At 29.7% G+C, this 121,896-nt stretch overlaps 2 protein-coding genes across 2 annotated transcripts; both read right to left on the bottom strand.

Moving 5' to 3' along the window:
• Positions 1-1,364: 1,364 nt before the first annotated feature.
• On the bottom strand, positions 1,365-30,342 carry LOC129965370 (uncharacterized). The gene is made up of 14 exons (XM_056079202.1): positions 30,083-30,342; positions 28,442-28,513; positions 25,555-25,618; positions 24,413-24,558; positions 20,763-20,925; positions 19,261-19,403; positions 17,729-17,864; positions 14,371-14,546; positions 11,488-13,341; positions 10,522-10,663; positions 7,304-7,521; positions 6,225-6,419; positions 4,098-4,369; positions 1,365-1,580 (listed from the first exon to the last, which is right to left on the bottom strand). Exons 1-14 carry the CDS (start codon positions 30,096-30,098, stop codon positions 1,470-1,472), a joined length of 3,708 nt encoding a protein of 1,235 aa, XP_055935177.1. The 5' UTR covers positions 30,099-30,342; the 3' UTR covers positions 1,365-1,469.
• Positions 30,343-41,897: 11,555 nt separating this feature from the next.
• Positions 41,898-110,689, bottom strand: LOC129966069 (uncharacterized). The gene is made up of 8 exons (XM_056080433.1): positions 110,601-110,689; positions 73,432-73,768; positions 55,424-55,562; positions 52,857-53,176; positions 50,577-50,783; positions 47,215-47,505; positions 44,312-44,580; positions 41,898-43,529 (listed from the first exon to the last, which is right to left on the bottom strand). The coding sequence occupies exons 1-8, from the start codon at positions 110,658-110,660 to the stop codon at positions 42,186-42,188; spliced, it is 2,967 nt and encodes a 988-aa protein (XP_055936408.1). The 5' UTR covers positions 110,661-110,689; the 3' UTR covers positions 41,898-42,185.
• Between the last annotated feature and the right edge of the window lie 11,207 nt (positions 110,690-121,896).

Genomic DNA, 121,896 nt, shown 5'->3' with positions numbered 1-121,896 from the left:
GAAGTGATGATTCAATTGATAAAAGTACCGAGGTCTCTTTCCACAAATTGAACAATCTTCGACCAGTCAGCGCGATAATGCTCGTTTAAAAAGAATATCATATAAGATGCATATCAAATAACCACCCAATTTCGTCGCTTTTTTAACATAATATAATAATTGCTACCTTCATCATAAAAATTTTCATTTGAATAATATTTTAGAAAATTATTTTTAAGTATTAATGATAAATTATTATTGATTATGATGATAGAGGGAAAAACTGAGAGCGAAAGCGAATTTTGGATAGGAATGGAAAAAAATGGTAACAGTTTGCCTCGTTTCAAGCTAGGAATGGTCTGGTAGTAGCTTCAGCGCTTCGAAATTTAAAGGGAGAAAGAGCTGATTATGCTCTCCAAACCAATCAGTTATGTGCGCAATGGGTTTTTCATATGCTACTCGCTTACAGCCCCAATCTGTACTTCTCTTATTTGTTTTATTTTATGTCACCTTTTCACGTTTTTATTGCTTTTTTCACACTTTTCTTAAACATCGAATTCTTTAAATTAAAAAGTAAACAAAGAGTATCCAATTCCTAAAGTAGAAATCGAAGCAAATCAGTTTTTTTTAAAAAAACGTAGTTTTAAAATTATTTCAGGGGATGTTGCAGACTTATTGGAGAAATGCAACATCAGAGAAGTAAAAGCCAGTAAACTACTTTTTTTAAAATCAGAATTGCTTTGTCAGTTTATTTCTGGGTACTTTGATTTTAAAGAGCATTTACACGATGAACTACTGTTCCCTGACTGAGTATTCAGATTCAGTTTTCATTTTGTTTGATTCAAATCAATAAATGGTCATTCGATAAGATATGAAGAAATTTTATGACTGAATTGTTGCTATTAAAAAAAATCTAACTGTCTTATCGCGAGTATTCGTATGGATTCAATCACAGAAATCAAACAGTTTTGCGAGTAGTAGTCTCGCATACTTCTATCTTATAAGAACCAGACAACATATATTTGGCTTATTGCCAGACTAGCAAAAAGCAATTTTTGCGCAGTTCCCCCTCTATTGATGTTAAATCATTATTGAATTTAGTTTACGTATCTTAACGTAAAATACACATTTGAAATAATATTCAGTCATTGCTATCACCATGGCACCTTTTTAAAAAAAAATCCACAGAGAAATAGCTTGATTTTTAAAGCTAAACAATAACAAACATAATGGAAGGTAGTTAAAATAAAAATAGGAAATTTATTAACATGAAAACAACCGTTTTTACACACAACAATCTGCATCCCTGTTATTTCCAAAAATTACTTTTTGCATTTTTTTTTAGTATTTAGGATGATAAATATGTATAGAAAATTACTAAAAAATGTTCAACACAATTATTTTTAATTTACATATATTTTTTACAGGAATGAAATGTGTGAGTATGATCAAAAAGTTAATGGATAAAAACTGCATGCAAGTGACAGATTTCATTCATAGTTGAGAATTCTACGCGTTTTCAATTCCAAGCGGTCTCCCTTTGGATGGAACAAAGAAGCGACTGGCCCGTCCTTGTTTGCTTCGAGATCAACTCCATTCACCTAGAAAGAAATCAAACCGTACACAGTTGTTTCCAAAATGATATATTTAACACATTGACTGTGCATGACTCATCTGATTGACACCTAACTAAATGATAATCTACAGTAAGAGGTAGCAAAGAAGGCGTGTTATGTAATTAGATGACTCAAATCTCAGGGTTAAAAGCATAGCAAAAATTAGAGAATTCTACGTATTTTTTTAAAAATCTTGCACATTTTTTTTTAAGTTCCCTTATATGCAGAGTAATTATAATAGTTTTAAGCTGATAAATAAATTTGATTTATGGAAGCAAAAAGTCTATAGAAATTTAGATTAAAGCATTGAAAGAATTGTTTCGGGAAATAAGGAGCCAAAAAAGCGATTTCCTAGAAAATTTAGCCAATATTTAAAACTTTACGAATATGTTGATCCGCACTGTTGTTCTTATGTTGTTTCTAATGGCACTTGCCATGGACAAGCCCACTGTTACGAAGGCAGCAATTTTAAGCCGGTGGAGGAGCGTCTCTTGTTTTATAGTAAAGCCATCTAGGGTCAAGAGAATGACTTAGCTACACACACGTCACAACCCTTTTTACGGGCCGGACTTCATTCACGCATTTCATTCACTCATCCCCAGATCGTAATTTAGTCCTGAATCAGAGAACGATCACCCCTGATCCAGTACCCCCAGTGGTATTACTCTCGACATGGAGGATTTTGTGACCACGACAGATTTACATGCGTCAGCCACCAAGCACGCGGTTCGGCCGGCGAGGTTCGAACTCGCAGTCTAAGGGACGCGAATCCAACGCTCTATCAACCAGGCTATCCCGGCCTTGATCCGCACTTATAATAATTAGCTAATTCCGACTAATTAGAAAGCAGTAATGGTAGTAACAGAATGAACCACATTTGAAGATATTCTAGAAATTTTCATGAGACGTGCTCCTTGAAACTGCATAGAAGTTATGTCTTTCTTCAAGCATGAAATGTAAGCATTTTTGGAGTATTATTATTCAATAAGTGCTAATTGCCGAAAAAAAAGCACAAGTTTTTTTTTTTTTTTTTTTGCTTGTTATAGCTAAATTGTGCAAGAGGACTTCAAAGCAGACGAACTTTAACAGCATTTCAAGCATGCTCAGAATAGTCAATTTTAAAGAGCATGTGATCGAAAACGCAACGCATGATCGGTAGAAAGGTAGCTGTGACAGTAAAGCAGCAGATTGTAATACATGATTATATCAAGTTCGGGATTTTCAAATTTCTATGTGATGAATAAACGTAAAAACATTCAAAACATTTTTAGACAGCATATTGTCTGTCCACGAATAGTTTATTTTAATTTTCAGTGAATCAATGTTAAATTTTTGTAGCATTCTTTAAGTACATATAATGCTCTAATGGTACTAAACATACTTGCTGCCATTACGCAGAAGTAGTTTTGGGGGCTTCTTTTTAACGAATCAATGAAGAGCCTCCACTCATTCAAGCAATATAGTATATATTATACATCTCCATTAATTCAAGGACATTTCTATATTAAACCAAGCCACTATTTTGAGAAAAACTATTGAATGAATATTATTTATCATTTTCTGATAGGTTTATCTCCTTGATAAACCTATCAGGAGAGTTTTTTTTTTTTTTTTAGTCTAAGCGATTAAGAGCCATTCTAAAGTAAAATCTGTCTGAACATTGATATTTTTTAAAAATTTTCTTTAATATTTTCGTCCCATACTGCCCTAAAAAAACTAGTTTTTGCAAATAATGATTTATGATACTAAATGCTCATCTTTTTTTAAACAGATAATACCATTGATTATAGAAGAAAATCAAGTATTTTAGTTTCTGAAAAAATTACACATGATGGAATCTGACTATTTTTCTTGAAATCAGCATCCAAAAATCAGAGTCAACTAAGGGCTTTTTAACACTTAACACTTTTTTTGACTACAAGTCCGTGGAATGTAAACAAAATTTCAAAAATAGTGCATCAAGAAGTGAGAAAAATCGAATATAATATTTCATCTTTGTAAAAATAAGACAAAAGTAGTGCTAAAAAGTATATAAAAACATTTTCGTTATTTTGGAAAAATGTTAGATTTTAATATAATTAAATTTGCAATAAATATTTCTTTTTAGTCTTTATAGACAAATGAGTTTGCTAATGAAAATAGAGACTTTAGCTTAATTAGTTGGAAATGTTTCAGGAAAAAATTGTATTAAAATGAAACTTTTAGTTGACCGTATGAAAAAAGTTAAACATGGAAATGGATTACAGTATTTTGATATATTTATATTCATTTTAGTAAAATTTTAAAAGAAACTTTCAAAAAATTTAATAAATCATAATAAAACAAAATAATGAGAATATAATGTTAAAATATAAACATGCCAGTTAAACTTATCTAGCATTTTTTCACACTTAATATCTTTTCAACGAATTATTTTCCTTATTTTTGAAAAACACAACTTAATTCGATTAATGGCTCTCTTGCAAAATGACTGCTTGTAAAATAGACATTGAAAATGCATACTTGCAGAATTATATCGTTTTTTCTGATGACTTTGGAGCAGTCCGCAGGTCCGTCAGGTCTTATGGCAGTGACGTAAATAGTTTTCGAGGATTGATCCTGTCCTATCAGAAATCCAAAATCTTTTGCCACGGGGTCTCGGTAAAGGATCAACTCTTGCTCGAGGAACATTTTATTACTATCATGATTCGAGTGAATAGAAGTTTTGCTTAAGTCGTAAGATTTAAAAGGTGAAAGGCCAGCTTGGTTCAAGTTTATATCGTCTCCGAATTTTTCTGGAAAAAAAAAATAAAATTTATTTAGATCCATAAAATTTAAATAATTAAATGTCACTGCCATATTAAGTGAAAGACATAATTCTTAGTGAAATAACATAGAAAGTGAAGGTAAGTAGTTAAAATAGATAAGATGGAATAAGGAGCTTCATTTGGGTCTACAAAACAAAATTCTTAGAATGATGACAAAGGCCCCTTTGTTTATCTGGAATTCGGTTTTTTTATAAAGATTTCAAAGTGAGCTCGATCAAAGAACACGTCAAACATCTCTCAAGGAAATTCTTTAATCAAATTTCCACCTATGAAAAACTTCTAATCAGCAACCAAATTGAGTTAACACATAACAATGACTAATACCCATACTCCACTACCAAATGGTTACTTCAGCCCAAGTTGTCTTTATCTGCGGGGGGGGGAGTCTTCACGTTCCTTTTTATAAACTCTTTAACCAGTATTTAAACTGAATCTTCTCTGAAGACTTCCAAGTAATTCAACATCAAACACTTTCAAGTAAGTTACCAATGTTCCATTTCAAACTTTTCTGAACAGTCAGTCAGAGCATAAGAGCCTTGTTGTCCTGGTACTCTAACATCCATGTGATACGTGTGCTTCGTTTTATTCGTAATGGAAGTTAATATTTGAAATAACAGTAATGATTATTTCTTATTAACAGGAATTTTTTTAAGTGTACATTAAGAAAATATTATAAAAGTTATATTTGTATTTGACAAATACAGTAAATGGAAAGATTTACAATATTTCCTATTCAAAACATAAACATTGCATTTTATTGTTACTATTAAAACATTAATATTTGTGTTACTATTTGTGAAAATCAATGGGCTATAAAAAGCTAAATTTTCAAAAAAAATTCTCATTTATTTCAATATATTAAAAAAAGAGGCGAAGTAATGAATCAACATTTATTTTATTGCAAGAATCGAAATAAGGTCACGTTGGATTTAAACCAAAGAAATAAATTTCACTCCTTTCCGTAACAAACTAAAAAAACGCAATTTTTAAAATGCAAATAATTCGGTAGTAGAAAAAAAAATTCATTGAGGTGTTCTAGGAATTTTGCAAAACTTTTCGTAAAACTATATACCTGTACCTCGTTTCGCGATTATTATTAGACTAAAAATGCGTATTTCATATTCCGCGCAATTTTATATTTTCGCTGTCGCGTTTTTTAAAAACCTTTGCTGAGGTTTATTAGTTAAAATTCGAGTTTTTATGACGTCATATTACGGATAAATGATAAAACACATCGTAATTTTTATTTCATCCACCTTGGAAAGCATGTTTGTCTCGCAGTTTAATACGCAAAACGGGAGTGAGAAAGTTTTTAGCCAGTTACCCTTTTTTTAATATTTTGTGTTCCCAATTTGAACAAATGAATATTTCTAGCACATTCGGACCTATAACATTCATATTTTCGGCTGGACTAAAGTGTCGCACGAATGTTATATTTAAGAAATATTCCATTCAGGTGTATTAATTGCCTTTTAAAAGCTGTGGAGAGGTATATTTTCCCTAAGCGTATTTTCACGTGAATCACGTGGAATGAAAATTTACGCACAATGATAATTCAAATAATCCTTTGATTGCTGTGCCTGTGATTCACATTAATGATGTGCCTTATTTTTATATACTGAGAAGCTGGTAATAGACATTGATAAAAAGAAAATTGCATGGTATGCATAAACAAATGCTTCATGACTTTTCATTTGAATCAATGACAACGCACTCATTTAATAAGCATCTAATTATATAGTGTAGAAAACTGAACAGTAAAATCGTGAATGCCTTGTAAAGGAGCGAGCCAAAATTTTTCAACGAATCAAAATAATCTCACCTTCAAAAATCTGTCTTCTGACTCTTATAGTAACATATTCTGATCTCTCGTAAGTGTTCTTGAAAACATCATAAAACTCTTGTCGAATGTTGTTAGCGGATAGGACTTCGTCCCCAGGAAATAACAAACCACACCGGTGGGCGGGGCTGCCTTTTACTATTCCTTTAACGACAAGGGGCGAACCTTTCTTGAAATCTGTTAATATTAAAATATCCGAGACGTTAATATTAATTCAAAAGTAATTTACAAAGAAAAAAACATACTTCAGTATAATACTTATACTAGAGAGAAAGTCTTTTAGAAGGTTAAATGATGGTTTTCGTTTAATCCAGTTTAATTTGGCAAGAATTTTTTTGCATTGCATATATTTGAATTTTGTTTTTTGTGTTTAAAACAGCATTAAATTCTGTTTAAAATGTTGTGCAAGAGCTTTCATTTTGTGAAACATTACATTTTCTATAAGCATACAAAGTTAGAAAACAAAAATTTTCAAAAGTGTCCACAAATTTGACCACCACTGACATCAGTAAGAAAAATTATCTCGATATTATTTTTTAATTCTACAAATTAATGAAAAGGACTGTGATATTCAATAAAAATTAAGTGGAAGAAAGATCACTACAATTCAGGACCAGACGCACAAAAAACAATCACCTTCAAAATCCAATCATTTTTTTTCTTCAAAATATATTATTTACATCTTACGAGTGCCAGAAATATTTGAACAAATCGAAGTACATTTAATTGGCATTTAATAATTTATATTTGCTGATAGATTTCAATAATTTGTTCTTCGATAGCTAAAAATATTCGCCAAATTTTTGAGAAGGAAACTGAATTAGAATTTTAATGTTTTTCTACTTGCCAGCATATTAAAGTTTAAAAGGAATACACCCAAATAATGTTAAGATAAATATGAATTTTAAAGACCAGACATGAAATAATACAATTAAAACTGATGCATAATTGATAATGACTATGAAGAGCATGCACCTTGCATAAAGAATTTTGAAAAATGTTTGGAGAGTTTTGCAATGAATTGTAAACGATTACTATTCCTGAAGAATGATATAGTTTACCATTGTATATAAGTCCAGTTTTGCTGGTTTTGGTAACACATACATCAAAGGTACCAAATTGTACATCTCTCACGGTGATATCAAATTCAACAGTCAGCGAAACTTCTTCGGCACTGAAAGCCTCCTCTTTCAAATTTTCGAATTCTGTAACAGTCATTGCATTGGTGTTTTGGCCATTAATGGCCAAGACCCTGTCGCCTTTCATAAGGATTCCTATTCTGAAATAAAAGGTTTTAGACATCGAATGATTATAAAAGTCTATACAATTCTTTATTTTTATTAATTACATTGTTTCCGTAAACATAGAAGATTAAGAAAAATATATGAACTTTTTTTCGCTCGATTCAGTAGAATAAGACATCAGCAAGTGCGGAAGATAGTACCAACAAACTCAAATACAGACTATTCGGTTTTCTATTGGTTTGACAGTTTGAAACAAAATACAAATTATTCTCCAAGACAGTCGAGCTTACAGACAGTCTTAAAACACAACTTTCTGAGAAACTGCCTATATAATAGTAGGATCTTATAAAATGTACAGATAGCATTGACAGAAATCATCCATAGAACTCCCTTTTTCACAAGGAGAGTAAGCAGGGAGTACAATTAAGAAAAACTATATAATAATATTGAAAAAAATGTAGTATAAGCTGGAGCTCTCCATAAGATGAAATTTATAATTTTGCAGCTCGACAAATACATTTCATGACTTATTATAAGCTGCAAAATGTCACTTTGAATCAATGTGAGCAATTCAACAAGGTATCTAACTTTCATATATATAGCATGCAAAATTCTGTTTATGAAGTCTAGATTGTATTTAGTAAGTCCCGCAATACTGAGCTCCTGAAAAAAGCGAATTTTATACGCAAACTAAAACTAGTATGTTGAATAGATCTTTACAGTTTATTGTTATGTTTTTAAAAAAATGTTTAGATATGCTTGAAAAATTCAATGAAATGTGTAATAGAACCTGTCAATATAATCAGTTATAGTTTCGTATTATGAAAATACCATTTATGAATTCTGCTTTACTAGAAATATATAGTACTTCATAATCACTCTAATAAACATGAGTCCTTATGCAGTACTTGAAAGTAAATTGATACATTTAGCCAAAGGGGCATTATTATATCTGGGCCAAGCGCTAGTTTAAAATAGAAATAATTATTATTTTTTTTTAGTTTGCATACTTTTGCAATAAACTAAAAAATTCAACGAATATTCATTTTAAAAGGAACTGCTATATTTTCGAAATATGAATTATATTTCAGATTTAAATAAGCAATACTTCATAAATCAATACAAAATAAATCAATTTCCAGAAGGTGATTCGACTTCATGATGGCAATTTAGAGAAATTTTTAAAAAATGTAAAACATTAACTTAAATTTATCAAAATGAGATTAATTTTACTCTCAGTCAACGATTTCTACTTTAACATTGTGAAATAAATAAACGAAATACTTTGTAAGTGTTCATGAAATCAAGAAAATTGCAAACGACTCAAGTTACTCTAAAGGAATCCTTAAATCATCATTTGTGCTTTATTTTCCGATACAATATAAAAAGAGTCTTTATTTGATGCAATTTTCGTAGATTATATTGCGTTAACCTAAAGGAATACTTTTGAAATTCAGTCTTGAATAAGAGTCCTGCAAGAAAATTAAGTTTGGCAATTTTGGGATGGACCTCACAATTTCTAATTCAATTAAATACAAAACTTATGGAATGCAGTATCATGAATTCGCCAACCTCTAGCATTTTTTAAAAATCTTAATTTATATGCAGTGTTAAAGAATTGCAAATTATTTTTCAGGGAATTGAATTGTTAATTATATGAAATAATACATCAATATAATTTTATTTTACGTTATAAAAACAAATACAATTGAATTAAATCTTTGTATAATAGAATTGGCAGAGAAATTGTAGATATTAATCTAGAATATTTCTACATTGCCGTGGCAATAGGATTAAAATCTACTAAAAGGTGAAATTATAAACTCAAATATAGAATAAACAAAGATTCCGACTGCGCCGAAACCTTAGATGGGGATCAATTGAAGGATTTGCTTCCCAGTCCTTTCATTCAAACTTGCAAGATTATTTTGACTGGTTTAAAATAATTATTCGACTTTTGTATTTTATAGCTCTGAACATATTTCAGTACTCCCCAAATTATGAATGTACATTTTATTAAGAATTAGTACTTTATATCAAAGTTCCACAATTCATATTAATACAATTGTAGAGCTTTCCCAATTACCATTAGCAGGTTCTACTTCCAATAACTATTGGTAGTCAGAACATTGACAGTTATATTAGTAACGCTAACACTACAAACCGACACATGGCAGGTTTTTCGTTCAATATATGATCTCGGATCGTCAATTGTAACCGAGCTATAAGTATCATTCAGCATAAAGAAATCCACCAAAAGTGAGATTGCATGAGTTTCTGGAGATTTCAAATGCTCCATCACTTCACCATAATCATGTAACAATATTGTTACGAACCTGTGATGCTGCTTCCCAGCATAGTTGGTTCCATAGGAGGTTCCAGAGCTTGGCGACAAACTTGGCGACCTTGGCGCCAAAATAGATTATACCCGAAACATCGAGAATTTTCCCGATCCGTCCACTAGGAACCGAGTTACGCCTCGAACGTTCCTGATTGGTTGAGAAGCTTCTAGTCCCGCCTCCGAAGACCTATAAAAGGAGCTGCAGCTGCCGGGGTGTAGTGGTGAATTGAAGGATTGTAGTCGGAAGTGAGAGAAGAGTAGTCGGAATCGACGCTAAAGAACTGGCCTTCCAGAAATAAGCGGAGCAGCGACGGAGTGAAGCTAGTGCTGAACTAAGCTGTGCGCTACTGTCTGTGTCTTGTTATATGCTGCTGTGTTGCTGCACGTCTCGGCTGAAAATAATCGTCTTCTGTGCTGTATATAGATGTCTTTGTGCTGTCCTGTGTGTCTTCGTGTAAATAAACGTCGCTGTTTTATTTTCTACTGCCGCCTGGTGATTGAGCGTTCTTCACACCATATAACATCCATTATCCAAACGAACCCCGGAAATTTCGTAACAATATAATTGTATTAATCTTAATTATGAACCTTTGTTTCATATTATTTTATGTTTTAATTATTCAAATAATATAAACGTTATCAAAGAAACCCTATATTTATTGAAATTTAAAATTGGAAGTGGTAGGAATCTTACTTGTGAGCTGCACCTTGCGAACTCACAGCTGTGATCCGAGGTACTTGTGTCGAAGTTGTTGAAGATAAGCTAAGGAGTTCAACACTCAGACCATAGCCTTTGCCTTCGTTTTTCAGAGTAACATCCATAGTATCTTGCTTAGCTAAAATAAAACAGGTTATGACATCACCGGATCAATATAGTTCTTTAATGAGTTATTTTTATTCGCTTTCAAAATTAGTTGAGACATTGAGAACTAGAGTGGATACATACTTTCGAACAACACTTCGAATAGAACTAAATCGAGTTTGATAAGAGGGTTAAATGGAAAGTAGATACTTCAAAATCTGATTGGATGAACAAAATTTAATCTCGAAACACTTATTTTCATTGTTTATAAAACAATGTATAGTTAAATTTATCAAAAATTATGGGTTTAATGACTCTTCCCTCATCCACATCTATGAATGTGATGAAGTGAACTTTAAAAGTCTTATATTTGCATTATTTGTTAATTTTTTTATTAATCGTTTGAGGACTACATGTTCTATACCCAAATTAAAAATTCACTAATAAATGCGTGTAATTGGAAACAACATTCTAAAGCTGAAATCCTGAAATTATAAATTCTTAAAACCTTCTCAAATTCTTAACTTATTAAAAGAATATTAAATACAAAATTTAATGCACTTTTTCGACAGAACATTCCATTTTATCCTTTAGAAAAAAAAATTTGAAAACTAAAAGTTAAATTTTAAGACAAAAAAAACACAAATGATAAATTTAAAAATTCTATTAAAATTTTAATCGAATGTTTTAAGTCACGATAATTGCCTTTCCCCTCTTACAGTTATTGAATAAAAAAGAACCAGGAAACATTTCATTTGTTCTAAAGTTGTTCTATGATATTCTAATTTGAAGCTGCCTCCGAATACGTTCCCTTAAAGGAACTCACTTTAAGAAAATATATTATACATTGTAACTTACTTCTTTCATTTGAAACTTGATCAATCTGTTTTAATGAGCGTGAAGACTTTGCTGACCAATTCGGTATGTCCAAGATGTTTGGATGATCATTATAATCTGACCTCTGGAAGGGTGACCAATACCTATTTGCTTCAGCACTTGCCTCGTCTATTTCTCTTTTATTGTCCATTATTTCAGTCTTTGCATACGAATGTGAATCTTTTTCATCACAAAGTGGGGGTTTTGCAATCGGTGGCTGGCAGCCCAGGAACAAGTACTGCGGGTCACTCAAACGTTTCTGAACCGTGGGTTTTGAATGTTTCAGTGATTCGCTGTCAAAATCAGCAATGACTTCTGCTGACTTACAATTCCGTTGCTGAGCTTTTAACATTCCTTTCCCACTAAATATTTTCTTGCGGATGTTACTACAATACTTTTTACCAATGTTTTTCTGTTCATAATCTGTATTTTCTTTACAGAGCAGTAATTCATTTTCATAAGGAGAATTATTTTTTGTGTTGTATGGAGTTCTGGTTATTGATGGTCGTAAGGTGGAAATCCCACTAATGCCATCTCTGTCATAAAGTGCAGAGCCAAGATTTGGCGTTGCAAATCCCAACGAACTATTATGAATCGTCTTCACTCCACTTTGATACTGTGGCTGATGAGATAGTGAAGCAAAATTTAAAGAATCCTTTACAGCTGTTTTCGGTTCTCTTTGATAGCATTTTTCACAATTGTTTGTTTCAGTTACAGTTACATTGCTAGATTCTGTTTTGCAGTTCAAATTTGAAATAGCTTCAAGGCTAGAAGATTTGGAAATTGTCTCGTTGGCAGATGAACCAACATTACTTGGCAATGGTGATTTAAATTCAGCTTGAAACAAAAAGCTAGAATCAGAACTAGAAGTCTGCATATGTAGTTGACTTAACTTGTTTTCACCAGTTGTATAAGTTGTGTCAGATTCAGCTGCAGCTAGAGAACAAGTTGTTTCTCCGTTCAATGAATGCACCAAACTGGAAGGTTTGGTTCTTAAACAATCCAAAGAACTAAACAGATGAGTTGTTCTTGAGATTTCAGATCCAGTCTGAGATCCAGAACCAGTTCTACAGTTTTCACATGGTTCAAATCTTAAAATATCCTCAATACATTTTTTAATTAAAAAAGAATTAACTTCGTTGTTAACGTTCAACGAAACAATCAACAAAATTTTCTGTATTTTTAGCACAACCACCATACGAGATTGTTTGCATTTTTTACAATCCGAGTTAATCTGATTCATTTTCAATTGAAGTTTTTCAAAATTTTGCTTGGATATTAATTTCTTAGTATATATATTAACTAAGTTTTCCATTAACTCTTGAATTATGTTACTTTGATTCAAATTTTCATCATTTTCTTTGAAATTGTCTGTTGGACGCAGATCATTTTTAGAAAAACGATTTGAAATTATTTGATCATTTTTTGCGAAATGCATGGCCATAGAATGGGCCAAATTCTTGATACGAGTTGATAAAACCTTAAGATATGATAAACTTTCGCATTGAATGATTTCATTTCGATTATTGTTATCTTCAGTCTCCTTTAAATTGACCATTGTGTCATTTATATTATTACTGGTCAAGGAAGAAATACATTTTTCTATAGAAGCAATGCTTTTAATGATTTCTCGAAGCAAAACAATTGCTTTTATTTCAAAGTTGTCATAATCATCTTCAGCTGATAAATAGGAATTATTTTCGAAGTTTCCATTGAATAAACTTTGGGGAGTGTTGCAAGGAGCCAGTAAGTGGTTACTCGAAGGAACCTGTTGATCTCGTTCTGGAGTTAATTCAAGAGGCATTGCGTTGAAAGAGGGTTTGATATTTCTCCTCGCTGAAATAAAAATCATGTATGTATAAATCAAGCACATTACATGTATTTCTTTGAAAAAAATTAATGAATCTTTAAAAATCAAGATGCATAGTATTCAAAAAATGATATGCCTTTTTATGAACTATATTTTTGACAAGACTATACTTCAAAAAGATTTTTAATGGATTCTTTTCAATGTTTTCTGAATTAAAAATTTGTAAATAAACTTATTTTTATGAAAATCTGAATAAAACACTTTTTTTGCAACAAAGAAATAATAGAATATGAATTTAGACAATTAGATAAGTATTTAGATGCTTTTGATCTAAAATCAATATATTTACTTAAATTGAAGAATTTATTCTGATTTAGTAATTGGATTTCTACTGAGAATTGATGCTATTTTTAAAAATTCGCAATGTTTCTTAAAAATATATTTTACCAATATGCCGAATCTAAATTAAAATTAGGTTTCAAGGTTAAGCAATTTAATAACTCTTTTTTGATACATGATGGGACTTTCTGCGTATGTGAAAAAATAATTTTATGCTTCTACAGTTTTTTTCTCCTTTTTAAAACCATAGACCGAGAAGTTGCATATTCACCAAAGTCTTGTAACAGGCAAGATTGTTACAAAAGTAAATAGCTTCAAAAGCTTTAAAAGACTTACAATTTATTTTAGACGATTTATATTATGTAAGTTGTAATAAATGTTTGAGATTTGACAGAATGCAATAAAGTAATTCGAAAATAATTTTTAAGCTTAACCCTCACTGTTAAAATTCTCGTGCAAAAGATATTTTTAAATCATTCTTGGATTAAAACAGTCTTTGCATAAAATGAAAATTTTAAAGCGAAAATAAATTTTAATATTAGTGAAGTTTTAGAATTTTTTTCCCATTCAAACTATAATAAAACCTAAATAATGTCAATGCTTGTAATTTCTTACACTTGTAACAGAATAATTAAAAACATTTATTCTACGCAAAATTAATTTAGCCGGTAAATTCTTTTTAAAGAAATTGCTAAAATACTAAAATGTTACGTTACATAAAAAGGAATTTTGTTTCGGACGAGCCAATCTTTCTACATTTGCGACAAGGACAAGTCTTCCTGGCTCCTTTTTGAAGTTTCGAAGTAAACTATTTGCTTTTGAAGTAGACAGATGTGAGACATCGATATCGTTGATCGCCAAAATATCATCACCAACGCAAAAAGCTCCACACCTGTGTGGAAAAAAATACGATTCATGAGCAATAAACATTTCGTAATTAGCATTTATCATTAATAAGATAATCCATTAAGGTTCTGCTGTTTCATTAATAGTTTTTCAAAAGTGCTTGCGATGAGATCGATTTTACGGCGATTCATTTTATTATTACTAGCTACTTATGGCGACCAGTGTGTTCGGCCTGATCGACTTTTTAGACAAATGATTTATGAAATCTATTTTTTTTTAATTTCACTTTGTTATCAGATAAAACTAAAAAAAGCATGAATTCAATTGAATTAGATTACTGCAAATTAACCCTTCGCACACGGATGGTGCCAATTCCTCACCATTCAAGACGGTGCATCATTTTGACTATTTTTCAATTTTGATTATTGAAAATACCTACAAAGTGGTAAAAATATGTAAACTTACTATTTGGGAAAATCTAAATTATATATTATATATAAAGTTATTCGAATCCTGTCGGCTAAATAATTTATAACATTATTTGTTTGGTAAAAGCAGAGTGCAGGTTTGAAGACATAGACGAGACGTTGTATTTAATTCTCTTTAATATCCATCTCGGGAAAGCAACTTACTTACAAGCAGACGCAGCGTGGCACAAAAGCAGAATGAAGAAAGAAGCGAAAAGGGACGAAACAAATGATCACTAGTCTTATATAACATAGGATTTCCGGTCACGTGTCGATGGAATGATCTTTGACAAGGGCAAAAGTATCACTCTAATTTGATACGTAGTACTGATGGCGCATTAATTCTATAAAGGAATTAATTAAACCGAAAGTGGAATTGGATCATGAAATAAGAGAATATTTTAGAATGAAGTGATTATTGGCTAAATTAAGATAAAATCTTGGAAATTAATTATATTGAAATTAAAATATTACATATTATATATATATATATATATATATATATATATATATATATATTTCGGAGCGTTAAAAAGTTCTTGCAGTAGATAAATAATCATTCATCAAATTACTTTTCGGAGTGAAAAAGGTTAAAAAATGTATTACGAAATTTTAAAAAAAAAGGAAGTAAAAATCCTACAGAGTTAAATGATTGTTAAAAACAGACGATTGAATGCTTTCATAGATGATTTTGAATTTTTAAAAACAGAGTAAAAAATACATATTGTAGAAAATTAAATTTAAAATATTAAAAGTAAGGGAAAGTTCTACGGAAATCAAACTGATATTGTTAAAAAGAATTTTTTTTTGTCTTAAAAAAATGCGAAGATTATTTTGTTAGATAATTGTTTTGGAACACCAATGTTCTGGACATCAATTTTCTTAGGCAAGTTGTAACTATGTGTGCTTATCTGGCAAAAGTATTTTTTTTTTTTTGCTCGATTGAACTTTCGTTTTGTCGCCTATTTCTTTTATATCTTCTTTATCCATAACTGTATGCAATTTTTGGCAATATGGCGATCAAATCTCCAGAAAATCTCTAATACTTTGCAGCTCCATTAATTAGCTGAACGAAGAATTGAATTCTATACAGCCATAAAAATGATTGAAGTAGTCTGAAATTCATAGAATGATTTGTTCACATTTAACTTGCCATTCGATACTAAGCAGTAAATGCAATTTCTGCACCACATACGTTAGTGTTTATATTATATATATATAAAGAAAGAGATGTTAGCAATGCGTGTAAACTGGATTTGATCTGTGAATTACGATATACATGATAGAAAAATCCCTGCACACGTCCCACGAGCGAATTGGTAAGTCTAGATTTACAGAAACTGGATGCAATTACTTTTTGTATAGTTAATGCACTAAGAAAAGTGTTTTCGAAATTTTACACTTCTAAGAATTTATTTAAATGTTGAATTTCTCTAATATCGGTACATAATATAGCACAAATATCGTTACATCACTTCGCATACATTCTAAAATTCAGAATATATATATATTTTTATATCAATTTTATTTCTGTACTTTTTCCCTCCAATTTCGATCAATTTTAATATTCTTTCGGCACATATTATAAAACTTTTCATTGTTTCAATTTCTTAGAAGTGTAATTCCGTTCACACATTGATATCTTATGACGATTTTAAGTATATTTTTATTCGCACGTTATTGCTGCTATACAATTAAAAGTAAATTTTTCAAACAAAATTTAAAAACAGATGCATTAAGCTTATCCTCTTAAATGCGCATATAGATCATACTAGCATGGATTTATTTTATCAAATTTATAAATTGAAATTAAATTAAGAGATGTTTAATTAAATACGAAATTCCCATACATTTCACAAACATCTCAGATATTCTGTGGATTAATAGGTGAATCAGTAAGAGTACATTTTAGAAACGAAATGTATAATCGAATTCTGATTCCATTTATCAGATTATGAAAAGAAAACAGCAAGGATTGAAAATACTATCAAAGTACCATAGCATCATAGTACTATCATAGTATATCAAGTATCATTTCATGCTATAGGTTAGTGTTAGGTATTGAAGTTGTTACAATTAATTATAATTATTTAATTTTATCATTTTTAGTTTATTCTTTGAATGGCAACATTGTATTACTTTTTACTGTATGGCAACGTTGTTTGAATCCTATAAAATGATGTGTTCTTTTTTTCAATGTGTAATAAAGCATCGTCAGAATAGGACGAAAATCACAAGATATTGCGGTTATTTTAATTCATTTAATCTAACTCAAAACAACGATTTAGTTTATAGGATGATGGTATCAAAGGATATATGAAGCATTACCTAACAGTTAGAATTTACTATAAATATATTATTCTCTATATCTGAAAGTTTTCTTTAAGTATCAAAAATAGATGTAAAGTTTGTTTATCCTTTATTTCACTTATTCTACGAACCATTGTTAGTTTCATTACAAATGAGGATAAAGATGCCGGGCTTATAAAATAGTCTATTCAAATGAGCATATATTTAATGAGTTTCTCTTTTATTATAATAAGAAATATTCAAAATCATTCTATAATTGCCAGTTTTGGGGGTCTTATACTATTCAAACAATCTTCATCTCTTACATTTTATGCTATTATTGCATAGTATAAAATGACAGTGACCAACTTGCATTACTTTAATCAAAATGCAAAATTTATCATCTGACCATTACGAGTCTAATAAATTTTGATAAATAATAAATTGGTAAATTCTTTGAAAATGTTTATACCTGTCAGCCAGACCTCCTTTGCGGATTTCCTCGATGACCATTCTTGAGCCTGAAGAACCGAGAACTAATCCAAGATCTGCATCTGGGCAGTCGATTTCCAATTTAGTCCTCTCCCCCAATCTTATCTGGGAGTTTTCTGAAAACCCAAATCCGTGTTCATTAAATCATATTTTGCCCAATGGAGTTCGATGAGAATTTTATACTATACATTTAACGAGCAGGAATAAAATTTCAATTTTATCTTTTTGATAATCATTTTACTTCCATTAGGATCAGTTTATACTGGTTCATCAAAAACTAAAGTAGAAGTTGTAAAACAATCACAGAAAGTGAGCGATATAATCGTAATTATCAATTAAAATATTAGCTTTTAATGTTATAGAAAATCCTCGATATGTTTCTGTATATGTGTTATGGTAACCATGATTAATCCAGTGATTATGTATATTAAACGGCGATTATTCACAATCACGATTAAAATTATTGGCGATTACGAATAATCACGATTAAAATTATTGTGATTGTGAATAATTACCGCTAATTATGCATAACAGCGATTAAAATTATTGGCGATTATGAATAATCACCGCTAATTATGCATAATAACGATTAAAATTATTGGCGATTATGAATAATCACCACTAATTATACATAATTATGATTAGAATTATTGGTGATTACAAATAATCACAGCTAATTACACATAATCACCGGTTTATTACATTTACCATAACTTAATGCATGGTAAGTTTTTCAATAGATGTCAGGATTACCGTTTTTCTCAACTTCTTCCGATATAGTTGGAATTTCCAGTCAAACTGAAATGTGATTCGAAATATGAAGTGTTCACGATCAGTTTTTGTACACAGTTCCTTATTACACGTCCTCAAAGTATTATTTCAATGGCATAGAAACTATTAAACATAGACAACTCATTCAATTCACGTGCTGAGGACTTATACGAATTCAGTATTTGTTAAAAAATATTCTACTAAAAAAAGAGGTTCGTTATACAATGTGCTTAAGGCTCAAATGAATCATAAATCTGTCAACAGATTCCAGTGAATGGAGGCTTCATATATATCCGAAATATATTTTGCTTAAGAAAATCTAAAATCGGTTTATCATTTTGTTGTAAGATAGATTAGCAACAAATTCTGACAAGGATTTTCAGAAATACTTTTCTTATGAAAAGAGCCAAAACATGAAATTAGAGAATAGATTCAGTTTAGGGGGTCTATGAATTTGCAAATGGTGTTCAGTTAGTTGCCATTCTCAGAAAATTTAGGAATCAAATATTAATGCAATTATCTAGGAAACAGAACGAGTTCTTGCATATTAATGCAAATATGGATATGTTTATGAGTTTTCCAGTGACAGACAGCGACTTCCGATAATTCTGTATGATTCCTATAAGGAAAAATTTTCGATTAAATTATAACTTATTCTTAATGTCCATATATTAAACTGCTTTTTTTTAAATATGTTTGCAGCTCAAAATTAACAAGGAGTAATAAAATGACTTAACTTACCTACGAGTGCGATTTTATATTCTATGGTAAATGTTGCTTCACTTTTCGCCTGCAAAATATCGGCTACATGAGATAATGAAAGTGCTCCTAAATCCTGTTCATCGATTTGCAAAAGCCGATCTCCAGCCTTCAATCTCCCGTCTCTGTAACGTGTATACGAAAGTGAATTAAATCTTCCAGAATGAATAATTTATTTAGAACTTCATTTAAAAAGCAATAATTCTAAAATGGACAATGGCAATCTAGATATCTTTATATTAGGCACAGTCTGGGCCTGCAAAGGTAAACTTCATAATTTCAGCCAAATTGAGTGACAAACTGATGACTTGATATTAAGGAATGCCTATGTGAATTAAGTCATTCCATTCATACTTCTACTGGTCATTGGCTACAACATTTGCACCAGACTGTAAACTTGGAATTGGTTGTAGACTCATCTTGGATAGAGGCAGTTTTAAATTTTGGCCGGTGCCAAGCGTAAGCTGCACTTCACAAAATAGTTATCGTACCATTCTAATGCAGATATACACTGATATAAATTCATGAAATTTAATCAATACATATCCATAAAAATCAATAAACTATACGCTTTATATACATGGTAAATGGTATTTAAGTAATTTGCAAAGAGAATTCAGAAAGCAAATATTACAAACGAAGTCATTTTTGGAAGAAAAAAAAAATAAATAAAATCTAGAGGGCGAAAGTTAAAAACATTTTTCACATTCAGTAATTTAGATTGTGGCATTTTTAACGACGCCAAACTAAAAATTCAGCAGTCACATCGTCGAAATGAATGCTATCAACTGAATAATATCCAAGAATTCCGTATGTCCAAATGCTATATCATAAACAAAAAGTGTATGTAACGTTTAGTTTAAATGTTTTAGGCCAATTACACCATAATACATCGGTTTCATGTATTTCAATCATAGCTATATGATTAGAAGCTAGTATGCTAATCTACAAAATTCCACACTTAATTAAAGCTAAGAAGTGTCTTATGGTGCAAATGTATTATACAGGATATTCTGCATATTAGCCTCTAATTAGATGACTGTCATGCAAGAAGCTAAACCTATCAGATCAACCATTGCAACATAGCACTTCGTTTTGAAGTTGTATGAAGCCTTAAGGGGATCAACTTTACAATTTTGAGGACAAGGAGAACGCCTTAGGAGTCAGTATCACATTCTTTTATCTCCCATATTTCCCCAATTCGAGAACCCACGATGTTTGATCCACGACGTCTAGTTCAGTGTACACTAAATTTTTCTACTCATTTTTCTTTGCATTTTAATTTTTTGGCACTTGGGTCTAAAACATCTATATTCATCAAAATATTAAAGTCTAATATTTATTTTATTACTTCGTTTTTACATTGTTTAAAAGAAAGCTAAACGAAGTTTTAATTTCCATGTCGAAACAGTACAGCAATTTTTTGAATCTAAACATTTTATATATTGATAAAACATGCTATATATTGATGAAAAATTGTTTACCTGTCTGCAGGTCCTCCTTCCTTAATATTGCTAATGATAGGGTATCCTGGGCTTGCAGGATGCCTGAATCCATACTTTCTCAACACGAAACCGTAAGATTCAGATTCTTTCTTAAGCTTCAAGTAGATACGCTCCATACGATACACTCCACATTTCCCCAAACCTAAAGGATAATAGTAAATGTTACACAAAAATCCTATATAAGGTTTGTGTTTGTTTTCGCTCTACTAATACTTAACCTACGATGATGTATAAAGTATAAGTAGATTAGACTTATTGACCGATTTCTAACATAGCATATTGTTACAAAATATTTCTTCTATTACAAATACCGTCAATTAATCGTAGCACATTTAATCACTAGTCATTAGTTCAGCAACTTGCTTGCTGTCTAATCCTCCAGTTTCTTTTACTCGTCGGCGACTCCGACCACTCTAACACACACTCAACTTTTTCTGAAAACAACACGACTCCCGAGTGCCTGTCTTTTATAGTTCTGGGAGGCGGGGCTAGATTCTTCCAGACCAATCAGGGCGTACCTGGCTGTACCTCGGGTCTTACTAGATGGATCGGGAAACTTCCCGAACTTTCTGGTATTATCCATTTAGTCGCCAAACTCGCCAAATTCAACGCCAAGTCGCCAAATGGTCGCAAGGCTCTCAGGTCATTGACGTGGCAGCCGCTCAGCACAGATCTTACAATGGTCTTTCTTAAGGTGATACTAGCCGTGATGGGAAGCAAATTACAAGTTTGTAACAATGTTAAAATCGTTGTTTAAAATTTAAAAGAATTTAAACATAGACATTGTGTTGATAGTCTAATGCAACGGTTTCCGCCCGGTGCTAAATGGAGAGGGTCCAGAAGCACATTTAAAAAAATCTTGTCAACTTTTCTTAAAATTTGATCATTTTAAGAGATAAATGAACTATACATGTATATCAAAATGCAATTTTTAGTATCTTAACTTTTCAAAAACAACAACAAAAATATGGGGAAATCTCCAGACTCTCCTTTTGCATGATGGTATTCCATCTCCTTGGTAGGTTCGCCCTTTCAAGTTGAAGGTGGGAAAGGGTCTGCGGATAGTTCAGTTTCTAACTCATAGTCAACAGTCTTTTACGGATTCGAAGCCATTGTGTGAACTTAAAAATACAAGGTGCGCTTTCTCGATGCTATTTAGTCAAGCGCTTTCAAATTAACAAGAACTGCAACTAAAGAGATGTAAAGTGGTAGTAATGCAATTTATTTTTTATTAATAATATTAGTTAATGAGTAATTCTATTTTCATAGGCTATTTTTTCCTTGTCATTTGCTTAAATGCCATAGCCATCATAGGTACGAACCTCTTTCGCGATTTTTTTTCTTTTCTAAAAGCTAACATAAATCGTAAATTGAATAATCTTTCCAACAGATACAAATATTTTGTTGAATAAATTATAAAATGGCTAAAAATCGAAATTTGGATTCTGGCTTCAGCCATTATATAGAAATAGGCGTGGTAACTTGTAAATGTATTCACTTACTTCATTAAAGTTGTCCTTCCTGTTTTATGTACAATATTTCTGCGCATATTTAAATTCATCTACCGAACAAAAGACAACCATGGAGTGAAGAGCAAAAGTTAATGTAGCAAAGTATCGTAGGTCTTATTTTTTAATAAAACATGGCAACGGTGGTCGACAAATTGTTAAAAATGTTAAATCGACAAAATCCCACTTAAATAAGCTGCAAAGTTTAGTTCAAATAATGATACTTTTATTTGTTTAAAAAAATAAAATTATAAAATGATGTAAAAGTAATGAACAGGTGATAATTGTGTGTGGCCAAAGCTGATTTTGTATGAATGCCACAGAACTGAACATGTGCACTCAATAGCGAAAATATTTAGAACATTGATTTTTTTTTCATAGTCAATTTTGCGCGGTTGCTTTTGATTGCAATTTTTACGGCTACCTAAAATAAAATACCCCGACATGCGCTGAAAAGTTTCTTCACATCTTAAAAATAAAATAAAAAATATTCAGTGGTATTATTCTGGTTGTGCTATTTTTCTGTGACTTCTACTAATTAAAATTTAGTTTTCTTCATAGCCATTATTATTCGTTTACAAGAAATGAGCGAGCGAAGAAATTATCGATTTTTTAATTTTACTTCAAAGATCGATAACATTACGTAAAAGATAATATAAAACATTTACATACCATAACATAGATAATATAAGTTATTGTTAAAATTTTTATTATATTTCACTTGGATGTGAAGACTAAATACAGGTAAAATATATATGGAATTATTAAGAATGTTTATAAAAACTAAAAATAGCATCAGTTAAAAAAAGCTTTGGAAAAATTGACCAAACTTGCTAAGCACTCTTTATATTAAAAATATATTTATTTAACGGAAAGTGGCTTTCGCTTTTAATGAAATTAGTTCACAATATCCTGAAATTTTATGATAAAATCAAATACCAAATTTTATCCTTCGAGGTCCTTGCATTTCAATTATGTTCACATCACACGAACAGACAAATTCTGTTTAATGATTTCGTGTTAAGCTAGATAAAATTTTGCAATTTTAGCGGAAAAGTTGCACCAGGAATTTTGTGTTCGATTCTTTTATAAATTATCGTGTTGGCAAACAGCCAACATCAGAAAGTTTACTATTACTCAAAATCATCAACTAGAATTTTTGGATTAAAATATAATATTAATACCGAACACTGAATTTGATTTTTTTCCAACGTTTAAAATAATTTATCAGTTTTGGATGAAATATTATTAACTGCTGTTGTTTTCAATATTGATCCAAAGTTAAATGATATTGATTTGAAATCTTAATAGGTACTTGGTACATTTCACAGGAAACAAATTTAAATATAAAACATACTTTTGCATGCTTCCTAGAAAATTACCCGTTTTCTTAAGCTTCTGACTATAGCTTGCAGAGCATCTTAAATTCTTACAACTAAAATAATACTCCAAGCACTTTAGAATTCCATCGGATTGTTTATTCTTTCAACATAATATCTTACAAGCATTGCCAGATTCCAGAAGGTTTACAATTGATCAGCTATTATACAAATAACCGAAATATTAACAAAATATGCTTATCAGAGAAAAATCGTTTGCTTTTACTTTTTAATAATATTTTAACAAAATAAAAATGGTAGCAGTTATAAAATGTCTGAAAAGGAATCGTCTACTAAATGTCTATTAACAGATTTAGATTATGATATTTACCGAACACATACCAATCCCTATTTTCTAATAAGAAGGAAATTATTCCCGCGCAAATTTTCCAAACTTTAATTTTAACCCAAATATTTTCATACTACATATATGGTTGCAAACTTCGGTGAATTTGACCTTTGGTTTGGAATAACAATGAAATAAGCTATCCAAAAATTAACAATAATATTTGCTGATAATAAATTACTAACAAGATTAGATTGTAAGGTTCTTAAAATGAGACACTTCAGTAATTTTTTTCAAAAATATTTTTGGTGTCTACAGAAATCGGCAGATATGGTAAGGTGTGTTCGTTTGTATATCTTACAAGAATCTTGATTTGTAGCAGGTTTTAGATGGACTATAAAAAGGAGAAGCTTAGTTTGTATCTATTGATAATTAGCAATAACACTGCCCACTCACATGCCTCTCGGATCTGGTACTCCAGCTCGAGCTCGATCTTGGTTTCTGCCTCTCTGAGGAGTTGTTTGAAGTCCCTTCGGCTCATCCCACTTGCGTCTTGGCCGCAAACGGAAACGATCGCATCTTTTTCAGACACACAGTGACTCCTGAAAAACAGCCGTTCCACTTTATTATGACATTTGAGCGTTGTTTATTCTTACACCGTTAAATCTGAAAATACTAGAGAACTATTGCCATAAAGCTAAACACAAAAATTTATAAAGCAAAAAAAATTTATTGTGACAGGGATTCTGTGCTATGTATTTTTTAAGAAATCATCTATGTATCAAAAACAATACTTGAATACATTCCGAATTTTTCTAAAATTTTGCTTGCTTAGCAATTGACTGATATTGATAATAAATATCACATTTTAAAAAATAGTTTTAAAATTATCCGAAATTTTATATTTCAGAGAAATAGACTGATTCATCAATTAGAATTTAAATAATGAGACAGTAAAAACTTGAAAATTGATATAAACACTTTCTGAATAAAAATATAAAAAATCATGTTCTCTAAAGTATATTGCAGTATAAAAACTCCTCAGAAAAAATAAATTTTTACTAAAGCAAAAAAAGGAAATCTCTAATTTATAAAAGTAATTTTTGGCAGGTAGGGCAGATGTTGTCTTATTCATTTTAAAAATAGCTTATTAGATTATATATTTTTTGGTTTCAGAAAGAAATGAAACTCTAAACAATTGTGCTGGAAAAAATTGAACCTTTCAACAATCTTAATTTCATGCATGAAAAAATTCATTTGATTGAAAAAAAAAAATCAATGATACATATACCTGCCCTTCTTGATACGGCGGGAAAATTTTATTTCATATTTCAATACAATAAATGTTAATTACTAATATAAATATTAAATAAAAAATAAATTATATATGTATATAAAAAGAAGTAGATACTTAAAATGTATTTATATTCTTATCGTATTAGTCAAATAAAATTGTTATAAAACAAATCACTGCGAAGTGATTTTATTTTTCAGATAGTTAATTATTTTCACCAAACATGCTTTTCCAAAATAAGCGAAATACCCATCTTTGGGCCAATATGATGTTTATTCATTAACATGTAAACAAAGTGTTTTACCTGTATGCGACGCTTCCTTTCTTGATAGCTTTAATAACAGGCCTTGATCCGGTTTTCACACCATCTTTTCCAGAATAGAATAAAAATTTTAGGGAAAACATTTGTAATGATATTAAGAGTTATTGTCTGACGACAAGATATTTCATAAAAATCAAAAGTTCAAATTTCGTTTTTATTTGATTAAATATTTTCTATGGTTTGATTTAGTTTAAATTATTATTTTGGAGCAACATGAGAACTTTTGATTTAATAACCATCTTTCTCTTACAAAAGATTAATATTTGATGGAGTCTAACCGATGTAATCTTGAACAAGATACTTTGCACGGTCATCCTATAGCTTCGCTAGCATCGGAAGCGGGAACCTAATAGCGTCACTAGTTAATTAAATTTAAGGATTCTAAGAATAACAAGAACAGCACAAAGAATAATTGAAAGCATCATTCCCAATAGTTTTGCTACTAGAGACTGAGGCTTTTCTTAAAAAGAAATTTGAAGGAATAAATACACTGAGAGGGTTCAACTAATTATTCATTTGGATAGGGAAAGATTTGGGAATTCTTATAAAAAAAACAGCGGTACTTTTCAATGATGCAAAAGTCATTCTGTTGGCGCCAAACATTTCGAAATGTAGACATCAAATTCACAAATGCAATATTCCTTATAATCTTTGTGATCGTAATATTTCTGATTAACCTATTTATCGGAAATCGGATTATTGAACACTCGCATCGAATAATCACGGGAAATCCAGAAAAGAACAATAAATCACAACGAATTCCATTAGAATGGCGAGATATTAAAATGAAAAGTCTGAAATAAAGGCAAACGATTCAAAAAGCTCGAGCAGATGTTTAATTTTTTTTTATTTTCTTATCTGATAAAATCAATAAACAGACGATTCTAATTAGAATAACACAATTGGATAAGATTGCAAAAGGATAAATATCTGTTCATAGTACATTTTATAAATAACATTGAATGTTTCATTAGCAATAATACTTTTAACTATAAAAAGTAATTTAATTAAATTCTTTATGTATGTTTATTGTCGATTATTTTTAATTTTCATTTCTTACAAAACTGCTTTAGTAGATATACAATTCAACAAGCAAAAATTGTATACGGATCAGTATTAGGGTTATTAAGGTCTTTCGTTTTTGGTGATAAACTCGGAGGACCACTAAATTAGGATTCAATCGTTGATTTTTAACATATGAAGTGAGTTTCATAAAATAAGAAGAGCCCTCTCTCCTCCTTTTTTTAAGGTTGAGTGAATTATTAAAATTTGTTGAAATTAACATTTCATGTTTGAAAACATTTTTGCTTAAAGATAATTAAATCTTCGTCTGATAAATATTTAAAAAGATTGGGGCAATAAAGCGTGCTAAAAATCAAGTTTCCCCTAAAATCGCCATTTTTGCTTCGTATGGAAGATACTTTACTGAAACAAATACTTTGAAGCAGCTAAAGCAAATTAACTTGACAGATTATTGAAAGAAATATTTAATTCTGCGACTTCATCTAATATTTACAATAAAGTTTTTGCTCTATTCATTAAATATATCTCCTATGATCGTTAATATGATTGTCATTGCAAAATATTTCATTTTCTGCAATTACAATAAAGCAGGTTTATTAATATTGTGGGCTAGTATTGCTGCTTACAAAATGTGTAAAGCCGGCAAAAATAAATTTTATCAACAAATATAAACAGATATACAACACGAGATACATTGCTTATAAAATGGTTTGAATGGACAAATTAAAATTGTACTTATTGTAAGTAATGTAACTATAAATATTGAAAAATGTGATCTGTTTAGTCTCATTTAAAAAGGAAAATATACCCCAATTCTTATTAATTTTTTTAGAGAATATATATCAGTACACTATCCAACCAATACCATCGGAAAATAATGAAAAAAAATATCTTTTAACATACATTCTCTTCAAAACAAAGGTAATTGAAAATAAAGCAAACTTTTAAAATTCATTTGCTTTTAATGATTCTAAAAAATAATTGCACAATACAGTTTTTACAGTAAATATTTTAATTACCATTAATTTTTATGCCAAAATGCATTTTTCTTCTGTATTTTACGGACTGCAAAATATTGAAAACTTGCATATTTTTGACTATTTTACAAATAATTCGCTAATATTTCAATAGTTTTATTATTGGAGCTAAATAATTATAAAACGAGTATACAAATGAACCATTAAAGAGTAATGAGATTCATTTTTAGAAAACAGAATTCTTCAAAACAATTGCTTCTTTTTAATTAATAGGAAAGAAAAAATTTTAGCAGAATGCACAAAGAAATTTAAGTTTTGCTTGCGTTTGTATTAATTGTCTATTGAACTTCGTTTATAATCTACATCCTTTTAGTAGTCCATAGCACTATAGTATGGGGGTTGTTCTACGCATATCTTTAATTTGTTCCAAGATGTAACCAAAAAGATGCAAAATAGAATGACAAATTTCAATGAAATGAAAATAGAAGATTTAAATAGCTAGGTATTTGGGGCCATCAAATGCACTGCAATGGCTCTGAACGTGATTTAGAATGTTTGGCATGAAACAGACTACAGCATGGATGTTGTCCATGTGTCCGAGAGATGCCACATACATTAACATACATTCTCTTCAAAACAAAGGTAATTGAAAATAAAGTAAACTTTAATTCATTTGCTTTTAATGATTCTGAAAAATAATTGCACAATATTATATATAATATTGGGTAATTATAAAAATAAATAAATAAGCTTCTTTCTGTATTTCTTTCAACATTTGTTTTCCAATCACTGTTTATAAGAAATAATAGCCATTTATCATCAGTGCAGTATCAAAAAGTATTGCTTTCGAACAGCAATTGAATAATTACCCTTCAAAACTATTCCTAGGGAGGTTGAACCATCCTTGTGGAGATCGACTCGGGAAACTTGTTTACGAATCACTGAAATCAAAATATGAAAGTTTTTTTATAGGTTCATTTGTAATTAAAATAAGTTGTATCTTTCATTCAATTTTTAATATCCTACTATGCAAACTTCTTGGATTTACAAAATAATTCTTTATGATTATAAGGTATTTCATAAAAATCAACATATTTAGAAAATAAATTTTGATACATATAAAGTCGTTGTTTCATGACATCCTTGAAAGAAATAAAAATTTTTCAGCTATACGCAAATAGTTATCAGAAAAAATATTTTTTGAACTGAAATCGGGGCTTTTTATGCTCGAAGTTTCCGTAAGGGCGAAATAACATACACTACAATTGAATTTTAGTTTTATTCTCATAGCAAAGAAGATTATTTTAATAATTTCTTATTTAAACAAGATCTATCCCATAATTCTTTTATACAATGTTTCATCATTTTTACAAATATTCAAAATTTCCACACATTAGAACCGATTCAATCCCCGTTTAATATGAATAATTGTTTTATTGCCGATTCCCAATACGACAGAAAGAATTTGCTGCGACTTTGAAGTTACAGTGTAAGAAAATGAATCATTAAATTAAATTGAAAGTAAATTCAACTAAAAATGATAATTTTAAAAAATCTTAAATATTGATAATTTTACTCATTGATTGCTTAAGGATAAAAAAGAATCTGAAAGCATATTGTATAATTAGCTTCCGTATCTCCCATAGAATTCTATGAAGCACTAATTCAGGACAAATAAATACAATAAAATTCACTATAAATGTCTTCAAATTTTAACAATTGAAAAATTCTTATATAAAAAACTGTTTTGTAAAAGTATGAATATGAAGAATCTGAAAGCATATTGTACAGTTAGTTTTCGTATCTCCCATAGAATTCTACGAGGCACTAATTCAGGACAACAACTTAACAAATCCAATAAAATTCACTATAAAAGTCTTCAAATTTTAACAATTAAAAAATTCTTATATAAAGAACTGTTTTGTAAAAGTATGAATATGAAGAATCTGAAAGCATATTGTACAGTTAGTTTTCGTATCTCCCATAGAATTCTACGAGGCACTAATTCAGGACAACAACTTAATAAATCCAATAAAATTCACTATAAAAGTCTTCAAATTTTAACAATTAAAAAATTCTTTAGTAAAGAACTATTTTGTAAAAGTATGAATATGAAGAAACAGTTAAAATCTAAAAACGCACAGAAAATTCGAGTATTTTTTACACATTGAAATGACACATGAACAGTATTTTATAATATGACAAACGAGAAAAGTGCCCGGTAATTCTCTAAAAAAACTCAAGAAAGGGTGTAAAGAAGTCACGATGTGAAGCTCCTCTAGACCGATCGAACTCTTTAGCGAATTCGCACTTTTAGCACTTAAAATGCTTACCACTCAGTCTACAGGAATACAAAATCTTTGATTACGATTTCCTTTTTTAAAAAAAAACTTGGCAATTACCTTCATTTCAGCAAAAAAAAAAAAAAAAAAAAAAAATATTGAAATATGACAATATAAAAAAATTAACATTTAACAACCATAAAATTTTAAAACTTGATAATTACATACCATAGTGGAGCTGCATGTCTAGTTTCTTCAGAGTTCTATAAAAACCGCTCACAAAATATTTAAATAAATAACACTTTAATATATAATAAATAAATAAGTAAGTAGTAAAACAGTATTTTCCAGAAAATAAATTAGTTTATAAATAAGTAAAATTTTCAAACAAGTCAGAGTCCAAACTGGCAACTTTTCACATTTCTCGATGGAAACACGCGTCATTAAAAACTGCAAAGCTAGAATGCCGTTTCACACAAGACGGGGATGTTGCCACAATCCGAAAAAGTAACTTCATTAATCATCGTTTATGAAATGAATCACTGTTGTCAATTTAACTGAAACCTATGAAGTGAAATGCTACTTTTAATGCATACTCCAACATGGTTTTAGTTTGAAAAACCAAAGTAATGTTTCTATTTTTTGATGGAAACATTATAATTTATTTCTATGCAAACATTATAATTTAATTCTAAACTGCAGTTGGAAGATATGTTAGCCAGGTCATCTATTTCCAAGTATTCATTCACCATGCAAGTGTGAAAACATTTAACACCATATTTTATAGCATTTGGTTCATATGGATGGATCTATGATACAGTCGAACCTCGATTATCACTAATCTCTGTTCTTGAAACCAATACGCATTTATTATGAAACCGAAGGCCTTAGAATTGCATTGTCATTCGTTTACGGAACTTCTTAGATAGAGTTAAGATAACAATTCACTGATCGCAGGTGCAATCAAATCTACAATATTCCTTGCTCTGGTCCCTAAAGAAATACTCAACCACTATGCCACCGAAACCCTATAAACGCACTAAGTGCCATGCAGTTATGAGTTTTTTTTAGATAGGACACAAAGCACATTGATGTAATCAGGTCATCAATAATCTAGAAATTTTTGTGTTTTGTGAGCAAAAGGTTTTAGAATAACGTAGTTGATAAACCCTTGATTTATCTTTTTTCTAAATATTTAATAATGCATTTAGGTGCATTATCTCTTGCTTTGTCTAAATGGAACATTAATGTTTTATGCTTAAACAGATGACATTTCTTTCTTAAATATGGAACTAAACGACAAGCACCGCATCTTTAAAATTCAAAATCTTAATGATATAATAATGTTTATAATCAGAATGATATCTGTGAATTAAATAAAGAACGGAGCAAAACATCGCCCATTGCACTCTCCAAGACAAATCGATGAATCTAGAGTTATCAAATTTAACATGCAGTTATTTCTTTGGTAGTTGATGCTCATTAAGAAATAGTTTTTCAGAATTTTAATAAATTTCTTTAAGTTATTAGAAATTGAGATGCTAACATTTTTATTCCATAATTGGAAAATATTACCATACAACTCATTTTCTACGCACCCTTGAAATTCAAAAAATCAAATTCCAGTGGTATCAATATTTTCGTTCTATTTTGTTTTAAATTTTAAAAAATCAAAATTAGTTTTCAATACAATTTTAATTTAATTTTTAAATATAATTTTGCTTTTTACTTATTAACTTTACTTTATTCAATATAATTTTGATTTTTACTTTATGTAACAGGGAGGCATAAAATACAAGATATTTAATAACCCTCCTGCGATTACGAGAAGATAAAAAATTTTTTATTTATTACTAACAATTACATTCATTTATTCATAATTTCTTTCAACCATTCCAAAATATTGTATGTTTTTTCCCCTTGTATGATGTATATGAAAAGAGAAGATTTTTAAAAACTTTGACTTCGAGATTTAGACAATTCTCCGTGTTTCAGATCTTCCCGAGTATAAATAAACACATTTTGGAATTATATATGCCTATTTATCTGTGAACATAGTAATTCAAAAACTTCACTGTAGACGCATGAAATTTGGTATGTGGTTCTGTGCTCAAATTTGTTGACTCTTTTTAAAATTGAGCGAAATATTTCCACAGGGAATCTGTCTATCTGACTGATTCTCAGTGAAATGAGTCATGTTTATTTATTTCTATCCAGGAATAAGTGAACATAACTAATACTGTTACTCATACTCAAGTTATTGCTCTCAAAACGTATGAAACTAGGCAGATAAAATTCGGTACACAGATTTCGCATTTAATGTGTAAATATACATCAAAGTCTGAATTAAATCCAACCAGGGGCTCACCGTTTGCCGATCTGTTCTTTCACATGAATATAAATTAGATAACTGGAAAAAGCAATGATCGATACATGAAATTTGGCATATTGTTTTAGAAATTAAAGTGTAAATAAGTATGCAACTTTCAAACTAAATCTATCAACGTGTTGATCGTTTGTGGTTCTGTACTTTTCGCGTACATTCTAGTTTTGGTAACTCAAATATGCATTCAACTTAGATAAATGAAATTTGGCTTGTGATTTTTTTTCACTAAGATTGTAGATGCGTGTCAAATTTTGGTTTCATTCTCTTGATTAAATGACGTCAAAATGCCCTCTCAGTTATCTTCGCTTTCGCTTTTCTATGAAATACAAAATGCTTATGAGTGGGATTATGAAACTAAAACTCTGGTCATTACTTTCACGGTCACGATCTTGCCAAGTTCCACAATTTCTAACCTAATTTATGAGACACTTTTATTTTCAGATTTCAAAATGCATTCAGAAATAAAATCATTGACAAAAAAGATTTCATTAATTTGAGAGAGAATTTATGATTTATATTTATATGATATTTTTTGCTTTATAGTTTCTTGTATGTTCGGATTTCTAGCGGACAAAAATGAGCATGTTCAAAACTATTTGTGTTTTTTTATGAAATTTCTGAAGTTACTCAGGAGATTTATAATGAATATGAAAAAGGAATAATGTCTGGAATTTTTGCCCGCCATTGGTTTTAGAGCTAAGAAGCCAACTTGGCGAAAATCCAAGACACGCTTCTAGAGGAAAAATAATAATTATAAAACCTGAAGATTTAAATTTTAAAAATGCTTATTCACCTGATATTAATGGAATATAGGCAGTTGTGAAAAAAGAGTATTTATTTTACAAAGTTCTGCCCGCCATTGATTTTTGAGCTGAGAAGCCAACTTGGCGAAAATCCAAGTCATATTTCTAGGGGAAATTGAAAATTAAATTTGAGAAATGCTTATTCACTCTATATTAATTGATTATGAACAGTTGTGAAAGAGGGATATTTATTTTAATTTTAAAAGTTCTTTAGGATTATGTAAATTAAGAAATAAAATTACAGATAAGAATCAAAACAATGAAATAGAGCATTAAAACTACAAGAAGTTTGCTGTAAAATAATTTATTCTATGCCAAAATTAAGCAGAAATGTGTGAATAGCCTCTGCGTAATATGAGAATCAATGTTAATAATATGAGAATCGATTTATAAGAATATGAGAATCGATATGAAAATCGATTTATAAAAATAAAGTCACTTCTAAGAGACGACTACGGATTAACCTAATGTATTGGTTGCCAAAATCCAACTACAATGTTAGTTCTTTATAACTGGCACTATCTTAATCGTGTGAATGATATCCATAACACATATTTTCATCAACATTATTTCTTTTTTTAAAAAATAAAGTAATTTAAGGTCACGTCATAAAATACTTAAAAATCCATAAAATGAAAATAAAACTTTTCAAAACACCGACATATTTCCCAAAAAAGAATTTTTCCTCTACACCATTCCGAAGTTTAAAAATAAAACCGTCCAGCAATGATGACATCTTGATTCGATAATCATGCACCCCCTCACCGAGGGCTGAACCTTTAACCGAATCGCTGATGCACTGCGCAACTGCTGTTATAATTAATCTATTAGTATTCCCAAGTGCTTATAACACAGCACGAAGCGAGGAAATGTATACCACTTTCAGCGCTGTGGCAGCTGCATTCAGTCCGTGTGACCTATGATATGTTGGATCATTGTTTACAAACATTTCCTTGTTAACTAGTTCGAGAGAAAGTGCCATTTCCTACGTTTAGAGGAAATATCATTTTTGCGCGCTCAGTTTTAATGAACGAGGAAAAACGTCAGAAATAGCTGAACTTTTAACCCGTTTTACTCGCTGGATGCTGATCCTGATAGCTTTATGACTTAATAATGGAATATTAAAGATATAGATGTGACGTTCATTGCATTCATTAGAGGACAATTAAGATAAAAATTTATCATCATTTCTTGAAAGAGTCATTTGATGTTCAAGCTTATAGATATTGTTTAAATGAATTTGTAATAGCTAATGCCTCATTATTTTGCTTCTGTAAATTGTGATATCCATAGATGCTTTTTTTTTAATGAGTGAGCAATTTAATCACAAGCATGTTTTCTTTGATTATATTTTTTAATTAAAACATAGTTTAATTGTAGTTTTAGCTCACAATTCTTCAATGTAGTAAAAAAATTTAAAATGAATGCTATCTGTTTAATGTTCTAAATTCAAACATAACTACTACTTGGTGATAATATCAATACATTGATATAACTAAATTATTGCAAATTTTGAACAACTCTATATTGCCAGAACTCTGGATCTTTCTAACATTTTGAAAATATTTTCCAGATTTGACCAAATTTTTTTTAAAAATATCTCGAATTTTTCCATTTTATATATATATATATATATATATATATATATATATATATATATATATATATATATATATATATATATATATATATATATATATATATATATATATATACGTATGTTTTTATTAAATTTTTAAAACATGAATTAAAATTAGTTTTTAACATTTTAAAAATAATAGAATAAACTTTCTAATCAGCGTTTACTAAACACCGACTTCAATTACTTCAAATTTCTAACCAGGAATATGAAAGGGCAATCTCGTCCCACAAAAAGACATCGTAAATATTTTCTCAAATTAATAATAATTACAAACAATTAATAATTGTAAAAACTACTAATCATAAAGTTCATATTGAGTTTCGCAAATCTCTTTTAACAATTTGGTTTGGTTATATTAACGTCCCGTTTGAAGTAACACTAGGGCTATTTTGGGACGGATCTCGCATTTTGGAACCGCGGTCAGATGACGAGGACGACACCTGAGCTGGCACCCCCCCTCTCCACACCACACCACTCCAGCGGGAGGACATTTGGTCATAACGGATTTAACGTGCAACAGAGCCCCTTACACGACGGTTCTTCGGTGGAATCGAGTTACGAACCTGGAACCCACCAGTTCCGAAGCCGAGACCTTACCACCAGGCCACCGCGGCCCCATTTCTTTTAACAAAAACAAATAAATAGGTACGTTAAATAAAATAAATCAATCAATCAAAAGTTACTGGAACAAATCTATAAATATTGGTCAAAAAATATTTAATGAGTATAATCAATATGGATGAACCCACATGACGAAAACAATAAGATGAAAAAGGAAACATTGAATATTTTTTCTGCTTTTTTAAATATTTCCACATAATATAATGATAATTAATTGTTTCACATAATGAACAATTTATCATGCATGAAAGAACAGGAGAAATGACGGCATATAGCATAAAAATAATGACTATAAAGAGAAACTTGACGTGGAACTACCATCAACCTCGAAGATCTGGAAGCTCTTTCGGCCCTTGAGAAGATATCCAATATCTTGCAGAATCTTTTTCTGGACATTATTTATATAAAAGGTTTATCTAACGAATCTTGATAATTCAGTAGCTTCGATAATTTTTAGGAAAGTTTAAACAATTGAATACATCTAAATATTTTTTCAGTCTTATACATTGTATCGATTTTTCTGTTTCTGATTAATACGTATAAGTTTGAGCGCTCTGTTTTTTTCTCTACATTTACAGAGTTTTGTTATTTTTAAAGCCTTCTGGATGCATACATATCATTTGGATGTAACAATCGTTTTGGCTTGGACTCAAAGTGGTCATTGTACAATGATCACTACAAATGGGGTCCACTGTACTATAATTAATTAAATAAATGAGCGTTCTCCCTTCGGCTCTGTCTTTGCTAATACAAAACGGCGCGTTTTATTTTTAATGAATCAAAATCTCGTTACATAATGAAAAGAATCTTCCAAACATTTAAACCTCTTTGATAGATTGAGTCTAATATTTGATACAAGTGAGCATTTATAGCGTCGAAATCGTACACAAAATTTCATTCATAATGCTATTTGCATTTTTGAATTTCGCTGATTGAATTTGTACATGATTAAGTAGAACAGACTTTTTTTTTTTGACAAACAAATTTCATCCACCATTTTACGCATATATTTTATTTTTACGTTAAGATTCCATGATGATGTCGTGTCCGCCTTACCACGGAAAGGGGGTGCAGTAGCTTCTGAAGTTAAAGACCCTTGAGCACCCGAGTGCAGAAGTCTGACTTCTAGCTCATATGAAGATGAAACACACACATTCGCTTGCACAACCCCCTTTTTACGAGGGGACACATTCACACACCTCACAGAAGAACAACCATGCCCGAACCGGGATTCGAACCTGGAACGCCCAGATCACGGGGAAGATGCGCTACTCCTATGCAAGGACGCCGGCGTTAAGATTCCATAACAAATTTTATTCGCATTTTTCTTTTCTAAATTTTTTCATTCACATGCAAATAGATATAAAATCTTAAAATAGGTATTTTTTTTAATTTCACGTATACGAAATAGAGAGACAGTATTTTAATCATTAAAAAAAATTCGAAAGTGAGATTTTGACTAATTTCCATATTTCAGTTCTCTCCGAGTTCAAAAAAAGACATTTTTTGGAAACTGTTGTGACAAAGATAACTCAAAATCGCTTTGAGCCAGATGGATGAAAATTGGTATATGGTCTTTACATCAAATTTGTAGATTTCTATCAGATTTTAACAATATCCATTCAGAAAAAACCGTCTACCAGGTTGTTCGAATATAAATAAACACGTTACCTACAAAACGAAGCTGGATAAAATTCAATACACATATTTAACATCTTTAGTGTAGACGTATATGAAATTTTGTGCCAAATCCAACAAGGGGTTGACCATAGGTCGATCTTCCCTTTCAGAAACATGAAAACGCTATAATTCAAAATTTGAGTGACTTAAATATATCCAATTTTGTATGGGATTATGTGCAGTTTTGTGCCAAAATTTCGTTTCAATCGGTTGAGAAAAACGTGTCTAAAACAATGGATACTATTAACTTATGCCAAGAATTAATCGCCAAATAACTCGCCAAGGATCACACGATAGATTCAGTATACATGCTAAATTCAGGCCAAAAGTTAATATTTCGCCACTAGTACGCCAATGTCCTGCAAGGCGTTCTCTGGGATAACATTTTTATTAGAGATTTTGCGAGAAAATTTTGTAGAGACTATTCCTACTGGTTTCCTCAGGTGATCTAAAATGTAACAATAAATCAATAAACCGAGGTTGATTTTTTTTACAGATCTTCACAGTACTTTCCCCCAATTAGTTTAAGATACAAAAAAGTAGAAAGGATCATAATATTTTCATACTTGATAAGAGATATCTAAATAAAAAAAAATGATATAGAGTCTTTGTAGCATTCTAAACAAAATCGAATATCTCTGTAAGATCTTCATATTGATGCTTTTAATTTTGAATGGAACAGATCTTTAATTTTCGTGCAGATACCTATCGGAACTGCAATAATTGCAGATATTTTTTATTTGCATCTTGATAGCTTTGGAGATCGAGATACTGATGGTTAAAATAAGCAATTGTTAGAATCAGATATTGAAATTCACTTCTAACGGTCATGAAATAAGAAAAACAACGAAACAAGACGCTTCTGGAACTACGCAAAAAGTTTAACCGTTTCCTTCAACTATTTCCTTGTAAATATCTATACAAAGATATCTCTGGGACGCGAATGGAATAAATTAGATATTAGCTATTTTTACAGGTTAAGGTTTTGCATGTAAAGAGACTTATTTTTCAACAGTTTTATCAAAGTCATGAGGCAATTCTGTATGTAAAGACGAATGATATTCAAAGAGCCTGCAAACTTAGAATGGGGAAAATATCGACATGTCGGATAAACACAATTGAAATGCAGGTGTTCAGAACTCAGTCATGAAGGAAGTATTTGGGCAAATGCAGCGCCATATTATATACTAATTATTATAATATATTGTATAATACCACTGGGGGTATTGGATCAGGGCTGATCGTTCTCTGATTCAGGTCTAAATTACGATCTGTGGATGAGTGAATGAAATCCGTCCCGTAAAAAGGGTTGTGACGTGTGTGTAGCTAAGTCGTTCTCTTGACCCTAGATGGCGCTACTATAAAAACAAGGGACGCTCCCCTACCGGCTTAAATCGCTGTCTTCGTAACAACGGGTTTGTCCACAAGAAAGCAACCCAGAGGCCAGTTCCATAAGAAATAACAACAATAGATTGTGTTTCTTATCGCCATCTAGGGCCACGACTTAGCTACTCACGCATCACTCATTCGCTTGCACAATCCCTTTTTACAGGAGGGCACATTCACACATCTCACAAATAGAACAACGGAAGAACAACCATGTCCAAACCGGGACGCCCTGATCACGGGGAAGACGCGCTACCCCTATGTCATGACGCCGACGTTATAATATATAAATATTATAACCATTAGTGTGTGTGTGTGTGTGTGTGTGTGTGTGTGTGTGTGTGTGTGTGTGTGTGTGTGTGTGTGTGTGTGTGTGTGTGTGTGTGTGTGTGTGTGTGTGTGTGTTAAATTGATCTACTAATTGATTATTTAAATTTGTTTACTTCTCAGAAAAAATTAAAGCAAAACATCTTCTAAAAATGTACTATTATTATTATACTGAAGGTCAAAATTCTGCTAATTCCATTCATTTTTACTTTTTACCCTTTAATTTATAATTTGTCATTATAAATATTATATTCTTAGACCATTTTTTTTTACATTCACTAGCAAATGGTGTCACTCGTATGGAATTAAAATTAAAATTAATCTATTAATTGATAAAGAGTTCTGAAAATATTATAATAGTATATTTTCATCGTGGATATATATTGTTTTTTGAAGTTTTCAAAAAAAAAAAACATTGAAAACTTCAACATCAGATAGTAGGGGTTAAATTGGTTACAGCTTTAAAAATAGGAAACAAGTCAAGTATAAAAGATACACTGGACAAAGAGTTGGCTATGGATCACTTCAAAAATTATAAAATATCCTTGCAAATTATTAATTTTTTTAAAAAGTCAAATAATTAATTTCGTTCAGTTAACTGGATATTCAAACAGTGTGTCTGATAATGGCTATCAGGTATTTTCTCATCACTAGATGACACAGAGTCGAAATGTATTTACATTTATATTCCTTTAAGGTTTTTACTTTTTTGTTTATCAAAACTAGTTTTTATAGTTAAAAGGGCATGATGTATACGTTGAATTTTTAAAGCATTTTCACAACAAAAATGCATTAAATTAGTTCTCAGATTAAGAAAATAATAATTCCCCCACAAAAAAAAAAATGCAGCGAAATTTCTAAATATTTCAATAATAAGGTACTGCAGTCAACAGTCATAATTTTCAAAAAAATTTCCAAAAATCATACATTTTATGCATTATTTTATCTTTGGTTAATTGCATCAGTTAGCATGTATTTCACTTATTCTAGCGACTTATCAAAACGTTTTGTCTTAATGTCTCCTTAAAATAAAAATGAAAAATTCTTGCAACATTCCAAATGTATTTTATTACAAAACATAATTCACATAAAATACACAAATATCCCAGCAAATTTTCTCCCAAAATTACCCCTCTATGTACATATAAATAGAGTCACCTTGATACTTCCAATCGAGCACATGAAACAGATGCAAGAGCAAGTTCTTATCCTAGCCGAACACACAAGAAAAATACAATTTAGTTTTAAACAATCAATGATCCAAAAAACTTCATTATTAACATTCTTAGTTACATGTGAACATATCATCAAAAGCGAAATTGTTTCATGGTAAATCATTCACATCAATATTCAAAAACAATGATCAAAAATATTCAAAATATGATAGATACGAATACATGAAGGTAGACGCGTATTAAAATTCCTTACTATAATGATTTTCTTTCTTTACATCATTGAATTTTAAAAAATTAGCATTCTGTGTTTAATTCTGACACTATCATTATCGTTTGCAACAAACTTTTAAATAAATAACCAAAAAAATAATCATTGTTCTCAGAATTTAAAAAAATTAGCATTCTGTATTTAATTCTGACACTATCATTATCGTTTGCAACAAACTTTTAAATAAATAACCAAAAAAATAATCATTGTTCTCAGAATTTAAAAAAATTAGCATTCTGTGTTTAATTCTGACACTATCATTATCGTTTGCAACAAACTTTTAAATAAATAACCAAAAAAATAATCATTGTTCTCAGAATTTAAAAAAATTAGCATTCTGTGTTTAATTCTGACACTATCATTATCGTTTGCAACAAACTTTTAAATAAATAACCAAAAAAAATAATCATTGTTCTCAGAATTTAAAAAAATTAGCATTCTGTATTTAATTCTGACACTATCATTATCGTTTGCAACAAACTTTTAAATAAATAACCAAAAAAATAATCATTGTTCTCAGAATTTAAAAAAATTAGCATTCTGTGTTTAATTCTGACACTATCATTATCGTTTGCAACAAACTTTTAAATAAATAACCAAAAAAAAATAATCATTGTTCTCAGAATTTAAAAAAATTAGCATTCTGTGTTTAATTCTGACACTATCATTATCGTTTGCAACAAACTTTTAAATAAATAACCAAAAAAATAATCATTGTTCTCAGAATTTAAAAAAATTAGCATTCTGTGTTTAATTCTGACACTATCATTATCGTTTGCAACAAACTTTTAAATAAATAACCAAAAAAATAATCATTGTTCTCAGAATTTAAAAAAATTAGCATTCTGTGTTTAATTCTGACACTATCATTATCGTTTGCAACAAACTTTTAAATAAATAACCAAAAAAAATAATCATTGTTCTCAGAATTTAAAAAAATTAGCATTCTGTATTTAATTCTGACACTATCATTATCGTTTGCAACAAACTTTTAAATAAATAACCAAAAAAATAATCATTGTTCTCAGAATTTAAAAAAATTAGCATTCTGTGTTTAATTCTGACACTATCATTATCGTTTGCAACAAACTTTTAAATAAATAACCAAAAAAAAATAATCATTGTTCTCAGAATTTAAAAAAATTAGCATTCTGTGTTTAATTCTGACACTATCATTATCGTTTGCAACAAACTTTTAAATAAATAACCAAAAAAAATAATCATTGTTCTCAGAATTTAAAAAAATTAGCATTCTATATTTAATTCTGACACTATCATTATCGTTTGCAACAAACTTTTAAATAAATAACCAAAAAAATAATCATTGTTCTCAGAATTTAAAAAAATTAGCATTCTGTGTTTAATTCTGACACTATCATTATCGTTTGCAACAAACTTTTAAATAAATAACCAAAAAAATAATCATTGTTCTCAGAATTTAAAAAAATTAGCATTCTGTGTTTAATTCTGACACTATCATTATCGTTTGCAACAAACTTTTAAATAAATAACCAAAAAAAATAATCATTGTTCTCAGAATTTAAAAAAATTAGCATTCTGTATTTAATTCTGACACTATCATTATCGTTTGCAACAAACTTTTAAATAAATAACCAAAAAAATAATCATTGTTCTCAGAATTTAAAAAAATTAGCATTCTGTGTTTAATTCTGACTTACTATCATTATCTTTTGCAGCAAACTTTTAACTAAATAATCAAGATAATAAAAATTAATAGTTGAAATATAAATTTGTTTGCATATTTAAGATTTATTCACATATTGCTTTTAATGTAAACTGTTAAACATCACTCTAATTCTTGTTCTGTATGGTCCCAAAATGTATTAAAATGCTAAAAATGAATGAAAACATTATAAAAATTTTACATTTCCACTGGAAATGCTGTCCATATTTCTTATTTTTAGGCACCACCACAGTCACATACTCCTAAAAAACATCTAGTATCTTTTTTGTACTCGTGAGTCATCCAATTCCAAGTTTAATTAGTCAAGTTACAGTTACAAATAACTGTTCAATCCGAAATCATTTCTTTTGGCGCGTGTACCAAATATCTACTGCCTGATTTTGTTTTTGGGCTGGAGGTCCTCGTGACAGTAGAACTACTGGACTAAACGGTGGCTTTGTTTGTTGTTGAAGTTGCTCAAGAGCTGATATAGTCCTTGGAATCTGTGGTTGCTGGGGTTGTTGTGACTGCTGCAGCAGAACCACAGGCCTCTGAGCATGATTCTGCTGTAGTTGCTCTAAAGAACTCTGCTGGTGAGGTATGTACCTACCCGTCTTCTGTTTCTGGGCAGAAAGAATCTTTTGGTCACGTGCATGCTGTTCAGGTGCTCTCAAGTGCTGAGTTCTGTGCTGGCGCTGATCATGAGATCCAGGATTCAGATTATACAGATGATGCAAATCAGCATAAGCCAATTCAATATTGTCATTGTTGTTCCTTGATGGTGATGGCTGCGAATATCGTTGAAGTTCTTGAGGTTGAGTGTAACCTGTGATGACCTCATGAATGAGCTCGCTAATGGGATTTCCATTTCCTTGAATTTGGGGATATGCACTTCTGACCAATTTATCAGCATTCTGCGCTCCTTGGACATATAAAGACATAGAATCTGTTTGACCTAAGTTTTTCCTGGTATCTGGAAGACGTGCGTGTACATTGTGATTTAAGTTTTGGTTTTGCTGTGGTCGAACTCTCTTGGGCTCTTCTAAGTAAACAAGATCTTTTTCAGTAATTGGGCGGTGATTTTTCTGCAAGATTGGCTGATTTTGTGTTTTCTTTGGGTAATACACTCTTTCTGCGCTGTGTCCTCTTGGAGGTTCCTTGGGATATTTTGCATAATCTGGAATAACCTTTTCCTCTTCCTGTGGAAAAATTATTTCATCATGCTCATCATCTTTTCTATTATCTTCACTGTCATCAGGGAAACGAACAGAGTTTTCTGAACTTGGGACAGAATTTTCTGAGCTTGAGCTGGATGCACTTTCCGATTTGGAATAAGATGGTGGTTCCGCGTGTACATCTTTCCTAACATTTTCCCTTATACTTGCTACCAGTGGGTTAGGGTTTCGTCTTTTGTAAGTGGCATGACCAACATATCCAACAGATGGGCGTTCTTCCGGTTCATCATCATAACCTCCTAATGGTTGTTGTTTTGCAGATTTATGCTCTCTGTGACTTTGTCTGACATTGCTCTGGTATTCAGATTCTTCTGGATCATTATGTGGTTTATGGATGGGTGTAAGATTTTCTGGAGGATAGGCTACCACAGCTTGAGCACCATCGTTGGAAGGAGAATAAACTATTGGAAGAGGATACAATGAGCCTGGATGGGGGTCCTCTTCTACGTAGTTGACAACAGGTGGTGCCTAAAAAGAAAAGGAAAAACTGTCACTTCCGACGATGTTTCATTTTTAATAAGATTTAGAATTCAAAAGATAGAATTTAATAATAGTTACTATTGTGTCTGACAATTTTAATACTGATCTGTGTGCTTTAAATTCAATTTTTGCTGAAATTTTATTTTAAATGCTGATCTGAAATATATGATTTCTAATTTGTAAAGATAATGGAAATACAAATAGTTAAATAAATATAAACGCAGAAGAAAATAACTATTTATTTTATTTCAGCATAATGTACATTACATCAAAGCAGGACATCCCATTAAAAATTTGTCCGAATGTATAATGAATACATCATGGTCTATTTACAGTTTTGTACTCCAGATAAATATTTATTGAAAAAATTTTGATCGAGGCGTATCGAAATAAACTAAAGCTGAGTCCTTAATTACGTTTTACTAACTCTCTTTTGGTTTATTTTTTATAAGTGTAAAATTCTGTGTTAATATTGCTGTTTGTATGACAAAATATACCGGAAACATTTGATCAGGTGAAATTATTCTTTTTATTCTTCAGAATAAGACGAAAAACTATACAAAATCAAGACAAGAGACATTTGATTAGATAATACATAATGCCCCAAAGTATCATCATCTATTTTTCACTAAAAATCAAGCTCCAAATATCACAGACAGGACCGGTAACAAAACATTGCTTATTCTCCTGAGCTTACGTCTCTTCCAGGCAATGAATGGGTTTTCGTCTTCCACAGTGTAAACGGGCAGAACAGTCCTCTTCACACTTACCAATGGAACGATTGCTTCTTCCTTCTGTTGCTTCTCGCCGCTGGAGGAAGCAGCTTTCTTCTCGGTGGAGAACCCCTCTGAATGGGCCTCCCCATCGTAGTAGTGCTGATTTTTCGCGTCGTAAGCTGCATCGTGGGCTTCTTCTTTTTTCTCTTCCTTCGTGAATCCTCGATCCCGCTCGCCTTCTTTCGATCCGTGAGCTGCACCCTCCTGGTCTTTCAGTTTCTGGCCACTTGTGTGGGTGGCATGTCCTTTGTCGTGATGAGCATCTGGAGAAGAAAAAAATATATATTTAAGTCAAGTTGGGACTCAAACCTCAAGTATCATAACTTGATAATGTTTAGATTTGACGCTTCTTTGTTTACTCTATATTTATAATTTAAACTTAATTATATGCAATCGATAACGTGCATATACAAATGATTTAGTAAAATTTGAATGCAGATAAGTATAAATGCAGTAATGAAAAGAAAAAAAATTAGTGTTTTAAAATATACTTAAAATGTTTCTACATTTGTTTTTTTTTTTTTTTTTTTAATTTAGAGAAAAACCTGTATGGTAATGAAATTTGTGCCTTTGAAGTGATACTTTTTTTAAACTTTAAAATGGTTTAGGAAGGATTTTGTTCAATGATATGCTTCGAAGTTGCAGAGAAAAGTTCAAAATTTCTATTATTTTTTAACTAAGACTCCAATTAAAAATTTAACCCTTAAATGACTAATTTTTTAGAAATAGATTTTTTTTAAAAAAATTTGTTTTTTATTTGTTGAATGAATTATGAAGAAAATGCTGTAGAAATATTATATTTTATTTTAAGTATGATTTACGTCTAAAAGAAAACTTATAGTCATTCGGCAGCAGTGAGCTATAATTCAGTAAGAAAATAAATTGTTAACAAGAATATATATTGACTAAAACACTTTACTTTTGAAGTTGTAATTTTTAATTTTACATAACAGAATAAAATATGGTATTCTTAATCATAAACAAGAAAGAAAAATGCCATGCAGTCATAAGAGAAAAACATCAACTGCTTGCTTTTTCTTATGGACACTCGAACTGTCATGTAATGGCTCATACTGTATCATTCATTTGGTCGAGTTATTTTTTTAATCAAAGATTCTGCCATCAGCTTCCACAGTTACACAATATGAAAACTAATATTAATTTCACAGAATAATTCTATTCCTATTTCTATTTGATGTCATCATCGTGTCTTTCGCAGATCAGAAAGCCAACACGAATTCAGTTTATATACTTTGTTTCGGAAATGCCAAATTTTACACTCATATTTCAAATTGTTATTTTGATTAATGAATAAATTATACTTAAATAATAACTAAAATCAACGAGAGCACCCCATGTGAAAGAGTGTCTTTTGTTTAAAATATAATTAAGCAAAAATTAAAAAGTCAAATTTGTGAGAGAAAAAATGCATCATTTTTCTATCAAAAACTTATAATTTATTAAAACAATTTTGTTTGTTGTTTATATTTTCATAATTTTAATTAACGTAACAAGCAATGTACATTTAAATACTAAACAAAGCAAAATTAGAGAACATATTGTTCATTACTTTACAAAATTGCTGTAAAATCTATAAAAGTCGTTTAATTAAAGATATTCTATGAGATGGGAGATATTTGATTAAAATACCAAATTGATCTTCAAATTTTGTCATATTCAAAGATTGATGGAATAAATACTAAAATCCTAATAATATAATGGAGTAGTGAAGTTGTTTAATACTTTAACCCTTTATCTACTGACGGTACTTATAAGCATCAATCACTTTAAAACTTTATAGCACAACAACCGTTACTTATATTCTGATGGTACGTTTTATTCGGTGGTACTTATAAGTATCGCCAGTTCACGTAGTGTTGGAAAAAAACTTGTTTTCATTTTGTCCATGTAATTATCTATAGTATTTCTGTTTGTTATAATGTAATTATGAAAGTGTAGTGTAGAAATATGTTTTAGTATTTTTTATAGATTTCAATTATATATATATTTACTAACACTGTCAAGAGAACAAAAAAGAAAAGAAAAGGAAATTTGTCTATTTCTAATGATGTTCGTTTAGAAAATAGAGGATACCTTTGGCCAACATTCGTGTCGAATCGAGGACGTTGTGAAATCTGTGCACTCATAAATATTCAATCAAAACCACATTCAAAATGCTCAACTTGTAATATATTTTTGTGCGTAAATGAAAAAAAAATTGTTTTTATGATTATCTTCAAATGTGAATTTCTACCTTTATTATGTATAAAATAAAATTATGTCAATTTGATAATTTCTTTGTTTTCTTATGAGTGTTTTTTGGTTATTTAGCATTTTTAAGAGGTTAAATTTCATTAGAAATATCATCCGTATTTTTTTTCTATTATGAGGAAATTTATGCATAGTGTACTGATGGTACTTTTAAGTACCACTTTAATTAATTAGTTCTAAAAAATTAAATTTTGCATGGGGAGATTTTTTTTCTGGTATATTCTTTAATTATCAATATGGCAACTAAAAAAATATATTTATGAAGAAATTTTCAGTAGTTCATAATGCAGTAGATAAAGGGTTAATTGATATGGGGACAAAGACAATTACCTTTACTACAAATTTCAAATCTAAATGTGCAATTTCTTTTTTTATTCTTGAATTTTGATTTTTTTCGATGGATCTTTGACTAATGAAAATCTTTATAAAACTTCCGAATATTACAAGACTACATGCAATAAACAAAAATAAATAACTAAATCAAATGAAGAACAACAGTATAAGCTATCTTAAAAGTCTTTACGAAAGACAGATTATTTTTAACGACATTATTGAAGATATTGTAATAAAAAGATACAATTTTATAATTGTTTAACAATTAATATGCAATAAATATGCCTACTTACCATTTAAGAAATACTCTCTTTCGGCTGTTATCTTGTATCCTCTCTCCCTGTATCCCTCCTTCCTACGTCCTTTGTCCTTATCCAGGTATCCTGAGTCCTTCTGTTCGCTGTGAAGGTCCCTCTCACTGTTGTGTTCCCTGTGGCCCTTGGATTCCTCGCTATGGTGGAGGCGGGAGGACTCGGAGTCTTCCTTCAGTGCGTGTGAGTCCTCGTGCACTGTCTGTTCCTTATTAATGGCACGGGGGTGGCCCACTGCGATGGGAGGCGTGTAGTAAGGATGGACTTCGTGACCTGATAAGAAGAGCATTGAGGAAAAGAAAAATAATTATGTACTTATATTGTAAATACAAGGGTCAAAACTAGACGGAAGTTTAAATAAAAATGTACACAAATCAGTATCACACGGTATTTTGAGTGCGCCTTTTTATTGGAAAACGGATCGAAACTTTTCAATCGTTATGGAATGCAGCAAAGTTGTGGAGCAAGAAAGGAATTTTATTCGAAATCAGAGTAAAGAAACTAAAAATATCTAAATCAACATATAAGTATGTAAATATAAAAACAATTATGCTTGAACATGATACTGATTTTCAAAAAATTTAGAAAAATAGCCTAAAAGAAGAAACAAATATTAATTATTGGTGCTTAGCATTTATGACTAAAAAACGTTTTTTAATACAATGCTATATTTTTAAACTTAACGCCTTAATGTAAATAGTTCTCGTCATTTTGAAAAAAACATTAGCATGTATTTTTTAAAGAAATTGAAACTTAGCCAGTTTTTTTTTTACCTAAATTTAATTTAATGAAATAATTAATATGTTTCTGTAGATATTAATTATCTCAATATGTATTCTTTTACATTACATTTGATACGCATCGAATAGAATGAAAAAAAAATTTATAAATGAGAAATCGAGATTAGTTGAATGCCTATATCAATTATTTACTGCTCCATGATGAATAATGCCTATATTTGTATTTTGAAGAGAGTGTGAAGAGCCTTATTGTATTTTGAAGAGAGTGTGAAGAGCCTTATTGTATTTTGAAGAGAGTGTGAAGAGCCTTATTATATTTTGAACTTTAATTTGAAAACTTCTTATCCAAATTGAGAATAATAATGTCAAGCTATGTAATATACTGTAATACTACAAAGCAACAATCGTTTAAAAATTTTCTAGAAAAAATGTTGTTAAGACTATAATAATAAACCCTTCTCATGGACGTAACATTCAAATCAGTTTATAAGTATATGTGTTGCTCAAAAAAATTTTCAAATATTTTTTTTGAATTTTAAAATAGTATGATAAGTTATATGACGTATTGATCGTTAAAAATAAGAAAATTATTTAAATAAATAAATTGAAATGAAGTTTCAAACTCAAGTAGCTATCAAATTTTCAATGAATTCATTTAAGTTCAAATTATTTCTTTTTCCTTCTCGTGCTTTAGTTATAAATATTATTATTAGTGTTTAAAAAAATTATAAAAATTTATAATATTTTAACATTAGTTACTAGTTTTAAGATATTATTACCAACGTTCAATGAAATTGCTTATTTAGTTCACAAGAGATTGAATAACAAAATCAGACAGTAAATTAAATGTCAATTCTTAAATAAACATAAATTAATGTTTCAAATCTGTTTATCAATTAGACACTTAACACTGAATTTCTAATTTACGTTGTAATATTTCCTTTGCTTAAAAAATTTGATTAAATAATCAATAATAGCCTCTATCGTATAAAGGATGATATTGACTCTTACATAATTTCAATTGGAATAATAATTCAATTATTCAATTTTTATAAAATCACTCCGTTTTATTTTATAAAATTTTAAACACAAATGTATGCTTTAGCTATCATTGTAATTTTAATTTTATTAAATTATGATTTTTATATGCTTTGATATTTTAAAGTCATGGAAATTCAAAAGAAAAAAATTAATGCCATATTTTTATACTCCAAACAGCTGTTATTTAACAAGCTATGCTCTATTTGAGAATCATTTATTTTCTATCATAATCTGCTCGATCCATTCCTTGCCCGCCATCTAAATTGCCAAATGTTTTCTCTTCAAATCTAGTCACTAGATGGCGACACTAACACATAAGTTGGAGAATTAAATATATGTCATTTTATTTTCTTGTTAAAAATCAAGGATAAAAGGTACTTTTAAATCTATTATTGAAACTAAGCCTTCCATTACTAAGTTTATTTTAAATTCAATGAAAGTCATTTCTAATGACGAAGATAAACAATTTGTTTTCCAATTTATTTATAATTTTTAACAATCTACGAGATGCCACAAATTTTACTTCTATTGTCGTTAACTGTCTTCTCTTGATTACTTAAAACTGTAATAAGAAAATTTCATATTTTCACAGTTTATTATTTGATACTGATTAGCCAGCCTTAATTTGCCCTTTATCCTGCGTTTCATTCTAATTTATGGCCTATTAATGGCATGAACAGACAAAACAAAGAAATTACAAAATTTCCTAATAAAATCCTGATTACTTTGTTTTGTATACATAGCACGATCAATCCTGAATTCATTAAGGAAATAAATTTTCTGCTTATTCAAAATCTCATTCAAACCTAGTGATTGTGAAATTTCAGTATCACCCTATGTACCTATTAGCCTTTCGAATTATAAGCAATATGATCCAAAGCACATTTTGTAACTTAAATATTAACAATTTAAATAAGGTAATATAGAATATCACTTTAAACTATATAAAGGCTACTTTCGGATGGATCTGATCAATGATGAGGCTGACATCACAGCTGGCACTCCATTCTGCTAACTTCCCCTTCTTATTTACATAAGAATGTTTTACCCATTACTAAAATTTTAACAAATACCAGGTAAAAAACACTATATATAATCAGTGGAACTATTATTCCGTACTACTCAGTACTATTCCGAACTCGAACATTAACACTGGGGGAATGTTCAAATTCTGGGAACATTAAAACCAGAGAACAACATATATTAGAGTCACTGTTAGTTAGTTATATTAACGTCCCGTTTGAAGCAACACTAGGGCTATTTTGGGACGGACCTCGTCATTTTGAACAGCGTTCAGATGACGAGGACGACACCTGAGCTGGCACCGCCCTCTCCACACCACGCCACACCAGCGGGAGGACGTTTGGCCTTGACGGATTTAACGTGCAACAGACCCTCTTACACGACGGTTCTTCGGTGGAATCGGGTCTCGAACCTGAAACCCTACGGCTCAAGAGCCAAGACCTTACCACCAGACCACCGAGGCCATTAGAGCCAATAAGGCGCCAATTTATTGTCAAATTGCATATTATGTGCAATAGTAAAAATTCATTGCTCTTATACCTATGACTGCTGCTTCTCCTGCAGCAACTGCTTTTCCGAGTGAGCCACCCGTGTCTGTCTTGTGACTGTGACTGTGACTGTCGTCTTTGGCGTGAATTTTCTTGTCTTCATGCGAATCGTGGTCATTATGACTCTCGTGCTCTTTCAGGCCTTTCGTGTTCTCGTGGCCCTTCTTAGCCTTGTCATACTCGGTGTCCAAAAAGTGCTCTACATGAGGAAAAAGAACTTGAAATTAGAAAAAAGCTGATAGAGAATTTTGCCAACAAAACTAACAGAAGTGGTCACCCTCTAAACTTTTTTTGCTTATACTCTAACAAATGTATTTGAATGTTGTTAACTACATGTCATTGATTAACAATAATTACAAAAGAGCCAACATGCGTATCATATTTAGCAGATGTTTTTTGGCATTTAACCGCTGGATAGTAATTATTGTACAGTTACCAGAGCACCAAATTTTTTATTTTAGACGACATTTTTAGGCCAATTAATACCACAATTTGATATAGAATTACAATTATAGTCACAAGATGAGATATCAATCATCATTGCGTTTTTGGGTTTTTGCATTTATATATATGCTTGTAAATGTACGAGCCGACTGATAGTCAACCCTTTAACTGATTAAATCCCCAATTTGATACATATTAACAATGTAGTAAACTCTGCGCTAAACCTGAGTACAAAACTTTATCTATCGAATTTTCTTTTTTTTTCTTCTTTTTTTTTTTTTTTTTTGTTGTTGTTGTAATTATTGAGTTAACTAATATTTGAACAGCCGGATAAACAAACTTTATCAGAATGAATTTCGTTCAAAATGTGATTAAAATGTACAAATTTGGAGTAGAGATCATACACCAAATTTCATTTTTCTAGCTCAAAGTGATTTCAAATTATTCTGTTCACAAATAGAGACGGATGAATTGACAAATAGATAGATAGACATTATTCCACAAATGTGTTTTCTCGCACTCGGAAAGGTCTGAAATGTGATGATTCTTTAAAACTTCAAGTTTAATTTTTTTTTATTGTTAAATTACCTCCTTGTTTGTACACTTCATATACGAGAAAGTAAAAATAAAATAATCTGAGCTCCAAATTCATCCCTATATTTAGATGCTGCAGATATTTAAGCAATCGAAGATAAAATACTAGGCATTTGCATAGCAAAATACATACCTCCTACCCACTTCCAAAATTATTATTCTAAACATTATTTTAAAGCAGCAATAAAATGCTTGCTAAAAAAGGAATTTTAAAGACCCTTTTAAAAGGAATATTAATATAAGTATAGATTTAAAAAAGATTAATATTTTGGATTATTAAGATGTATTCTCCAAAGCATTCAAAATATTTCATTGTTTTATGCTGCAAGATTTAAACTTGTAGAAATTTCTTTGGTTCTAAACCGAAGAAACCGCCTGTGATTCTAGCCATCGTTGAAATTAGTTTCATTTAAGTATATATATATATATATATATATATATATATATATATATATATATATATATATATATATATATATATATATATATATATATATATATATATATATATATATATATAGAATTTTAGTTAAAATTGTCACTATGCAGTTAGAACTAATGGAAAGGAAGAGCACATTCGGTCCTTTTCCTTGTCTATGAAACTCAATATAATCATTTATTGAAAATCCAAGTAATCAGACCAATATAAACAAACGAGATGCATACAAATACAATAAATCATTAAACAATATTTCAGTTATTTCAGAAAAGTTAAAAGATGACCAGTGCAGCTCAACATTTACAAATCATAGAAAGCACACAAAAAATATTGAAGCGAACAAATGTATCAGACGAGTAATCCTATTTTTAATTATTAAACAAATTTATAATATTAAGATTCCGTCATACCATTAGAAATAGTTCTTTAAAATGGCACGGAAAGAGTGATTTCTCATGTAATAGATGTGCTCTTGGTTGGAGGATCACATACCAAAATTTTACTTCTCTAACTGTTTTATCTTTATAACAGATTACACTGAAAATTGTAACTGTAAAACCAGTTTATGGTTTAGACTGTAAAAAATGAAGCAGACATATTCTAATTTAGGAACAAAAATGTATCCAGTTTTAATTCTATTCTTTCTGTGCAAAGAACATTGCTTCATCTCCCTTGGTGTGCGCATTAATGATTTTTGTTGTTGCTTTCGGACTTTTGAATCACCCTGTAACTCAACTTATCGAATGTTAGTTAAACCGTGTTGGAATTTTTTGGGTTGAGATTATCATGCTATACCTCTCTCATAATATTCAATCTCCGTTCTCTCCCTGATCCCCTGCTGGGTGGCACCACCCTTGTCGTGCGCCTGCGTGTCGTGACGGTGACTCTCCTTCTCCGTCTCCTTGTGATGTTCGTCATGCTTAGCGGAGTGACGCTCGTGATCGTGCCCTTTCGCCACATTCGAATGCAAGATGTGCTGATTTTGGTGGCCTTTCTCCGAGGAGGCCGAATGTTCCGTCTTCCGATTGTGGTCAGTGGCGCCACCTGTGGAAGAAGATTCTTCGCCGTCACCACCACCAACAGAGGAGATGCTCAATTTGACTGGGAGGTGAGCGCTGAAAGATATATTTAATGTCAGAAAAGAATATGTTTATAAAAGTGAATAACATTTCAAGTCACCATTGCAGAAAATCTATGTGATATGTTAATATATATCCAATTAAATAATCCTAAATATGATTCTAATGCATTTAAATATTTTTTTTTATATTTCACCATAATTAAATTCTAAGTACTAATATTCGATATCCTTCTTAGTGAAATTCAATAATTATATTTATAGTGGGTGTGTTGTGATTTTCTAAGGAACTGACCGGTTTTAAATACACTATTGTTAATTTCCACAAACGCAGCTACACTACAAAATTTACAAACACTTATTATTACAGACACACAGGAAAAATAGATTAAAGAAAACAGTATGGTGGAGGGATTCCACGGTTTCCAGCAGAAAACATTCGGCGTTAGCGCAAGGGTTGCGCATAGGGAAAAAGTCGACCTCAGGATGCAGGTCTGCCGTTCAACTGATTGTTTTCTACAAAACGCCACAAGAGGATGCTCTCTGCTCAAGGAGAAAAAGAGGTGCTACGTATTTCAAAAATTTTATCTAATTTTATGGGGCTTTAGACTTGGTTTTGACGACCCTCAACTGTTTGCCCAACTGCTAAATATACGATGCCAAATATGTTGGGTTTTGTTCAGATTAGTTTTGGAAATATGCATAGTTTAGTTTTGTAGGAAAATGAGCATTGAGTTTTATTCAGAAATGCTATTAATAGATTAAAGTATACAGTATGGTTACTGAACGAAAAAAAATCAATGATTTAAATTATGTTATGTTTTCACAAAGGTAAATTATTTTTCATTTGAAGATTATTGTTTACATATGAACAATTTTCAAGATACTTTATAATAAAAATATTTATTACATTATTCACAAGTGAACTATACCTTATAGCTTGTTATGTCCTCTCAGTTTGGGGCTGGGAAGGGGTAAGTTGTCTCTGATTATAGTTAAGCTTAGAGATGCATCACATTTTTATAAAATTACTCGACAAACGTTAAAATTTCTTTGTCTATATAAATGGTCTTCATAAACTAAAATCGAAGCAAATTTAATTTAAAAAGTTCTTAGATTTCGGATAATTATCATCAATTTTACAATTAAATTCAGACAAGTAAAAACAATATATAAAAAAAGGATGACAACTGAAAGTAATTAAATTCCCATAAAAATGTGACTATTCATTCCATATTCTATTAAAAAGCGTCCCAACATAGGGGTAGCGCATCCTCCCCGTGATCTGGGCGTCCCGGGTTCAAGTCCCGGTTTGGGCATGGCTGTTCTGTTCTATCTGTAAGATGTGTGAATGTGCCCTCCTGTAAAAAGGGGTTGTGTAAGCGAATGAGTGATGCGTGAGTAATCAAGTCGTACTCTTGGCCCAAGTTGGCTCTACGATAGAAACAAGAGACGCTCCCCCTTAGGCTTAAATCGGCTGTCTTTGAACAGCGGACTTGTCCGTAGCAAGTGCCATAAGAAACAACATTATGAGAGAAATAAAATCAAACGATCTTAAAAATGAAATTGATATTAAAACATAATTTATCGTTATATTTCTACACAATCGCAATTTTGATAAGAGCACTAAATACTAAGGAATAATACCGACTTGAAATATATAGCAGTTTTAAGACAATTCAATTCAATTATTCACAGAAATAATAAATTTTTATTGTGAAAATAGATCTATTTTTGAAATCAAAATAAAATTTAAAATTTCTTCTTCGATAAAGATAATAAATAGAGTTCCGAAGAATTATAAATACGTTTAATGATTTTAAAAAGTAAATTTTCTCTAAATCAGTCACAAGTCATCGATAAAAAATATTCAAGAGTGCGATAGAACGAGACGGTCAGAGTGATAAATAAGATATAACACCTTTTATAATTGATATTTGAGAAAAATAATAAGTCGACATTACCATTCATATATTCTGAATATGATAAAGTAAAGTTATCTACCCTAGTTAATATTACCCCCCCCGCCGGTTAATGTAAGGATTTTACCCCTGAAACGTAATTTAACGTGATGAGCTTTTATTTATTAATGAGAGAGACAATGTATCATGAAAAAAGCTTTTGCTAGATACGACAGTTCTTCTAACGGCTGTGAATTTTAAAAAAAGATTATCAGTGCTACTATTTGGATAAATTATAAAGGGGCTTTGGGAATAATGAAGGTACTAATTAGGCAATTTAATTTTTTTTCTCTATTTAATGTTCCCATTTTTGTTTTGCTTACCTTTCACTCGAGTGGACCAACTGCCTGTCTGGATGGTTGGCAGATTCCTGAAGATCGTCTGTTTCGTCTGCTCTTCGGGATGCCGAATCTGGCTTCATGTCACCACCCACGTATTGTGTCACAAGAACGGGATTGGAATCTGTCAAGAAAATGGAAACGCATGAAATGAAATTCATGATTTTCTTTTGATATTGAAAAGTATGTTTCCTATTGTATAAATATATTAGTTTTTTTATTAATCTCTTTTGATAAAAAAAAATTATAGGTAGATATTTATTTTTCTTATGAATAACTGAAAAGTACCTTTCCTTAAAGACACTACTAATATTAACTACACCACTCTTTTAACCAGAAATTATTTATTTTTTTTAATTTAAGAGGACAATTAATTAAATGAATATGTTACTTTGCTTTTTATCTAATGCACTGTATTTATAAATATTTTAGCTGCTTCTCCAGACATATTTCTTTTGCATAAATTTAAACAATCGAAACTAGCGAAATAATTCAATATAATATGTAAGAAAAGCAAGCAGCAAAATAATACTAAATATGCTTTACTACCCCCATTTTCTCTCAAAAATAGTTGAATGCAGATGACTAAAAAAATTAATTTTACCGATTTTGGTCTTGATATGATAAGTAGCAATTAACTGATCAGTAACGATAGATTTTAATAACAAATTTTGGCATCAAAATTTTCTTCACATCAACAATGCAATATGAACACAATGATTGGGTTTTTCTTGGTTACCAACGATGGAAAATAAAACTGGGGAAAATTACATTAAGTAATTTTTCATAAAAAGAGAAATTTTGAAAGGATAAATATATTATTCTGCTTTGAAAGCATTTTATTATCTTTATATTTTTTTATTTAAACTAAAGGTTATATTTTTAAAAAAATAAACAGAAAAATGTGTTAAATTAAAAAAAATTACGAATATTGATCGTTATTCTTAAAATTCATATTAAAGCACTTTAATTGTAATAATTCATCATGGGCAATAATCTTTTTTTGCAATTTATTTTATAGGACATGTTTTTCAGTTGGTATAATTTAATATAATCTTATTTATTTACTAATTTATGAAGTAGTCTTTTATATGATTTGTTTTATTGTTGATGAAATAACTGTATAAAAAATAAAGGAAGAAAGAAAAGAAGTATATGTCGGTTATTTTTTAAAACAAATTCTCGAATAAGTATTTCCGCTTTCCACTAGATGGCAGCACTACAAATAAATGGTACTGTCAAACATGAAACAGCTGAAATGCAATAAAACTGTAGACCCAGGAAGGGATTTTTATATTCACTGTTACACGATATACTTATATTTTAATTTACTCAATTTTCAAATAAATATGCAACTATTTTTCTATATTTGGATAATTTAAACTGATGGAAAGGGCGTTGTTACCAATGTGTGTTGCGTATTTCTGAAATAAATAAAAATTACAGTTTGAAAAATTTTTGACTTTCCAAAATTTTTTCAGCTCAAAGTCTGTTGTTTTATTGATTTTGAATATTTTTTTTAAGGAATCAAACTAAATTTTTTTCTGTGTTGAAATGTTTCCCAAATTTTTAAACACAAAGCTTTTATATAACTCTATGAGTGGTAAATTTCACATATAAAATAAAGGAACCTTTAAGACAAGCGAATAATAAATAATAAAAGAATCAAAAATTGAATAGAAAAAATCAAATGTTTATCAAAAGTTTTAGAGTTAAATAAAAAAAATTAAAACTATTAGAATAACTTTAAGAAATACTTTTCAATATAAATAAAAGTTTTAAAAAATGCTAGTTTCTGCTTGAAATTATGAGTTGATATTTCAGAACTCGAAATTACCATATTGATTTTATACAAAATATTACACACTATTTATCTTCTGATCAATTATGTTTATTTTCTGATTCTATTTCTGTGTGTATGTTCTCACAAAATAAAAGAACGATGCAAATAGATAGTTTGCTCTAACAAACTGGAAATTATTGTTCAAAATATCGTTACTGAGCAATAACTTTTTATACCAAAAAAAATAATAATAAAGGAATAACTTTTTTAAATAATTAAATAATAAATTTTATTAATAAATTAAAACTAGTAGCATAATTTTGAGAAATACTTTTTAATATAAATAAAAGTAAAAAATGCCAATTTTCGCTTGAAATTATTTAAGAACTCTTGTTTGTTTGTTTCTTATGGCACTTGCCATGGACAAGCCCACTGTTACGGAGACAGCGATTTTAAGCCGGTGGGGGAGCGCCTCTTGTTTTTTATAGTGGCGCCAACTAGGGCCAAGAGTACGACTTTGCTACTTCACGCATCACTCATTCGCTTGCACAACCCCTTTTTACAGGAGGGCACATTCACACATCTCACAGATAGAACAACGGAAGAACAACCATGCCCAAACCGGGACTCGAACCCAGGACGTCGGGATCAAGGGGAAGATGCGCTACCCCTATGCCAGGAGGCCGGCAAATATTTGGAATAAAATACGATAACACGAAAAATTCGTGTCCCTGTATGACAGAACAGAGATAAAAAATATCTAAAATCCTTCGCTTTAAGAACTCTAAATTTCCACATTGATTTTGTACAAAATATTACAAATTATTTATTTTCTGATCAATTCTGTTTATTATCTTATTATATTTGTGTGTGTGTGTTCTCACAAAATAAAATAACGATAAAAATTGAGAATTCACTGTAATAAACTGGAAGTTATTGTTCAAAATATCGTTACTGTGCAATGTATACGCTGCTTATCCTGTTCTGTCCCCGCCCCTCTTCGACTCGTGAAAATGTTTTTTGTCTGGCTACTTCCTAGTATCCTTTCCTTCACTGTTCAGTTATTACTTTTTGCGCTTGTTCATACATGTATGAAATTTCATTGTTTCGTAGACTCCGTAACCTTTAATAAAACGCCATAGTTATTTTCACTATTGTCCACTCACAATTAAAGATGAAATACGAAAGCTATTATTGAAAACTTTTCGTTATTCTCACATACATAGTCCACATAAACATTGCCTGACTAACAATAAGTATAGAAAAATAAAGAAGAAATGCCTTTTCAAAATTGTTTCCTTTATTATCCTGTAATTCAATTTCTTGAAGTATTTCCGTCGTTTGAAAAAGAAAGAAACAAGAAATTGACTGAGTGCTTTACATTTGTAAGGGGATCCAAACGCATAGCCCACTCGTCGTTGCTTTAATTAGCAAATATTCAGTGAGAATTTTGCATATTCAAAAAATGGTCATTTCAATAAAAGAAAAATATTTTCAAGAAAATATGATTTTATATAAATATTGATATTCTTTTATGGCTTACTCAATTATAATAGTAAAATATTTTAACAGCTAAAACTACGTAACTCTGAACTTATAAAACGATTATATAAGCTATAGAAATATGCAGAGTGTCCATACAAGCATCTAACAATATTCCAATAACTTTCTAAACCATTCATTCAACATCCACGCAGTTAGGTTATAAAGTCTTCGTATCATTTTATAAATTATTATGAAAGCATAGACTTTCATCTGTAAAGCAATTTAAATGGCATGAAGAACTATATTTTAAACTGTTTGAATCTACAAATGAACTACTGAAAACATTATGAAGTCTAACGTTTTATACTGTCCTCTAACTGTAGTGAATTACATTTAATAAAGTTTGATTATGTCTAATGAGTGTTAATGCCTCTTTTAAACAGATATTATTTACTTTTATTAACTGTACATTATTACTGCATCTCTGTGTATATACACACACATATCAATTATTATACTAAAATTCTAAACATTCTAAAAAAACTTACATTTCAAGTGATAAACATTCTAATTATTATAATCTAATCTAATTGGCATTCTAAGCATTCTAATTTTTATACTAACATTCTAAACAAAGACGAGACTTTATTCTTCTAGAGCTAAAATTGCTCGAGTTATGAAATTTCAAAAATCATCTTGAGGTCTCTAACAAATAATATCTATTTTGTTTAGAATCTTAGTACGGCAAACTTATTCTTTTAAACCTTACCATATTTAAATTAAACTGAACATATACTATAAAAATTTAGATATAGTAAATTTTTCTGCGGCACATTTATTAATTTAGACAGGTTTTTTTCCTCCATTAAAGCATTTTTCCAAATAGAAGTTTTACCTACTTCAAATGGTTTAGATATTAGTTTCCGGGCTACAATAAGAGTAGGCACCTTAAATATATAAGATCACAGCAAAAGTTACTAACTTCTCCAAATTTCTTATTTCAGTAACTGGATAACCCATTTCAAACAGTGAAAGAATTTAAAATTATTAATATTTTGTTGTTATTGTATGAAAGTAATTATTATGAAAATAAATAATTCACAACAATTTAGAAATATATTAATTAAGTAGTTGCAATATTTATTTTATTCATTTTTAAGCTCTTTTTAAAGACTGAACCATCTCACAAGAAATTTATTTCAATATCTAATAATAATAACAACAACAGATACTCAGATTGCTGACGTCTGTTCAGGTGATTATCCGACTTAAGTTCTGATTCACAGCCGACGAAAACTTCTGGGTGAGTTTTCTCGCAACGCTCGATTAAACGGAATAAGAACTGCACTGATCTACTCGATGATTGAAAAGAAACTTAACCTTAACGCTCTGTGGAGGAAAAGCAACGAGCATGGAATAATTGCTTTCCTATTTTAATAACTGTGTTAGCAGACATTCTTATCAAGCGACTAACAAAACACTCACTTTAGAGAAAAATATTTCAGCATTGATTTGAGTGTCTTCTGGAATGATTACTTTTAAACTAATTGGATCAAAACATTACTTTCTGTATTTATACACTCACTGCTTTTTTCAGTCACCTGGTTTGCCTAAAATATTTTAACGTATTTGATTTTAATTAAATATTTTATATTCATGGCTTATCATTCTTATCAAGCGACTAACAAAACACTCATTTTAGAGAAAAATATTTCAGCATTGATTTGAGTGTCTTCTGGAATGATTACTTTTAAACTAATTGGATCAAAACATTACTTTCTGTATTTATACACTCACTGCTTTTTTCAGTCACCTGGTTTGCCTGAAATATTTTAATGTATTTGATTTTAATTAAATATTTTATATTCATGGCTTATCATTCTTATCAAGCGACTAACAAAACACTCATTTTAGAGAAAAATATTTCAGCATTGATTTGAGTGTCTTCTGGAATGATTACTTTTAAACTAATTGGATCAAAACATTACTTTCTGTATTTATACACTCACTGCTTTTTTCAGTCACCTGGTTTGCCTAAAATATTTTAACGTATTTGATTTTAACTAAATATTTTATATTCATGGCTCCTTCAGCGGATTATTATTCAAACTGGAAGAGAAATTTGATCAATGATATTTCAATCACCTTACTCTTGTTCTGTTATTTATGTATATGAATCATCAAAAGAGACTCGTATGAAACTATGTCTGCATTATATAACAACATCTAGTTTCAGGTTATCTTATGCTGAGCGGTAACTTCACTTTCTTATTCTTGTGGCGGATTGTTATGAGCAAGAATAGAACCTGGGACCTTGTGGTTCGCAGCCGAGTAACATGACCACGATACAAAAGCAATTGCTCGGGTAGCGTAGCTGTTAACTGGCTTATAAGCTTTCACCACAGACTCTCCCTCCAATGAGTCGAACGATATGGCTGTTGAGTATAATGCGCCTGTACTCATTTGAGTAGCGCCAAGCGTTATGGCGAGCGAGCGTGCGTAAGTGAGTGGTTGCTGTTGGTGCGTCAAGTGAGTCTGACGACTTTGGTTGCGGGTAAATGTTGCTGTACGAAGGTTGAAATTTCATCATCCGAGGTCACCAATGTGGCGGATTGATATGAGCGAGAATAGAACCTGGAACCTTGTGGTTCGCAGTCCAGTAACATGACCACGATACAAAAGCAATTTCTCGGGTAGCGTAGCTGTTAACTGGCTTATAAGCTTTCACCACATTCTCATACTCTTTTAATTGTAATACTAAACTCATGCAGGCATTGATGTGTATGAACGTGTCCAAAAGTCTGTTAGCTAGATAGAAATTCACTGATAAAAAATTAAAGAATAGATTGTACTATCATTTAGAATATATTGAATTTATTTTCTAGTAAACTTAATGTTTCATTAGAAGTCTAGACTTAATGTTTACAGATTCCACAAAAACTGGATTACATAAATTACAGAAAATAAAAAGACATTATGACATTGTTAAAAAAAATATGCAATAGAAATAGAGTCTTCCTTTCTTAACTTTTAACAATGTAATAATTGTATTAAATATTTGATATACTAAAGAAAGCTGTTAGAATTTTTTGCTTCAGTAAAATTTATGATTGCAAAACATGTTTAAAATATTCGTATAAATTGGCACAAATTAAGAGATATTTGTGTGATAACTAGAGTTAATATCATTAAAAAGAGAATATTTTGTATTTTAAAATGGTGCAACGATCATTTTCGTGGAATGTTATTTTGATAATTATTTGATATTATGACATGGAGTAATGAAATAATTATTTCATTATTCCATGATTAATTCATTATTCCATGAAATAATTCATTCATTCATTATTAGAATTTGAAAATTATGATGGATAAACTCGTTCAATTTTAAATTTATTAAAATTTAAAAAAAATTCCTATCTTATAAATGTTTTTTATCTTATTCTTGTTTGCTATCTTACTATCTTATAAAATACATTGGAGTCTATTGATGCTCTAGGTCAAGTAATCCGTCTTATAAAGAGCATTAGCAATGCATATTCACCTTCATTATTATCAGAAATGATTTAAATCAGTTAAATAGAATATTTTTCTTAGATTGGGATATATGATAATGAAATTCTGTGAATATTTTTCATTGCTTTTTTGCATTGAACAGAATCTTGTCTCCTTTAAATTTAGTCGCTGGTGTGGTGTGGTGTGGAGAGGGGGTGTCAGTTCAGGTGTCGTCCTCGTCATCTGACCACGGTTCAAAATGACGAGGTCCGTCCCAAAATAGCCCTAGTGTTGCTTCAAACGGCACGTTAATATAACCAAACCAAACCTTTAAATTTAGTGTGTTATTTGCTTACATCTAATGAGTGTTAATAAAGTAAATTATTTGCTTTTATTAAACTGCAAATTATTACTGTGTCTCTGTGTATACACACGGACATTACCATTTATCATAACTTTTAGTTAATTTGAACGCTTTTCATTTGAATCCTTCATGCATTCGATTTCTTTTCCTCTGAGCCCTTTGAATTTCCTATTAATATAATATTAATAGATCGACAATTGTTCGAATTTATATTTATTGACTCTATTTCTGAAATTAAAAAAAATTGTTTTTATCTCTGAAATATTTTTGTTAAGTTCCCTTGTGTCCTCAGTTATCATAAATGAAAAAAAATGAGATTCTTATAACACACTCTTTATCAAATTGGCCATTTACTGATGTATAGTATGTTCATTAAAAATAACATAAAAACGTTATCATATTTTCAAAGGAAAAAAAGCTTAGGTCACAATAATTAAAAACTGTAACGGTTATTTCGAAATTTTATTGTACGATTGTGGCTTATTTATTAAAATTACTTAAAATTTAAAGATATTATATTCAAAATTACGAAATTTTTAAGAATTATAGTTATTATAATTAGTTGTTGTTTATTTATTAATAATGTATTATTTATTAAAACGGTTAAATCTTTAAAACAAATCTTTATATATAGTTAAAAAAACTAATTCAAAAATTTCATTTCTTTCTTGTTCTAAGTATTTTCACAACTGTTTCTGTAAATTCGAATTTTTAGAGTAAACCAAATTTTTTTATATAGTTCTTTCACCTTCCGAATTACCCATCTGTGTTAGTCAAATCAATTCTTTATGGTGCTGTTCATTCCAGCAATTCGGAGCTATTTTATCATGTCGTCTTGATTCGGTGCATAGACAGTTGACGTTAATAAATATAAATGTGAACAAAGCGCAAAGTGTCTGATTGTCGATTCAACGAAGAAACTTTGTGAAATACAAGATTTTTAGATATATACTGCACCTATTATTTAAAAGAATATTGTTTAAATTTCCGGATTTTATCTTGATCTTTGATTTTAAATATTTAAAATTTTCAGTCTTGTTAAACCCGGAAGAAACAACTACTGTAAACTCTTGTGAGAAAATGTTTTTAAGTAATTTGGGAAAATTCGCTCCAATTAATGTTTTCATTACGCCTTCTTTAAAATACCAAGAATACTATAGATGAATATGAAAGCTTCATTTAACTATAGATTCTTTCAGTCACTTTATAAAATATAAAATGCTTATTTTTAAATGCGTTCTTTCCTTAAATGATTTTAGGAAGTAAATAAAAATGTTTTAACATAATCCTTGTTTATAAAAAAAATGTAGCCAATATTGTTGATATTAACATTTTATGATCAGATTTATTTGCATTCAAAAGGCATTGAAATTTTTATTATAGTTTCCGCAAGATTTTTAATACACAAATAAAAATTTGTTTATTTTAAATACATGAACAAAATAGAAACTTTGAATATATACTGAATTTATTGTCCCGTTAATGAAGGTCACGGAAAAACCGCATCAAATAAATGACTGGATTTCTTAATACATAAAAATGAAAAATATCCATATTTTAAAAAGCAATAAATAATAAAGGGGTGAGATTCATCTAGTTCACTGAAAACAGTCATTAGATGAAGACGTTGAAAATAACTACATTAAAAAGTGATTTTTTAATGTATTTAAGCTGAAAGTTTTATTTCTATATTTCTATATATAAATCAAAGGAAGTTTTATAAATTATATATCACAGCAGATAATAGAAAAATTTTAATATATGCAATGACATGCCTGCATATCTTCACTGTTTTTTCAAATATCAAATGTCAAATATGCCAAAAAAAATATATTTATGCAAAACACTTGATAACACAAGATAACATTTTCATTCAAATTGCCATTTGTAATTAGCCAATAGAATTAAATTTACATATTCAAAATTTCCAAAAACCGCTATATTTCCAGGCTATTGCATCAAAATGTCGTATGTGATGCAAGTGCGGTTTTATGCAAATGATTTTTTTCATACAACAACGATAATATACGTAATAACATCAGATGAATTTTTAATGTATTATATTTTTACAAATAGAGTGATATAATTTACTTTTAAGTATTTCACAATGCTTCATTTAAAATATATTTAAAGAATGACTTAAAAAACACTTCAAAATATTCTAAAAAATGATACAACACTTTAATAACAATCTTTTGAAAACTGAGTTTCAATAAAAAATGTAACTGAAAAACATTCTTTCAAAACCATTGTATTTGGTACGTATTATTTAAAAAATGCAATCTAATTGAGTAAAAAGCATAATTGCTTTCCATTTATAAAACGTAATTAGTTAAGTAATCAAAATGTTACAACAATGGAAGTGAGTAATTACATTGAAACGTAAAAAGAAAGGGAGTAAAACAGAGATTGCATGAAAGACAAAAGGCTGAAACAATTAGATTCACTTCATAAAATTCGACCTTGTCATGGTCATTCAAAACACTGTCACTTTGTATTTAGAACGTTAACAACAGGGGAACAAGTGTTCCAGATACCACCTGTTGAAATAACCATCATGGGGAGATAACATTGAATTTGACACTAAAAGAATTTTGAAACAACTTAAACAATTTCTACGAGGACTTCTAAATGATTGATGTGGAATTTATGCCCCACATTTTAGAATAATTAGACCTATCTTTGGAAATTGTTTCTTTTATATTTATTTTTTATAACTTTTCAATTTTTTGTGGTCTTTCTTTTTATCGTCTCTAATTTGGATCAAGAGTTTTGGGTTTCTTTTTAATAGGGAAATATATAAGGCAATTAGAATAGACACTATTTAAAATATTATAATAACTCAGATGTTGTTTTGAGATATAGAAAAATTATAAGTTGAAATGTGAATAATCTACAGACTAAAACTGACATAAAGATGCCAGGACTAAATCTTGGCATATTTGATGAAAATATGCATATAGGATGCGAAAAAAAATTGTTTTTATTTAAAACAAACTGGTGATATTTTATCTTATCTCATACACTAAAAGATTTTCTGTGAAATTGAATCTCGAAATAACAGACCTAACATTCCTAAACCAGGATTCTACTACGATAAAACTGCTCACAAATTCAAGTTGAAGTGTTTTATTTTATTGATACATGAAAATTTTGGATCTTTTTTAAGAAAGAAAGTGATCATGATTTTCCTTGTTCAGAGCAGTACAATAAAACATTCGATTCTTCGAAAAGTTTATTTGAATAATTATTTTAGAATGAAATTTCCTTCATAAAATTTTCATTTTGAATTATTCAAAATGTTGAATGATGTTTTGAAAAAGATAAGTTTTCAGAAGTTAAAAAAATATATTTTTAAAAAATTGAAAAATATTTTGTTAACCCTTTCTAGAGCCGTGGGAAGTATGCTTCCCACCAAATTTATCAATATTTGTATGAAATTATGTAGGTTGGCGTAAGTTCTGACAATTTTTTTTAGAAAGACAGAAAGATGCTTCAGTTCTTTATCTCACACAAAATGATGTGTCTTGATTTGTTACTTAATTATTAATTAATCAAATTAAATTTATCTAATAAGCTAAATGAATCTCTTTTCTTATTCTAATTTCAAGCCTAAAAATATTTTAACATAATATGACTAGAAAAAAATGGCCCTTTAAAGGGTTAAAATATTTTTTATTCCTAATTATAATATTTCATTGACTTTATATTGTTTAGAACTCTTTCTTCCTTTCACCTCAGGCAAGTGAAAAAAACAAAAAACTAATCAAATCCGGAAAGTTCACTCTCTTTAAAATGTAACTATTTGCAATGTCGAACAAAAGGGTCACAGAAATTACTTCCGTGTTTTCTACGCACTTGTAAGAAAAAAGAAGAAAAAAAAACTGTATTTAGTGTTGAATATCTTTATCCCCAAAAAATTTGAATGATATACTTAAAATGCAACAAGAATATTAACCTTAAAACGATATTACCTTCGATTGGACAATAAAATGTCACAGATCAATTTTCGAAGTTCGGTATTTTCCGATATAGGGTAAACATACTGTAGAATGCGATGGGAAAAAACGCTGTCCCATACTTCTTCTTACTCGCGGAACCGGAAAGAACGAAATTAAAAGGTTGCGAACCGTTGTGCTCCGTGGAGCAGATCCATGTTCGTTTCTTCTAAAAGAGATTTGTGGACAGAATGTGGACCTCTTAAATGCTTCGGCCTATTACGATAAGGTTGAGAAAGCATTTCAAAATTTATTACTGAGGAATTACATTTTCTTGATGACCATCAACCATTGGTGATTGCGTGAAATTGGATTTGACGTAAAAAAAAATTGGATTTGACGTAAAAAAGCATTCCATCAATGGATGTGTCCAATCAATTCGTAAATCCTTTTTTTTTAATTGATCTATTTGCGTTACGCTTATTGGGTCACTGATTGTCTAATGAATAGTTTATAATCAAAGTAGCATATCCTATTAAATAATTATCAAGTGCTGATATTGGCGTGGGAAAACCAGATAGATTCTTTTGTTTCAAATGTGTCATTTCCTAAGTTGAAGGTCAACCAGATATTATCTATTTTGACCCACCCCTAAGGCACATAAATAAATCTGAATGACTGGACCACCTCGATAGCATTGTCGGGAACTTAGTTGAGCCCTAAGGGTCATCACTGGCCACGTTAATCCCTTCCAGTGGGAGGCACGCCCCGTCATCGGTAGGCGGTAGCCGACTCCTCACCATTCCTGCACCCACCTGAGTGGACAATACCAACCACTATACCGGAAGCTTCTCATCATCATATCATTTCGGTGATAGATACTTAAAGGACAAAGAGGTTTATTTTCGTTAATTGAAGAACACACGTACTTGAATTATAGCTGCAATTCTCGACTTTCTGGACATATCCCGTCATAAAAAACGCAAACGAGTAAAAAAAGGAAAAAAATTAAATTATAATTAAATAGTGCAAAATATGAAAATGATATATTCGGTTTGTATAACAATACAGTTATTTCTTATGCAAATACTCGCTTCCCTTGGAGACTTGTTGGTACACGGAGAATAATGGTTTCATTTAATTTCACCAAAATCATTAATGCATAATTTGATTATCATATTCCCTTCAATAATGTATCTGTTAACATTAGATAATAATAGATGTTGATATTAAAGTCGTGTCATTTTAAATAAAATTATTCTCGCGCTGTTTATTGTGTTCATTAACCTTCTTAAAGAAATCAAGACCACTGGCATCCTGGTACCATTACAATTCCGTTAGTCGTATCTTAACTAACAGAAACATGATTGCTTAGTTTTCAAATAATTAGCTGATGCTATGTCTGAGAATAAGTTCTTTTGTGTTATTTTCCTATATTCATGTTATACATAATATCGAAGAATTGGATTTAATGTTATTTGTTTTTACTTTAAATTGTGTTTTTATCCACTATTATTTACTAATGTAAACAATATATACTGGTGTATCTGACGGATACAGCGAGACCATATTGGTTTGGAAAAAACAAAGGATAAATGGTGTGTTATAAGCGTAAATGCCCGAATAATCTATTTTTTAAATGCCCATTGTTTTTTGCAGTACTGCATTTCACTTTCTTGTCTGTAATGTAAAATGCTCAAATAATAGACAGAATATTTTTTCCTTAGCCTTCAAGAGTTAGATAAAGGCTAAGCTGAAAAAAAATGAAAAAAATCTTAAGATTATCAAAATACAGGAAAAGCTGCATGGCAATTAAAGAATTGTTTTTCTTTAATTGTTTCAGTAAAATACATTTTCCATTTTAAAATGAGACAAAGATTAGAAGGGGTTTTTTTTTCTCTTCTTTTTTTTTTTGCAATAGTAATTCTGAAATCTATTACGGAAAATTCTGAAAATGCGCCTCATCTTTAATTAATTAAAATTCCTATGAAAGTTTCAAAAACGTTGCTCCCAGGGGCACATCCTACTCTCCAATGTATATTTGTACCAAATTTGGTAAATCTAAGTCAAATGTTCTGTCCAGTAATTTGCAAAAAAAGCACACTCTCACACTCACACACAATGTTTTTAAATATGAATAGAAATATCAACTGTCATTTCAAAAAGATAATAAATTAATTAAAGAAAGATAGTAAACTTCACTGCTTAAAAAAGCAATAAAAACTCCAACTAAGCTTTGCTTTATTTTATTGTTTAATTTTATTCGAAATGGTTATGGTTAAAAAAAAACTTTCAAATGTCTGTTTTTCAAAGTGTCTAATTACTGATACATCGATACATAAGGTAAAGATATTTTCGTATCAATTATTTATGATTCTAGAATTCATTTGCAGATTGCGAAAAATACTATAATGTTTTCACTTTTCTGCAGTCACAGAAAATTCAGAAATTAACAGGAATTATTTTATATTTATAATTATAATTTTATTAATATAGTTTACAATATATATGAATTGATAAAATAGCTGATTGAACATCAAGAAAAACAAACTCTTGATTAAAATATGTGATACACCATCTCAAAATCTTTAAACATACACATCAGTCAAAAAGCATTTATTCTCGGTTAATTTCCGAATCAATCAAATATATTCTATTTTTGATTGAGTCTGTATTTGTTCTGTTTTTCTCCTCTTTAATACAAAAACCATACTGAGAAATCTCTCAACCCAGCGATTCTCAACCTGTGGGGCGCGCCCCCCTAGGGGGGCGTGAGCACACTAGAGGGGGGGGCGCGAGGATATTCAAGAGAAAATATTATTTAAAAAATGATTCACTGACTGAAAAGAAAGCATACGTACACATAGAAACAAAATACATTTCGATATATTTAGTAACTTATTAAAGTAAAACAACTTACTAAATCAAAATTTATTTAATCAAAAAATACTAAACTAAAACAAAGTTAATAATTATTAGTGACTTCCTGGGGCTTGTCTTTCGAAGGCTTAATATTAGAACGATCGCTTAATATTAGAAATAGCCACTCTCAGTTCTGCTGAGATCTATATTTTGTCTTCAAAGTAGCCATAGCAGAAAATTCAGTTTCACAAAGGTAGGATGTTGAAAATGGTAATAGAATGCGAAATGTCCTTGTTTTTAGTGCAATTAAAATCATCCTCTACTCCTGCCCAAAATTCAAACAATGATTTATTACTAAATTGTCTTTTAGTTTCGCCACTTGTCGTGAAGTCTATGAATTTTTCTTCCTCATCAATTGAGAGTCCTTCAGGAGTCTTTTGAAATGGGTCCCTAACTCACTCGTAACTTACTATCAGTTTGTCGTCAGCATGAAAATACTTTTTAAAATTCTTTGTAAGCATGGCTAAATGATTTTCAAAAACTACTTTTACATTTTCTTCTTCAGCCTTGTAAGTTTAAGTACAATCATCCACATTTGCAAGCATTGTTAGATTTCTTTGCTTTAAATTTCTGCTCCACAATTCCAATTTTCCACAAAAAACATTAACTTTATCACTCGTATCCGACATATGTGTATTTGCTCCTTGGAGTTGAAGATTCAAGTTATTTAATTTCTCCAATATGTCAACCAAGTAGCTCAATTTCATCACAAGTAAACCATCGCGAAAATTCTCGGACTCCGATCTGTTTTCTTCTTCAAAGAAAATGGCGATTTCTTCTCTTAATTCATAAACACGTTGCAACAATTTCCCACGTGATAACCATCATGCCTCGCAATAAAATAATAAAGCTGGATGTACTGAACCCATGTCTTTACAAAGTGCGGAAAAGATTCTCAATTTCAGGGGGTCTCATTTTTATATAATTTACTACGATTACAATCGTAGTTAACACAATATTCAGACCAGGACTCATTTCTTTCGAAGCCAAAGCTTCTCTGTGGATCATGCAATGTGCCCAGACGCACTAAGGCGATTTTTTTTTTTTTTTACAAGTGCCTGTATACCTTGGAATCTTCCGGACATTGAACGAGCACCATCTGTGCCTATACCGACGCAATTTTTCCATTCTATGTTTGCCTAGTTCATAAAATCATTTAAAATAGCAAATAATGCGAGGGCCGTTGTTTTGAGTTCTATTGGTTTGCAGAAAAGTACTTCTACTATGATAAATTATCACAATATCGAACATAGGCAATTAAATTAGCATCTTTATTACTATTACTATCTGTTGCTTCCTCAAGCTGTAGTGAAAACAATTTGTCACGCAACTTCGAGAAAAGCTGACACTGTACATCTTTAGGTATATCACCAATTCAAATGATACGAGCAACAATATCATTTGAAACAGGTACGGACTGCAATCGTTTTGAAAAATTATCTCCAAACATAGTTTCTACAATCTCAATTGCTGCTGGCAAAATAAGCTCTTCACCAATGGTGTGAGGTTTTTTACATCTGGATATTTTATATGAACTTTGTAAGATGCAATTAAAGCTTTTTTATTCACAGACAAAATTATTTCTTTAAAAAATGATTTTTGCTTTTTATATGATTTTCATTTTAATTCGAAGAATTCTCTGGGTTTGTTGACGTACACACTATGAAGCATTTCCAAATGTCGTTTAAGTTTATTAGGTCTCATGCTGCCTGCGGCCAACATTTTTGAGCAAATGACACACAGGGGCCTTTCTTCTTCATTTACTTCAGTACTGGTAAAACCAAAATTTAAGCATTCTTGAGAATATTTTCTTGATTTTGTTTTCGGAACCACGCTCGTCTGTGTACTTGTTGATGCTTGACTGTCGTCTAATGCTCCCATACTTCCGCTTAAAAATGTATCCATGAGTGTTCATAAATCTGCTGCCGTAAATATTTAATATGGTGCATTGCAATTAACACGAAAACATATATAACATACAAATTCACGATATATTCGATAGCGATAGACTCGAACGAGACTGGCTGGAATTGAAACTTGCGTTATCAAACATTTTCCTTCTTCCTATGAGAAAACATCTGCGCATGCTCGAGATGGCATCAGTCGTGTGGATTCTCTTCCACAAAAATTACTTATTTTTTTCTCTTTTTGTTTAGTCATGCTTCTGTTTTATTTCTTTTATTATTCGAAAAAATGTATTCCCTGTTTCTAAATTTAGCTCATCCCGTCTAGGTTAACATTCATTAACGAATTTTTCCACTTATGTATTCTTTTAACGTTATCACCTTGTTTGGCTTTCATTTCAAATATAATATTTAAATATTTCCCGCTTTCATTCGCTTCATCTGTTCACTGCCCGTTTTGCAAAATGCCAGATGTGATTTCTCGCCAATGTTGGGTCGCTTTTACTCTTTTTTTTTTTGGCAGTTAGTTAAAAATAATTTCAAAACAGAATACAAAATTCTCAATACACATTATTGTTATATACTTTTTATTGTAAGCGGGGGGAGGGCGGGGGCGGAATGAAAATTATGATTGAAAACTGCGCCACGAATATTGAAAGGTTGAGAAACGCTGTCTCAACCAGTTGTTATTTGTAAGATATAAAATATGCATTTGTATTTGAAAGGAATCTTACTATTTTCAATATCATTTTATCTTTATAAAGTCTTCGCTAAACCTCATTGCAACCGATCAAATTCTCTTGAAGTGGATACGCTAAGAAAATACTTTGGATACATTTAACCCCTTTAAAAATCTCTTTTTTTTAAGGTAAATTGTAAAAATAAGGTCACTTTTTATGAATAATCCTGTATCTCAATGTGTTCTCTACTAATAATAAAATAGAATAGGCATGTGCATGTTTACCCCTTACAGGATAGACTGAAGAACCTAATTAAATTTTGTAAACTTTAGATGATAGAAATATGCACTTTAGTGTGATTTCTTTGGAAATTTTGGTATAAAAATAAGAAAGTTAAATTATAATATTTTCAATTAAATAAAAACTAAGCAAAAGTTGGAAATATTTTGTCGATAACTGTCAGAAATGCTAATACATAAAAATGCTTTTTGCTGCCTAAATTTGAAAGAAAAAAACGATTTTTTTTTTTTATTGATACCGATTTTGTTATTGTGTGATTTTTTCTATATTTATAATTTTTTAGACATTTTTTACGCAATATTTGCTATAATACCCTTTTTATCTTGCAATAAAACTGAGGAGATTTTATTGTTTCTGCGAATATTTAGTTGGGTGTTTTTTTCCATTGTTGAAAGTCAAGGAATGAAAATTATGTTTATTTTCATATTTTTTAATAATGTTCATCGCAATTTTTTTTAAATTTTATTTCATTAAATTATTGAGGGGAATCCATTAATGAAGTCTTCTAAGTTATTAAATAACATACCCAACATTTTGAGAGATTATGTTGGTTGTTTTACATTTTTCTTTTTCATTTTTCTGCTCCATGTTACTCCTTCCACCTAACATGTTGCTACACCTCTGCATACAAAACAAGTAAAATGAGCCGCATTATTTTTACGCAAGGAATTTAAATGCACATTGTACAAGAAAACTTAGAAATTGAAGTTTCCGAATTAGATAATGCACGATTCTAATTATCACAAGATGTTTTACAATATTGAACAATATCTTAACGATATTGAGTGGTATTCAATCTATATACATTATAGTAAATTTAGTACAATATCTTGCGCTAACAAGGATTAGATGTTAAATTATGTGGACAGTTACGTAATTTATTGTTTGACCCTTTTAAGGAAATTCGTGAATATATTAAACAGAAGAGGTGTAAGGTTATTAGAACGATACAGCTTAAAAGTATATCATAATTTAAATTTTTAAAAAAATTGAAAGAAACTTAAATATAATATGTATGCATAAAAGATTTAATTGAAATTAAACATAATAAATATTATTGGCAAACCAGTCGGTCGTTGAAGGTGGCTAGATTATAATAAATAATGCATTTCTAATTCTTACCTTTACCATCTTCTCCGATGGGAGATGTATAAACGGTCACCTTGTATCCAAAGGTTTTCTTAACGGGATTGTGTCCCATGATGCCTTCTTTCAAAGCTTTAATATGTTCTGAGACAGAACTGTTGGTGGGAGTTTCTGTGATATCTCCTATTCGAGTAACTTTAGTGCCATTACCAGGTGGCGTGGCAATTCTGATTTTTTCCAAATCTTTCAGACGATCGTTTCGAAAAGCATCGAGTGATTCTAGAATATTGCTTAGCATCTGGACAGTTCCAGAGTCTAGTGCTTCCTTCTTGACTGCCTTCTGGGCGTAAGATATTTGGAGCCATGATAACACCTGTTAATATAAAAAAATAATTTTAAAAAGTTGAAATAGATAAGATCTTATAAGGTTCGAAAATTTTTGAGTTTAAATTGAGTATAATAGGGATGATGTGTTTCTGTAGTATGAGTATATTATTGCTCTCTAATCTATGTTGCGTCATATGTCCTATCAGAAGAAAATATTGTATTAAGGAAGTAACTAAATACCAAATTTAGATGTTTTAGGTTAAGTTTACCCTGTAACACAATATGAATTACTTTGGTATCATGCATACCGCATCACTATTTACGGATAGCATGCCAGTCTATTAACATTACCGTGATAAAAAGATTGCCAAAACGGCCACGAAAAATGTTTGGATAAACATACAACGATGCAAGGTAAGAACATCTGACTAAAAGTATTAAGTATCACGGCGTTTTAGCAACAAATATGAACACATGTGCAGCTTTTGCTCATGAAAATTCTGTGTGAAATCAGCGAGAAGAAAAATTTCGCTGTTTCTTTCTTTCTTTTTTTTTCACCTCTCTGACAAAAAATAATGAACTGATCCTCCGATTTAACAATAGATTAGTTAAGGTGTACGTACACACTTGAAGATTTTTTTTAAAATTTTAACTTTAAAAATCCAGTTTTTCACTGTAGATTATTAATATATGTTTAAACTCATTTCAGTGAGAAAAAACCATATTACACTAATTATTAATTAATTAAATAATATTTAATGAGCTAATTAGCCTATTTTTTGAAACATGATATCTTAAATTCTAATTTGTACAGACACACAATTCTAGTTGGAAATGATGCCTAATATTAGTCTTCATGTTGTCTGCCTCAAACAAGTTATTAAAATGTATAGTTTTTTTAAAACAATTTTTTCATCAACGATGAATAGAAAAAGCGAGATTTTTTTCTGTCATTTTAACTTTTAAACAGCTATGAAAAATTCATTTCTATAAATATAACTTTACTTGAGGCACAAAACATCCGCTATTTCATACAGATTATTTTGATGTATAAATAACTGTATTTGGTTCATTTCTTGTTGAATTATGATTGTTTGAATGAAGCAACATAGTGGAAAAATATCATTCTTCATAAAATGAGTTTTAAAAAAATCGTAACTAGAGTTTTTAATGAAAGCAACTCAAGAAAAATAATTATAAATAGAGAAATATTTCCAATATTGACTACATCTTGGTATCGTTTGAAAGTTAAAGGATCAGAGAACATTAGTAAGCAATAAAAAATATTCGATATTTTGAACGATTTTAGAAGTTTAAGTGTGTACCTTAAGTCATAACAATTATAATTAAAAATATTTTAACTAGTTATTTATAAAACAATATGAGCTCTATATACGTTTATTAGTTTGACGAAGCTGTAAAAATTATTTTCCTTTTATCTTTTAAATTATTTTAAATTAAAAAAAATATTTCTTCATACATAATATGGCGACCTTCAGAAACTGAACATAGTATAAATAAATCATGAAATAAACCGTAATGACAAAGAGAAATAAATTGAGTAAGTATTATACAAATAATTTATGAAAGCTAATGGAAGCGAAAAAAAATTATTTTACATTCTTTCTAAAATTAACTAACCATAACTAATCATTCTAAACTAATCATTCCATAACTAATCATTCATTTAAAATCAACTAACCTTAGAATAAATTAATAATCCTCAAAAAATTTTGAAAAACAGGGTGATGAATTAGAACTGAATGTTTCTAAATCAAATTAGAACTGACGAAAAGAGGAAAAAAAAAAGGTTTGGTTAAAATAGAAATAACTGGCATTCATTCAAGCGAATCTCCTGAACTTTCACCTACAATAATCTGAAATGAAACTGAAACTTTCTATCTCTTTTTTTTTTATTCTCCAGTTGTGTTTCTACATCATTGTAAATGTTATATAGCATCTACTTAAAATACAAGCTTTTACTTTAATTTCTCCGTTGCGTTACGGTCACGGTTAGACGCGGTCATGGGCGAGAAACGCTAAATAGGTGCTAGAGGAAGTGCCCCAGAAGAGAGGGAGAGCGCTGAATCGAAATGTTGCAAAAACTGAAAGTTTCGGTTGAAGAAAAAGAGTAGAAGTTGCTGAAAATTTGTAAACAATGATCGACTATTTTTTTGTCGCAATAACTATTTAAGGCTTAGTTTTGAACTTTTTTTATTAGAAAATATTTGAAATTTCTGCTCTGAACTATTTTGTGGAACAAGGACATAATAAAAGAATGCAACAATACGGGTTCTTTGAATTCATAGACCTCCACTTTCAACATCCCATAACATTTACAAATAGTTTCGTTACGTTTAACTCTTTACACTTCTTTTCAGAAAGTTATCTGCAAATAAGTAAAACTATAGTTTTTATTTTAATTCAATTAAAATTTTCTCATCTTCTTCCCGTAAGTTTAGCTACAGAGAAAGCAGGTCGATATGCATTTTTAATAATCTTTCTTATTTTAGAAAACGAATTTTAAAATGCAACATGAACTTACTTGATTTTCATAAATAACTGATATAATTCTTTTAAACAAATTATTCTTTAGTGAAATATAAACATATCTTAAAGGAAACAGCTTATAAGTTGCCTTTCAAACATAACATTGATATTTCTACATCATCAGCTAACATGTAAGCAGGGATAAGAAGTTTTTAATCATATAAATATTTTTAAAATTGCATATGAGCAATCCAAATTCTTTATATGAAAATCAATTATTTATACTTATATTTTAAGCAAAATAAGTCTTGAAATACTAAGTTCTACATGTTGGAATGTTTCTGCTTTTTGAATGTATTAACAGGCAGTAGCATAAGACGGTAGAAAGAAATACAAATAAAAACCATTAATATAAAATAAACTTTTAAATGAAACGACTAATGTATAAACCTTCAGAATGAAAATTAACATTATGTATATTTTTATAAATATTGGATGAAAAAAAATCACAACTTCTGTTAAACATCCCCTTTATCAGAAATATGAAAAACGATTTGTTTTTCCCTTTCGCTGGGGAAGTAGATGCCAAAAAGGGGAAACGTTGAAAAGAAGAAATTATCGAGAATGTTTTATGCAAGACCTCATCAAAAATATGGCAAAATTTATACAGTTTTATTAAATAATGAAGAGTTTCCTAAAAGTATATTAGAGCTGTTTTTTTTCCAATTTTACAGAAATGTTTCACCGATCTACGGGTTATAAACAGCATTTCATTACTCTAACTTATTGTGCTTTTGAATTATTAAGTTCATAAGTATGTAAATGTACAATCCAACATACGGTTGACTCTTTAATGGATTTGTTCCAAAATTCGAAAGAGATCTACAGTTCTGAGGGTTAAATTCCATAAATTTAACTATTGGCAGTTCAGAGTCTACCGTGCTTACTTGAAAATGTATGGACAGAACGGTTAAATAGGATAGTTTTTGATCTAAAATAGGATAGAATTCTACAATTTTGGCATAGGAAATGAGTATAAAATTTTAGTTTACTTCTTTGAGTTTTCGAATTATTGTATATACAGGCAGATGGATATAATTCCGAAAATAGTTTTTTTTTTATTCTTTTTGAACTCGAGGAGATCTAAAACGCAAAGATCCAATCAAATTCCGAGACTGAATTTTTTGGTGATTGCAACGATACCTCTTTCCTTTCTTCATATGCAAGGAAATAAAAATAGCAGGTTAATCCAGCTCATTATTTCGATTTCTACCTCAAGCCAAAATTAAACGGTCATCGTTTATTCCATCAATTAATCAGAACATTACAAGATAAGGGTATTTTGAAGCTCCGCTGCATAGATTTGGTACATATTCTCATGACTGATGAATGACTTGATATATCGTTCATAGCAATAATGTATAATTCCTGACTATAATTAATTGTATTGCGGTTTTATGTTCAAATGCCAACTTTTTTTTTCATTTTTTTATATAATTATTTATTTTGATACTAAAGGACAACATTTAAGTGGAAAAATATTAATCATAATATTTACAATTGATACGAATATTTAGTTTTAAAAATTTAAGAACTTTATTTGACATTGTTTAGTTAGAAATCACATGTCTTGAACAGAGATCCAGAGATGCTTAAATTTTTTTAAGCGAACTTTAAATCCATCGCAAGAACACGAAAAAAATTGTCAAGTGACCGAATTCTTGAAGCTGCCATATCTTTATCAATTAGCTGATCGAACTCTAGTATATATTGCATGGCAAAATATGTGCGTTGCTGCTTATTATGTGGGACAAAAAAAATTATTTCACTAATTTCAACTTTACACGATGAACAGGCCAATATCGAGTGCATTTTATTCTGTTATGTAATCACAATAGAAGTAATGTAACTAACAATACAAAATGCTAGAATATCATTGAAAATGATGATAAATTAACATTTCACTCTTGCTGCCTTCAATGCTGCTACCATAATTACTTTAATTACAACAAACCAATGGATAAATTGATTATTTTTTATAATTTATCAAAGGAAATCGTACTTATGATGGCAAAAATGAGTTTTTCGTTCTTAAATGAAATTATATCAGATAAACAAGACTAATGAAAACAGATTTTTAGGAAGAAATATTATTGCAATTTTTGTCAATAATTGTTATTAAAGCAAGGAAGAACTAGTTAACCCTTTCTATGGTCGTGGGAAATATGCTTCCCATCAAATTTATCAATCTTCGTATGAAATTATGTAGGTTGGCATAAGTTCTGACAAATTTTTTTAGTAAGTCAGAAACTTAGATGCTTCAGTTCTTTATCTCGGACAAAGTGATGTGTCTTGATTTATTACTTAATTATTAATTAACCAAATTAATTAATGATTCAAATTAAATTTATCTAATAAGCTAAATGAATTCCTTTTCTTATTCTGATTTCAAGCCTAAAAATATTTTAACATAATATGACTAGAAAAAAATGGCCCTTTAAAGGGTTAAAAGATGTTTTATCCTCTAGTCCAAGACTCGATAATGTTTAGGAATGATTCGTCCTTATTTTATTAATTTTTATTGCTTTCTCGTATAGGAAGGGCAGAGAAAGTATAGCAATCGTCAAAAAATTCGAACGAGATTTTGACGAATCTCCACGTTTTAGACCTCCCTAAGTTGGAAAAACAAATTTTTGAAAAATGTCCATGAGAAAAATAATTCAAAAATGCTTTGAACTAGACGGTTGAAATTTGGTATACGGTCTTTACACTATATTTGGAGATTTCTATCAAATTTTGAGTAAAATCTGTTCAGAAGAAGTCCATATGTCCGTCTGTTTTAATATAAATTAACACAATAATAAGTTAACGCAAAGGGAGCTAGATACATAAAATTCGGTGCACAGATTTAACGCTTATAGTGAAAACTCTCTTCAAATTTTGAGTCATAATCAACAATGGATTGACCGCCTGTTGGTCTGACCGTCTGTCGACAGTTCAATGACGCAATGACTTAAATATATCAAATTTGGTATGGAATTTTGTGACTAGAAGTGCAGTTTTGTGTCAAATCTTCGTTTCAATCGATTGAGAAAAACGCGTCTAAAGTACAAACTCGAAAATATTAACCCGCATGCCAGGGATTAATCGCCAAAACTAGTTAAGAATGATACAATAGATTCAGTAAAAATGTTATATTCACGTCAAAAGTTAATATTTCGTAACTGTTGTACGCCAATGCCATGTAAGGCGTTCTCTGTCATCACAAGTTTATTAGAGAGTATGCGAGAAAGTTTTGGGAAGACTACTCCCACTGGTTTACTCTTAATTTTAACAACGATAGCAAGAACAAAAAAAAACCATTTAATATTGTTGCAACATATTGTATAAAAAGAGCTACTAAAGGAATGAAAAGCATTGTTGTAAATGCGCTTTAAAATGTTTTGAAAAATGTATTAAAATTGGTGAACACGAAATTGATATCAATGAAAGGCAATTTTTTAGATTTTAAAGTGATGTAAAAAGTTGGTTTCAAATTTATTTATCAGTTAAATAGTTATTTTTAATTTAAAAATCTAGTTATAAGTCTTAACAAATATATTCTTAAGATTCTCCCACTAGCTAAAATAATAACTATATATCAGACTCTCTAGTTCTAAAACTTATGATCTGCAGTAAAGTGTTTTACTCCATTTTAATAAATACGTAGCAATCTTCAGGGTGTATACTAGCTTATAAATTATATTATATTATATTATATAAGTTTTGTTTAACCCTTTAAAAGGCCACTTCTTTCTAGTCATGGTAGATTAAAAATATTTTTAGGATTCAGATTGGCTTAAGGAAGGTAATTAATTTAGCTTATTAGATAAATTTAATTTGTTTAATTAATTAATTTGGTTAATTGGTAATTAAGTAACAAATCAAGACGCACCATTTTGTGTACGATAAGGAACTGAAGCATCCAAGCTCATGTCTTTTTGAAAAACTTATCGGAACTTACGCCAACCTACGTAACTTCATGCAAAGATTGTGGAAATTGGTGGGAAGTATGCTTCCCTTGGCCCTAGAAAGGGTTAAAAGAGTATCCCTAGGAATACAAATTAAAATGCAAAAAAAAAATGTATTTTATAAATGGTAATGTATTAGGATTTAATAATATCAAATACAATCGAAGCATGAAGTTGAACAATCTTACTTTGCCGTTAGAGATTTTTAAAAATGCAGTTGCGTTTCAGTTTGAAATATGCAATATTTATCGTAGATTTTATAAGCAAGTCTACGCTGTCTGGAGCAATTTCAAGCAAACTCCGCACCGTAGTATTACAAAAACATTAAGCGAATTGTTGATCGCATTGAAAGGTACTTACACAGCCCAGTAAAAAAATTTCTTATGCATTTTTTATTATTTTATCCCTACTTTAATTCAGAGGAAAAATCATACAAAGAAAAACGAACAATTTAGAAAAGAATAACAAAATCATGATTTGACCTGAAAATGAGCGCGCAGTAAAACATAGCAAGATCCCTGGAAAATGATGGAGGAAAAAGTCGTAAAAGAAGAAGAAAAATTAGATTAACATTTACTTTCTCGTGTATGTAGTAAACAAAGAGAAAGCATTGTGGTCTGTTTGTATATTATTCAAAAATGGAATGAACTGGAAAAGCATAATTTGGTATGAATTTTTTAACGCGAAAAGGTAACCAACCATCAAAGGCGAAAAGATCTTACAACTTTTAGATGAAATTCGTTTACCAGAAGTATGTTTGAATATGTGTGAACATGATAAAAAGGACACAAGCTATATAGATAGAATTCCGCATATCATTTTAAAATCAGAACATCTGTAACTATTTTGGACTGGATCCGTCTATTGTTAATTATCTGTTAATCTATCTATTCGTACGTAACGCTTGTGAGTGCGAGGAGTAAAAAACGTGGCAAGATAGGTGTGCAGGTTTTACAATGAAATTTGCATATATAATTTTAGATTAAATTCGTCAACAAGAAGAAATCTAAATTGAGTTCTCGGTTCTCTTTAATATATGATGAAGTTAAACAAAGACATCGGACATGTTGTGAAAATAGATGAGAAGCTGTGTGGTAACAGATAGGGAGGACTCCTAGTGAAAAATTCAAAACACAAAAATATCAATTTATAGAATTATATATTGGAACTTTTCCAACCTTAATAACCAACCAACTTTTCCAATCTTTATTAACCTATTTTATTACTACTGAATTTACCTCAATAAATTTAAAAGATCTAAATTATTTCCGATTTCTCCACCAATTCCCAAATTTTTAGTAAATGAGTTACTATATTTTTAAAATTGCGAATTTTGAACTTGACGAATTTTAACTCAATTTTTTAACATGTTTTAATTTCGTTTTGCTTACTATGTCTTTTAATAAGTCGAATTTTCCTTTTGTATTTTGTATGTATTTGACCCTCGGGGGGGCACCTCGAAATGAGGATGATATGCTTCCGGCATGGTGGTTGGATCTCGCCCCCCTGGAGGGTACACTAATAGGTGGGGGATCTGGCTCCTCCCATCGATGACGGGACGTACTTCCTTCGGGGAGGGTTGTACCGTGGCCGGTGACGGCCCTTAGGACTCAACCACAGTTCCCGCCAATTGCTGTAGCGGCGGTCCGGTCATTCAGTTTTGTGGTTTAAATCCGTGTGCCTTAGGGCGGGTCGGAGAGTTAGAAGGTTGACTTTCCTTTTGTATTTAAAGATCGCGGTTTAGTTGCCATACTATTAATAAAAATAATGCTAAGCTAAATAAAAATCTCTCTTCAAAACAGAAGAGGGACTCTTAGAATAGAAATTAAGAATAATATATGATTTTCAGACAGGTATTTATTCCAATTTCGTAAATGCCTTCCGAACTTTTATGAATTTCTATCGCAGTAAGAATTTTTGAAAACGATTTTTTTTTATTTAATTTATATTCCTAATTATGAATGCAATTCATGATTTTCTTTTTATTGTTTTATGTAGAAAAGTTTGTTTGGAATATAGAAATTTGATCCAGTCGCATTCTTCTATTGAAAATTTAAGATTCACAATAAAGTTCGATATATAGAAATCATCATTACGTGGAATTTTGATAAATAGATGTCCCCCTGTAGATAATGCATAAACATATAAATAAGTAATTTGTTTTATCATCGGAATATGGTGATTATTTGATTTTACAGAACAATTTTAAAAAAAGAGAAAAAGTGTAACCTTCAGAAATGGATTTAATTCATGTTTAAGTGATACACATCAAGACAACGTGCCAATCTAATTTAGAACCCACATCTTACAGAGGAAACGGAAAAGTGATGGCATATTACAGAACCAGACGACAATCAGTTAGATGATAAGTGATATGGACATAGGCATTTCCAATTAATCTGCGCATCACGCAATCTAACCCCTTTGACTTTTAAAATGATGTAGTTACATCGCTTGGTTCCCCCATTCTTGTTTTCAGTTGATTTATTTACTTCAGTATATATTAATATTTAGTGATATTTCAGCATATATCTATAACAGATTTAAAATCTAACATGAAATCCTTCCTTAACCACCTAATACATTCACTTACATTTAGATATACTTTTAAAATGTGAAAGATAGCAAAGTTGTGAAGAACGGAAGCTTATTGATAATATTTTGCTTTTCAGTTGTATATTAGCAATTCGAAGAAATATATATGAATTTCTTGTTTTGTAGTCATTGCTGTGTTTGTGGAGCCCATGACATCTCTCCCCATACTGTACCTTAAACCTATCCGGGTTAAGATATATCATGATTGAGGAAAATGAATGGAAGGAAAAATAATGGATTCTACATTCTGGCTATGCTTTTATCATATTATTTAAAAGCTGCGAAGTGTATGTGTGTTATAGCAAAGAAATTCTCGCAGATATTTAGTTCTTTGTGCGTGATTTTTTTGGGGGTTTTACTCCCAATAAAATATTTATTTAGAATAATTTCCAATCAAAGCCCACTGCGAAATTAATCTTCTTGGAGTATTAGAACTAAATCAAATTTCTACTTAGGTGTTTGTCCAAACATAGATCGATTGAACCAACAGAGGATAATCAATATCCCCTTAATCATAAGCCCTTGTCTAATATATTAGATTATAAATGCACATTATCAGGATGTGTATATAATATGGTCTAAAATCAAATTAGGTTTCCCTACTGTTTATACAGCATGAGCTATAACTTAAGCTCAATATGGGTTTTAACTCAACAACGAAATACTTTTTCTAATCAGCAGCTCTATTCTATCATTTAATAACTTTTGTTACTATGCTATGACGAAAATAGATTTGCCCTTTTTAATCTTTTTTTCTAATTCCACATTTGCAATACAATGACAAAATTTGTTATCAGATATAAAAACCCTTCCCAGTATTTATTTTAAGAAATTACATGATTGTGGTTTTTTAAACTAGAATTTGCGGTTTTGATCTAGGAAAACAATATTCATGTAATCAACACAATATCTTCATATCTTTGGTAATTGGAGCCTTCTGTCCCGCGGTCTAAGCCTCAAATCCGCCGACAACGTCTAATTCTTGAAGTGGTTCGGATTAATGAATGATTTTTCTTAATCGAGCATCCATTTAGATCGGAAGAGAAGATAATATCTTCTCATGCGTTGCAAAAAAAAAAGGGATGGTTTCAAATGAAAATTACCTGTTACCTTTCCCATTTCGGGACTGTGCCCTGAAGGTACGCAAGTAGAAGGTTATTGATACTTAAGTGGAAGACACTCTCTTCGCGTTGTTGTTTTTTTTTTCCTATTCTGTTTAAAAGAGGAGAGGGTTGATGAACTTGACTTTTACGACGAAAATCATAAATGGAAAGATTGGGGAAAATGGAGATTCAAAATGCTTCGACTAAATATTTTTTCGTCAATAACTTTAAATTACAATTTATTTCTAATCTTTTCTGAAAGAAATCAAGCATTCTAATTTGATGAATTGCAAAAAGTGTTCCGTGCATACATCTGATTAGATTCTTCACTGTATATACTGAATTCAATATTCAGTCTTAAATGTAATCCGCAGAGAAATTAAACGAGTCGTTCATATTTTCTTTCTAAAAATTAATGTAAATAAACTTATAAAAGTCTTTAGAACATATTATGTTTTGAAACTGAATTTATTGATAGGAAACAATGGAAGAGAAAAGAGCCCTATCACACATCCCATTCAAATATTGGTTTTTGCAGTTAACCCGTTCTAGGGCCGTGGGAAGTATGCTTCCCACCAAATTTATCAATCTTTGTATGAAATTATGCAGGTTGGCATAAGTTCTGACAAATTTTTTTAGTAAGTCAGAAACTTAGATGCTTCAGTTCTTTATCTCAAACAAAAAGATGTGTCTTTATTTGTTACTTAATTATTAATTAACCAAATTAATTAATGAATCAAATTAAATTTGTCTCATAAGCTAAATAAATCCCTTTTCTTATTCTAATGTCAAGCCTAAAAATATTTTAACATAATATGACTAGAAAAAAATGGCCCTTTAAAGGGTTAAAAATTAGTACTAATACATTTTATTATGCTTTAACTGTTTTTGAATTAAATTTCGGAGAAAAGATAACCGCAAAGGATAAAAATTTCAGTTGTTTTAATTTTTTTATGACTGGATTAATGACTCTCTATATTATAAGGTTATAAGTACAACTTATTAAAATTTCTGGTAAAGATTCAGTTTTGTAATTAAAATTATTAGAAGAAAATATTTGAAATGTGAAGATAAATTTATATACTATTCCATTATTATTTGTATTGTATTTTATTTTTTGTTCAACATCAAATTCAGATGAAAACGTTTGTTATATTTAATTTATTTTAGACAAATGAATTCTTAAAACAGAGACTCAATCTCCGGTGTGCCACTACTTCTCACAAATTCATCAAAGAAATTTATGACATAAAATGTTTGGAAAGGTATTTTCAAATATTTATCTTATAGAGGCATCTCAAATCCTTTAAAGTAGTATCTGTTAGACCTTTGAAAATAACTGATCCAATTTCAGTTCTTTAGTTATCTTTATTGGGGTACATAACATTTTTACAGCAAATTTAGTGAGAAATTAGTGCAAATTCACTTAGAATAAAAAAATGTTTCTTAATCTTTGTTATTTAGCAGTAGCATAGCATAAATCTCATAACCGTTGGTAATACTTACTTATCAAAACTGATGTCAATTTTAAACAATTCTCATTTGTTATTAAAGAAAAAGCATCTAAATTCTTAATATTGAATTAGCAGAAATATTATTTGTCAAACTTGAGGGAAAATATCAGAATGTTTGTTGAAATATGCTTTATACATTCGAAAGTGACTGTAACAAGTTTTCGAAGAAAAATGTAACGAAATGTATTATATAGAAAGGAAAATGTATTAGTGATTTTATTTTGAAATCAATTTAATACATTTTTCTCACCTGTGCATTTAAATCAAATAGAATGTATACAAAAAGAATGCAGAACAAATAACTATACACAAGAATCATTCGCAATTCTCCTGTTATTCGCAAATATTGTGATATAAATTATCAAAAATTATTATATTCCGTGAAATACACCATAAATCGTAAATAATAAAACAGATGTTGAGTCATTCATTCCATCTAGACTTCCTACTTCTAAATTTAATAGCACTGTGCCATTTCTTTCAAAAATATCGTTTATATATCATTAAAAAGTTATAAATCTATCATTATTCATTTTTCTTTAAAGTAGAACTATATGGTAAAAAAGAAGATCGCAATGAAATCTTTATGACTTTTATTAAATTATAGCATAAAAGTGATAAAAATGGTGGATCACTTTAAAAAAAAGAATAGTGATATAACTAAGGAGGATTTTCTTTATCATGTGGGTCGTTTATGAGCAGAATAAAAAAGAATAGGTTTGTTGTTTACGTGATAAAATAATTTCTCCATCACTGCAGTCAACAGTGATGATAAAGATAAATAAACCAAGACCGAAATTTCTCACACTTTGTATTATTGTCTTAATGTCATAATTTTTATGTTTGTCGCGACTATGACAGAAGAAAATTTATTTTATCGTCTATTCTGCTTTCTTCTAATTTTTTTCCAAGCTGCTATCAAATGCTTCAAAAAGAATGAAAGAATGATGCGATTGTGAAAGCATTCGTTCTAAATATTAAGAAAAAATTGGACTAAGAAATGATCAATGATCACCACATATTTTATTCTATCCATGCAATAGTCAGTTTTCATATGTTAACTTTTATACTGCTTTAAACCCCATAATCTTTTAATAATTTTATAATCATTAAATCTCATTAACCCATAATCTTTTCCCTCCATATATAATCAGCCACTGAGTTTTTCTTTTTTCGATAATTAGAACTAATGTCTTTTAACACACAGAATTTTATAACTGAATATTGAAAGCCATATCTTGTATTTATAATAAATTTAAATTAAAACAATCGCAATAGATACGTGAAAAATTGTATGTCAGTTTTAATCACATGAAAATGCATTGTCTAAAATCTGTAGATAAGAAGATTCAATTTCTACAATGTATAGATAGAACTTTGAGATAAAATCAAGTTATAATTCATTTAAGTAATGCGTGATTTAAATTTTTCTTAACAGTAATCGAAGCGGTATTGAAATCATCAATAATTAAGATTGTTCTTGGTAGATGCAATTAAAATAAAATTAATTCAAATAATAAATAATTTAGGTCATTTGTTGTTAGTTTTCCGTTAATGAATAGAATACACCTCAAATTCTTTTATTTTAAATTATAATCATGCTACTGTTAATATTCATAACGGGTAACACAGATAAATAATTTCATTACTCGTGGTGTCTCCAAATTAAATTTATTTTTGTGTTCCAAAATACAAACAGAAATACGTACAATAGTTAAAAAATTAAAGTTCAAATTTTGAGGAGTCTCAAATGTGTAAGGTTCGTCTGAATCTAAAAATGAACATACTTGAAATGACTTGTTTTTATTGACCTGTCTATTACACGAGAGGACCCGAGAATATGGCAGAAACGCTTAAAATTTTTTTTAATGGAATTTGATAAGTGGCTGTTTTACAGAACCTGTAGATAGATATCTATACAATTTTGGATGAAACCCAACAAAGGGACGTCAGTTTATTTGTCCTTCTATTTGCATATGCATAATATAACCCAAAAATACTGATACAGAAAATCAAAATCCGTCCGTTATTGTAAAGTAAAAAAAGGCCAAATTGACTTAGTAACAAACAACAGCATTTTATTTTATTCGGAAACATGAAGACACAGCAGAAAACTCTCCAGGAACCTACACAAGAATAACACTTACGGTAAACAACAGAAAAATCGCTATTAAACAACCGCGGCAGCCCAAAGTACTCAGACACAACTCACTGAGGACTTCGCTCAACTACTTACTTGAGCTCAATTTAACTGACTCTCTCTTCCTTTGACTGCCTCGCATATCTTCAAAGTTTCCATGGCAGAGCATTAAATGTTCTAGAACATAAGCGAAACTCGAGTCTTAATGAGATATTGACAAGATTCTCAAATATTCTGGGTCCTTCATTTTTGTCACTAAATAAGTTGCTAAAGCTGAAAACATTCAGCTGCCATTACAATATATATAAAATTATCAGGATATTTATTATGAAGAGAAATGCGATAACAAATTCGTAAGAATACAATGAAAATTTTTGGCGAATGGTTTTATTTTCAGAATTGTAAATGTTAAAAAATTTTTAGATAAAATTCTTTATTAAGTTGATTGTCTGTCGGTATTTCGATTCGTGAAGATATGACCTTGCCAATTCTAAAAAAGCAACAAGATAGATGCAAGAATTATTGTAAGAGATCTTCGCATTCCAAAAATGTAGATGAATGTTTTATTTTCAAACATACTATTACAGAGGAATGCATACAAATTTCTTTTCGGTTTATGATGAATCAATCGTAAAACGCTCTAAACTGTAAAAGCACAAACCAAATTTTGATAAAACACTCCAGCTAAATTTTTCATATGTAGGCTTTGAGCGAAAGAACCTAAATGACTGTATAATGATATCGTAATAGTTTTTAAAGAATTCAAAATATTTTAATTATAAACTGTAAAAAAATTTATACTTCAACTACAGTTATATAAATAGATGTAAATAGTGTAAAGAATCAGAAAAAGTTTTAATAAAAAAAGTAATTTTGAATTTTCAAATTCAATTAATAAAAACTTTTACATTTTAAATTAAGTATCTCAATAAAAACCTTTCCTACCTCAATTAAAAAATAAAATAAAAGTATTATTTTTCGGTAAATCATTAAATTATTCATATTTAATTTAAATGAAACAAAATTATAAATCATGCAAATATGCATCACTGCAATAAATAGAGTAAAAATATCATAAATTGTAGAAATAAAAGAGAAAACAAGTCCATAAAAGTGTGAATAAAAAATAGTCATCTAAGAAATCTAGACGAAAACACACAAAGGAAAAAAACATAAGCTCAAATTATTTAATTTTTGCTCTTAATTCTTTGTTAATTATCCTCTTTAGATTGCTTTCTTTTACAACCTAATTCCTATGCGAACTTTTCCTCCATCGTCAAGTATTCTTTGAGCGCGTCACTCTATCGTCTCTTTGCAATGAATCAGCTCAGCGATAAAAATAACGTTATCATTTTCTAACTTTTTTTTATATTTTCGTAAATAGGATCGAAGGAAAAATCTTAACGAGTAAACAGATGTATTAACTAAATTATAGTAATCAGAATTTTTTTTTTCTTTTTAATGTGGTTCAAAATGAGATGAGATTCTTTACACATCGTCAGAAAAGTAAAAAAGAAAAAAAAATGGATTACAACGATATTGCACTTTTCTTTTTATTTAAACTAGAAAGAAGATTTATTTAAAACAAAATGCTTGTAAATATTTTAAGATAAAAGGAGCAGAATAAATTTGCATTATCTCGGCATACACTATATCTATATCATGTTTCCAATGTCTTCTTTTTTCTATATTATCTATGTTCTTTTTTTAAACCACAACTTTATACCATAACACTAGTTCTTAGATCTAGTATTATAATTTGATATTAGTTCATGGATCTAATATCAAATAACATTTACTTTCTTAGGAGTCCCAAAAATAAAATATATTTTCAATTTAATTTGAATTTTTATTACAGAATTGAACTAATATAATGCTTCTAAATTTAAACCCGTAAATTTTAACAGCAGGTTTGAAAACTTTTGTTGGTAGAAGCTAGATTTATCTATAACTTACATCAAGTACAAGTAAATTATGCGCGTATAAATCTGTCGTGGTCACAAAGTCCTCTTGTCGAGAGTAATACCACTGGGGGGTACTGGATCAGGGGTGATCGTTCTCTGATTCGGGTCTAAATTACGATCTGTGGATGAGTGAATGAAATGCGTGAATGAAGTCCGCCCCGTAAAAAGGGTTGTGACGTGTGTGTAGCTAAGTCGTTCCCTTGGCCCTAGATGGCGCTACTATAAAAACAAGAGACGCTCCCCCACCGGCTTAAAATCACTGTCTTCGTAACAGCGGGTGTGTCCATGGCAAGTGCCATAAGAAACAACAACAACAACACAAGTAAATTATGGCTCACTGGGGTAAAAAAAAAACTTTAAAAAATACTCGCTTGATAAAAAAAAATAAAGCTTGAAAACTCACTTGATAAAAAAAAAATAAAAAAAAAAGATCTAAAAACAAAATTAACACAGTTTCTTTCATAAAATTCTTAAATGATATTCACATATTGAATGTTCACACATAAATCGCAAAACTGAAATCTACTTTCTCATTTTGCTTTAGGAGAAGCCATTCAAGCGCATCGTTTTTTATATTCGCATTCGAGATATACAATGAGAAAGCATTACAATTAACAAAATACCCGATACTGGGAATTTAATTAATTGTAAACTATCAAAATTCAGACTAGTCGAATTAAACCACATTTTGAATTTATCTGCCTATGAGAGAGATAAATACTAAAACGCACAATATGATAAATATATAAAGTTTGAATTATGATTTTTTTACAACAATATTGTTGCTTCGTAAGAAATTCTGTGTTGATTCTCGCAAAGTATATCAGTGAACTATTCAAAAGATTGTCGGTAAGTGCATATGAGAAGAGGATATCGTAAATGAATGAAATTCTATCAAATTCTATCAAAACATAACACTATCTATCTATCAATCTGTTTGGGAATCGAATAAATCAAGACTACAATTAACTGAACGGACATAAGATTTTTGCATTAAAATGGTTCAATTGAATCAAATTTTGAACCAAGTCGGTGAGAGAAGTGTAGTCAGAAATTGCAAAGCTAGATTAATTAAACACAAAATATCATATTTTGGAAGTTATGCACGAATATTCATGGGGAGGTGGGATCCTTGGATTCAATGAAATGAAAGCCGACTTTCCCATGAAGCATTTTCTGCCAAATTTATCTCTTTAAGTATTTAGCTTGTGTTCTCAGTATCTTCATAGCTACACATTTCAGCGAAAGATGATTTTCTGCCACAAATTTCATTAAAATAGGATTTTTAGGAGCCATATTCTGAACCGTCCTTAAATTTAAAAGCTGCTAATTATAGGTAGGACACACAAAACTTAATTAGGGAAAGTAACTTCTTTAATAATCCTACTTAAAAATCAATCAAAGAATTTATGGGTTTTTAAATATATTGTAAAAAGATATTTTCATTGTACGTTACAATATTTCTTATCTCTAAAATACATTCCTGATTTAAGAAAAATTATTCTTCGTAGTGGGACTGGTTCCTTCATTTCAAAAATTTACCAATCTTTCATCCGAATTGTTTAAATTTGAACCATATAAATATTAAAAAAAATCATAAAAATTAAAATGCACAAACATTTTACTTTCTATGGAATTTTTCGATTCGAATCAAAGAAAAGAAAATAACCATTAAAGTTTAGGTGCCATTTTACAAAAAAAAAAAAAAAAAAAAAAAAAAAAAGGAAAAGTATAGTATTGACCCAATTTTCAGAAATCCATATCCGAAATTTTTAACTCTGGCATTGCAGTTTAAAATCGTTATTTAAAGATCACGTCTGGACTTAAGATTAAGAGTGATTTTTAACAAAAAATTCGATCTGATAATATTGAATCCAGTCTTCTTCATTAATCTTTGATTTATTTCAATTACAAAATATTTTTTCCCAATTGTGTGCAAAAACAATCTCGCCCTTTAAAGGCAGAAACGAGGATTTCGAAAATGAAGCTTTCTAATTAATCATAAATAGAAAGAAATTAAAATAATTTATTTATACAATTTTAACGAGCTCATTCAAATTTAACTCATTTAATTTTATTTATTAAAAAGAAAAATCTGATAAAAGTACGAGCTACTAATAAATTTCAGACTAAATCTTATGCATACGATTCTATTTGGAATTCAGGAATTTCATTTAAAGAATCCTTTTTTTTAAAAATGAAAATTACATCCATAAAACAAAAACAAAAAAATTATCCAAGATAAAAAAAATCATTTTCTTGAATTACGTGCATTAAAATTCTAACAACCCATGCAATCAAAATCTTAAAACTTGCTCTGATTATGGATTGGAGTTACAAGTCCAATCATGAATTAAACAAAAGCTCGAAATATTCCAATCAAAGGAAATATTTAATCTTTCAAGTCTCAACCATTAGTTTCATTAAAATTCTGACAGTCTTTCTATCAAAATATGAGAAGGTCAAATTCGGATTGAATTTCGAAGTTCAATTACAAATTTGTCATAAACTCAGAATTTTGTTTGAGTTTCAGAATCAATTCCAGATAAATATTATATGGATATTTTTTTTCTTAATATCGAGTATTGAAAATGAGTGATTGATGAAGAAAATTCTTGTGTAAGATGATAAAAAATTCAAATTTCTGTGCAAATCTAGGATGCAGTAGTTGCAAAATGATTCTTGAGAATAAGAGTGGGTAATGAGGAAATAAATACTGGCTATTTTATCCACTTAAAATCATATTTTCTTGGTTGAGTGTGAGAATGAACCGGTAATTTATTTTGTTTGTTCTAATTCCGTTGTTCCATGGGTCAGCACGAAAATAAAAGTACTTCATTGTTTTCAGTTCAGCAATGCCGCCGTGTTCAGTTTCCACTTGAATGTTTTTTGAATAGATAATAGCACCCTAATGGATTTACATTTCATTTTTTCTTTCATAAAACGCTGTAGTTGGGAAATTTTCCCGAAGAAACAACGTTTTTATCTGAAAAAAACAAAAGATCTTAGAATGGCGGGAAAGTTCTTCTACTTATGAAACTGATCAAGACAGCTGTTTCTGATTGCTATCGGAGATAATATACGTAAAAAAATTTATGGTATGTGGCCCTTAATGATTAGAACAAAGGTGTTTTGAAACACAGATTTTTTTTTTACAAAAACTAATACAGCGTAAGGAATAGGCACCTTATGAAATTTGGATATACGATTTCTTTTCTTTCTAATACGACTTTAAAAATTATTTAAATATTTTTCTGCCTTTCCTTCAAGATTTAAACATACTGATAGCGTATTTTGAAAGGCAAACGATATTTTAAATGTGAAGATATTGTTTTCGAATTATATATGAAAATTAAATTAAAACACACATTCCGTACATTTTTACTATATTTATTAAAAGAAAGAAAACGATACCAAAAATTTTTAACCTTTTATTATGATTTTTAAATGAATTACAAACTTTATGCTTTTAGAATCCTTTTTATAATACCTCAATGATTTCATTTATGATCATTTATTTATTAGAATTATATTTATCATATCAATCATTTATCTTAAAGCGAAATTATTTCACTATTTTATTTATGCCTTTTATTATTGTTACATTGTCAAAAGCAATATTGTATTAAATTATTTATTTCTATATTTAAATTATCAATAGTAAAATTCTAGGAACACATTTCATTCCCGCAAAATGTATTTCTTTTAAATAATGAAATTCTATTATTATGTTATTAAAGAATAAAATATTTTTCTATTACATAGAGCGAGAGTATATTAAAAATAATACTCAGCCCTCATGATATATAATGATTTTTTTTACAGTTAATTATCTAACAGTCTATTATCGAATAACAATCTGTTATCGACTAAAACAGTCTATTATCGAATTTTCTAAGCTTTCTTGTTTACCGAATGATTTTCATTCCAAAGGTAAATTTCAAAATAAATAATGAAAAATATTTTAAGAACTGAGCATAGCTTTTAGAATATAACTTAAAATAAAAATTAGCTTAGTTTCTTGTGGAACGAATCAGAATGAATTTTTAGAAAAGAAATAAAAATAATTAAACTGACAGAAATATAATTCGATATATTAATTCTGCGTTTATCACTTAAGAATATTGACAGGAGAACCAGTTAAATTTTAAACCTACATCAAAATATTTATGTGGATATGAAATTACTCTCAAATTATCAAACCCTTTTATGAAGAAAGGAAGCCTTGAGTTCTGCGCATGCGCTTCAACTATTAATTCTAATTTCTTACTCTTATATTCACAACATAATAGCATAACAACATAATTAACAACATAAATAACATTTCAGAGCGGAAGAAAAGAACAATAATAATAATTTTATAAATATGAAATGATAAAATTGATGAAACATTTATGATTTTGTACAATTTATAAATAAGGTAAAGCACCTTTTATATATTCTTTAATGGACTAATATAAAATGACATATGAATGAATAAACGAATAATCGAAATTTTAATAAACATCTTTGATTATTACAATTACTGCTATTAATGCAAATTCTTTTTAAAGTAATAATTTTAAAACTCTTTATTGTAATACCAATATACTACAACGATTATTCAAAACTATAGATAAATTTTAAAATTAAATACTTTTGATAAAAATAAGAAAATTCTTCCCTTATTGCATATCTTGAATGCATATTTTACCTTTCTTATTTGATTTGATTAAAAGCATTTAGTTAAAAAATTCTTTAATTGTCGTCTGACATGTTGATTGACTGTGAGTATTAGCAACAGAATTATATATCCAATTAATTTTATTTAATGGATTTTTTTCATTAATAATTATACAAAAAATAAGTATTATATAAAATATATATAAAAGTAATTTTATATAAAATATAAGTCAACTACATCTTCGTTTGAAGCAATAGATTTAATTGAAGAATGGAACAACTTCTTCTTAGTCTTTTTTTTTTTCATCATTTAATCATTGCCAAACGATTTGTTTTCTGCAAATTTATCAGTAGTAGGAAAAATGTCATCATTCTTGAAGTAAAAGTTAAGTCCTTAAATTAAAAGTTAAGTACTTACTACAAGATAAAAATTATTTTAATAAATAAATATTTTATGAACATTTGAAGTTGTCATAAATGAATTTTGAATCAAAAATTCTCTTTGCTTTGAAATGAATGTTACTGTAAATCATGACTAAATGAAGCTGTCGTAAAATCTTCAATTTATTATATCCTGAAAGATTTTTAACATATTCGTACCAAATTTCATAAAATTTTATTTATTATTTTATCATATTTCCTATGTACCGTTATAGTAAAATATTTATTTTTCAGAAAATGCATTAAAAAGTACATTAATTCATCTAAATACACTAGAAACAAATATTGTTTTCAAGATGGTTTTTATAGAATTGTCTGAAATGAAGTAATTGCTGCTGGATATATAGAAAGTTAATATAAACATTTCAAATATTATTTTCGGAGAATTTTTCGGTAAAATAAATCATTCTTCCTGTTTAATATTTTTTGGTTTCATTTTTAACTGTTGTATATTAACAAAACTACTGTATTTATTGATATCCTATTTTACATATAATATAAATAATCCTAATTTAGAATTTACAAAGTTTGGATTTTGTTTTTAGATTATGAAATAGAATCGAAATTTTTCGGGGGAAAAATATCATAAAACTAGTCAGATACGTGTAGTTAACGACACCGAGATTACAAATCAGACATTTTTTTATACAGTTTGAAGCATTATTATCACTAACTATATTAAGAGGACAGTGGACTTTCAAATAAGCAAAAATGAATGAAAATATAAAATTTTATTGTTATTGTTTCTCCAAAATATATATTTATATTCAACTAAAATAGCTTTATAAAATGTAAACTTGAAGAGCATAGAGAAAAAAAAATACTACATTTTAATTGCTTTTAAAAAATGATATTCTAGTTATATTTAAATATCTTTAAAATGTTCCATGGCTTAATTTTTGAGAAACTTAAATAAAATTGATAATAAAGATTTCGGTTAAACATTAACGGAAATCAGGGTATACATTTTATGTTTCAAGTTTTTTTTTAAGTATTTAAAAATCAATTTTAGTTAAGAAAAATCATAAAATTCTTAAGAAAGTTCTGTGCCTGTGCTTAAAAATATTTCTAAAAAAATGAACATTTAATTGGAATTACAAAATCATATACAATTTTCTTCCAAATAAATTTATATATGGTAAAAGAAAAAGATAATGGAAAAAAAAATTATAATTAAGTCGCCTGGAATATTTCGTAATTTTAAAAAAATTATGCAGCACTGAATTTTTTTTAAATAATATATTTCATTTAAAGTGTTTTTGTAACATGTTTGACGTTTATATATTTTAATGTTTATATATTTTAATGCATAAAAAATTTCATAATCCTAAGTGCCTAATAGAATCATCATCCGTTTAAAAATGAAAGTAAATATAATTTTTCATAACAGTTTCTTTTTATGTATTTATATTTACTTTCACATGAACAATATGTATTAGGAAAAAAGCATTTAGGAAAATTAATTCAGATGCAAAATCATGGATAAAATACATTCATCGAATTATTATTGAACATAAGTTCCCCGGAAATAGGCAATAAAAATTTTAATTCTGAAATTTTCATTTTGATTGAACTTTTTAATAGGAAAGTCTTAAAAAAACTCAATAAATTTATAGTCTTTTCTCCAAGAAGGAAAGTGAGGTCTCCACGAGGTTACGCTTGCTGAAGAAAGCCAGCCAAAACAACGGGCACGCAATGCAATAGCGTGCTGAATGGAAAATTATTTCCGGAAGGATTACTCTTTATGGCACTTTAATGAAAAACCCTTTAGATGTGAATTCCTTCGAAATGGCGAATAAAAACGTCTCCCACACAAAAACGAGGGAGAGCTGTACTGATTTACGCATTTTTTCCTGGAAATGGAAACTAGTTCACGTTCCACGTGAGAAGAAAACAAAAGTTGGAATGGTGAGAAAATAGCCTGATATTTAGTTTTTTTTAAGACAGTTGTTGTGTATATAGCGAATTCTGTGGTTCTAACCAACATTTTTTTTTCTAGTTATTGATCTGTGTGACATGATTATCTAATAAGAAGGGATACTCTTCTGCAACTTCTCAGGCTTTTCCGCAAGATGACCCATTCGGTATTTACTTCCTTAGAATAGGAAAAAAAAATCCAATGGACATTTCGGGCCATTTTTATATGATCGAAGAAGGTTCGGAATTTAATATGGGTGTGTATGTATGGGTAAATGGCATTGTCAGCATGAGAGCAGATAAAAAAAAGTCTCTAATAGTTAATTATAAAAAATGGATTTTTTTGTGAAAAATCGCGTTTTTCAGGAAAGACACCTGTATAATTAAGCCTCAAAAGGTTCAATCTATCGGAGAGGGACCAGTCCAATTGTGGTGGGATTGGCATGGAATAGCACAATGAAGTTCATTATACTACTCTCACAATCGCTTGGCATATGAAAAAACCATCACCAAGCCATGAACAAGAATGGTTGAAAAGAACAGTCAGCGACTTCTTTTCCAGGCAAGAAAATCCAAAGAATAATTACATTTATTAGTGAAAATAGAAATCTTTTTTTGCCTCTCTAGCTCACAACGTGTCATACTCATAAAGACTAGGGAGGGGACACCAGTTTCTTCACGTACTTTTGCTTTCATAAATATCAATAAAACAGAATGTTTCTTTGTTTCCATTAACCAAATTATTTTCTATTTTATTTTTATAATTGCAAAATCAACTACTATATCATGATAACAAGTAAACACAGAATTCATGCATTTTTTCATACATTTTATCTCCTTTCATATTATTATTCCAAATCTTTTTTTCTTTAATTTTTCGAAGTTGAAAATCCTTGTAAACTGTTTCATTTTATTATATTTCTTATATGTTTGTAAATTCTATACATAGTTATTTTTGTTTTTTCTACTGTAAATATTTCGGTATTTAATAAAATTCCCGTAACATGCCCATCAAATCGTTTACTGACCAGAATGGTTGCGGATACGAGGGTATGAGACGGCATTCTGTATAGATAAACTTAAAAAAATAAACTCTTATCTAAATATAAAATTTGATCCAAATCTTTGGAGTTGTTTATAATAAGTTATAAGATTAAAAAAAATAATCCATTTAGATTTTTAGTAAATATTAATGAACATAACAGTTGTATCTCATAACTTAAAAATTCTTGATGATTCCATTCGAATGGAAAATGAAATACATACTGCAATGTTGGTGGGAAGTATTCCTGATGTGTGTTTGATATTACAAAGCATAAGAAAATGTATAATTTATCAATACGGAAACTGAGTATCAGGCAAAAGCACCAATTCAAGGTTGGTGTGAATAAAGAGAGGGAGAAAGATAGTTTCCCCAGTGGCTGATTGTGATGCGCGAGGATAGAACCTGGGACCTTGCAGTTCGCAGCCCAGTAACATGACCACGATACAAAAGCAATTGCTCGTGTAGCGTAGCTGTTAACTGGTTTATAAGCTTTCACCACAGACTCTTCCCTCCAGTGACTCGGAGGTGAGACGAACGATATGGCTGTTGAGTGGTGATGTATCAGCTGTTGAGTCTAATGTGCCTGTACCCATTTTGAGCATTTGAGTAGCGCCAAGCGTTATGGCGAGTATGTGTGGGTGAGTGGTTGCTGATGCTGCGTCAAGTGAGTCTGACGACTTTGTGTTGCTGTGTCAAGTGAATCTGACGACTTTGGGTTGCTGAGGGTAGATATGGCGCCACAATAGCTGTACGAAGGTTGAAGGTTCATCGTCCGAAGTCACCAATGTGACGGATTGGTATGAACAAGGATCGAACCTGGGACCATGTGGTTCGCAGCCCAGTAACATGACCACAATACAAAAACAATTGATCGTGTAGCGTAGCTGTTAACTCGCTTATAAGCTTTCATCACACCTCCTTATATCAATTTTATTAAGGTGGGAAGAAATTGTTTATATATTTTTAAGCTTATATATTTTTATTCATATATTTTATTTAACCATATATATTTAATTAAGATGGGGAGAAAGATTATTTGTTAAGATACAAAAGAAAACAAATTCTTTTTGTCTTAAAAAAATATTAAAAATGCTATGTTACTAAAAAAAAACTGAGCAGTCGATATCTAGTGAAACAGAAGAGTTTTGTTTAATAACAGAGCTTGATTCGCTGTCCAAGAGAAGATCTAAGTAACAAGATAGTGTCTTTTCAAGTACGACTTCTCGAGCTTTCAACTTCATTTCAAAATTATAAATACAATTACAGACTGATAAAATCATCAATAAGCATGATTTTAACCTTTTTTATTTCATTTTCCTGTTCCTGTTGTTATGATAGCTTTCGTTTAGATCATTTTTTAAAGAACGATGAACATTCTCCAAAAATTGAAAAAGATATAACACAACTCGCATTGAAAAGATGATTCAGTAAATGAATTTTTTCATCGAAAATTGGGAAAGACAAATGTAAGAAATACCAAACTTTTTCCTGTCGAATCCTGAAATCTGTTACTGGCATATATATTATAATTTGATATAATTTCCATTCACGATATACAAAAGTAAAACAAATTTACCCGGCAGTGGGAAATGTTAAGTCAGTCTGTTGTTATGATTGTCAATCTGTTGATATATGGAGAGTTCCACTAGTTATTTGTTACGCCCCCACTACCAGCTGAAGAAGAATGTTGAAATGGACAAAAAAACTCAAATGTTATTTTTATTGGAGAAGTCAATATATCGACAACGAAACTGCCATCTTTATTCTTTAAATGAATTAAACCAGTAGATTTTAAAATTCAATTCCCGTTTTTTAAACTGAAAAAATTATAGTTCTTTTTTGTCCTCGAGAATTTAAATGTGAGCAGACTCTTGTTTTCAAGGTTAAGGTGCAGGTTTTATTTGAATAGTCAATTTAAATTTCCTGCCCAACAAATGTCATTATTATTATTCACATAATCCATTTATATCACATCCATGCTTCTCTATCAACAGTATTCAGTTTTCTCCGAATATTCAATTCACTTTGGATTTGTATTCCGATTCAATTCGCATTGTTGAACAAATTGTTCTAGTTGAAGTTAAGCATGTTTTAGACATCCAAAAGTTCGCAAAAAGCAAGATAACTGAAATTCAGATAATATATGTGCCAAAATGTTCTAATTTGAATGATTTTTTTTATAACCAACTCTTAAAAATTTTATTATGGAATTCAAATTCTATTTTTATTGTTATGAAATACTTAAAAAGATTCTATACTTGTAAATATTTTTACATGTGCTCTGCATTCATACGAATAAAAATATTCCATAATTTTTTATGATAAAATTTTATTTACTTGCACTTTATTAATTATTAATTGCTATTATTGTTACTGAGATAATTTTTTTTGCAATAATACTCTGAGATATTTCATAAATTATATAATATATATTGTAGTACATATAAGATTTCAATGTCAAATGTTTTTTCTGTGCACATATTTTTAAAAATGTGCACAGATTTGGATTCAGCAAAAATGTTTTTGTATTAGTTGAAATTTAATCGCTACCGTTAAATCAAAGTTCACATTTTAGGAGAGATGACAGAAAGTTAGGGAAATACATAATACAATAAACATAGTAGTGTAAAGTGATACCATTTAATTCATATGTTTCAGTCTTTTTCAATAACAAGGAGACATTTTGATAAATGTATGTTATATTAATAGTTTAACAGTCAGAAAAGTCAATATCCTAGGCGAGCAAGCTTGATGCCAAAAGCTGCTAGTAATAAATTAAAATTAAATTGCTAATTTAAATAAAGAATAATTGAAAGTTTTTAATTTACATATCTTCCAGATAATGGAACCGAGTAAACAGACATTTAGAAATGTTCGACTCTTTACACTTTATCTTAGTTTTATGAGCGAATCTTCCACTCTTAATTCCCAATTTTTCCCACCAATTCTAGGGATATTCAAATTTTATTTTGTTAGATCTCTGATCACGTCCGTGTAATTGGCAATGAAATAGCTGATGAAGCAGTAAAAACAGTATCCATTTTATTGCAACGACCACTTACTTATTCCAATATAAAGAAAAGTTATTTCTGTCTTATGCATTTGAAATGGTATACATTTTGGGATCGTCAGATGTAAAATCAACTACATTACATTAATCCTTAATTACCACCATTGCGTTGCTCCGATATGAGAATTCTCGATGTCAAATAAACTCGACTCCTCATTCATCAAACTTGGTTCACACATAAACATCTTTTATTTGGTGAAATGTATATTGTATGCACATCATGTAACATAGATTTTATGATTATCCATGTTTCAACTAAGTGTCATTCTTTTAATCATCATCGATTACGCGTTCTTAGAGCATTTTCAACAAATATTTGTGACTTAAGATGAGTTTGCACTCGGCCAGCAGGCAGCGCATGCGCAGAAAGGGACCGATGTATGTTTCCCACAATTTCATAAGATAAATTCATGCATTCCATACCTGGCTATAAATTGCCGATTCGGCGTCCCCAAAAAAAATTATTTCACAACGTATCGTATTAAAATAATGGGTATTTACATAGAAAAACATGTAAAATTTAAAAAAAAAAAAAGTCATCATAACTAAATTTGGAAAACTATAAAAAATGGCAAATAAAATGAAAAAAAACACAACTTCGCATCAGAAAGAACAAAGAGCAAAAAATGCTGGAATTAATCTATGATTTTTTTATTAGTAATAAGGCAATCCTTGTGACCACAAAGTACAGCACAAGGCTTACAGAAGTAAGTAGAAACAACTACATACATAGATAAAAATACGGATAAAAACAACAGAAAAAAAACAACAAAACTAATTAAAAATTGAAGCAGCAAAGGCAATAAATTTACAGAATGAAAAAAAAAATGCCATTTTGGGGTCGACAAAAACATGAAGCGGAGGTGGAAACTTAATATTACAGGCATCGAGATCCACAATAAAATCCCTTCTCCCTTCAATAAGTTTGGAGCAGTCAAAAAGCAAGTATTCGACATTTTGAACGCAACCCACGCTGCAAGAGCACAGATCAGTGTCCGATAATTAAATTTCTTGAGATAGTCACTGAAATTACCGATTCCAGTATGAAATTTTGTTAAGTGAAAATCACTGAAGAAATGCTTGTTATTTAACTGTTGAGAAATTGTGGTGAAAAATAATTCAGTTAAAGAGAAAGTTGATGAATTCTGGTACAGCTCATTCCATAAGAGAATGGTCTTTCTGTGATTTTCATTGCGAATGTGGGATTTGGGGAATTAATCTATGATAAGTGATCAGTTTTTTCACCCCAAATTCTACAAACGCATGCGCAGTAAGAAGGAAACACAATGTGTCCCGTCGGGAAAAGTACTTGCCATGGACAGAACAGTATTTTTCAGCGTTCCTAAGCATGCTTTTTTACTCGCGTTCTTATAACTCGTTGAGTGTAAACCAACTTTCAGTAGGATAACATCACCAAAGAAATCTTTTTAATTTCTTAAAGCCCAATGAGGTTTTTCTTTTTTCCCTCTCACATTCCACAGATTTTAAAATTTTTATACTCGTTGCCATCTCTTATGCAGGATTTTCATGCATTTAAGTCCACGTTTCATTTTGACGTTTTGAATTTTACTACTTATTCTTGCATCCAACCATATGATTGATGCAACATGACCAAATGTAGTTCTTGCACAATAAAGCCCAAAATGACCGACCAGTTCTTCACGTATATACCATAAATACTTAAATTAGAGATATACTTTAAACTACTATTAAATTGATGTTCTTTTAAACGGCTTGTGACCGAAATTTGCCTTTTTCTAAGAGCAAATAAAAATTCTAAATGTATTCGAAATTGTTCAAGCTGCAATTTTTTCTATTTAGAAATCATGAAATTATTAATCCCGAATATTTCCTTTAAGTATTTCTAAGAAAAACAGATTTCAATATTTTTTTTAACGTTGGACTTATGTATACTAACATAATTTCAGCAGATAAATTTTATTTAATACACGATTAATACTATAACAGGTTTTTTCCATATGGAGTTTATCAAATTATTATTTTACGAAATTTTTTCGTCGAATTTTAAGTAAGAAAATATATTGTAGAATTAATTTTTTTACAGCCTATTTTTTTAACTTCCTGATACTATTCATAATTTACTGTAATGCAAATATTTATTACAGAATCAAACAAGTCGATTTACTAACGTTTTGAAAAAAAAGTAGCCCCAACGTGCCAGATAGTCTGAGACTTTCACATAATTTCTTTACTCGGATGTTTTAAATTAATTCTAATTGTGCTTTAAAACCCTTATAGTGACCTAATATTAGATTAAATTTGTTTATTTATTTAAAAATTATTCTCATAATAGTCCAGACAGAATAATAATCGAAATACAAAACTGGAGCAAGTTGCCAATTTTTGTTGAATGCAACAATGAAAACATTAAATTATTCCAAATTAACTCTTCCGCAGTTAAATGTCTTTTAATAATACTTCCTCTTCGTCTTCTGAAATGCTTGATCATTCTAAATTGCTAGAACATCAACCAAACAATGTTTCTTTCATTTCTGAATATTTATCGAATGCGAAAAGCGCATACATTTATTTCCCTATTACTAAAGATACTTCCAGAAACATTGTATACAACTCTCAGGAAGTTGAAGGCTTTCAGAAGTAGAAAGAAAGCAGAATAATAAGTGGGTTACGTGTGAAAATTGAGGAAGTAGCGAAATTCGAGCGTTTTAAGAAATAACTTTGTGGTATTTTCTAAAGCTGGGCATTCATAACAATGCGATTCGGAAACGTGACTTATTTGCCTGATAGGTAAGTCAGACATCGTGCCGCTTGCAATCCATACGTTTTGGTTAATTCCCTCTTTATGGGAGCAGCTGGTTCACTTGGAATATTGCAGTTTTTTTAGGTTAATTTAATCGCCTTGAAATTTGCATTTTTTTCTGAAACCGGAAATATTTCAAAAATCAATTCAAAAGAAGGTTAGACGAATTTTGTAGAATTAGACATCTACAAAAGAAAATAAACTGTCGAAAGGTTTATTTCCTTGATTTTATCATGCACTAATAAAACACGTTGCTTCTTATGTGTCGCCACATCATAATACAGTCAATAGCTAATCAGGTGTTTAGGCTCAATCTCCTTTCATAAATTGGAACTGAAATTTGATATTCAAATCAACAAAATTCATGTCAATACTGCATACTAACTTTTGTTTATCAAATGTGTTATCCATTTGTTATTATTATTATCATGCTCGCATAGACAAATAGACTCATTGATGGATTTTGCTTTAAATTTAAAGACTGTAATGACAGAAAGAATTTTTTTTATAATTCTTGTGTTTAGACTGATAGTACATAATGAATTGTATATGTCTAATTTATTTCGTATTTCAGCAAAAGCATCCACAGATATATAGACACAATTCCTATTTACAATTTCCTCAGAAGGGGAATGCAAGTCCGATTTCTTAACTTCTTCATTCTATTCGCATACAAAGGAGAAATAAAATAACATTTAATTGGCGTATATATAACAGATGAGGTACAATTATTAGAATTTTTAGCTTAACTCCAGTGCAAAATAAGCTGCGCCAAACATAAGTTTTATTAAAAGATTTAAAAAAATCAGTTTGTAAATATACAAAATAATAATAAAATAAAATAAATAAGGGAGACCAAGGCTATTTCTAACAAGTGCAAGATATAATATACACTTTACGTTGCGGCTTTTAAGTCTTTTTATTCAGAATTTTCTATAAATATGATTTTTTATGACAGGTCCTATTACATCAGTATAATTGATACGCAGTCGAAATAAGTAATGATGGGTCGTGAATATGTGCTCCTTTTTAGCTAGTTAATGCAGATAAAAAATATTTAACAAGCTTTGATTTAAGATGAATTAGTGATTCGGTTAAAAAATATTTTTGCTTAGTTTGCCTATATACTAAGTTTTTTGAAAAAAAAATTATTTTCAGCTTTTTTTTTTCTAATCGTAATATTTTTTTCTATTTATCAACAAAAAGTTTCAAAACTATGTGGGTAAATTGACACAAATTCCCGGGACCAACTACAACATATTACAGTTTGTCCCGACATATGAAACATATCACAGAAGAAAGCAACATATTAAGTAATGGGGCCTTTCTAATCACACAAGTTTTAACTTATTACAATTTATCTACATTTGTGATGATTGACTTTCTGCTTTAAATATTAGCATGGACTTCCAAAGAAAATATCTCTTCGTAGGAATTCACTTTGAAAAGAATTAAAAGGCATACTCAATATTTTTTTTAAAAAAATTGACTTTCCTAAGCGACCCATCCGAAAAAGAAGAAATGGAAAAAGAAAATGGTGACATAGGCAATAAGGTGGAAAAAACAAGAAAAAAGAATAAGGGGAAATGAAAAAAATTTTTTAAAAAAATCTCCATTGAGAAAATAAAAGAAAATAAGATGAAGAAGAGAATTTTGAACTAACCTACAAATTTTTAAAAAGAAAATTGTTTTTGCTCCATTTTGCAACAACTCTGGTGATGTTATAGCCTATTACATTAATCAACGTTGAGGTCATTTTAGGACTGACCAAATCATTTTAAACAGTGTTCAAATGATGAGGATCGCACTTGAGCTCTTTCAATAACTTTTCGAGTCAAACCATAGGGAATGCTTTTGGCCCTGGCAGATTTAAAGTACACCAATCCATTTGCACGATGGATCTTCGGTGAAACGAATTTCTTCCCACGGCATTCCTGCCTCGGTTCTAAGACATTAAAAACAGACCACCGTACCTCGCAATTCATAAGAAAGAAAACGGATTTAATATTAATTTGTAAAATTTGAGAACAAAATGTGTGCTATAGGAACATACTACAATTCTGATGCAGACTCATTTTTAAGTTGATCGGTTGAATTATTTTATCTTTATTTTAATGTAAATCGCTTGATAACATTTATTGTCACTATTCTAAGTGATAATAATCGCCAAATGCCTTGTGCATTTATTTAATAAAATAATAATAAGAAGAAAATGATTTTTATTTTTGCTGTTTTTATTGTTACAGTTTGCACCATACCCAAGGCAAGTTGCAACAGTCGACTTGTTTTGAAAAAATATTTCTGGAGCTAAAATCAGCAAAATTTTTGAATGTTTTTTCATGCATATTATGAATAAATAATTATGCTATTAAAAGAGTAATTATATTCAAAAAATCGCCCGCAATTATCGCCAAGGATTTTTTTTTTTTTTTACAATTATTTCTCTAATTTGTACTACTATCATAAATGTGAAAGTTTGGATGGATGGATGGATGTTAGTCAATCACGCCAGAACGGCTGAACGGAATTGGATGAAATTTAGCACAGATATAGATTATAGTCTGGAATAGGACATAGGCTACTATCTGTTCCGGTTAATTGAGTGGTTAATTTTTTATTAATTAAAAACTAACTTTCCCATCAAAAATCGCCAAATGAGTAAAGCTTCAGTGTTTTTTCCCCCCACGCCAATGAGATTAGGCTTAACATGATTTTGACTATTAGTTCAAACGATTCTGTTTATTTTCTTAGTGTTCGATACATTTAAAATTAAACATTGTTAATGAATCAATCATTCGGATTCCTTCTGAAGTACTTTTGAATTAAAATAAAACAGAATAAAGGAAATTAAAAATCAATCATCTATATTGCGTTACCCCAACTGGCGTAGAAAATTCATACATTTGTGTTGCCCCAAGTGGCGTTGAAAATTCACGCATGCGCATGAGTAACAAAAGATAAGGCCATTGATGCTATAAATTCCAATCTATTTCCACGCGTACGAAGTCGCGGGTAAAAGCTAGTATTGAATAGATAAGAATGGTAATTCTAAGATCAATGGTGAATATTGGTTATTACAACGCATCCTAGAATTATCAGCACCAATACCTTATAGTGATACAGCACATTAATAATTGTTTGAATACTTATTCTGTATTCGATATTTTTGACAAAATTTAATTCTTAACCCAACATCAGCAATATCAGAACACGGCATGCTCGTTCTAGAGTTAGCAAACTATGCATTAAAACCATTGTAATAACCGCCGCCAAAATAATAATAAATTAACGAAGTTTTGTCACTTTTATGGAGACATTTGATCACGCAAATAATCTACTGTACATTTTAAACCTTTTTGCTGAGTAGATTGGCGTGGATTTAAGAAAATTAAAGAAGATTCGATTCATTTGTCTTTATATCATTTTTAAAACTTGCCTTTTAGTATATAGAAGCGATATCGTGTACGCAAAAAAAATGTACTAGATATCATCGCAACGTGCATAACGATTGTATAAACATAATACTTGAAATAATAAACAGTAATGTTGTAAATACTTCATGAACTTCAAAATATTTTTAAAAATTTACTAACATTCGAGAAATGTACGGAAATCGGTATCAATAAAAGACGAACCTCTTAAATTTTGAAAATGGCGTACAAATTGTTTTTAAGCAAAAATATCCTCCAGTTCTTGATAAAACTTAATATTATTAATTATTTTTTTAATTAATTTTTCAAATTTAATCAAAATTTTGATCCGTTTTCAAATAGAAAATAATTAAAATTTTGAAAAGTTCCTTCTTTATGAGTATCTTTAATTCAATAAGTAACAACATGTTAGACTTGGTAGCTGTAGCATCAACCGATTTAGCCTGTATAGCGTTATGGAAGCACATGGCATGAAGCAATTTACAGATAGTATGCTAACTTATTAACATCATCATAATAAAAGATTATAAATTTTCAAGAAAAAGGTCAAGTTACGAAAAGAAAAACACTGTCAACTTGTGATAGGGGAATATTCAATGACTGATATACAACCATGATAACTTTTATTTATATTAAGATTAAAATATCAGTCGTGTAAAAATTAAAGTACCGATTTTATATTAACATTCATATTTAACTTAACTTTTACTATCTATGATATAAATTAAAAAGTACCAAGTTCTCGAAAAATCCAAATTTTGCGATTTTTTTTAAATTTTATTTCATTCGGATACAATTTGCAATCAAAGCTACTAAATAGTTTCAATGCGTTGATACCAAATAATGCGTTTATATATTTGAAAAAAAAATCGGAGCTTCATCGCTCTCTCTCTCTCTCTTTTTTTTTCAAATATTTCAAAACTTTCTTTATAAACTATTCTTTGAATTTTTCATTCCTTTCTTTTAATTAAGATTCCTTCATTTCAATTTGATATCCCTAAAACTTTCTCGCGTATTCTCTAATAAAGATGTTATCCTCCTCATCCGCATAAAATCACGGGGTCTTAGCCAAGGACATGAAGGAATGACCCGAATAATAAGATTTTTATTTTTAAAGTCGAACGCATGAGAGTTCTGTACTTCGCAGTATGCTAAAGAAATCTCCAGTTCTTTTGTATTAATTAAAAGCATTGGCGAACAAGTTATGAAATGTCCATCTTTGGCGTGAATCTAACATTTTTACTGAATCTAATGCGCGAAGTTTGGCGATTTGAGGAGAGGGCTATTAATCGCTATCATACAGTTTAACACACAAATAATAGAAAATTGAATAGGTAACTTGAACACCTTTTCTCCAACACACTGAAATCAAAATCTGACGCAGAATTATAGCTGCAATCACAAAAAACACATATTAAATTTCAGTTATTTAAAAAAGTTATTGCATTTGTGTACTGTGTTTCTGTTATTGCATTTGCATGTATGCAAAAATGTAAAATTTTGGCGTCATGTCTCTATACAACATTTCATATCTCTAGTTCAAAGTGCTTTTGAATTATCATGTGCGCATACAAATAAACATAATTCCATAAATGCATTTTTCAAACTCAGAGATGTATGAAAGTGGAGATCCGTCAAAATCTTGAATTCAAATTTTTCGACGTTTACAATACTTTTTCTTTGTATATTTCGAAAAAGTGAAAGCTGGAGCTGTTACTTACTCTATGAGAAGTAATTAATGTGCTTATTGTACCAGAAAAAATAGTATATTTCTCGAAAAGTAACAAAATATTACATTTTTAGATTTAAAATATTGCCATTATATTGACATACCAAGATTTGTTTAATAACAAATTTTCATCTCATATCCATCTAATATCCTTTCAAAATCAACGTTTTTAACCTTATACTAAACTATAATTGATGGATTTATCACAATTTTAACTAATATTATTCTTAAAACCCTGCAGCATTGTAAACTTTTTGCCCTCCTACATTAATCTCTTGAATGCTTTATTTTCTACAGCATAATTACATTTTACTCTATCATTCTGATTGAATTCAGAGTTCATGAAGTTCTTAAAATGTTTATGAATATCCTGCAATTTTCAAATGAAATTAAAATATCACTAGAGGACTTAACTATAATTTACAAGCTTAGAAATACGAACATTGAAGTTCATATAACCCACAGAAAGATAAGTTAATCAGTAATCTTACAAATTATTTTCAAATAAATATCTTATAACACAAAGACCTTACAATTAAAATGTGTAATTGTTGCTTAATTAAGTGAGAATAATAGGTCTATATCATAGGAAATGTTACAATTTTCTAATCAGACAGTACCGTAATGTTCAAACAAGTGTCAGTGGGAGTCTTCTTCTGTCGAATTTCTTATATAAATATATAATATGATGTGTTTTTATACTTCATATTAAAGTGTTATAAGCATTTGTATTTTTCCCTTTTGACAAAAATCTTAAAATTTCATACATATTCACAATATTGATGGCAACACCATATCATAGAGCAATGATCATTTTTCTTGTTTGTTTGTTTTTTTGTTTTGTTTTTTTTCCCCCGGTTGTCGGGTTCACAAACTCCCGAAGAGATAGCCAAATAAGTAGTAGTGTTTAAAAAATCTGTACAGATTTACAATTCTGACGATGCTTCATCTTTCTAAGTTATTGCGTTTTTTAATCAATGTAAGCAATGCACATCGACGAATTAACACGGAAATTTTCCATTGAAAGATTTAATCCAAAATACAGAAATCTAAAACTTTATATTAAAGCAAACCAAATTTCATTATTTCTTATTTATTGCATTTTTGTATCATGATATTCACAGCAAGGTCGGAGTGAATCTTCCAGGGAGGTTTCAGCAAAATATATCTCAGATCACCCCCTTTTTTTTTTTTTCTGCTCCAATTTTTCAAGCTACTCAGAATTTTTGTGGATTTTAATCTTAATCTCAAAATAAGCAATTTCACAAGCAAATTTCGATAAGTTGAAGCAGAAAAGCATTTCATTTCAGTTCACAATTTTAAAAGAGTTCATTTTAGTATATCTCGCCTATAAAAGATGCAAAATTAAAACTTAAAAGTAATTTGAAAAAAAAATAATAAGATTTAATACAGTTTAAATATTATTTAATTATATTATCAGACATTTTTAAATTGTAAAGCAACATATTTTTTGGAATTATTAAACAATGTAAAATAATATTTGCAAAATGCAATCAATAGGAATATTGTGAGAATATTCCTATAGGAATATTGTGAAAATAATACTATAAATTTTAATACTTGCCATTATTTCAACAAGTTCAAGTGCATGATCTTTGTAAATTATATGAAAGCACAAAAATAAATCACACTGAAAATATTGCAGAAAAACTTTAGGGCTTCGGAAAGGGGAGGAAAATTTGCGAGATCCTTAGGCAGTTAGCTACTTTATCTATTTATTACCTTTCCTTGATTCACATATAGATAGAATGACATGATACCTAAAATGAGCTTTTCGGTTTCAGGGAGATCTAAAACACAGAGATTCATTGAAGTCTCAAGGTCGAATTTTTCCGTCGATTCTCTTGATGTTCGAGGAAGCAAAAATTATCGTTTGACAAAAAAAGAATCAATCTTAGTTTAAAATAAACAGCATAAAAAGCTGGAGCAGCTGCCCTCAGAAAGAACCCAAAGCACGTACTCACCGCTATCACAACAGTTATCCGAGCTATTCCTCTGCTCCCCATCGCTGTCGTCTTCCTCATTGAACGCAGCACATGTTCCCCGACTCCCATTCGTGGATCAACTGAGACGCCGAGCACTTTCTCCGAGTGCCTGGACCCTGCAGGAAACAGGGACAACGCCTCTCGATACGCAGAGCTGGCCAAACGGAACAAAACGATTTCTCGGGGAGGGGTCATCCACATGACAACCCCATCCGAAAGTGTGTTAGTGCGGCCATGACGCAATCGCTCGTGTGAAAGTGCCTCCGTGGAAAAAGTAAATAAAAAAACAGCTCCTATTTTGTTTGTTGTGACCATCTTATTGTTTTTTTTTCCTATGTGACAGCAGAGATTTTAGTGATATCAGTGAGCAGGGCTGGTCACCTCCATAAAAGGGACCAAGCGCCAAAATTCTTTGGAGCCTCGATAATATTTTTTTGCAAAGGCAAAAATAAAAGGCTTTTAAATAACCGTGATCATATTGAAATTGTATTTATCTAAATATGCTTATTAGATAAATACAATTACATATAGAATGACATTCGTAGGAAAGGACATATAGCTTTTTGAAACATTTATGGTACATAGCATCATAATTAGCAAAAATTTATCATTCATTGTTGGCCACAGTGGAAGAGAACATGCCCTTATATGTGGCTCCCTTTTATTCTATTGAATGACCCTCAAAGATTTTCCTTACATCCACAGAAGATAAAAATTCAACATAGATTTTCCCAAATGCATGAAAGAATATTATAGAATATTATCATCCATAAACAAAACAAATCAGCAAATTTGATCATTTGTAATTATCTTAAAGACACGACTATATTTTTGTAGCATTCCTAGACAATAACATTATATTATGTCCTTTTACAGCAATGGAATTTGTGCTATAGGCTCATTAGAAACTATGGGTTTAGTTGACTGAAAAGTGAACATTTAGATCATAGAACTCCCTCAGATCGTGGGATCTGTAGGTATTGTACCGCATGACCCCCCCCCCTTTTTTTATGGTCGCTCTGTCGATGAGCAGCCTTAACGACGCCATGTAATTCTTGGCAAGCAATTGATTATATTTGGATCTTTTTCTGTTCTTGAAATAATTTTTCGTACGTTTCTATAAAAACTTGATGCGACTTTTTTAGTCCGCCTCTAGACTAGAGGGTTAAGGTATCACAGATGAAAATGAATCACAAGCAGAAGGGTTTCTTCCTTTGATTAGTCAATATTTGGTAGACTGATATGCACTTTAGCAACAAGCAATTTTTTTGCTACAGCTTCCAGTAGATTTTCTAAATCATCCTTCAAGTGGTTCCAAAATGTGTATACTGATTCCCTATGGAAATTCTCTAAAGAGGCAGCTTGCTCCCATTTATTGGAGTTAAGTCTGACTTCTGTGTCATATTTACTTAGCCACCAGAGCATACGAACGATTTGTTCTTGACAAATCATTAGACAAAAAAAATGCAAGGGAAGCAAAGGTGGTACGAAGAACATTGATAGAGCAGACATACCTTACACCGAGCAAAAATGTCGGATATATAATTAGAAACATTTTTGTTTCACATTATCATCAGAAATAAGTGTTCCTCCTATCAGAGATATGTGTACCATTAATCACTTAGCTGATATTTTGTGCCACTATTTATTTACCTGAAGCAAATCAAATGTGTGCTCTGAACTTAACATACCACAAAACGGCTTTGGGCTTTAGAAGATACCAGATTCTGCTTTTAGAATGAGTCTTTCACACACTGCTGATACATTAAGAAGAATATGAATCTTCACATATTATGCTGCTTTCCTTAAAATTGCATCACAGCTTTTAGTCTTTTGTTAAAAGCTGTATCAAGAAAAGTTGAGCAGACTAGGCACTTGCCCAAATTTAGCAACTCTTTTCTGCATCTTAACATTAAATTGTGTATATTGTTACGAATTTGTAACATTTTTTTTTCTCATGGCAGTTAATTTCATTGCAAGGAGAGTAATTTTAAAAAAAATATTTTAATAGATGCCAGGTAAATGATCCCTGACTTGATGATGATGCCGTGTCCGCGTTACCACAGAAAGGGGGTGCAGTAGCTTCTGAGGGTAAAGATCCCTGAGCACCCGAGGGTAGAAGTCTGACTTCTAGCTCATGAAACTCACACACATTTGCTTGCACAACCCCTTTTTACAGGGGGGCACATTCACACACCTCAGAGATAGAACACAGATGAAGAACAACCATGCCCGAACCGCGATTCGAACCCAGGACGCCCAGATCACGAGGAAGACACGCTTCCCCTATGCCAGTACGTCGGCGATCCCAGACTTCAATGAAACATATGAGGATCATTTGGCTACTTGGCACCAAATTTATGATTTTTGTATCAAAAATGAATGTTTCTGAATATTTTTGGGGCTATCTCCATTAGGATTCAGGTTCCAACATTTGATCTTGAATATTCGATGCATTGTCACAGGAGGTTGTAAAAGGCGCACAGGCGAGAGGACTAGTCGAATTGATAGAAGAGGTAGTTGAGTCAAATCTCTCCTTGGAGTATTAATCTCCAATAAGTTCTCTTTGAGCGCTTTGTACTATTGTTATTGTTTAATAATAATTTGCTGCTTATATGCTGTTGTTAACTGTAAATACTGTTCTTTTCTACTATTCAACTGTATTCTACTACTGTGTATATGTGTTGTCGTGTAGAATAAAGCATCATCACACACACACACCCTTATGTAAACTGTTTTCACTGTCCACCCACCCACCAGAGTTTTCCGTAACAGTATAATAAATTAACAGCAAATTTTATATATTACAAATTTATATTAAACTATATCTGTATATCCCAATTTATTGTTATTAACATTGTAGATTTAAAATATAATTCTGTAATCTGATAAATGTGAACATTTGTGTGTTCATTTCATTGTCGTATTTTCAACTAAGTAGCTCCCTGCACCACTAGGTTGAGAGAGGCTTGTAAGTGGACCAATCAAAAAACTTTTTTTTTTCTTTACTGCCAAATAAATAAGTTTGCAAAAATTATAAATTCAATTAATTATAAAATATCTGGATCATATTAACCCTTTATTGGACATAGTTGATCAGACTTTCTATGTGTTTCATTACATTCTTTTAATTATTATGATATGTGTATACATCAAGCGTCTCCTTCAATGATATGAGATACAAATGGGGATGTTGGAATTTCTAGTCATGAGAGATAAATAAAAACAAATGCATCTTCACAAAATTATAAAATAAAAGAAAGTTTAATCTAAAATAAGTCATTATCGTGTTAAAAATATGTTGAAGTATGAAAATTAAATTGATCATCTTACTAAAAAAATAAACTTTATGATGTGCTCTATCTCAACTCGCAAAATACATAAATCTGCCACTGACCCCTTATGCTTATCAGCCGTATGTTACGGATTATAATGGTTACTGATTAATATATTCTTTAAAATACTAGCCGCTTTGGGAAGTAAAAAAATATTGTTTTTACAGATTTCAAAATGCAAAAGTCTAAAAGATTCTGTTCAGTATTATTATTTAATGTTGTTGTTGTTTTTATCTTTCTTTGATGGCATAATTGGAACATAAAAATGTGTCACTTCAAGGTACCATTTCTATTTTTTTTCAAAAATTTAATTTTTCTATTTAATGAATATATTAATGCAATACAAAAATACAAAGCTGCTATAAATATTTTTATAGCAGTTTGTAAAATTAAAAAGTCAAAAATTTAAACCATTTTCACAAAATTCCTTAATTTTTTCTGATAGTTACAATTCTGAGTAGGAAAAAAAAATTGTCATCATAATCGTTAGAATTAAAAAATAATAATTAAAAAAGAAAAATGCATCCTGAAATTCATTCTTTTAAGAAAAATAAAAATTTTACCAAAGCATGAGAAGTTACGGTTGAAACGATATTTCATCCCAGATTTCCAAATGACTCAATTATTTTTTAGATAGTATTTCAAATAATATGAAGAAAACCCAATACAGAAATTCTTTTTTTTTTTTTTTTTTTTTTTTTTTTTTGATAAAATCAATGTCCCTACAAAACAACATTTTTTCGTAATGGAATATAATTGATTCAACAACTGAATACAAATTTGAATCATGAATACAATTTTTTTTTCTCTTAGCAGATTACTTTATAGGCAACAAATTAAAAATGCAGCTTGCACATTCTGTTACTTTTCCTAAGACCCAAATCCGCGTTTACTTTCTCTCTATTGCAGTCGTGCTTGAAATAAAGGCAGTGAAGCGTATATGGAAGCATTACTATGAAGGAAAATGTGACAAAGTAGTAAAAGAAAAAACTAGTATCAATATGCAACCTGACATAGTATATAGGCAAGAAAAAAAGAGTTTCTTAATGTGTCCGGCATTAGTAAATCAACAATAAAGCATTGTATTTTAAAGAATTTTTAGCATCCTGGAATCCATTGTTTATTGTTACGACCGATGCCTCTAGAATTTTAAAAAGCAAAAAACACTTCATTCTTTTAATATCGCTTTATCTATGTTTTTATCATAGAATTATGTTTATTTTTGCTCAAACATCAAATAATTAAACAGTAAGATAAAAAAGTTTCATTGTATTTATCAGAATTATTGTGTCTATCATTCGACGGAGCAAGTAATACTTCTGCTGCTTCGTATTCAAATCTAAATTTTTATCAGTTAAGGTTTATTATTATTCCTTGTCAGGTTTTGCACCCTAAGTTGAGTTTGATAGACGTCTAGTCGCTTTTTTACGACATTTTCTTTTTTTCAGGGGGGGGAGAGGGGGTGCAAGTTTATTGAACTTACTTTTAATTCATTTTCAAGAGAAAAAAAAAACGTAAAAAAAGAATTTAACATGAAAATACTGTTCTTTGTTCTGTATTTTAATAATAAAAGAAATTCAAATGCTTCATTTTTCTTTTTGCTTAACCCTTTAAAGGGCCATTTTTTTCTAGTCATATTATGTCAAAATATTTTTAGGCTTGAAATTAGAATAAGAAAAGGGATTCATTTAGCTTATTAGATAAATTTAATTTGATTCAATAATTAATTTGGTTCATTAATAATTAAGTAACAAATCAAGACGCATCACTTTGTCTGAGATAAAGAACTGAAGCCTCTAAGTTTCTGATTTACTAAAAAAATTTGTCAGAACTGAGGCCAGCCTACATAATTTCATACAAAGGTTGAAAAATTTGGTGGGAAGCATACTTCCCACGGCCCTAGAAAGGGTTAAAAATGTAAAAACGTAGGAGTCACCTAACTTTTCTTCCTCTTCTTTAAAAAAGAAAATCTTATTTCGTCTCTTAAATGCTTAAAAAAACAGGGGATATAATTTCCTTGCTAATGTTTTACATGCTTCCTAATAAAGATCTGTCTAAGGACGAACACTAACATACATGCAATCCACACATATACAATTTGGACTATGAGAAAAATGGTGAGTGCCAGAAGTGCTCATATTTTTATTTTCAGAGTTCCTTATAAATGCTTCATTGTATAGAGAGATATTTAATTTTAGATATCTTTTTTAGATTGCATGAAATCAAATTTTACACATAACCTCAAGATAATTTTACAACAGTATATTCTGTTTATAATAGCACAATCACAGACTTAATTTCATTTTTTCACGTCGTTGAGTTTTTTAGCTTGCATAGAAATATACAGATCAATTCTTTGAAATTCAAAATTTTTAAAAAAATCTATATATTAGATACTAAAACTATGAACCAAATTTCATTTTTCCAAGTTTTGCATTTATAAACTATCACGTTTACATGTATGCAAAAGTACAGATCAACAAGCAACCAACTTTTCGATATATTTAAAATTTGACAAGCATGTAATTTAAATGATAAAAAAGACGTATTAACTTCTATCCATCTAACTCTTCATATTTTGGAAGTTCTGACAAACAGGCTTTCTTCAAATAGGTTTCGTTCAAAATTTGATAGATAGCTACAAACTGAGTGTAAAGTTCACTTACCAAATTTCATCCAATCAATTCAAAACGTTTTTGAGTTATCTTCTTCACGGGAAAACAAATATTATTCCAAAAACGGGATCTTCGGACTATGAAATATGGAGATTTTCGACGAATACAGTGCTTCGTCTGCATATGAGAAAGTAAAATGAACGACTTAATAGAGAAAATTTTAAAATTAAAAACTAAGTTACACCTAATTAGGATTTATTGAAAACCGGATTTAAGAAAATCAAAATAATATTGTGTAAAAATGGAAAAAGCGTAATAATAATTAATAGCATTTTGATTGTCCTTTGAACAAAGTTTTAGTCAATCTGAAATATCAAATGACATGGGCACAAAAAGGACAGTCTCGAAAGCTCTCATCAGTTCAAGGAACAATACGATATGGAATTTTAAAAAATTAATAAAAACCATTTTTGAAAATACAGTTTTATAAGCTTACTCACAAATAAATATTTTTCATCTTAATTGTTTTCTGTTTATCAGTCTTTTCGTTATAACTCATTGCTATAAACATTTTGGAATACTGAAATTAATTTTGTTTATCGAATTCGTTATCAGATGGTGCTACTCATGGGAATCAAAATTTAATCAAATTAATATATTAATTGATAATTAAATAATTAATAATTATTAAGATAATTCTGAAAATATCAAAGTAAGTAAATAAGTAAAGTTTTGTAATATATTATAATTTATTGTTCCAAAATATAATGAAATTTTCAAAATTTTATCGCTTCATAAAATTATTGAAATTTGAGTATAAAATTCCTTCTTTACAAACAAGAAATAAATTAAGTAAAAGTGTTAAAATGTAAAATTAAATAAAGGTATTAAAATATAAAAGTCCATAGACACTTTTTTTAGAATTATATTGCAAAACTGTATCAGTCTCATTTTCAAATCTACGGGGGGTTAGCAATCAGAATATTTTTTAAAAAATAAGAAAATAATATTTAAAAATATTATTAATAATACCATAACAATTTATTCCTCTAAATATATCTGACAATGATCATATGTATTCATATCTCAAAATAAATTTAGGTAATTTGGAATGTTCTCGCGGTCTTCTTGCTTTCCCACTCAAGAAAAAACCTGATTGGGAAATCCCAGCTCAAAACAAGAATCTTTCACAAGGCGGACAATACTGGAATTTTAGTTTGGAAAAGTATCGATGTAGCTTCCTTGTTGATAAACATTTGATCATTTTTAAATTTTGAGTCATTTTTCAAAATAATTGCAACTGCTTTTGAGAATGAAAATGTGATCTTAAATTTGACCACTGAAATAAAATTATCAAATCGAATAAATTATAATCAATTTATTTTGTCCTAAATCTGATTTCAAAGACAAGTAAATTGACTATATTCGCTCTTATATAAAATATGTGGTACCTTTCTGTTTATGAGATCTATTGCTTGTCTTCCTGTGGCCTGTGCTGTAATAACTTATGATTGGATTATTTAAAATGATAATCGACTTTAAATTAGTCAACAATCGTTTGTTATAAATGAAGCAACACTTGCATTCATTTCCTTCTTTTTTTCCCAATTGCAGTCCCTTAATTAGCGTTGTGTGCATCGTTTTCACATTCTTGCTAGATACTGATTATCATAAAAGCCATATAATAGCACTCTCATTTTAAATTTTAGGAATTGTATCAAGCCTACAAGTACATTTTTGAGATTTCTAAATATAAAAGAAATGTTTACATTCTTATATGCATAATAATGCATCTTATTACTTTCCGTACAGCAAAGGGTTATAATCACAAACATATCCATATTTTTTAAAAGTTTGCTATCTATATATCTGATAACATTTTACAAAATAAACAAACTGTTGCGTGCCAATGCGTGCTTCAAGAGAGTTAAAAAGTTTTCTTTGATCACTAGCTATTGTGATTCCAAAAAGGTTATGACATAAAATCAACAAACCACCTGCAAATCATCCACACACAATAAAATGGTTCAATGTTTACGATAAGAATTGCCTTCTCATTAATGAAACGCCGGCACGTGATCGAGTGTTTCCGATCCGACTGACAGCGGCAAATTAGAACGGAATGAGCGTTTAAGAAAATGAATTGCCATTTTTGATAAAACAATGCTTGGAAAAGAAAAACAACATTCAATGCCAAATCTACGCAAGATGGCTAGTTGTCGCAACCTCCCCACTCTGTTGCACCACCCTCTGGTGACGGAAGAATGTGATCTACTTCGGACGAAAAGTGGATGGATACCCAATTAGATCCCATTACGGGTCTAAAGTTATTGACATTAATAGACCGCATCTGATCTTGAGATCCGAAATGCATGTTTATGGTGAACAACTGTTGAGCAAGTAGGAAAATTTCCATTTAAGAGATAAAATATAGTTGTATAATAACTCTTACATCTGCGTTTACTACTGGATGAAATGGGTGTGACCGTTAAATGTATGGCAGCATTATTCGATAGCACTACTTCAGATTCAGTTTTTGCTAGATTAGCCCCAAAAAATTGCATATTTAAATAAATTAACAAAAGTTTAAAATTTGAATTTGACCAGTGACATAAAATTATCAAATAGAATGAATTATAATCCATTTATCTTTATTCTAACTCCGATTTCACGGACAAATAAATTGAGTATATTTGCGCAAATGTTAGATATACTGTACCTTTTTAATTTTGAGGTCTATTGCTCATCTCACCTGAATTAAAATAACATATAATCGGTTTTAAATGAATTTTTCGGCCTTTTAATTGCAAAGCTATTAAATGTCTATCATATTAAATACCAAGTGTACCTTAAATTGTGAACATATCATCACGATCAACCATTCAAAATGCGTCTCTCAATCGGGGTTTAAAAAATATAGAAAAGAGATTCGAATCTTTAATTCAAAATATCAACTTGAATTATTGGTCTTTATACAATTTTTAAAGATTTATTATTCATAGTATAGCATTGATAATACCGCTTCAATCGGTATGTGCATACATGCTGTAAGTAAAACGGTGAAAAATACTGATGTGTATACGAAATAACAATATTTTCAAAATGTTAGTAAAATTAGTAAACAAAATTGTATGAATATGAAAAAGATGAAAATGGCTTCAAAAACTGTGTAAAAAAAAAAGGATAAAACGATCTGCAACATATATAAAGATTATCATATTAATATTTAATATTTTTAAAAAAATTCAATATTTTTAGATTAAGGCTTCTTAAATGTTTCACTTTATCGTGCCTTTATGGTAAGAAAAAATCATTATTACCCTATCCTATTTTCTACAATTGAGATATCTCGAGAGCATTTCTGCAAGAAATTTTTTAGTATCCAAACCTGTATATTATTTGTAAATCTTAATATATGTAAATTACGTGTCACGTTGTTTGTCCGCGATGGACTCCTAAACTACTTAACCGATTTTAATCAAATTTGCACACCGTGTGCAGTTTGATCTAACTTAAAAGATAGGATAGCCCTTTTTTGAATTTTTAATTAGAATTTTAATTATTAATTAAAAACTAACTTTCCCGCCAAAAAAATATTTTCATTTTCCGCACCGCCAAATGAGTACGGCTTCAGTTTTTTTTCCCAACATTCATGAGGCTAGGCTTAAGATTTTTCGGCTGATTATTTGAAGCGATTCTATTTATTTTCTTAATGTTTGATGCATTTAAAATTAAACATTGTTAATGAATCGATCTTTCAGATTCATTCTTAAGTACTTTTGAATTAAAATAAAACAGAATAAAGGAAATTAAAAATTTCTAATCTGCATAGTGTTCCCCAACTGGCGTAGAAAAACTCACGCATTTGCATTACCGTAACTGGCGTTGAAAATTCACGCATGCGCATTGTGTTCTGATTGTTGACATGACAACCATTATCAACGGATGATTTAAATTATTTTTAGGTTAGTTGCATGTTTTTGTAATTAAATTGTATTTATGTAGTTATATATTTTTTGTATACGCTTATAGTTTTAAGTACATCGTTTTTTTAGTTTTTTTTTAACCTGTTTTCAACCGATTATTTTAAACGATTCGTTTTATTTTCCTAGTGTTGGATGTATTTAAAATTAAACATTGTTAATTAATCGTTTTGGTCATAATGAATCTGAGAATATTTGGTTGACAAATTCTTGAAATATTACATAAATTAGGAAAGATATTCTTTAGTGCCCATGAAGTTTAAACGCTTAGTGACTGTTTTCAGCAATCATATTACAAAAAAATGCTTTGTTTCAGTAAAAAATATTATTATATTAATTGCAGATTAATCCTTTCCACTTTAATTTATAGTATAAATTCTACGGGAACTAAGAGAAAATTAGAGAGATACATATTACGTTATGACTGAAGGCGTTTATAATATTATGAGAGAATTATATGACTATCAGAATTTGAAGTTTTAAAATATTTTGATGAAGAAGCTATTAAAGTAGGAATTGCATAAAATATTTAATTATTAAAATTTTAACGAACATTAAGTTTGGTGAACCGGCTGGTCGCCAAAGGCGGCTAGTTGAGATATATTTTATACAATATTCATGATAAAAAATAACCATTCAAAACTCAATCATAATCCTTCAAAAATTAATTATTTATGATAAAAAAATAATCATTTTACTGGACAAATTATGAGAGCTCCCAAATTTAACATGTAATTATTTCTTCGAACCTAAATATTCAGTAAGAAGGCGTTTTTTTTTAAACTTAAATAGATCTTTAATTAAAAATTAACTAAAATGTTTCTTCTCAAAAATTCAAGAACTTATTACACGAAAACGATCTTTGCATTAAAATAAATTTAAAGTAATAATCTTTTCCTTGATTCTTTTTAAGTCTAGTCACAGAGCTGTTTAGAATCAGGGTTAGGAGGAAGTTATTGAGGATTTTTCTAATTTTAAGATTGCCTTAACCTTTTAAAGGGCCATTTTTTTCTAGTCATATTATGTTAAAATATTTTTAGGCTTGAAATTAGAATAAGAAAAGGAATTCATTTAGCTTCTTAGATAAATTTAATTTGATTCATTAATTAATTTGGTTCATTAATAATTAAGTAACAAATCAAGACGCATCACTTTGTCTGAGATAAAGAGCTGAAGCCTCTAAGTTTCTGACTTACTACAAAAATTTGTCAGAACTTATGCCAACCTACATAATTTCATACAAAGATTGATAAATTCGGTGGGAAGCATACTTCCCATGGCCCTAGAAAGGGTTACAATTCTTCAAACAAAATGTTTCAACTTAAACTTTTATTAATAAGAG

The sequence above is a fragment of the Argiope bruennichi genome, chromosome 4 (assembly GCF_947563725.1).
Source record: "Argiope bruennichi chromosome 4, qqArgBrue1.1, whole genome shotgun sequence".
In the NCBI taxonomy this organism is placed as follows: Eukaryota; Metazoa; Arthropoda; class Arachnida; order Araneae; family Araneidae; genus Argiope; species Argiope bruennichi.
Note: the sequence above shows the minus strand (reverse complement) of the source record. Positions and strands in the feature narration are given on the sequence as shown.

Excerpts from the sequence above, each read along its gene's own strand:
- LOC129965370 (XM_056079202.1), bottom strand. Across the intron at positions 7,522-10,521 it reads TCGCAAGGTGCAGCTCACAA|AATAGGAATCCTTATGAAAG; the intron begins GTAAGATTCCTA and ends CTTTTATTTCAG. Across the intron at positions 4,370-6,224 it reads CAGAAGACAGATTTTTGAAG|AAAAATTCGGAGACGATATA; the intron begins GTGAGATTATTT and ends TTTTTTTTCCAG.
- LOC129966069 (XM_056080433.1), bottom strand. The coding sequence starts at position 110,660 with ATGAGGAAGACGACAGCGATGGGGAGCAGAGGAATAGCTCGGATAACT. Across the intron at positions 53,177-55,423 it reads TTGGTCCACTCGAGTGAAAG|CGCTCACCTCCCAGTCAAAT; the intron begins GTAAGCAAAACA and ends TATATCTTTCAG. Across the intron at positions 47,506-50,576 it reads AGGAGAAGCAGCAGTCATAG|GTCACGAAGTCCATCCTTAC; the intron begins GTATAAGAGCAA and ends TCTTCTTATCAG.